This window comes from Stenella coeruleoalba, assembly GCF_951394435.1.
Source record: "Stenella coeruleoalba genome assembly, chromosome: 1".
NCBI lineage: Eukaryota > Metazoa > Chordata > Mammalia > Artiodactyla > Delphinidae > Stenella > Stenella coeruleoalba.
Window position 1 is genome coordinate 108,241,046 of NC_137169.1, and position 115,355 is coordinate 108,356,400.

The 115,355-nt window shown below is 45.5% G+C and overlaps 9 protein-coding genes across 18 annotated transcripts; 6 read left to right on the top strand and 3 right to left on the bottom strand.

Moving 5' to 3' along the window:
* Positions 1-5,336: 5,336 nt before the first annotated feature.
* On the top strand, positions 5,337-35,220 carry SETDB1 (SET domain bifurcated histone lysine methyltransferase 1). 5 transcript variants are annotated; one of them, XM_079919625.1, is made up of 23 exons: positions 5,337-5,449; positions 5,561-5,590; positions 6,549-6,819; positions 7,515-7,666; positions 18,611-18,645; positions 19,572-19,671; positions 20,427-20,552; positions 20,720-20,921; positions 21,605-21,678; positions 22,617-22,807; positions 23,599-23,728; positions 24,405-24,570; positions 24,654-24,812; positions 25,448-26,071; positions 26,520-26,636; positions 30,981-31,150; positions 31,879-32,507; positions 33,308-33,336; positions 33,450-33,582; positions 33,860-34,025; positions 34,369-34,580; positions 34,828-34,916; positions 35,082-35,220. In XM_079919625.1, the coding sequence occupies exons 3-23, from the start codon at positions 6,560-6,562 to the stop codon at positions 35,197-35,199; spliced, it is 3,882 nt and encodes a 1,293-aa protein (XP_079775751.1). In that variant the 5' UTR covers positions 5,337-5,449; positions 5,561-5,590; positions 6,549-6,559; the 3' UTR covers positions 35,200-35,220. The 5 variants fall into 5 exon arrangements, with proteins under 5 accessions (XP_079775751.1, XP_079775752.1, XP_079775750.1 ...); XM_079919626.1 differs by lacking the exon at positions 5,561-5,590 and having other exon boundaries at positions 5,358-5,449; XM_079919624.1 differs by lacking the exon at positions 5,337-5,449 and having other exon boundaries at positions 5,487-5,590.
* A 15-nt stretch (positions 35,221-35,235) lies between these two features.
* On the bottom strand, positions 35,236-44,657 carry CERS2 (ceramide synthase 2). The gene is made up of 11 exons (XM_079919663.1): positions 44,520-44,657; positions 39,599-39,772; positions 39,055-39,172; positions 38,744-38,862; positions 38,457-38,514; positions 38,301-38,351; positions 37,972-38,064; positions 37,657-37,785; positions 37,324-37,430; positions 37,033-37,186; positions 35,236-36,853 (listed from the first exon to the last, which is right to left on the bottom strand). The coding sequence occupies exons 2-11, from the start codon at positions 39,769-39,771 to the stop codon at positions 36,713-36,715; spliced, it is 1,143 nt and encodes a 380-aa protein (XP_079775789.1). The 5' UTR covers position 39,772; positions 44,520-44,657; the 3' UTR covers positions 35,236-36,712.
* Positions 44,658-51,098: 6,441 nt separating this feature from the next.
* On the top strand, positions 51,099-56,464 carry ANXA9 (annexin A9). The gene is given in 8 exon segments (XM_079942766.1): positions 51,099-51,203; positions 51,326-51,481; positions 51,922-52,012; positions 52,180-52,267; positions 55,551-55,610; positions 55,613-55,687; positions 55,690-55,724; positions 55,963-56,464. Coding segments are annotated over 6 exon segments (396 nt in total). The 5' UTR covers positions 51,099-51,203; positions 51,326-51,481; positions 51,922-51,937; the 3' UTR covers positions 56,026-56,464.
* Positions 56,465-56,941: 477 nt separating this feature from the next.
* On the bottom strand, positions 56,942-66,288 carry MINDY1 (MINDY lysine 48 deubiquitinase 1). Of its 2 annotated transcripts, XM_079932497.1 has the most exons (10): positions 65,464-66,288; positions 62,436-63,246; positions 62,020-62,077; positions 61,559-61,623; positions 60,794-60,952; positions 60,355-60,457; positions 59,847-59,989; positions 58,589-58,780; positions 57,734-57,886; positions 56,942-57,457 (listed from the first exon to the last, which is right to left on the bottom strand). In XM_079932497.1, the coding sequence occupies exons 2-10, from the start codon at positions 62,886-62,888 to the stop codon at positions 57,377-57,379; spliced, it is 1,407 nt and encodes a 468-aa protein (XP_079788623.1). In that variant the 5' UTR covers positions 62,889-63,246; positions 65,464-66,288; the 3' UTR covers positions 56,942-57,376. The 2 variants fall into 2 exon arrangements, with proteins under 2 accessions (XP_079788623.1, XP_079788624.1); XM_079932498.1 differs by lacking the exon at positions 60,794-60,952 and having other exon boundaries at positions 65,464-66,285.
* A 975-nt stretch (positions 66,289-67,263) lies between these two features.
* On the top strand, positions 67,264-90,802 carry PRUNE1 (prune exopolyphosphatase 1). Of its 4 annotated transcripts, none has more exons than XM_079923959.1 (8): positions 67,264-67,479; positions 74,430-74,522; positions 75,071-75,273; positions 76,924-77,108; positions 77,842-78,000; positions 79,302-79,396; positions 81,481-81,639; positions 88,882-90,802. In XM_079923959.1, exons 1-8 carry the CDS (start codon positions 67,441-67,443, stop codon positions 89,308-89,310), a joined length of 1,362 nt encoding a protein of 453 aa, XP_079780085.1. In that variant the 5' UTR covers positions 67,264-67,440; the 3' UTR covers positions 89,311-90,802. The 4 variants fall into 4 exon arrangements, with proteins under 4 accessions (XP_079780085.1, XP_079780086.1, XP_079780087.1 ...); XM_079923960.1 differs by having other exon boundaries at positions 75,161-75,273; XM_079923961.1 differs by lacking the exon at positions 81,481-81,639.
* A 416-nt stretch (positions 90,803-91,218) lies between these two features.
* BNIPL (BCL2 interacting protein like) lies at positions 91,219-98,681 on the top strand. The gene is made up of 10 exons (XM_079931579.1): positions 91,219-91,434; positions 92,243-92,338; positions 92,541-92,605; positions 92,816-93,040; positions 95,587-95,769; positions 95,939-96,041; positions 96,176-96,307; positions 97,250-97,336; positions 97,526-97,624; positions 98,085-98,681. The coding sequence occupies exons 1-10, from the start codon at positions 91,391-91,393 to the stop codon at positions 98,119-98,121; spliced, it is 1,071 nt and encodes a 356-aa protein (XP_079787705.1). The 5' UTR covers positions 91,219-91,390; the 3' UTR covers positions 98,122-98,681.
* Positions 98,682-98,999: 318 nt separating this feature from the next.
* LOC307193989 (protein MENT) lies at positions 99,000-100,010 on the top strand (the record flags this gene model as incomplete). Its single annotated transcript, XM_079936632.1, is given in 3 exon segments — positions 99,000-99,082; positions 99,084-99,178; positions 99,181-100,010. Coding segments are annotated over 3 exon segments (1,008 nt in total).
* Positions 100,011-101,444: 1,434 nt separating this feature from the next.
* On the bottom strand, positions 101,445-109,228 carry CDC42SE1 (CDC42 small effector 1). 2 transcript variants are annotated; one of them, XM_079944659.1, is made up of 5 exons: positions 109,077-109,228; positions 105,615-105,932; positions 104,977-105,087; positions 104,169-104,257; positions 101,445-103,898 (listed from the first exon to the last, which is right to left on the bottom strand). In XM_079944659.1, the coding sequence occupies exons 2-4, from the start codon at positions 105,666-105,668 to the stop codon at positions 104,183-104,185; spliced, it is 240 nt and encodes a 79-aa protein (XP_079800785.1). In that variant the 5' UTR covers positions 105,669-105,932; positions 109,077-109,228; the 3' UTR covers positions 101,445-103,898; positions 104,169-104,182. The 2 variants fall into 2 exon arrangements, with proteins under 2 accessions (XP_079800785.1, XP_079800786.1); XM_079944660.1 differs by lacking the exon at positions 109,077-109,228 and adding an exon at positions 108,899-109,027.
* A 113-nt stretch (positions 109,229-109,341) lies between these two features.
* MLLT11 (MLLT11 transcription factor 7 cofactor) lies at positions 109,342-114,068 on the top strand. The gene is made up of 3 exons (XM_079944651.1): positions 109,342-109,423; positions 110,036-110,108; positions 113,772-114,068. The coding sequence occupies exon 3, from the start codon at positions 113,778-113,780 to the stop codon at positions 114,048-114,050; it is 273 nt and encodes a 90-aa protein (XP_079800777.1). The 5' UTR covers positions 109,342-109,423; positions 110,036-110,108; positions 113,772-113,777; the 3' UTR covers positions 114,051-114,068.
* The last annotated feature ends 1,287 nt before the right edge of the window (positions 114,069-115,355 follow it).

Below are 115,355 nucleotides of genomic sequence, written 5' to 3' on the forward strand. Positions count from 1 at the left end.
TCTTGAAAATCACTTCATATTAATACACAAAGAGATTCCTTAGCCTTTTTTAAAAAACACAGCTGAAAAGTATGCCCCTGTTTCGGTGTGCCATAGTTTGTTTAACCAACCCTTGCTGATGAAAATTTATTTTGCTTCTAAATATTTTGTTATTTCAAACAATGTTGTAGAAGATAATTTAGCACTGTATGTCATTTCAAAGGTATGTATTTTAATTCCTAGAATTTGAATTGCTGATTCAGAGTATTGCAGAATTAACAAAATTTTTGAATTAGTTGTCAATATTCAAAACTCAGAAGCTTTCATAAAAAAAAATACGGGTTTTTAAGTTCACTTGAAAAATTGGAGATCTGGCAGCATGATATGTGTGACACAGGACAAACATTAGCTAAACCTAAATATCATCAACTGCTACCTGTAGGTGAGACACGTATTTCCCAGGTGACCACAGTCCTCACTCACCCCATTTTGCTTCTGTACAATACTTTCCTGATGCCTGAAACCCTCTGAGTTTTTAATCCCTATGTTCCTTTGTTTTGATTCTGAGATCACACAGTAACCTTCAGATTATGATCTAATTTCCCCCAAGTCTGTCTCCAAGGAAAGGATTATTTGGCATTCCAAGGTTCTGGACCCCATACTATGATTTCTCATGATCAAGTACTAAGTAGCATATGGTTGTGATTTTTCAACATATCACAATAGATTACAGGAGTGAATATGCTGAGCAGACCAACATGAGCATTCCAAATGGTGTATCAGTTATTTATTACTTCATATTATTAAGCTGACAATAAGCTGTCTACTTCAATAATTTGTAAAATTTAATAATGTGAGTCATTTATATCAGGGCCTCATCATCTCTGACTACAGTTAGTCTTCAGTACTTAAAAAAAAATGAAGCCAGAGCTTGGCTCCCTAATATTGCCCTGAAAAGGATTATACAGCTCAAACCTGCCTTTCCTATAGTGCTTCTCAAATTTTAGTGAGCAAATTACTTGGACGTCTTATTAAAATTCAGATTCTGATTCAGTACATCCGGAGTGGGGCCAGAGATTTAGGTTCTCTAGCAGGCTCCCTGATTGCATGTTTAGCAACAAGTCCTTAGAAGACACTTCCCTGAGTCCCACTGCTGATCTACTGAACTGATCACTTCACCTCCTCAGGGCAATGAAGAAATCAGACTGGAATGTGATGCTCCAAATAGCTCCTGTTTCTCTTCAACATCCCCATTCCTCATTTCCACCCCCAGCCCACCCACACACACATCAGAAAGCTGAACGAATCTAACTAATAGAAACATAATCAGGGCAGAGCAAAGATTTCCCTTTAATCATCACACATTACAGAGCACGGCATGTACGGGGCAATATGTCAGTTGCTAGGGGAAACAAAGATGATTAATATAGGAACTCAGCATTGAGATGATCTCAAACCAGCAGAGGAAACACACATACACAGATAACAGACAAGTGGAAAGGAACTAAGGTAACAGAAGAACAGAGGCAAGAGTTAATTCTGCAGGGGGTAAATGATGGTCTAGAACAATGATTCTTTTTTTTTTTTTTTTTTTTGGCTGTGTTGGGGCTTTGTTGCTGTGCATAGGCTGTCTCTAATTGCAGTGAGCAGGGCCTACTCTTCCTTGTGGTGCGTGCGCTTCTCATTGCGGTGGCTTCTTTTGTTGCAGAGTAGGGGCTCCATGCGTGCAGGCTTCAGTAGTTGTGGCTCGCAGGCTCAGTAGTTGTGGCATGCGGGCTCTAGAGCGCAGGCTCAGTAGTTGTGGAGCACAGGCTTAGTTGCTCTGTGGCATGTGGGATCTTCCCAGACCAGGTATTGAACCCGTGTCTCCTGCGTTGGGAGGCAGATTCTTAACCACTGTGCCACCAGGGAAGTCCCTAGAACAATGATTCTTAAACTCTGGTCCCAGTACCAATGGCATGGGCATCAACTGGGAAAATTTTAGACATGCAAATTCTCAGACTCCACCCAGACCTACTCCAAGTGTGGTGTGGGGACAGCAATCTGTGGTTTAACAAGCCCTCCAGGTGATTCTGATACATACTAAAGTTTGACAACTGCTGGTCTATGAAAACTTCACAGAGAACACATTTGAGTTGGGCCTTAGAGAATTAATATTTCACCAACAGAAAGGGAAGGGTCATTCCAGGAGATAGATCACAGTAAACAAAAGTATGAAGATATAAAAGTGAAATGCATAAAATTGTTGTGTAAATAGCATATAATCAGGAGTGTGAAAGGAGAAATGGGAAACATGGCCAGAGAGGTAAATTGGGGCCAAATTATGAAGAGCCTCAAATTTTATACTGTAAAGTTTAAACATAAAGAAAACAGTTTTAAAGCAGGGGAGTGACATGATCAGAGCTACTGATAGAACTGATCTACAGTAAGGCCTATCAATTAGGAGACTATTTTGTCCTGGCAAGAAATAAGATCTAGGGGACTTCCCTGGTGGTCCAGTGGTTAAGACTCTAGGCTTCCAATGCAGGGGGAGCGAGTTCAATCCCTGGTTGGGGAACTAAGATCCCACATGCTGCGTGGTGTGGCCAAAAAAAAATAGAAAGAAAGAAGAAAAAAATAAAGGCAGTAGAATAGGAAAAGAAAGGAGGGAAAAGATATAAAAAGCATTCATAAGCTAGGATAAACAAGCTGTATTGTATAAAGGTTTAAAACCACAAGCTGTAAGGCCAAACTGCTATGCTCTGACACTTTTTAACTTTGTGGTTTGGGAAATTTATTTAATTCTGTACCTCAGTTTTCTCATCCATAAAAAAAGAGACAATAATATATACAATGGAATGTTATTCACCCATAAAAATGGATGAAATCTTGCCATTTGAGACAATATGAATGGACCTGAGGGCATAATGCTAACTGAAGTAATTCAGACAGAGAAAGACAAATACTGTATAATCTCATTTATATGTGGAATCTTAAAAAAAAATAAAGACCACCAAAAACCAATTTGTACAGAGAACAAATTGATGGTTTCCAGAGATGGCAGGGGGCGGGGGGGTGGTTAGGTGAAATGGGTGAAGGGAGTTGAAAGGTACAAACTTCTAGTTATGAAATAAAGAAGTCATGGTGATGTAATATACAGCATGGCTACTATAGTTAATAATACTGTATTGCATATTTGAAAGTTGCTAAGAAAAAAATCATAAAATTTCTCATCACAAGAAAAAATTATGTATGGTAGCATGTTAACTAGAATTATTGTGGTGATCATTTTGCAATATACACAAATATCAAAAAAATTATTTGATACACCTGGAACTAACATAATGTTGTAAGTCAGTTATACCTCAGTTTAAAAATTTTAATTTAAAAAAGGAGACAATAATAATAGTTCCTACCTCATAGGATTATTGTGAGGATTAAATTAATGACTGTAAAGTGCTTACAACAGTGCCTGGTATGAAGTAAACACTCAATAGATAGCGTGTGTGTGTGTGTGTGTGTGTGTGTGTGTGTTTTATAAGGAGTAATATGTCTAAAATTTCTAGCTCAGGTTACAAAATAATACGATCATGAGGTGAGTCTGGAATATTCTGAATTTCAAATATCTAGAGGAGACATTTACTTCTCCGTACCTCAATTCCTGGTGTCTTAACAATTAGAAATAGGCAGTTAGCGTGGTCCCAGGAAACTGGTGGGCAGGTGATATGAGCATAGGTGAAAGTGTGGTTACCAGGATAGGATTTTAAAAACTTTGATGATCCTGGATGCTCAGGCCCTATTTCCAGTCTTACAGAGCAGGTTCTGGGGACTTCCTTGGTGGTCCAGTGGTTAACACTCCAGGCTTCCAATGCTGGGGGCACGGGTTCCATCCCTAGCTGGGGAACTAAGATCCCACATGCATGCGGCACGGTCAAAAAAAAAAAAGGAGGTTCTGGTTTATACTTTTTAAATGAAGTTAGATGCAGTTAGTGTAAATATAGCTGAACAAATTAAAGCAATAATGAGAGTCTGTGGTAGTCAATAGTGCTGATTCATCAAATACATCTGCTTCTCCCTCCTTCCAGAGATGAGATGTGACTGTTCTTCTTGGCCCCCTTGTGTTTGGGTAGGGCGTTATGACTCATTCAAGCCAATGAGTTGAAAAGTAGTGTCCTGAGTCACTGTAATTGCCAACGTGAGACCCTCTAGTGTTCTCTCCTTTTGGCAGGGCAGCTCATCAGCCTGGGTTTCTGAGTAGCTATCATGAGCAGAGCTCCACTGTCAACTTTCTAGAGATGATTATGCAGTGTGAGCAAGTAATATGTGTTTTTGTTTTAAGCTTTTGGAGTTGTTTCTGCACATAGCACAGTCTGTCCTGATACAGATACTATTTAAACACATATCAAATTCTTAAAAACTAAACAGTTACCAGTGACTTCCCTGGTGATGCAGTGGATAGGACTCTGTGCTCCCAGTGCAGGGAGCCTGGGTTCAATCCCTGGTCAGGGAGCTAGATCCCACATGCATGCAGCAACTAAGAGTTTGCATGCCACAACTAAGGAGCCCACCTGCCGCAACTAAGACCTGGTGCAACCAAGTAAATAAATTAATTAATTTAATAAATAAATAGTTAACAAATAGTCCTAATGAGGGTGTGGGGAAAAGAGATACTTTCACAGATTTGCTAGTGGAAGTAAAAATTGTTTCAACCTTTTGAAAAGTAATTTGACAGCAGATCCTAATAAAAATGGGAGAAAGTACATTATTTTTTTACTCAGATTCCATTTTGGGGAATCTCTTTCACAGAAATTAAAGTACTACTGCAAACGGATGTTAATGTTTATTGTTGAGTTATTTGTAGTGCCTAAAAATTGAAAACAATCTAAATTCCTAAATATGGTTTAGCCATATTATGAAATATTATGCAACTGTTAAAAAGACAACTTTTATCCTTTTTATTGACTTCATGTTATGTCCACATGTTAAATGAAAACAAAACATAACAAAAAAATCCACATGTTTGACCTGTACACCCAGGCCTAGAAAAGTAAGCTGTTTTATCTCAAAGGAGCAGGGATGGTTAAGTGATGGGGTGGAGAGGAAATTTTCATATTTTTCTTATTACAACTTAATATTCGACTTGTTACAATTTGTACAACTTACGTAATAAAACAAATTCAAGTAAAAGTGAGAAACAATTCTAAACCTAAGAGTGTTTGCCAACAGAGCCTTTACACAATAAACTTAGTATTGCGGTCACCAATTGGGGGTGGTGGAAGAGGCGGAGCTTCTGTAATATACTCTAGGCCACGCCCACTGAGGTCCCACGCCCACTGAGGTGCCGTTCCGGTCGTTTCTCACGTGTGCCCTGGAAGGCTCTGCCTCGACGCATGCGTACTCGCCTGAGTTTGCCCAGCCTTTGAGGGTTACCCTACACCTTTGGGTTTGACCCCGTCAGGCTACCGTCGCGGCGACCGGAACGGCACCTCAGGTTTGCTTCCGGCGTCTTTTTTTTTTTTTTTTTTTTCCTTCCCCTTCCCTCCCTCACGCTTCTTCCCCTCCCCCTGCTCCCTTTTCCCTTTGGTTTCGTTCTTTCCTACAGAGGCCGACCCCTGAGTCGTGAGTCTGGTTGGTAAGAAAGAGCCCTCATAGCTGGAAGCTGGGAGGTGTGGGAAATACTGTTAATTGAGGTATTTGGAGACCAAGGGCTTGTATGGAATGTTTTGTTTGTGGTAGGAGGTCGGGCGAGAGTGGGAAGGAGGTCTTCCCCGGGAGACTAGCGGGGGCGGGGTTGAGCTGGGTTTGCGGGTGGGTGGGACGCACCCCTAAAATGGATAGCGCGGGGGTGGGGCGGTGTGTGGGCCAAAGAAAAATGGAGGCAGTGAGAACTGGCGCTGGGGTCGCACGGCATTATGGCATCAGTTTTGCTTTAACCGTTTGATAAAAAAAGCAGTTAACACCAATGTGAGTTGTATGTGGGAGTATTTGAATTGTCGATTTTAGGTAGCCACGGTTTATTCCCAAATTGCTTTATTTCCTTTTACTTTGGGGAAACCTCTTTGCTGCAAGCTTTTCTGTCCTTAAGTATTATACTTTTCAAACAGAAAATTTCCACACAAAAGCAAAGTAATGTAAAGGGAAAAGTAATTAAAGAGAAAACAACGAATTAGGGAGTTGTAGACCAAATCCCTCCAGGTGGGGAGTATTTGTTCAAATTAGGCAGAGCGTGCAAACAAAGATTTATCTCATTAGTCAATTAAAGAACACAGGCCACAGAAATATCTTCCTCAATAAACTGGTTCTCTTCAGTTTCCTAAAACATTGTTTTCGGTAGCTCCCTGTTGCATAATATATGTCTTCCGTGCCCTCTCAAACTTTTGCATTTTATTCAGGCCTATAGTCTGTAGCCTACAGGAGATGAGAACTCTACAAAATCTCAGCATCAGATACTGGAGAATGGGGAAAGAGAACTAACTACGTATATTTGAGTAACAAGTAGCAGAGTAGGAATGAGTTTTATTAGGGGACTGAAATTCTCTATTGCAGTCATAATAACTCCAAAAGTAATTCTAGTTTCCTGCTCCATGTAGAGGACAACAGTATGTCCTCCCTCCCTGGGTGCATTGGTTTGGATGCAGCAACAGCTGCAGTGGAGTCTGAAGAGATTGCAGAGCTGCAACAAGCAGTGGTTGAGGAGCTGGGTATATCTATGGAGGAACTTCGGCAGTTCATTGATGAAGAACTGGAAAAGATGGACTGTATACAGCAGCGCAAGAAGCAACTAGCAGAGTTGGAGACATGGGTAATACAGAAGGAATCTGAGGTGGCCCATGTTGACCAGCTGTTTGATGATGCATCCAGGTAAGAACCACATAGGAAATAGGAGGAAATCTACCAATTGGCAGACATTTTTAAAGTAGTATAATTGTTCATGACATTGTACACTTTGTACTTTAGAAGGTACAGATATGTAGAATCTTACTCTTCCTCAAGGGTGAAGGGCCATAATCTGACCTCACAACCACCCATATAATATAATATTCATCTATCAGAGGCTAATATGCTCAACAGTAGGGGAGTCCAAGTCTTGACTCCCTTCCCCTTCTTTATACGTCACTCTACTTCAGAGCAATTGTTTTGTTTTCTTAGTAGAATCATCTAGGGAGTGCATATTATAAAAACTTGCTGTTTTATGTAACTGCGAAGTTTTAATAAGTTCCTAGAGCCCTGTTTCTACTCCTAAACCCCCAGAAGATTTGTTTCTCCTGCCCTAGTTGTCACTTAGAACATATTTTCAAATAACAACAAGGTAAATAATGAGGTAAGGTTGAAAGGACTGTGCTTTGGGCTTATTTTGGATTTTTGAAGAACTAGTCTGGAAACCACTATTTAAACATTTTTCTATGGGATAAGCATTTAAAATTCAAAACAGAGACACTTTGGAATATGGCCTGTTTAAATAGAGGTCAGTGTATACTGAAATATATATAAATTCTAATAGCTTTTACACCTGCTTCTGCTGGCTTTGACCTTTTCTACGTGTGTTCCAATATTAGGGCAGTGACTAATTGTGAGTCTTTGGTGAAGGACTTTTACTCCAAACTGGGACTACAGTACCGGGATAGTAGTTCTGAAGATGAAGCTTCCCGGCCTACAGAAATAATTGAGATTCCTGATGAAGACGATGATGTCCTCAGTATTGATTCAGGTAAGAGATGAGGCTATGGACAGGAAAATCTCAGGATTAAAATTGAAATGTGGGAAGATGAGCAAATAGAAGATAAAAGAGAGGAGAAACCATTCTTACTAATTCCATATTCCTAACTGTTGGACTTGTCTGTTACAGAAAAAAAAAAGAAGATTGTTAGTATTGATATCATAGATTTTCACTTCTTGCTACTTCCTGATTGAATTATTCTCCTTTCCCCATTCTATGTAACCTGTATTCTGAATTCCCTTGTTTTTCTTTATAGGTGGCATTAGCACCTATGTATATATCTCAAAACAGATTATTTGGTTTTGTCTATTCTTTAACAGTTTTTTGTTTGTTTTTAGTTTATTAATTTATTTTTGGCTGTGTTGGGTCTTCGTTGCTGCGCACAGGCTTTCTCTAGTTGCGGCGAGTGGGAGCTACTCTTTGTTGCGGTGTGCGGGCTTCTCATTGTGGTGGCTTTTCTGTGTTGTGGAGCACAGGCTCTAGGCACACGGGCTTCAGTAGTTGTGACACACGGGCTCAGTAGTTGTGTCTCGCAGGCTGTAGAGCGCAGGCTCAGTAGTTGTGGCGCACGGGCTTGGTTGCCCCGTGGCACTTGGGATCTTCCCAGACCAGGGATCAAACCCGTGTCTCCTGCATTGGCAGGTGGATTCTTAACCACTGCGCCACCAGGGAAGTCCCTGGTGTGTAAGTCTTAATGTCCACATTATGTTTCATGTCTGTTGGATACTCCACCTAGGAGTGGAATTGGTAAGTCTTAGGTAAGTGTATGTTTGAGTTTTTAAGAAATCGCTATTGTGTTTTCCAAAGTGGCCATATCATTTTACATTTCCCCTAGCAAAGTAGAATTGTAGCTTTTTTTTTTTTTTTTTGGCCATGCTGCGTGGCTTGTGGGATCTCTCTTCTCCAACCAGGGACTGAACCCAGGCCACAGCAGTGAAAGCCGGAATCCTAACCGTTAGGCCACTAGGGGACTCCCTCACATTGTGATTGTAGTTTGCATGTTCCTAAAGACATTGAGCATCTTTTCACATACTTATCTGCCATTTATGTATGTTCTTTGAGGAAATAGCTATTCAAATAGTTTTGCCTTTTTTAAAAAATTGGATTGTCTTTTTATTATTGACTTTTCTAAGTCAATATATATAAGTCTTCTGACTTATTATACTTTAGGTACAATTCATTTATCAGACCTATTTTACAAACATTTTCCCAGATGTGGTCTTTTCATTTTCTTAATGGTGTCTTTTGAAGAATAAAAATTCTTAACGTAAGAGCTGAGGGTAGTTGGTTGGTTTGTTTTGCTTATGGCTATCCAGTTGTTCCACCACCATTGGTTGAAAAGACTATTCTTTTGGTATCCTTGTCAAAAATCAGCTGGCTATATGTTGTAGTTGAGGGTCACATTGAACTAAATGTTTATTTTTATACCAGCACCACACTGTCTTAATTACTGTAGCTTTACAGTAAGTATTAAAATCACTTAGTGAAAGTCCTCCAAATTCATTTGTATTTCATATATAATCCAAATAAATTTTAGCATCAGCTTATCAGTTTCCTAGAATTTTTTTGTGGCTCCCTTAGGATTTTCTATACATTAGACCATGTTGTCTGCAAATAGTTATTTTACTTCTTCCTTTCTAATCTAGATGTCTTGTGTTTTTCCCGTGCCTTATTATGCTTGCTAGAACCTCCAGTATGATGTTAAAAAAAGAGCAGACATCCTTTCCTTGTTCCTGATTTTATCAGGGAAGCATTTTATGTTTAGTCATTAATTATGATGTGAGCTGTAGGTATCCTTTATCAGGTTCAGAGAAGTTGCTTCTATTCCTAGTTTGCTGAGAGTTTTTATAATAGCTGGATTCGATTTCAGATTTTGTCAGCTACTTTTTCTCTGTTGTCCTCAGGTGATCATATGGCTTTTGTCCTTTATCCTATTAATAGGATGTATTACAATAATTATTTTTTATATGTTAAACCAATCTGTTGTTCCTGGAATAACTCTCCCATCCCCACCCCCCACTTTGTCTTAGTGTATAATCCTTTTTATATGTTGCTGTATTGGATTTGCAAATGTTTTAACAATTTTTGCACATATGTTTGAGGGCTATTGGTTTGTAGTTTTATTGTGATGTCTTTGGCATTGGTAGCAGGGTAATATTGGCCTTATAAGATGAGTTGGGAGGTGTTCCTTCCTCTGAGTTGTGTGGAATGGTATTATTTCTTCCTTAAATGTTTGATAAATTAAGCAATGAGACCATCTTGGCCTGGACTTTTCTTTGTGGAAAGATATTTTTTAAGTAAGCTTTTTAGTTTGGAATCATTTTAGATTTATGGAAAAATTGCAAAGGTAATAGAGAGTTCCTGCATACCTTTCACCAGTTTCTTCTAATGTTAATGTTACCATGGTATATATTGGTCAAAACTAAGAAACAAACATTGGTACATTACTTTTATCTAAACTCCAGACTTTATTCAATTTCTGGACTTCTTCTGTTCCAGGATCCAATCCAGGATATCACATTGAATTTATCGTGGGAAGATAAATCATTAATCCATTTTCTTTACCTGATATATCTATTTTAATATAATCACTAATCTATTTTCTTTACCTGAAATATCTATTTAGATTTTCAGTTTCTTCTCAAGTTGATTTTGTTCATTTGTGTCTTTCTAGGAATTTGTTCACTTTATCAAAGTTGTCTAAATTATTGCCATAAAGTTGTTCATAGTATTCCCTTATGATCCTTTTTAATTTCTGTAGGTTCTGTAGTGATGTCCCTTTCATTCCTGATATTGGTTATTTAGATCTCCTCTTTTTTTTCTTGATTAGTCTAGATACAGGTTTATCAAATTTTGTTCTTTTACAAGGAACCAGTATTGGGGATTCATTGATTTATTTTTGCTACTGTTTCTCTGTTTTCTATTTCATCGATTTCTACTCTGATCTCTATTTTCTTCCTTCCACTTTTTTTGGGTTTGATTTGCTCTTCTTTTTCTAGTTTCTTAAAGTCAAAGCTGAGACTATTGACTTTAGACCTTTCTTTCTTTCTAATATAAACATTTAAAGCTATAAATTTCCCTCTGAGCATGCTTTGCTGCATCTCATAAATTTTTATGTTGAATTTTCATTTTCATGTAACTCATACATTTTAATTTCCTTTGTGATTTTTTTCTTTGACCTTGGGTTTCCTTTTTAACTAGGCACTCTTGGGTCCTCTTTGCATATGCATATTTTAGCAGTCACCCAAAAATGTATAGAGAATTTATCTAAGCCTGTCTGTGACTCTCTCATTTTCAGAATCTCCTGGTTAAATTTACTGGTTTGCCGCTTACCCTAAACAAGAGCTACAACCTCAAATTAGCAAATCTGCTTGTTATGGCTAGCACCTCAGTGATAAAGCTACAGTTTTTGCCCACCAAGCTAGAGGTGGAGCAGGGATGGGAGCTGCCCCAGGCAAGAGATCCATAGACTCCCACCTTTGTTACCAGAAGATTTAGCAGTTTTTCAGGGATACTTATCAATCTATTGTTTGCCTTTGGTCAAATTTCCAGTGTCCTAAAATGATTTTTTTTTAATTTTTTGGCTGCATTGGGTCTTCGTTGCTGCACAGACTTTTTCTAGTTGCAGCGAGCTGGGGCTCCTCTTCATTGCAGTGCATGGGCTTCTCACTGTGGTGGCTTCTCTTGTTGCAGAGCACGGGTGCTAGGCGCACAGGCTTCAGTAGTTGCGGTGCATGGGCTCAGTAGTTGTGGCTTGCGGGCTCTAGAGCTCAGGCTCAGTAGTTGTGGTGCATGGGCTTAGTTGCTCTGCGGCGTGTGGGATCTTCCCGGACCAGGGATCAGTCCCATGCATTGGGAAGGGGATTCTTAACCACTGCACCACCAGGGAAGTCCTGAAATGATTGCTTTTGACAATTTTGTCCAGTTTTATAGTTGTTTTCTGCGTAGGGGGATTGTCCAATCTTGTCACATCACTATTACCAGAAGTGCTGTAGTTTTGCCTGTTTTTGAACTGTATAAATGGAATCTTAGACACTGTATGCATTCTTCCATGACATCTTCAACATCATGCTGATGTGTGATGCTTGGTTCAGTTGCTACTGCAGTATGGTGTTGTTCCATTATGTGAATATGCCACAGTTTATCTAGTCTCCGAACAGTTGACATTTCATTTGTTTTCAGTTTTTTTGCAATTGTAAATAATGCCCTAAATATTCTTGTAAATGATTCTTGATGCACATGTGCAAGAATCTTTTTAGGATATCCTAGGGTACTGTAAGAGTGGAGTTGCTAGTTCTTAGGATATAGAATTTTCAACCTTGCTGGATAATTAGTGACCAAACAGCTTTCCAAAGTGGTTGTGCCAATTTATATTTATACCACCAGTGGCTGAGAGTGACCTGTGTTCCACATCCTTGACAACACTTAGCACTCTCATTTTAAAATTTGATTTCCCTGTCTACAGATGAACTTGGGAATCTTTTCATGTGTTTGTGAGTCATCTGTAGGTTTTCTTTGTTATGTCTGTTCATGTATCTTGCTCATTTGCTCAACTGTTTTTTTTTAATTCATAGGAAGTCTACCTATTATTCCTATAATTATAATTACTAATCCTTTGCAGTTATAAAATGCACATATCACTCCAACCTTATGTCTTGTCTTTACTTTTTATGTTATTTGTTAATAAACAGAAGTTCTAACGTTAACATTTTCTTTTATGGTCATTGCTTTTTATATCCTTACTGCCCTGAGCCTATAAAGATCTTCTTTTACATTGCCCTTGAAAGTTTCATAGTTTTGTCTTTCACATTTAAGTCTTAATTCCAAATGGAATTTCTTTTTTTCTTTTTTTCATATTGTTCTTAAACAATTTCCAGCACCATTATTGAAATGTGTCCCCTCCTATTGATTTACATTGCCTACTCTATCATAAATTATTTCCATATATTTGTGTGGGTTTGTTTCTGGACTTTCTGTTCTGTTTCACTGGTCTGTCATTTCCTCCTGTTTCAACTCTATAGAGCCTATCACTGTGGCTTTATAATATCTTTTAACTCTAGTAACCTCAGTTTCTTGTTCTTCTTCACAGATGTCTTGGTTCTTTTTCACCTGTTGTGCTTATATTTATATTGAGAGTTAGCTTGTCATGTTCCCCACTTCCCCCCCACCAATAAAAACCCCCAAACCATTGACGTTATCACAAGATTAATTTAGGAATAGTTGATAATTTCATGGTATTTGACTCTCCTATACAAAGATCATTTATGTAGTCCTTAACATTTTTCAGGAGGGTTGATTAATTTTCTCCACGGAAAGCTTGCACGTCTTCTGTCAGATTTATTCCCAACTACCATTTTCAGTAGCCACAAAAAATATCTTTTTTAAGAAAATACATTTCCAGGGGCTTCCCTGGTGGTGCAGTGGTTGAGAGTCTGCCTGCTAATGCAGGGAACACGGGTTCGAGCCCTGGTCTGCGAGGATCCCACATGCCGCGGAGCGACTAGGCCCGTGAGCCACAACTACTGAGCCTGCGCGTCTGGAGCCTGCGCTCCACAACAAGAGAGGCCGCAATAGTGAGAGGCCCATGCACCACAATGAAGAGTGGCTCCTGCTTGCCACAACTAGAGAAAGCCCTCGCACAGAAACAAAGACCCAACACAGCAAAAATAAATTAATATCCTTCTTTTAAAAAAAAAAGAAAATACATTTCCAACTAGTTGCTGCTGGTATATAGACATGCAGTTGACTTTTGCATATAGATTTTTGTATCTGACAATCTTATTAAATTTTTATTTGTATGATTTCATTTAAGTTTTCTATGTAGACTGTCATCTGAAAATAATTGCAGTTTTTCCTCCTTTCCTATACTTATGGCAGATAAGTCTTGTTTTTCTTGTCATGTTTCACCAGCTAAGACCTTTATTATAATGTTAAATGGGAGTAATGATGATGACAAGGACTTCCTTGTCTTGTGGCTTGTTTGGTGGTTATTTTTGGTTGTTTCGTTTTTGATAGGTAAGAAGTGGATTTATTTAGAGAGAAACACACTCCACAGACAGAGTGTGGGCCATCTCAGAAGGCGAGAGCGGCGCTTGTGGCTTGTTTTAAAGGGCATGTTTTCATCTTATACTATTTTTTTTTTTTCATCTTATACTATTAAGGCTGATTGCTTGTTACAGGTTTTCGAAGATGTCATTTGTCAGGTAATAGAACTTGTCCCATATTTTTAGTTTGCTGGGAGTTTTTATCATGAGTAGATGTTGATTTTATTGGACATACTTTATATATCTAGTAAAATTATTATGTGAATATTTTTCTTTAAATCACTAAGTTTTCCAACCTTATAGTCCTTGGATGACTCCAACTAAATATATCGTTTTTAAACATTTCTGGATTTGTTGTGCTGATATTTAGGATTTTTGCATCTTCTCTTTTATAACAGAGATAGGCCTATAATTTTTTTTTTTGGTACTACCCTTCTGTGATTTTAATATTGAGATTTTGATGGCCTTGTAGAATGGAATAGGCAGTATTTCTTCTTTTAATTCTTGGGAAGTGTTTGCAAAATTGGAATTATGTACCCCTTGAGCGTTTGATAGAATTTGCCTATGAAGCCATCTAGGTATCTATTTACTTTGTGCAAAGCTTTTCTATTTCTTTGAGTCAGATTTGGTAACTTGTAATTTTCTGGTAATTTATATTTTTTCTTAAGTATTCAATTTATTGGTATAAAGTTTCTGCTTATATTTTTAGCAAAGCTGGACATTTAATTCAGACCTTTTGTACAGGTGACTATACTCCCTCATGCTCCCTCTGTCCTGTTCCTCATGTCTTAACTTGGTGACTTAGCGTTCTGGAGATGACTGATGGTAATGGTTGCACAGTGACATGAATGTACTTAATACCACTGAACTGTACACTTAAAAATGGTTAAGGTGGTAAATTCTGTGTTATGTATATTTTGCCACAATAAAAAAATTGGGGGAAAAAAGAATCAGATTTGTAGGTCCTGATGGGGAATACTTTCCTAGTAATTTTAAGTGTGGAGATAAAAAGCAACATAAAAACTGCATGAAGGGGACTTCCCTGGTGGTCCAGTGGTTAAGAATACGCCTTCCAATGCAGGGGATGCAGGTTCAGTCCCTGATTGGGGAACTAAGATCTCACATGCTGTGGGGCAGCTAAGCCTGTGCGCCTCAACCAGAGAGCCTGCGTGCCGCAAACTACAGAGCCCACGAGCTCTAGAGCATGCACACTCTGGAGCCTGTGCACCACAACTAGAGAATCCCGTGTGCCACAATGAAGAGCCCACGCACCATAACTAAAGATCCTGCATGCCACAACAAAGATCCCGTGTGCTGCAACTAAGACCCAATGCAGCCAAAAATAAAAACAAAAAAACTGCATGTTGGGACTTCCCTGGTGGCACAGTGGTTAAGAATCTGCCTGCCAATGCAGAGGACACGGGTTCGAGCCCTGGTCCAGGAAGATCCCACATGCCATGGAGCAACTAAGCGCATGTGCCACAACTCCTGAGCCTGTGCTCTAGAGCCCGCGATCCACAACTACTGAGCCTGTGTGCCACAACTATTGAAGCCCGCACACCTAGAGCCCATGCTCCACAACAAGAGAAGTCATTGCAATGAGAAACCCGTGCACTGCAACGAAGAGTAGCCCCGCTTGCCACAAATAGAGAAAGCCTGTGCACAGCAACGAAGACCCAGTGCAGGCAGACATACATACATACATACATACATAAATTTATTTTAAAAAAAACGTGCGGGCTTCCCTGGTGGTGCAGTGGTTGAGAGTCCGCCTGCCAATGCAGGGGACACGGGTTCGTGCCCCGGTCTGGGAAGATCCCACATGCCGCGGAGCGGCTGGGTCCGTGAGCCATGGCCTCTGAGCCTGTGAGTCCGGAGCCTGTGCTCCACAACGGGAGAGGCCACAACAGTGAGAGGCCCACGTACCGCAAAAAAAAAAAAAAAAAAAAAACCTGCATGTTGAGTGTGAGTAAAAGGATGAAGGCAGGATAGAATACATATGTAACTTTGCAGAATATCTTTGGCTGCAAAAGATACTGTTAATATTGGTTATTTCTGAGGCAAGTAACGAGAAGCAGGGGCAGGAGGGAGACTTATTTTTGATTGTGTGTCCTTTTATAATGTTTGAATTTTTTACCACATGAATGTATCTAAATATATTTTAAAGGTAAAAATCCCTGCAAGATTAATAACCGTCCGTCCTTAATTTGTCCTCAAATATAGAACATGTGTTTTGAAGCCTTTTACAGTTGTGGAGTTCTAAGATAACAGATATTAATCATATGCCATAGTCACAGTTCTTTGAGGAATGTGTGCACATGCACAGGTGTGTCTGTGTATTCTCTCCAAGGTTGAGTTCATATCAAATAAATAATTTTGTATCCTAACTTTTAAAACTTAATATATATCATTAGCATTGCCTCGTGTTATTGAAGATTCTTTATGAACCTCATTTAGATATGTTGTAGTTTATTTAACTATTTTTGTTATTTTCAGAAATGTACATTGCTTTCCATTTTTGTTTTTATTTATTTAGTTATTTTTGCTACTTCCCCCCTCCAGTTTTATTGAGATATAATTGACAAATAATATAGTATTAGTTTAAGGTATAAGACATAATGATTTGATATGTATGTTTATTGCAAAATGATTACCACCATTGCCTTTTTTAATTTTAATTTATTATTTGGCTGCGTCAGGTCTTAGTTGTGGCTTGTGGGATCTTCATTGCAGCATACGGGATCTTTTGGCGCAGCATGCGGGCTTCTCTCTAGTTGTGGTGCGCGGGCTACAGAGCGCACGGGCTCAGTAGTTGCAGTGTGCAGGTTTAGTTGCTCCACAGCATGTGGGATCTTAGTTCCCCGACCAGGATCAAACCAGCGTCCCCTGCGTTGGAAGGTGGATTCTTAATCATTGGACCACCAAGGAAGTCCCCCCATTTTTAAATATACGTTATAAATATCTAAAATTTCACTGTACGATACAGTAGCCACTATCCACATGTGGCTACTTAAATTATGTGAAATGTGGGAATTCCCTAGCAGTCCAGTGGTTAGAACTCCACACTTTCACTGCCAAGGGCCCAGGTTCAATCCCTGGCCAGGGAACTAATATCCCGCAAGCCATGTGGTGTGACCAAAAATAAAAAAATATGTGAAATGTGAAGCCTAGTATTTTCCAGAATGTATAAAGAACTCTTACAACTCAAGAATAAAAAGACAAATGACCCAATTAAAAATGGGCAAAAGATTTGAATAGATATTTCTTCAGAGAAGATGTGAAAATGACCAATAAGTATATGAAAAGATGTTCAACATCATTAGTTGTTAAGGAAATGCAAGTCAAAACTACTTTATACTTACTAGGATAGCTGTAGTTAAAAAGATAGACAGTAATAAGTGTTGACAAGGATGTGGAGAAATTGGAATCCTCTAAATTGCTGGTGGGAATGTAAAATGGTACAGCCAGTTTGGACAAATCTTTCAGTTCCTCAAAAGGTTAAACCTTATGGCCTAGCAATTCCACTCCTAGCCATATACCCAAGAGAAATGAGAACATATGCCCACATGAAAACTGATATTCAGATGTGCCTGTCAACATTATTCATAACAGCCAAAAAGCGGAAACAACCCAAATGTCCATCAGCTGATGAATGGATAAATAAAATATGGCATAGCCATACAATGGAATATTATTCAATCATATAAAGGAATGAAGTGCTGATAAATGTTGCAACATAGATGAATCTGATATGATGCACCACATATAATATGACTCCGTTTATATGAAATATCCAGAATAGGCAAATCCATAGAGACACAAAGTAGATTAATGTTTGCTGGGGGTTGTGGGAAGGGTGGAATGGGGAGTGAGTGCTAATGGGTATTTTCATCACTCCGGAAAGAAACCCCATACTCATTAGTGGGGTTTCTTTTCAGGGTGATGAAAATGTTCTAGAATTAGATAGTGGTGGTGGTTGTACAACCTTGTGAATACACTAAAAACCACTGAATTAAACATTTTAAATGGGTAAATTTCTTGGTATGTGAATTATACCTGATTTTAAAAGAATTTTTAGTAAAATTTAAAGTTCATTTCATGTGCTTAGTAGCCAAATTTTAACATATTAGACAGTGTAGATACAGAACATGTTTATCATATCAGGAAGTTCTGTTGGACAGCACTACTCAAGAAGAAACATTTTTGCTTAATTCACTGACTATATTTCACTTTTCAAATCATTCAAATAACCCATAAATTATTGTTATAAGAATTCAAATATTTGGGCTTCCCTGGTGGCGCCATGGTTAAGAATCCGCCTGCCAATGCAGGGGACACGGGTTTGAGCCCTGGTCTGGGAAGATCCCACATGCCATGGAGCAACTAAGCCCACATGCCACAACTGCTGAGCCTGTGCTCTAGAGCCCGCGAGCCACAACTGCTGAGTCCGTGTGCCACAACTACTGAAGCCCAAGCGCCTAGAGCCTGTGCTCCTCAACAAGAGAAGCCACCACAATGAGAAGCCCATGCACCGCAACGAAGAGTAGCCCCCGCTCGCCGCAACTAGAGAAAGGCCACGCACAGCAACAAAGACCCAATGCAGCCAAAAAATAAAAATAAACAAATTTAAAAAGAGAGAATTCAAATATTTGAAAATCCCACAGAATATCACCTGTCCCAGTACTTTATCCCCAGGTAAGCACTGTTACCTATTTGCTGTGTATCTTTCTAAATGCTTTTGGTACTTTCACATAGATATGTATATCTATATCTAGTTTTCAGTTGTTATCAATAATGTTTCCATGGTAATCCTGTTAAGTAGCTTAGTTCTTGATTTCTTGGAAATTCTTATGTGTAAGTCCCTTACACTCAGAGTTTTTCTCATCTGTAGGTGATGCTGGGAGCAGAACTCCAAAAGACCAGAAGGTAAGTTGGGATGGGTAAGAGAAGGGTGAGAGATAAGAATATGAAAATGGGAGAAACTTTTGGCCTGACCATTCGGTCAGTTCAGCTATCAGCATATAATCGTTCACCCTGCATAATCAGCCCTATGGGTTGCAGTTCTCTAATAGGTGTTAAAAGAATGCAAAAGTTTCTTATAGATGCATGCACTGAGTGCTGTATGAATGTAGAATTTGGCAGTTAAATTAGTCAAGGATAGCTTCCTAAAGCTGATTTCTGAACCAGATTTGTAAGAAAGGGCAGGTTTTGCCTGATAAAGTAACTATAAGCTTCTAAACATAACTCATTCTATTTTGCTTTTTAAAAGACAAGTTCTTATGCTGGAGAACTGGTGCTACATATATACAATGGAATATTACTCAGCCATAAAAAGAAATGAAATTGAGTTATTTGTAATGAGGTGGACCTAGAGTCTGTCATACAGAGTGAAGTAAGTGAGAAAGAGAAAAACAAATACTGTATGCCAACACATATATATGGAATCTAAAAAAAAAAACAAAAGGTTCTGATGAACCTAGGGGCAGGACAGGAATAAAGATGCAGATGTAGAGAATGGATGTGAGGACACAGGGAGGGGGAAGGGTAAACTGGGATGAAGTGAGAGAGTAGCATTGACATACATACACTACCAAATGTAAAATAGATGGCTAGTGGGAAGCAGCTGCATCGCACAGAGAGATCAGCTTAGTGCTTTGTGACCACCTGGTGGGGGGGGATAGGGAGGGTGGGAGGGAGAGGATATGGCGATATATGTATACATATAGCTGATTCACTTTGTTGTACAGCAGAAACTAGCACAACATTGTAAAGCAATTATATTCCAATAAAGATGTTAAAAAAGAAACGGTGCTACTATTTTAAAACTTATTCCCTCATCCCTTTCCTTACAGCTCCGTGAAGCTATGGCTGCCTTAAGAAAGTCAGCTCAAGATGTCCAGAAGTTCATGGATGCTGTCAACAAGAAGAGCAGTTCCCAGGATCTACACAAAGGTTAGAGTCAGGAGGCACCTCGGTATAGGTGCGGGCATGAAATCCTACAAAGAGATTTCATGGATAACTGGCTTTGTTTTAGCATTTCAGAATCCTTCTTCACCTCTGTTTGGTTCTTTTAACACCACAGATTTTCCTTGCTGTCTGCTTGTCGTTTCTCCCCCTGCTGAACAGCTTACGGGATCTTAGTTCCCCAACCACGTATTGAACCTAGGCCCACGGCAGTGAAAATGCAGAGTCCTAACCACTGGACCACCGGGGAAGTCCCTTGGCTTAAGTCTTTTGTCTGCTGGTTTTCTACTGTGTGATGGCTTTGTCCAAATACCTTTTTAGCTCCATGTTGTGATTTCTTCTTCCAGATGAAGGTTAAAGAGAAGAGAGTAACTCAAACCCTTAAAAAGAGGTCTGAGGGAAGCTTTGTAGAGTGTGGCTGTTAAGAGATCCCTCCCAGGAATATGTTTTATAAAATGCTACGTGGCATTTAATGAGTGGTAATTAATGTTATTAATAAGGAGTTGGAAATATTTGGTTAAAGTGAGATGGTCTTGAGTTACATGTGAATTTCAATTCAAGTTTTTCCTGTTAGCATAAACAGTTGATTCAACTGTGTCTTATATTTCTGCCCTTGGCCAACAGAGCAGTAAAAGTGGCTAAGGATCAAAAGATTACCCCACTTGCCCCAATAACCCAGTACTTTCTTTATTTTTCCATTCTTTCCCCAGTCTATGCCATATCTCTTTATGCTTTCTTCCTAGGAACCTTGAGTCAAATGTCTGGAGAATTGAGTAAAGATGGTGACCTGGTGGTTAGCATGCGCATTCTGGGCAAGAAGAGAACTAAGACGTGGCACAAAGGCACCCTTATTGCCATCCAGACGGTTGGTATGTTCAAGCTAGAGGAAGAACTAATGAAAGACAACCTGCAGGTCTCCAATGCTGATTGTTTCTTTTCCCCATAGCCTTGCCTTTTGTCTCTCACGTAGCAACCAGGATTCACACAGAAACTGATGGTTTTTAAAATTTTTTGTTTATCTTTCCCTTTTACTCAGGGCCAGGGAAGAAGTACAAGGTGAAATTTGACAACAAAGGAAAGAGTCTTCTGTCAGGGAACCATATTGCCTATGATTACCACCCTCCTGCTGACAAGCTGTATGTGGGCAGTCGAGTAGTGGCCAAATACAAAGATGGGAATCAGGTCTGGCTCTACGCTGGCATTGTAGCTGAGACACCAAACGTCAAAAACAAGCTCAGGTACCTGGACAGAGGATTGTAAAGAGAGTGGGAGCCGGGAGCACAGCACCTGCCCTGTTCAAGCCACAGTCCAGATCTCACAATTAGCTTTTGTGTTCTTAGTCCCCAGTGGCCAGAAACTCTTTCTTTGCCATGGAGTCATGTGGATGATTCTTTCTCGCCACCCCCCCACACACACCCTTTTTTCTCCTTTTCTCAAGGAGAAAACTGGGTAGGGGAGAATAATTCAGATTGATTAATGGTTAGGTGGAATAGAGAATTCATATAGAAGGAAGAAATGGAGACTAAATGTTTTTCAGCAGTTTAGGAATCTGACAGTATAATGAGAATAAATAGCTTTTGGCAAAGTGGGGATATGTTGATTAGATTAAGGGAGAATTCTAATATTATTTTCCATTATGGTTTATCACAAGATATTAAATATAGTTCCCTGTACCATACAGTAGGACCTTATTGTTTATCCATTCTGTATGTAATAGTTTGCATCTGCTAACCTAAGGGAGAATTCTTAACTCTTGGGGTGGGAAGAGAGAATAGTAGGAAGAAAGTAGTGCACCGAACATCTTCCCTGGAGTGTGTCCTGTTTGTGATCCAGAGGCGTGGAAGCTATGATAAGATAATTTCTGTCGGTCGAGTTAAATATCATAACCCCCAATCTTTCTACCGTCACTCTTTCCTTACAGGTTTCTCATTTTCTTTGATGACGGCTACGCTTCCTATGTTACACAGTCTGAACTGTATCCCATTTGCCGGCCACGTGAGTGTCCCTCCTTTCTTCCTTAGTTCTATCCATTTCCTCCTCTACCTTGTATTTCTTCTTAACACAACCAATTAAAAGGCCCTAATGTTTTTGGTGCTTTAGTCTCAAAGAGGATAAGTTTCATTAATGTCCTTTGAGAGTTACAGTTTAATTTGCTCATCTCTAGTGCTGGGTCTTTGCAGCCAAAGAGTCAGACACTAGAAGAGCATGACTTACCTTGAGTGGATGCTCATATTGTAGATGTCTTTTGATTTCATTTCTGAGTGATTTAGGTTTGAGAAGATATTACTTCTTTCCTAGTCTCATGCTTAATCTAACATTTGTATAAATCTGTAGTCTGCATAGTGCTTTCATAGCACTTTCTCATGGTGCTTTCTACAGAAGCTGTATTGGATGGGGGCTTCATAGTGTCCTCTGTACTTGTGACTCTGGCTTGGGAGAGACTCTTAACAGAAGCAACTGTTTTTAATTGCAGAAGAGTCAACTAACATGACTGTGTTTCCACATAACATGGCAGTAAATACATTCAGGGTCCCTTAAAAGCCTGATGGAGCATGAGAAGGAAGGACAGGTTTTTTTAAATCAATTTCATGGTGCCACCTATTGTTTTTGATTTACCTTTAGACTTACCAAGTTAGCAAGAATTTCCACTTGACTTTTCCTAAGAAGAAACAAACATTTTTATGAAATGAGTGCCTCACCTATGTTTTCATATTGCTTATTTAGTATTTACTTGATTTGAGTGTACATTTACACATTAGGTTCAATACTTTTAGGTGATCTTGGTTTTGCTTCCCTTGAGGTTATGATTTCTTCGTTTATTTTTTCTCTCCCTCCCAACCTGAAAAATACCAAATGTCTCCTTGCCAACCATTTTCCCCTATCAAGACATGCCCTACCTGCCCTCTCTCAGCCCTACTTCTTCCTTGGGACAGTGAAAAAGACTTGGGAGGACATAGAAGACATCTCCTGCCGAGACTTCATAGAGGAGTATATCACTGCTTACCCCAACCGCCCCATGGTTTTGCTCAAGAGTGGACAGCTGATCAAGACTGAGTGGGAAGGCACGTGGTGGAAGTCCCGAGTTGAGGAGGTGGACGGCAGCCTAGTCAGGATCCTCTTCCTGGTACTCTTCTTCCCTAGAGTTTTAGAGGCAGGGATTTGGGTGAGATGGGGGAGCATAAGAGGCGATAATGATGATGATTTTGTAGAAATGCCGTAGTTTTCCTCTTTCTTATCCTCTTACCTATTCTTGCTGTTTTGGGTCAAATTTTACTTTATCTTCTTTTTGGTTCCTGTATGAGTGGTTATTAAAAATAAATTCCCTGAATTTAATTATGACACTAATCTGCATGACACTGTTTTTGTTTTTCTCCAGGAGTACCCACAATGCATGTAGGTACAGAGAAGGCGGCTAGTTCTGTTTGCCAGGGTTAGGGCTTTGATAGCATAGTGGGACAAAAAAGAAGGATCAGTGAATTCGAGGTCTTGATGATCTTTCAAGGCCCAGTTTAACTCTTAGATCTTCTATACCTATCCTTTTCTTCTGTCTCATGCCTTTCTTAGAATTATATTTCTTCTCTGAACTATTTCAGCCCTTTGATCCTAAGGCCTTATGATCCTTGTTACACTTCTTATACTCAGTATAAACATCTATCTCTCTTATAATTTTTCACACAAGGAATATATGTGTTTTTGTTTTGGGGGTTTTTTTTGTTTGTTTTTGTTGTTGTTGAATTCCTGATGCCTGTCATGGAGCCTGGCACATAAGTTTATTGAATAGATAGGGAATTCAGGGCTCATCAGGGAGATTGCGCCCAAGGGAGGCACATAGTATATATTCTTCACAAGCGGCGGTGTAGATTCTAGCCTTTAACTCATTCCCCCCGCCACCGTTCCTTCCTCCCAATCCCCCAGGATGACAAAAGATGTGAATGGATCTATCGAGGCTCTACACGGCTGGAGCCCATGTTCAGCATGAAGACATCCTCAGCCTCTACGCTAGAGAAGAAGCAAGGCGGACAGCTCAGGACACGTCCAAATATGGGTATGTCCTGAAAGATACCCTGGGAGAAGGAAGAAATGGACAAACCAGCAAAGGGGTTTATGTACAATGGCTATATCCTTTGTTTGCCAGGATTACACTACTGACTCATTGAAAACAGGACATGTGCCCTGAATTGTTTCCAGTAGTGGTGATGGATTTGTGATGCTGCCTGCACATTCTATGGCTCTGATTTGTTCTAAAAAACACATAAAAATCTGAAACAACTGGCTTAGGTTAGGGGTATTGTTGGTAGTAATTACCTGTTATCCACGTGAAGATTATATGCTTTGTGTGTTATCTGTGGTCGTTTTTTTAAAGCCCAAACCAGTTTTGTTTTTGTTTTTATATATTCCTGGCATACTTTCTGGTTAATTTTTCCTGACAACATTAGTTGATCAAAGAATGCGTTTTTGAAAAATTTTACCAAAGTATGAGATAATTACTAATGTAAATCGTCTGAGGCAGGAAGATGAAATCTTGTTATTTAAGTAAAAGTCAGCCTGTGCCAGTATTCCCACTCATTGGTGTAAATAGTGAGATCTGACAGTCTTAGCACTTAGTCAAAATGTTTCCATTGTTGCTTTTTTAGATTATATAAATTGAGGATTAGATGTGTGCATGAATATAAATGACACAGTTCTCATCTTCTCAATGGTCAATTTCCTTTTTCCTATAGGTGCTGTGAGGAGCAAAGGTCCCGTGGTCCAGTACACTCAGGATCTGACCAGTACTGGAACCCAGTTCAAGCCAGTGGAGCCCCCTCAGCCTACAGCTCCACCTGCCCCACCTGCCCCACCTGCCCCACCTGGTCCACCTCTGTCCCCCCAGGCAGGTGACAGTGAGTGAGTGCTATTCCTTCTTTTTCGCTGGTTTCTTTCATATTGTATTTTCTGTATCCCTTATTATATGATCTCTAATCTCCTAGAAGCTTGGAAAGCCAGCTTGCCCAATCTCGGAAGCAGGTAGCCAAAAAAAGCACATCCTTCCGGCCAGGATCTGCGGGCTCTGGTCATTCCTCCCCTACATCGCCTGCACTCAGTGAAAATGCTCCTGGTGGGAAACCTGGGATCAGTCAGACACATAGGTGAGAAAATCTCAGGCTCTCTTTTGGGGGTGTTGGCAGTGTGGACTGAATGGTCACTGTATAGGGAGGTTCCTTAGCCACAAGGTGTCTAGTTAAGATTATGATGGTGAGAAGTTTGAACTTGAAAAGGAAGCTTTAAACTTGGACGTTTCCAGAAACAGAATGTAAAAATAATTGAATTAGAAACTAGGCGCCTAAAAATACAATCACCAGAAAGTCATTTGTTAAGATTGCTTATTGAATATGGTGTCATCATTGGTACAATAGAAAGGGAACTCTGTAGCCTCTTTCCTTGAATCGTGGGAGTCAGTAAGGGCATTTATAGGACACATAGCAGGAAAAACTAGCATTGGTAGAAGACTGGACTCTACTTCCATAAGTCGCAGGCAAAAAAAATTTTAGGAAAATATATGCTGTTGAAATAGAGATATTATCAGTCACTGAAGAGTAACCAGAGCATGTCATTGTCCAGGTTTAGTAAGGCAAGGGGAAATTTGACTTTCTTGTATCATCTTTAGCTTTAAGAGGACAGCTATTTGAAAGGTTAGAGAAGTGGTTGAGCCAGCTGATGGGCTAAGTGTACACTAGAGAGGTGCTATTGCTTTCTCATCTGAATTCTTGCATCTCATTTGCAGATCACCTTTAGGATCCACAACCTCTGCCCCAGCGCCCCCAGCTCCCCCAGCACCCCCAGCCTTCCATGGCATGCTGGAGCGGGCCCCGGCAGAGCCCTCCTACCGCGCCCCCATGGAGAAACTTTTCTACTTACCTCATGTCTGCAGCTATACTTGTCTGTCTCGAGTCAGACCTATGAGAAATGAGCAGTATCGGGGCAAGAACCCTCTCCTAGTCCCACTACTGTATGACTTCCGGCGGATGACAGCCCGGCGCCGAGTTAACCGCAAGATGGGCTTTCATGTTATCTATAAGACACCCTGTGGCCTCTGCCTTCGGACAATGCAAGAGATTGAGCGCTACCTTTTTGAGACAGGCTGTGACTTCCTCTTCCTGGAGATGTTCTGTTTGGATCCATATGTTCTTGTGGACCGAAAGTTTCAGCCCTATAAGCCTTTTTACTATATTTTGGACATCACCTATGGGAAGGAAGATGTTCCTCTGTCCTGTGTCAATGAGATTGACACAACTCCCCCACCTCAGGTGGCCTACAGCAAGGAACGAATCCCGGGCAAGGGTGTTTTCATTAACACAGGCGCTGAATTTCTGGTTGGCTGTGACTGCAAAGATGGGTGCCGGGACAAGTGAGTTGGTTAAGGAATTGCTGGCCCTGCCTCCAACTTTGTTGTGATTGTCTTTCTTTCCACTTCTTTGCCTTATACTGCACTCCTCCTTTCCTCACCTCCCTTTACCTTCTTAGCTGGAGCTCCTGCCATAGGGCCTCCATGAAAACTATGAGACTGAGAGGCTGGGGCCCCATAGCTTAACCCTGGGTGCATGTGTCTTATGTTCGTTTCTCTGATTCTCCTTTTCCTTTGCTTCCCTCCATTATGCTTTTGGTTGCCACTTGTTTTGTTCTCTGTCTCTTTATCTTATTCTCATTCTGTCATATTCTGTCTTTAACGTTCTCATTTATATGTATGCAAGAAGAAAAATTTCACTACTCTATCACCATCCTTTTATCAGTAGTAACTTCTTGCCTCTAAAGAAAGTCTCACAGCTGTAGCTGTTGTACCCTTCTGTTTTATACAGGTCCAAGTGTACCTGCCATCAGCTAACTGTCCAGGCTACAGCCTGCACCCCAGGTGGCCAAATCAACTCTAACTCTGGCTACCAGTACAAGAGACTAGAAGAGTGTCTTCCCACAGGGTAAGTAGTCAGGGGAAAGTGAAGCACCTCAGAGACTGAATTCTTGTTTTTCTGTGCTTGTAACAACCATCAGAATTCTAAAAATTGGAGCCAAAAATAGGATAACTGAAACAGACATTTTATCAATTAAGCCTCAGTTACTGAATTCCCAGCCCATGTTTCTTCCTTGAGCTTTCCTCGAAATGAATACATAAAATGATTGAATAGTATCTAGCAATTTTCTGTTGCAGTAAAAGATCACCTTGATTTCAGAGCTGTACGATTATTCTAACAGATTGTGGTTTACTCTGGCAAGCGAGATGTGTTCAGAGAGGAGACCTGATTATATAGGACTTTGTAAATCAGAATAAAAATTAGAGTCAAATTCATGATGTGATGGGAAGCTGTTAGGGAATTTTAAGCAGGCAAATGATGTGATCTGCCTTTTAAAGATTACTCTGACTTCTCTATGAAAAATAAGTCTTTAGGGCAGCAAAAGTAGAATTTGGTAGACCAATTAGATACTTTCAGGAACATAGGTAAGAAGTGGTGGTTGCTGGGGCTTGTACTAGAATGAAGGTGGCAGTAGAGATGAAAGCGGATACACTTGGGGATGCACTTGCAGGTAGAGCTGCAGAACTTCATAGATTGCGGAATGGGAGGGAAAGAACAGATCAAGGACAAGTCCTAAATTTTATACTTGAGCAACTAAGTGGATGCTGGTGCTTTTTACTGAGATGGAAGACTAGAGCTAGAGTTGCAGGTCTGAGTAAAAGTCAGCTTCTGTTCTGGCCATGTTAAGTCTGAGATGCCTGTTAGGCAACCCAAGTGGAAATGTCAAGAAGGTGTTGAGGACTTCCCTGGTGGCACAGTGGTTAAGAATCCGGCTGCAAGTGCAGGGGACACAGGTTCGAGCCCTGCTCCAGGAAGATCCCACATGCCGCAGAGCAACTAAGCCCATGCGCCACAACTACTGAGCCGGCGCTCTAGAGCCCACGAGCCACAACTACTGAGCCCATGTGCCACAACTACTGAAACCCGCGAGCCTAGAGCCCGTGCTCAGCAACAAGAGAAGCCACCACAATGAGAAGCCCGCGCACCACAACAAAGAGTAGCCCCCACTCGCTGCAACTAGAGAAAGCCTGCGTGCAGCAACGAAGACCCAACGCAGCCAAATAAATAAATAAATTTATTTAATTTTTTTTTTTTTTTTTAAGAAAAAAGGGCATTGAGACTTATGAAGAGAAGTGTAAGGATTGGGCATAAAGAATTAGGAGTCATCAGCTCAGGAGTGATAGTTAAAGCCTGGACGAGTTCATCTAGAGAGAATATCGATAATAGAAAAGAGAAGGGGCCCAGAGTAAGCCCTGGGCTATCCAACTAGAAATTGAGCAGAGGAGGTGGAGCCAGCATGTGAGATTGAGAAGGACAGGTCAGGGAAAGAGGAGGACAGTGAAAAAAGTGGGATATAATGTGGTAAGCTGGGTGTATATGAATATGTGAACTAATTAGCCTAATACTCAAGATACATAATTAACAGGATGAAAAAGGAAAGAATCATCAGTGAAGTAATTCAGATGCTTTCCCATAATGGAAGGAACTGTATTTCCAAAGTGAAAAGGCCAGTCAGGTCCTAGCATAACGGATGAAAATAGATCCCCACTAAAACACATGATGATAAAATGTGATCATTGTGTCCACAGAACACTGAGGAAAAAAAGAAAATACTAAAACCTTCTAGAGAAGAGAAAGAGACCACAAAAGAAACAAGAATTCAAAAAAAAAAAAAAAAAAAGAATTCAAAGTGACTTCGGCCTTCTCAAAATAACATTGGAAGCTAGATGGCAATTAAGGAATCTGTTCAGAATTCTAAGGAAAATTATTTCTAACCTAGAGTTCTAAACCCAGGAAAACTATCAGTTGTTGGTTAAAGTAGGCTAAAGCCTTCTTTTTTTTTTTAACTTATTTGGTTTTGGCTGCGTTGGGTCTTCGTTGCTGCACACAGGCTTTCTCTAGTGTGGCAAGCGGGGGCTGCTCTTCATTGTGTTGCGCAGGCTTCTCTTGTTGCGGAGCGTGGGCTGTACACTTGCGGGCTTCAATAGTTGCAGCACGCAGGCTTAGTAGTTGTGGCACGTGGGCCCTAGAGCACGTAGGCTTAGGTAGTTGGGGTGCGTGGGCTCTAGGGCTCATGGGCTTCAGTAGTTGTGGCACGCGGGCTCAATAGTTGTGGCTTGTGGGCTCTAGAGTGCAGGCTCAGTAGTTGTGGCACATGGGCTTAGTTGCTCCGTGGCATGTGGGATCTTCCCGGACCAGGGATCAAACCCTATCTCCTGCATTGGCAGGCAGATTGTTAACCACTGCGCCACCAGGGGAGTCCCTAAAGACATTTTTTAGACATGAAACACCTCAAAATTTTCCATTATTTTCCCTCTCAGAAAATTACTGGAAATGTTTACTAAAATGGGGGGGAAAAGACAAGAGAGAAGAAGGCATATACTGATCCAGGAAACAGAGGCTCCAGCTCAAAAGAGGAGTGAGGGGAATCCCACATGATAGTGAAGTCAAGGGGGCTTCCAGGCTGACAGCTGTGCACCACATGTAGAGAACAGCCAGTGTCAGAGCAGGTCAGATTTGGCTGCAGGAGAGACTTTTGGGAAAGGGGGTTTGATAGAAAACCTGATGGTTTTGAGTATCTTCAGAGGAGATTGAGACTACTGGGGAAATCAGGACATAAATTTGAGCTGAGTGCGTATTGAAAACTAAGCAAAGGAAAAGACACCTGTTAGCTTTAGCTGCATTGTATCATTTATGTTTTAATTATAAACAAAAAAAATTGAATCTTGTAACAACATTTAGATTTGATAATGCTGAGTAGTAGGTGCCTGTTCATTATATCTTTTTTACATGTTTGAAATGTTTCATAAGAATATTTTCAAATAACCACAAATATGTCACTCCCCTGCTTAAAACTCTTTAAAAGCTTTCCACTGCACTTTGGATATTATTCTAACTCTTAATCTTGGATCACAAGACAATGTACTATCTGGCTCCTTCCTATCTCTCTACTTCCAAAACTGTTCCAACCACACTGATATTCTTCAGTGCCTGGATCCAGTTCACCCAGTGTTTGCCAGCCTACCTCAAGAGGCTTTGTACGTACTGTGCCCTCTTCTTGGCATCCTTCCACTGTTGTTTGCATGATTATCTTCTTTAACCTTGAGCTCTCAGCTTTAATCTCATCTCCTCAGAGAGACCTTTCCTGGTCACTCTAAAACTAGGTCATTTTCACTCCCTTCATTCTCTCATTGAGAGAGTGTCCTTTAGTATCTGTGACAACTTTATTTTATTTGTTGACTTGTTTTTGTTCTCTTTTCTGTTAGAAGGTAATCTCCATGAGGGCAGGAACCTTGTCTGTCTTGCTCACCATTGTATCACCAGCAGCTAATTTACCCAGTGCATGGCACATAGTAACCATTCAAATTTTGTTGAATGAATGAATGAATGATACTCAGTATAGCTACTCTGAAAATCTCATGTGTTGGTGATTAGACCTGAGATCAAATTCTGGCCTTGTTGCTTCCAAGCTGATCCTGTTTTATCAGCTGTAAACAGAGTATATGAGCACTAATACTTTCCCAACCCCGGTGGGGTTTTAAGGGACCTAACAAAGATGCTTCGTTTCTTTTTTTTTTTTAAGATTTATTTATTTTTGGCTGTGTCGGGTCTTAGTTGCAGCACATGGGCTCTTTGTAGCAGCACATGGACTTCTCTCTAGTTGTGGCGTGCGGGGTTTTTTTCTTTCTCTAGTTGTGGCACACAGGCTCCAGGGTGCGTGGGCTCTGTAGTTGGTGGCACACGAGCTCTAGTTGAGGTGCGCGAGCTCAGTAGTTGTGGCGCGCAGGCTTAGTTGCCCCGCAGCATGTGGGATCTTAGTTCCCTAACCAGGGATCGAACCCGCATCCCCTGCATTGTAAGGCGGATTCTTAACCACTGGACCACCAGGGAAGTCCCTTAAGTATCTTTATTTTATGTATCTATTTCTACAAATTGACTTATTTTAATGTCTCTGAATCCATATTCACCTCATAGTTTGCTTAGCTTTTCTCCAGTCGTTAGGCATTCTGTTATTCACTGTTACTATCTGTAGTGCTATAAATATCTGTATCAGTCACTTTTCCCCCTTCTGAGTTATTTCTTTGGGCTATATTCCCAAGTGAATCAAAGAGCATAGACAGTTCAGTAAATCTGCTCATTTAGATCATTACCTGATAAATGATGACACCTTAAAAATTATAAAAGTTCTGTGTATGTAATGGATGCTCTAGTGATCATGTTATGATTGATTTTATTGTGACCTCCTCCCAGAGTTTATGAGTGTAACAAACGCTGCAATTGTGACCCAAACATGTGCACAAACCGGTTGGTGCAGCATGGACTGCAGGTTCGACTGCAGCTCTTCAAGACCCAGAACAAGGGCTGGGGTATCCGCTGCTTGGATGACATTGCCAAAGGCTCTTTTGTCTGTATCTATGCAGGTTGGTGATGAAATGAAAGGGTTGCTTTCTGGGGTTAGGACACGGTGGGACATTGAATCATAGACAAGTTGAACTTAAGAATGCTTAACATGTGAACTGGGGGAAAGGGGAAGCCAGAATTTTCTTCTATAAAGAACATGAGTGATGTGCCTGTCTGGGTGGATCAAGAAGGGACAGAAGTGCTTCAGGAGGACGAGAACAAAAAGGGATGAAGGAGTGGGATAGGGAGGGCGGGAGGGAGGGAGACACAAGAGGGAAGAGATATGGGAACATATGTATATGTATAACTGATTCACTTTGTTATAAAGCAGAAACTAACACAACATTGTAAAGCAATTATACTCCAATAAAGATGTTTAAAAAAAAGAGGGATGAAATTGTGGACATGATGTTTCAGCAGAGAGACATGATAGTAGAGTCCAGTGTTTCATTTTTTCCCCCATCACTCCACTCCACCCAGAGATTTAGCATAACTGAAGAACTCTCTTTTGGTAAACAAAGTAAAGGGGAAGAATGGGATGGCAGAAAGGGCAAGATTTAAAACTATAGTAAGTTCCACTTATTCTCATAGTTAAGACGCTAAGAAGGAGGTATCATCAAAGAGAAATGAGACACCATAATGGAGGCGATTTGACTCTCTTTGCTGGTGGGCTGGATATTGATGGAATGAACTTTATTCTTTCTAAAAGCACCTCATAACCCTGGAAGGCCTTTCTCTTCATTCCCAGGCAAAATCCTGACAGATGACTTTGCCGACAAGGAGGGCCTGGAAATGGGTGATGAATATTTTGCCAATCTGGACCATATCGAGAGCGTGGAGAACTTCAAGGAAGGATATGAGAGTGATGTCCCCTGTTCCTCTGACAGCAGTGGTGTAGACTTGAAGGACCAGGAAGATGGCAACAGCGGTACAGAGGACCCCGAAGAGTCCAATGACGATAGCTCAGATGATAACTTCTGTAAGGATGAGGACTTCAGCACCAGCTCGGTGTGGCGCAGCTATGCTACCCGGCGGCAGACCCGGGGCCAGAAGGAGAATGGATTGTCTGAGATGCCTTCCAAGGACTCTCGCCCCCCAGACCTTGGGCCCCCACGTGTTCCTGTCCCTCCATCGATCCCTGTAGGTGGCTGCAATCCACCTTCCTCTGAAGAGACACCCAAGAACAAAGTGGCCTCGTGGTTGAGCTGCAATAGTGTCAGTGAAGGTGGCTTTGCTGACTCTGATAGCCGTTCATCCTTCAAAACTAGTGAAGGTGGGGAAGGTCACGCTGGGGGAGGCAGAGGGGAGGCTGAGAAGGCTTCCACCTCAGGGCTGGGCTTCAAGGATGAGGGTGACATCAAGCAGCCCAAGAAAGAGGTAAGCAGTGGCAGGAAACTCTTGAGAATTGTGGCTTTTGTATAACTTTTTTGTGGTAACAAACAATGTGGTCTCACCATGAGTCTTTTTTTTTTTTTTTTTTTTTTGGCCGTGCCACGCAGCTTGTGGGATCTTAGTTCCCTGACCAGATATCAAACCTGTGCCCCCCGCAGTGGAAGCGTGGAATTCTAACCACTGGACTGCCAGGGAATTCCCTCATGAGTCTTCACATACAAATTATTTACTTGATGGATATTTCTGTGGCAAATCTGATTAACCTACCCCTAATACATTCCTAGTGTTGGTTTAAAGAACCAAATTATTTTAAAGTCAGCCTGCTGGGGGGAAAGTATCTGATTTATTCCAAAGTGAAGGGTTTATAAGTAATTTTTTTTAATTGCTGTTTCAAGTTATCTACATCATTGCTTTCTTTTATTATAGTAGAATGATCTTACAAGAATTGATCTTACGTGTATTTTTAATGATGTTGAAACTTAGCACATTACAGGTGGTGAACTGTCCCTTGTCCTCGTAAGATTCTGCCCATGGTGTTTTCCGTGTACATTTTTTAATGCCCTATTGTTGGGAAGGGTTAAAGACCCCTCCCAGGGGGGCTTCCTGATGAGAATGATTGTTACTCTTAACTTGCAGAGGAATTTCTTCACACACACTCCACTTTAGATAGTGTACCTGTTACTGGCTAATGTCTTTGGAGGTCATTTGAGGTGAAGTCTGTAATCGTTGGATTTGTTATCCAGGACCATGAAAACATTTAACCCTTCACTTGCTCTCTTTTCCAGGACCCTGATGACCGGAACAAGATGTCAGTGTGAGTGCCTCTCTCTTTGACCTTTTTCCAAGTCTACCTTCTCTAAAGCCTACAGAAGTAGCCTAAGAAACATCCAGTAACCTGACCCCTCTCATGTCTTCCTCTCCCATCAGAGTTACTGAAAGCTCTCGAAATTATGGTTACAATCCTTCTCCCGTGAAGACTGAAGGACTTCGCCGCCCACCAAGTAAGACTAGCATGCATCAGAGCCGACGACTCATGGCCTCTGCTCAGTCAAACCCTGACGTAAGTGACCTTTCTCAAGCTGCACCTTACCCAGCTTTCTGTTTTATTCATAGTCTGAGTAAAGGAACATTCTCACCTCATCAAGTCTGTCACCATAATTACTGTTACATATCTTATTTCTCTGGCCTTGACTTCCTGCCTCATTTTCCTTCACCCAGCATCTAATCTTGCTCCTGAGTCTGAGCTCCTTCCTGCGTAACCATAGGTAAAAGCAGGGATTCAAAAGGGCCCTCTCCATTTACCCTTATTCCTTCTTTTCACCCTTCCGCTTCCCCAGGACATCCTGACACTGTCCAGCAGCACAGAAAGTGAGGGGGAAAGCGGGACCAGCCGAAAGCCCACTGCTGGTCAGACTTCAGCCACAGCCGTTGACAGTGATGATATCCAGACCATCTCCTCTGGCTCTGAAGGGGATGACTTTGAGGACAAGAAGAACATGTCTGGTAGTCTGGAAGAATTTGGGGGGTAGTAGGAAAGAACCAGTTGGAGGGAAAATTCAGATCCTGAGGGTTGAAGCATCTCTGGGAGGGCTCCCTGACTCCCAGCTAAACTGTTAATATCAGTGTTTGACACATCCCTTCCCTCTCTTCTTCCCAGTTCCCTACTCTTTTCCCTCAGCCCCTTTATCCACCAGATCTAATCCTGCTTGAAAAAAATGCCACCTAGGCTCTTTGCCTCAGAGTCCCAGCTTATTGGTATTCCTGAGCTGCCCTGGGTGGGATAAAAATGGAAGTAGAATATCCAGTCATGAGGTAGGACAGGCCTAACCCCATTCTTCCTGTCCAGGTCCAATGAAGCGCCAAGTGGCAGTAAAATCAACCCGGGGTTTTGCTCTTAAATCAACCCATGGGATTGCCATTAAATCAACCAACATGGCATCCGTGGAAAAGGGAGAGAGTGCACCTGTTCGAAAGAACACACGCCAATTCTACGATGGGGAGGAGTCTTGCTACATCATCGATGCCAAGCTTGAAGGCAACCTGGGCCGCTACCTCAATGTGAGACCCCTTTCCCTCACCTGTATGTGCTGATTATCCCATGGTCCTCACATTTCTAGTGCTTTTAACACAACTATGTAAACCCACCTTTTCTTGTTATAAATTCTTGATCTCAAAGGATCTTTCAAAACTTCTCTGTTGTGATGGGGAGGATCAAATGGCATTGTTTTCATCCAACTCTCACTCACCCTACAAAGCCAGATTCTGTTTCCTTAGTTCTTATTTGAATCTGTCCTTAACCCTATAGCACAGCTGCAGCCCCAACCTGTTTGTCCAGAATGTCTTCGTGGATACTCATGATCTTCGCTTCCCGTGGGTGGCCTTCTTTGCCAGCAAGTAAGAGGGAGTCAGGAAAGGGGATGGTTGGGGAGGGGCAAGGACTACAGAAATTTGAAGGGTCGCTCCTCCATCTGTGATCCGGCGCCACCTGCATGCTCAGTCACCCCAGGTGCCTGGGTTATCTGCCGTTTCACCACACTCCTTCCTTTTCTTCCTCTTCAGGAGAATCCGGGCTGGGACAGAACTCACCTGGGACTACAACTACGAGGTGGGCAGCGTGGAGGGCAAGGAGCTGCTTTGCTGCTGTGGGGCCATCGAATGCAGAGGGCGTCTTCTTTAGAGGACAGCCTTCTTCCTAACCTTCCGAACCCTTCCTGAACTGCCCTTTCCTCAGGAACTGGGTCTTCCTGACTGTTGAATTCTGACCCCCAGGTCTCTAGTCTGGCTACTCCCCCAGCTCCTAGTAGATAGAAATGGGGGTTCTGGATCAGGAGATCCCTTCCACTGTGGTGCTAGCAGGCAGGGCCCCTCCCCCACCTCCTGAGGCATAGAGGTGGGAGAGGTCACCACTCTAACCTAGGCCTGACATCCCTTCAGTCCTCCTGTTGCTCACCCCTCCCATCCTACATTTGTTCAGGTGTTCATGCTTCTAACAGACTTTATTCCTAGAATGAGGGCTGTGTATTTTATTATCCCTGGTTTGTATTGTTTCTTGAAAGTCTTTTAACAAGATGTTAAAACTAAGATTGTGATTTGATTTCTCTCCCTCAACTCCCAATTTGGGGTCTTTTGATGAGAGAGCTGTTTTCCCCCATCCTTCCCAGTGGGCAGCTGTCATTAATCTTGACCTTTCTCTACTTTTGCTTTTTCTTACTTGCCATCTGAAATTTTTAAATGTTATGTAACCATGAGGAAGGCATGAGGAAGACTACCTTAGTTTATTTAGTTGATCCCTCTTCTCAGTTCTTAAGAGTCTCAAACACTTGTTGCCGTGTTTTACTTAATCTTTAATATATTTTAATTAAAAAAACCATTAACAGTACGTTTTGGTCTGAAGTGGTCCCTCTGCTGAAACGCCAGGCGCTAGCTGTAATTCTGGCTTTAAAACCAAAACCCCCAATGTTTAATAAATAAAAATTAGAACTAGTTGCCCTTCTACTCCAAACCAGCTAGCCTAGGGAAAGAGGCCAGAGAAAGGAGGCAGTAAGATCTTGGACCTGTGACTACAGGGACAGCTGGCAGAGAAATAACAAAAGACTGTCTGAGCAGTCCCCATTGTGGCCCCCACTTTTTGGCAGAGGTAGGATAAGGGTCATGTGCACCCTCCTACACTCAATTCATTTGTATCTTAGGAGGGAAAAAGTTAAAAGCTCAGCTTTGGTTTCTGGTCCAAGTTAGGGAGATTAGAAAGGTGAGCCTTGGTCCAACTTTGGCAGAATGAGGCCCACGGGTGGGACAGTAAGGCACGACCCTGGCTCTGGAGGTCCGGGAGTCAAAGGCAGAGAGCTAGGGCCAGATTCTGAAGAATAAGGAATGTGAGTTGTGACCCCCACCCCCGGAGCTGAGGAAAGGTCTCCAAAGCAATAGAAAGGACAACTTGGAAAGTAGAGAGGAAAATAAGACCATCCCCCGCTCTAACAAGGATATAACCAACCTCCCCTTCCCTGGGGATAGGCTGGTTAGAATTTGGTTTAAAGGCAACTGGGTGAAAAAGCAGCAGGGGTGGGGACACAGAGAAGAACACCGTCCTCTCGCTTTCTCCTTTCTCCCCAGAGCTTCAAGCGACCCTGTGGGGAGAGTGGGGTAGTTCCTTGGCTTTATGCATTAATCTGAGGGGCAGCAGGGACAACGGTTCAGTCATTCTTACGATGGTTGTTATTGAGGATGGGGTGGCCGTTGGCTAGGGGCCGGCTCTTTGCTCCTCCCCCAGCTGCAGCCTCCTCCCCCTCTGAGCTCTCTGTTTCTTCCCGGTCACTGCGTTCATCTTCTACCAGCTGTGGAAAGGGATGAGAAGGGTTACAAACCCCTAAGGACTGCCTCTCTCCGTAGGCTTTTTCCAGCTACACCCAGGGCCCCCCAGTAGTTTTTAGAGGGTTGCTGATATGGGAAGGGAATCTGGGCAGTACTAGAGTTGAGGGGAGTAGGGCCTACACAATGGGGACAGAAGCTTCACCTTTCCAGTTATGAACTTGTGGGCCATGCGCAAAATGAGGTAGGCCCAGAAGATATGCAGCAGCTGTAGCACTCCCATCATGAAATTGAAGAAGTAATAGCCAAAGAAGGCAGGATAGAGCTCCAGTGGGTACACCAGGGTGCAGTGCAGGATCCTTGGGATGAAAAGGGAGAGACAAGAACTGTGAACACAGAAAAGAAGGGGTTAAGATGGAGGACTGAAAATGTGGGTGCGGAGCAGGGAGACTCCTGATTTCTTGAAAACAGGAGTATAGTGTCGCCTCCTACTCACCAGAAGGGCAGGATGACCAGTCGGGTGATGATGAAGACAATGGCGAAGACGATGAAGATGTTGTTGCAGGTGTTTTTCCATCCCGCATAGTTAAACATCTTGGCTGACTGTGTAGATAGCCCCCATCCATCATGAGCTCCCTACTCTCCTGTATATGTTCCTATGTACGCCCCAGTTACCACACTGGCTCTGTGCCCCCAGCTCCTTGATCCCAGGAACATCCACCCCCCACCACAACTACCCCACCACCTCCACCCCACCGAAAATGGATAGAGGGACAGAAGAACCTGCACCAGGGTCTCTAGGCTTGAAGAAATGCCCAGAAATCCTGACCTCCAGCAGGTAGTCAGAAGAGTCATGCAGAGCCATGATAAGAGTCCCTGCTCGGACGTAACTGGCAAACCAGGAGAAGCTAATGAGGATGATGGTGGCCACATGGTGGATGATCTGTTCCTTGAAATCCTGTAGAAAAGATGCAGCCTCCAGAGGACCTTTTCCTGGTCCCTAGCCTCCATTCTTCCTCCCCCTCACCTTTAATTCCACTTATCCCACAACTCCATCCAAAGCACCCAGAAGTCACAGGGGAGGCTATTCATCCCAGGGCTTCATTTTGGCTCCTAGGCTTAATGGCACAGCCCCTTGACCCACCTTTCGCTTGACATCAGAAGCAATGCTGAAGAGCAGGGACCAGTAGAAAGACAGTTCAATCATGTAGTACCAGTACTGGGAAGGGATGACGCTCTGGGAGAGGGGAAAGAAAAGAGGAAGGTAAGGGACCCCAGAGCAACTGGACTCAAGGGTCTCACCTCTCCAAACCCAGCCCTCCCAGAACATGAGGTTATGTTTAGCACCATGACTCCAGTCCTTTCTGTCACATATTCCGAGATCATCTCTTCACAAGAATGTGTATGTCCTAATCCTATCCTACGCTGGTTCTCTTAATCACCCCATGTAAGGAATCAGGACCCATCTCGTACCTGTATGGGATATCCCTCCCAAACTTTCCTCATGTCATAGAACCAGGGTTTCTGCAGAGAGATGGTGAGAGGTTAAAGGAGAAGGGACCCAAATTCTGTGGCCTCATCCCACCTTGCCAGAGAATCTACTCCCACCTCCCAGTAATCCCCACTCACGTCTACAATGACAGCCATGCCGGCAATGAAAGCAATCAGGTAAAACGTGAATCTCCAGCTGGAAGAGGAAGCAGAAATGGCTAGGAAAGTGGGGTGGGAGAACGGCACAGCCCTCCAACCAACCCCCAAGTACCTCCCTCCAGATAGCCTCTCACGGATATTAATAACCGAATTTCCCTCCTCAGCTGGGTATAATCTCCCTGCATACAGCTATGACCCACCCCTCCCACCAAAATACATCAGACCTTCCTCTGCCGTCCAGTTTCTATCGTTCCAACCTCCCCTACCTTGCTTCTCGGAACTTCTTGAGGAGACTGGGCCGGTCCTGGTTGCGGCGGCGGCGGAACCAGCGCTCTACCTGGCGGCCAGAGAGCCCGCTCTGCCGTGACAGAAGCTCTACCTCTGCCTGAGTGTAGTGAAGAAGCCCATTACACTCCGCTTCAGAACTCAGCAGCACCCCACCCTCTGCCAGTAATGACCCAAGTTGGCCCCACTGCTTTCCCATCTCTTCCGCCACCAGAGCTGGCATTCCAACCCTATCTCCTCCTCACTCCCCACCAGAACTCTTAACTCCCAGAACAGGGTCTGCAGCTCATACCTGTTTGGGCTGCTTGCCACTGGTCAGGTAGAAATGCTCCAAAGTGGGGTTGAGAGGTGCCCGCAGCCGAGTTTTCTCTTTTACATTCAGGAGGGCAGCCAGTGGTGTAGCCACGTAACTGGGGAAGGGATATGAGTGAGGACCGTCTGGCTCTCTTGAAGCACCTCAGTCTCCTGGTAGCCCCTAAGCTAGGGGGCTGGCGGGGCAGGGCTGCAAGCTCAGACAACTTTATCCTGGGCCTCAGTTTCCCGGCAACCCCCTCTCTGGCTGCCTTGGGCTGCCCATAGCTGACAAAGCTGCCTGTGTTCACTAGCGACCAGGCGGGTGGAGGGTGAGAACAAATAACCATTGAAGGAAAGGGCCTGGGGGTGCTGAGCCCTCAGAAAGACAATGCTGCCTTCAGTAGGGGGCACACAGTAGGCAGGGACCTGGGTGGTGAGAACACCAGGGTCCAGGACCAATTAAACAGCAAGAGACAAACTTGAAGTACAAGAAACTGTGGCTGGCAGCCAGGGAAGGCATAGGGGTATGTTGGTATGCTCACAGCTCAAAGAAGTATCGAATGATGAGGAAGAGCAAGGCCAGGGGTAGTGTGATATAGAGGTCTGAGGCTTTGGCGTAGACACGTCCATCTCGGTCTTCTAGATCAGCCCAGGTTAAGTTCACAGGGAGCCACAGCCGTTCCCACCAGAAGTAGTCATATAAGGTCTGGAGCATCCTGAGTGAGGAAGGGGAAGGTAGAGGGCATCAAAGCAGGCAGCAGTGTAAGAAGAGACAGATGAAAAATTTCACAGTGTTAACAGAAAGAGCAGGGGCAGAGACTCAAGCCCTGGGTTTTGGTCCTGGCCATGGGGACAAATCAGTTTCCCCATCTGAAATATGGTGGCTTTCCAGCTCTAACATTTACTATGCACATCAACCAAAGGTGATGCTAACACCCCGTAGAAGTCCTGATTCCCTAGACTTAAGAATCTTGGGGTCTCTCCATCATTTTGCTATCCTCAAGTGGAGGACAGGCAGGATCTGGCCCTAGAAGCTGTAGCCAACAATCTTAACTAAAGTGAGAGGCATCCTCCCTTCCCCGCACTCTCCAGCCTCCCCCTAGTGCCCCCAAGCAACCCATAACTGGAAGCTTCCTTGCCAGGGAAGCCCAAGAAAGGATTGCAGGGTTGGGGCAAACCCTTCCTCCTCCTTCCCTCTAAGCCACTGAGGCAGCAGGTCCTAGGGAAAATTAAGAGGCCTGAGTAAAGCAAAATTATGCTCCCAAAGAATGCTGAGCTCCAGGACAACCAATGGACATCAAAATATTGCACACAAGATTAATACCCCATGCCAGGCCATCCAGTTCCTAAACATAAGGCAGAAGAACCCTATCTGAAGCCTATCCTCAGAAACAAAATGAAGACAAGGCTTCAGGGAGTCAGGGATTGGGGGACAGAGAGTCGAGACAGCAGACTAAGACATCTGGTAGAATTAGGAGCTATTTCTTATTAAGGCTCATCTAGAAAATAAAGTACTAGTCTGCGTGGGGAACACCCATCACAAATACCCTCAGCTAGGAAAGAGCTGCTGCTTTCCCCCGCCTCCCCCCTTTCCTCCACTGAAAGAGAAAGGATCTACAGGGTGTTAGTGACTACTTGAATACCTGAATGAGGAAGGGAATGATCTGGGGCCCAAGCGGGGACAGCAGCTGCTTGGAGTTGAGAGAAGCAGCAAGATGATCCTTAAGAGACAGTGATGCTGGGACCACACAACACCTGGCAGTCCTGGGACTGAGCAGTGAACCCAGAAGGATGACAAGGGCAAATCTGCCAGGCTCCCGACCCCTCGCTCTCCCAGGAGGGAGGCTCGGTGGGTGGTATCCAGGCTGGCCTTGAGACTAAAAGCTGACACAGAAGGAAGGTAGTCCCCTCCCAGCCAGGGAGGAAAGAGAGTTGGGAGATTGTTCTCCGCTGTGAACTGGAAACCAAATGGTGCCGCTCTACAGCTGAAGGCTGATCGTATCACAGCTGTGCTGGGCTGCTCCTCCGACGGCTCCGCCCCCACCCACCACAGAAGCACTTGCGAAATCCCTCTCAGCCTGTCACGGGTCTGTATTCCAGCTCAAGGACTTTACCCTCTTGTCCCCACTCCTGGTCACTGCTCTCTCAGAGGTCAGCACTGTCAGTAAAGGAGCTTCAGCTCCACCCGCCCCCAGCAACACACACACACACACACACACACACACACACACTCCAGGCCTCAGCTCCTGAGGGTACTGCCACTTCCCCTTCCACCTCAGCCAGAAGAAATACTTAATTAGTTAAAAGAGATGGAAGCCTTTTGAACTAAACAAAATTAAAACACAATTATCCACAGTAGAACTCTCCCCACACAACCAGGCGCACACACACACACTTTTTTCCTGGAGAGAAGTTGTAGAAAATTTAGTAGAGAAGGGACAAGGCAGAATGCCTAGACGTGGTGGCACACCTCTGGCTCTTCCTTTCCAACTTTTTTGCTTAGCTTGATTGGAGGTGAGGAAATAGACCTGACCCAGTCACCTCACTGCTATACCTCTTGGAGCCCAACTTCTCCTCCATTGAGGTTTAAAGCCAAGGGCACTGTCAGGCCTAGAAATTGGGTCCCATCCCTGACCCGGCTTCCGGTCAGTGGAAACCGGCAGGGAAGTTTCTCTTGTCACAGATATTGTGAGGATTAAAGATTCAGAGGGCTGGCTGGGGTCCTGGAGGGTATGAGTGGAGCCCCTCTCCCTGATTCCTGGGGTCCAGGAATGTCTTATGCCAGTCTGATCCTGACAAAGAAGATGAGGAGCTGGGGGAGTAGGCAGAGGGTCAGAGAGAGGTCAAGGGCAAGCGCCTGGACAAGATCTCAACCCCAGGACAAGACAGCACCTGTCCCCTTCCTGCTCCAAGCAGGGAGAGTGGAAGATGGTGTGAGCAGGAGAGCATGATGTGTCAGGAGTCCAGAGAGGCAGATTCTGAACTAGGGCTCTCTCACACCTGGGTTTCAGGCTTTCTGTGACCATAGCCCTCCCTTGCCACCCAGTACTTCCATTAGCAGAGGAGCAACTGCCCCAGCCCTGCCCGTCACCCCCCAGGGCCTAGCCCAGCAGGGAGAGGCACCAGATTCAGCAGGGTCAGGACTTCTGACTCCATGTGACGGGGAAGGGAGGACAACAGGGGCTCCCAGCAGGCCTCATTTACACTTCCCCACAGAACCAATCAGTCTGCTCCCAGTGGCATCCCTGGCACACCCAGCCAAGTAAAGGGATCCCACAAACAAAAAGCTGGGTCAAGAAAAGGGGATGTTCCCTCAGGATAGGGAGACAACCCTGCTTTTCTGGGTCACGTTACTTAATCTCCTGGTGGAGAAAATCACACCTATAAATATTTTTCCACTTATAGAATTTACTCCCCCACACACATGACAATAGTGTGTGTGTGTGTGTGTGTGTGTGTGTGTGTCTGTCTGTCTGTCTCTCTCTCTCTCACAGACACACATCCTCACCCAGAGACCCAGACACCACTTTCTGAGGCACAGGCTGGAGAGGGGCCAGCAGAGCGGGGATTTCGTGGGCACTGGATTACCAGCAACATGAACAGGGCTCCGCCCAGCCCCCAACTTTTGCCCCAACTCTGACTGACCTGTCCCAGACCCTCACCGATGGACGAAAAGGGGCAGAAAGTCCCCATGGGGGCTTGTAGACCCAGCTGGCTAGGAGGGCAGAAGTTTGAGTCTGGGACGAAGAGATCTCACAGACTCAATGGGATAACGGTCCCAGCAGCTCTCAGTTTGGAGGAATAATTAAGGAAAATATAACAGGATCAGTAAGTAAGGGAAGAGAGAGTGACAAAGAGAGGGTCCCACAGACTCCCAGCTTCCACTGAAGCCTGAGGGACTACAAAAAAGAAGTGGAAGAGGACCTGAATAGTCCTCCTTGTTGAAAACTTTTTCAGGGAGCAACAGCAGGTCATGAACTAGAAGGCAGCGAGCAATGGATGAAGCCAAGAAGAAGTGTGTCATTGCTCCAGGCTGCAGTATAGGTCCCAAAATTTTCATTTTTCTGAGCTGCCCCACCAGAGGCCCCAACACACCCGAATACTGCATGAGACTACAGCCCCCATGGGCACGCGGAAGAGGAAGATGGGGGGCAGGAGGGGGTGTGTGCAGAAGGCACAGTAAAGGATCAGCCAGCCTGTGGCCAGTGACAGGGGAAAGTGGAAGCCCTCCTTCCCAGGGGGAAAGCTGGCCAGAGGCCCCAGTGAAGGGAGTGGATTGTGGGGCATCACAGCAGACAAGGAACTCTCTCTCTTCAGAACAGAGCGTGTGCAGGTCGCTGTATGGTTAGGGCCAGGCCCAGTGGGAGGAGGCTGCAGACAAGTCCTTACCCTTAGGAGTCCCATCACAAGCACTGTCGGCCACCCACATGGGGCCCAGTCACCTCGACTCTGGTACGGGACAGCAACCCTTCCAACACAGATGTGGGAGGGAGTGATCACCTGCTGGAAGCCTTCCCTGATTCAATTCTCTGGAAAGAGGGGCTCAATCCATTGCTCAGGATCCTCAGAACCCCCTGCTTCCTGGACCTGTCTACTCAGGTGACAGACCAGATTTTGATGCCAAGAACCTGGCTTGGGAAGTGAACCCCTAAGCTGAGGCCAAAGACTATAATCACACACATGCAATTAACCTACTCTCCAGAGAGCCTCCGGGCCAAAAATTAGCCAGGAGGGGAGGCCCAGAAAACCCGTTTCACCAGAAGCTCCCCCCGACCGCAGCCCCACACACCCCATAACGGTACAAGAGCCTTAGCCTTGGGGGGCCGGGATAGACACTTAGAGCCGCACCTTCCTGTTTCCCGTTAAGCACATGGACGCTCTGACCTCCCTCCCGGAGTGGGCACAGTGAACCGGTAAGAAAAAGCAAGACCCTCCACTCTCCTCCCACTCTATAGCCACGGGACCCTCCAGGCCAGGGGCCACGACGCGGGCCCGCAGCCGGGCAGGGGGCTCTCATGCAAGTGGTCACCGGAGCTGCCTACTCCCCGACAAAGGGGCGCCTGGGGCTCAGCTGTCCGCGAGCAGCCCCGCGTCCCCACCTCCCGGTCCCTACCTGTTGCCCAGGAAGGCTCCTCCGGGCTTGGGGCGGCGCGCCCAGGGACGCCCAGGCGCACGGCCAGCCTGCCCTCGGACGGCGCTGGGGGCCCGGCCGCTCCCGCGAGGCGCTCCGGCCCGCCCTCCCCCAGGCCCGCCGCCATGAGCGCACCCGGCAGAGGCCCCGAGCCAGCTGCGGCGCCCCGCGCCCGGGCCCCTCTCCCGTCCTCGGCCCGCTGCCTTCCCCGCCGGCCCTGTCCGTGGAGCCGCGTCCTCACGGGACCCCAGTTCTCCCAACTTTTCCGCGCCGCGTCCCGCCCCACCCCTGCGCGCGGCGCCTCGGGCTCCCGGGAGGCCGTCCCGACTCACTCGGCGGCGGCGGCAGCGGCGTCGCGGAGCTGGCCGGGCCGGGAGCCGCTGCTCCGTCTCTCCTCTCGTCCGAGCTCCGGGCCCCCTCCGAACTGGCTCCGCTCACTCCTCTCCTCCCCCTTCCGCCCGCCTGCCCTCCCGACCGCCTGCCAGCTCCCTCCCTCCTCCCCCTTCCGCCCGCCCGCCTGCCCGCTCCCTCCCTCTCCCTCCTCCTCCTGCCGCCCGCCGAGCCCAGCCGAGCTGAGACCGAGCCCAGGCAACCCGGGAAAGAAAGGCCGCGAGCAACACAGGAGCCGGGAGACTGGGCGTGGGCCTGCGGCCCGGCGACGAAAAGGGAAAGGAGGGCGGGCGGCGGGGCCGGGGCCTCGGCGCGGGGCAGCCGCGCCCAGCCACCGCCGCCTGCCACCGCCCCCTTCCCGGCCCGCGGCCCGGGGCGAGCGGCGGAGACCGAGGCGAGGACCCGAGCCCTCGCGGCGCCCGGCCGGCGGCCTAGCCAAGTAGAATCACCGCACTGGGGGAGAAGTCCCCGATGAGAGCTGGCAGTGTGGGGACTCTCCCAGTCTCTCCGTTAGAGGTGCGCTGTAGTCCCGGGCACCCTGGGACAGACCCGCGAGGTCCCCGGGGATCGGGGCGCGGAGCGGTCGGGCCCCTGCACCACTCCGCCCGCCCCCAACTGAGGTCCTCGACCTCCGCCCGGCTGCGGCCCCCAGTTCTCTTTGCCCGACCAATTGCCACACTTACCCCCTCCAGACCCACTGGGCAGCGGAGGGAGGGTGGCTCCCCGGCTCCCGGCCGGCGCAGCCTCTGCGAGTCCATCCCAAGTGCCGCGCGCCGAGGCCGAGCACCTCCAGGGCCGACTCAGGCAGCGGACCCTCGAGATTCGGCTGCCCTTCCCAGCGCAGAGCCTCCGACCCCTAGGGCGTCCCCCACCCAAGACCTGCCTTAAAACTCACAGCGTTTCCACCCAAGTGCTGTAAAACCTACCCCCAGTGGCACACATAACCTACAGTAGCAGACTCTGAAGGAGCCAAACCCCAACTTTTGTTGTGTAAAATGTATTTGAGTTTTAAATCTAGACCACGTTTATCCGTATTCAAGTTCATATTTTAAAATGTTTTTCCCTTGGACTGGTAAAATTGATGTTTCAGGAAGAGGCAACATGTTTATCCTAGAAAACTGGCCTTGATTCCTAATGAGGACAGAGTGTGACTAAGATGTGTTTGAGGGTTTATTTAGAGAGAGAGCCCGCCTAGTAGAGGTAACTTAATTTTTTACCTTAATGAAATGGCGTTTTTATACTGTCACCGTTAGAACCTCTGACAGTAGCTTGTTTCATGGTTTATCTAGACAAGTTCAGGTGCTTTGACAGTTCTCTTAGGAAAGAATGTGACCTCCCACTAATCCAGTTTGAGAGCTTGGCCCTCACTTAAGACGCTATCTGGAGAGGTAGAGAGGCAGAGGCTGACTGACTTACAAACTTTTCCTTTGCTCTTTGCAGTGGGACCCCTGGCCCAGGCCTACATTGGGGAAATGAGACTTGGTCCACCCCCTGGCCCCTGGCCCCTCACCCCCTGAACCGGTACCCAGGGGACTCTCCAGCCTTTTTTTAGCCCCAGACTTGCCTGATTTTCCAGTTCCCAGCAACCCCTCCAGCCCTTAATTTCTTTGCCCCAGGCTGAACTTTATTAGCATATCATATCTTTCTACCCCTTTGTTTCTCCCCCTTCCTCTGCCTTCCAAGTCCTAAGTCCCCTGTCTGTCTTGAGTGCCCTCCCCAGATTCCCTTTTCCAGCAGGGTTCCAGTGTCTCCTCTTTGGGCCCCAGCTAAACTTTGGGTACCCCTCTTCCCCCTCCCCATCTCTGTCCTACTTGGCTCCCCTCCTTTAGTTTCTGAACCCTTTTCTCGGGCAGTTTTCCTAGACTTTCCCAAGTCCTCACCAGACTTTTTAAATGATTCCTCAGAGAACTGAAGACCAGTTAACTTTCTTTTAAGATAGCAGTGGGGGAAGTTTGGGGCAGAAGCTGAATAGACAAGGCCTGAAAAATAAAGATAAGAGGGTGTACCCCTCCCCCAGGAGACAAAGGAGAAGGTGGATGGAGAAAGGGAAACTGGGCCTCAGGCAGCATTAGAATGATGCTACCAGTTTAGAAACACACACACACTCTCTCTCTCTCTCTCTCTCTGCCTGTTTTGGACCAAGAGATTTTGATCACTGTGACCCATCCCCCACCACCCTGGGCTGGCATGGCCACGCCCACAGTGCCCCAAGCCGCCCGCCTTGTTGTGACTCACTTCCTCTGTATGGGCTGCTGAGGTGTCCGGAGGTGAGGCTGAGGACACAACTAGGCCTTTGGCCTGGGATTTAGGTATCTGGGACAGGCAAAGACATGGACCCCAGTTGTGGAAAGTGGATCTTGGTCTTCCCAGGTCAGGCTGGCTTGTGCAACACAGAAACCTATTTGGATAAAAGAGTAGAGCTTGGCTAGTACGTGAGCAGAGGGATTGAGGTGCCAGGAATTCTGGGGAGAAAAAGTTTTATAGCAAGAGGAAATATGGCCAGGAGGAGTTTCTATGTATTCTGAAACCATGCAATGCAAAGTATTTGCAGAAAAGCAATATGGACTTAGAGTTGAACAAGTTTTCATGAGTCAACAGCTAAGACTCTGTATGTTACTGCTTATCCTCCTGCATTACACTAAGAGGGACCCCAAGTCAGCTATGCCCTTGTGAATGAAAAAATGTTGCCTGCCATATCAGTAAACAAAGGATGTTGCAGCCAGCAAGACATCATATTACAGGGACCTCCCTGGTGGTCCAGTGGCTAAGACTCTGAGCTCCCAATGCAGGCGGCCTGGGTTCAATCCCTGGCCAGGGAACTGGATCCCACCTACCGCAACGAAGATCCCGCATGCCTCAACCAAGACCCGACACAGCCAAATAAATAAATATTTTTTAAAAAAGAAAAGGCATCACATTACAGCTCCCCTGACAGTGAATCCTGAGAGAACTCAGGACGGAAATGGGATGCCCACTATCAAGCTATCAGCCACGCAGCCACACACACACCCCCAACAATGCACCCTGAGGAGACTCAGGATGGGAAAACACAGGATACTGGCCCCAGATAGCTGAGATACATATCAAAGGAATGATTTCAGTGAGCCTAGACTTTTGCATCTTTCCATACATAGAAAAGCACTGAATTCGTTAACTTGACATGTCTTATTTTCTTTAATGAACAGTAATCTTTTGATATTCTTTCTTTTTTATAAATTTAATTATTTATTTATTTATTTGTCTGCGTTGGGTCTTCGTTGCGGTGCGCAGGCTTCTCGTTGCGGTGGCTTCTCGTTGCAGAGCGCAGGCTCTAGGCACGTGGGCTTCAGTAGTTGTGGCACGTGGGCTCAGTAGCTGTGGCTCACGGGCTCTAGAGTGCAGGCTCAGTAGTTGTGGCGCACGGGCTTAGTTGCTCCGCGGCATGTGGGATCTTCCCAGACCAGGACTTGAACCCATGTCCCCTGCATTGGCAGGCGGATTCTTAACCACTGTGCCACCAGGGAAGTCCTTCTTTTGATAGCCTGACTGCCTGGTTCTTGTTATAAAACTCCTATATATCCTGCTCTTCCCTCACCTCTTCAGAGCAGTCCCTCAGAGCTGTCTGAGAGACTGCGTCCCAGTCTTAAGTCCTCAGTATTATCTGCCAAATAAAACGTAATTCTCAACTTTTACGTTGTGTGTTTTTTTTCAGTCGACACCCTCATCTGAGTGATGAGGAAAACACTGAGAAGTTAGGAGACCTGGATTCTGGTTCTAACACTACGGACTCTGGAAGTCACTCAGCCTCCTTGAGTCAGTAACAAGAGGGTGGTAGACCAGGTCATCGCTAAGATCTCCTCCAACTCTGAAATTCTAAAATTTAGAGCATGGGGTTGGAGGGTGATTTAGTAAATCTGAAAACAACCTCAATCTGGCCCTGGAGTTGAACAAAACAAAACCCAGGGACAAAAGGAGTGAGATTCCACCAGCTTCAGGCGAGCATTTGTAAACACATCACACACACACTCCTAGGCAACCAGGACCACTCTTCTGCCTCCAAATTCAGGATTCAGCCTTGCAGGTCAGCCAGCAGTACCTTGCAGAGGTTTGGACTGGGGAAACAGGAGCCCTTTCTCACCCTTCATTTCCCCCTAAGCCTGCTTGGAACGCGTGCCCAAAAAAGATTCTGAAGGGTACAGAAAACCAAAGGCACAGGGACCCTGGCTGTGGAGCCGCTGTACTAGGGTAACCCAGCCTAGAAGTCTCCTGCATGTGTCCTGAGGTCTGTCTCAGTAGGGTTGCTTGCGTAGATGTCTACCTGAGGCTCTTCCCCGACTCTGCCTGCCCACCAAGTTCACCTAGGAACCTGATGTCCTCGGGAGACTGTGGGCCAAGAGAGCCCCTGGATATCTGTGGCTGGAGCCCAACAAGTGGGCCAAGAGAGCCCCTGGATATCTGTGGCTGGAGCCAGAGCCTCAGAGACCTCAAGTGGCCGCCAGGGGTCTCGAGGCTCTCTCTCAGTGGGTTTCGATGGCCTCTTGTGGCCAGATTGGGGATTGGCAAGAAAGAAGTTACAGAAGAGAGCCAAGGTTGGAATTCTTAGGGAGATGCTAATAACAGTTATCGTTATAAAATAACATAACAATATTAATTATTACATATTCGTTAACATTTTGACATGTGTACTTACCATTCTGTGCCCAGCTCTCTTCTAAAGTGCTTTACATGTATTAATTTATTTAATTCTCACAATAGCCTATAATATAAACACTGTTATTATCTCCATTTTGACAAGGAGGAAACTGAGCACAGAAAGGTTAAGGTGGTTGCCAAGGTCACACAGCTGACCAGAATTCTAAGTCTAAGGAATCTGGCTTCAGAACCTTTGCTTTTAATCACCATGCTGAAACTGCATCCCATTTTTCAGGTTGCCAGGTAAAATATAGGATGCTCAGTTAAATTACAATTTCAGACAAACAGCAAATAATTTATTAGTATAGTATATCCTACGAAATATATGGGTCATACTTAATACTAACAAATTATGTGCTGTATTTACTAAATCCGGCAACCCTAATTTACAAGGCACTTTTCTCTGCCAAGTGCCATCACACATATTACCTCATTTAATCCTCCCAGGAAGTCTATTCTCAGGTGCCCCAGGATTCCGCCTCCCCACCACCACCCCCCACACACAGTTTATCTTCTCCCAATATTCCCTTTTTTTTTTTTTTTTTTTTCAGGTAAAGAAAACAGAGGGACTTTCCTGGCGATCCAATGGTTAAGACTCTGCAAACCCAATGCAGGGGGCACAGATTCGATCTCTGGTCAGGGAAGATCCCGCATGCCGCATGGCACGGCCAAAAAAGAGAAAAAGAAACAGAGACATGATGGAGACCTGAAGTGACTAGCTGAGGTTGCAGAACATAACAAGTGGAAGAGCTGGGACTGAACCCACATTCTCCAGCAAAAATTGGTGCGTGTTTTCCACTTTAACAGGAGAGAAAAGTGAGAAGCCATGATTGCCACCATGGAAGTCTCCCTTTATAACATCTCCTTAGGCCTGGTCTGCTCTGAGGAAGAGCTGCTGGTCCCTCCTCAGAAAGCCAGTGAGGACTTTCCCAGGGTGGGAGAGTGGCAGAGGATCTCTGGCTTCTGTGCCCAGCCCCCAGCAGACCTGTCTAGGGCAGCAGGAAGGAGACTGCTCTCAGACCCTAGGGAGTTGGCTGTGATATTCGAGTAATTGTCTGCTCAGGGGCCCCTGAGGCTCCCCAAAACTGTTACCTGCTGCTCTGTGCACAGACAGCCTCCAGCCCAGCTGCTGGGGTTGCATCACCTGCAGCTAAAACAGCCCTGGCGGCCAAAAGGCAACACAAGGAATCTAAGACACAGGGACCCAGAGAGCCTCTTTCATCTCCCTGTTGCCTTTTGGAAGCACGGTGCTTCTGCCCACAGGGAACACCCTGTGCGTTTTTCTCTCTTGACTCTGATCTGCTCCTATCCCCGGAATACCTGTGCCCTTCCTTCCCTAAAGATTTACACAGTCCCGTCCCCCCCGCCCCCACTCACTCTACTACTCTCTTCCAATCACTCCCACTCGCTACTGCTCTAATACCCCTCTGGGATGCAGGCTGGGGTGCCCTGCTGGTATGTGCCCCAACAGGTTTTTCCGTACCAGCTTCCAAATAAGCCTGGAGCCTTGTCTGACCTGCCCCCACCCCCACGCCCCCAGGGAGCTGGAGTCAGAGGCAGAGCCAGGTCAGAAGCTGGACTTGGAGACTGGGCTTCTGTGGTCCCACCTGGCCCCGCTGGGACGGCAGTGCACAAAGCCTCCTGTGTCGGGGCTGAGCTGCTGAGAGGCCAGCGGAGTTCTCTGCATGGGTTAAGGCCAGTTCCTGGGAGGAGAGATGCTGGGTAGGGAGGTGTTGGCATGTGGGACCCGGTACAGCCTGGTCCTTTGCCACATTTGGGAGGGGCCAGAGCCTGAGAGGATAGCTGGGCTGGTCTGCTGGAGAGGTCATCTGACTGGCTGTTCAGCTTGGGCTGCACACACACTCTCTCCTGTACCAGGCCACACAGGAGCTGGTGCCCATACACGGTACGCCACCAGGCTCTGAGGACACCCACTTCGCCCCCAGCGCCTCCGGGTAAGCACTGGACCTGGGCTCTCATGCTGCGGCTGGGGGTGGATGGAGGAACTTGTTGATCACCTGGGGGAGGGAGAAAGGAGTTTTCCTTTTCTAACATGAGTGCCTGCTTCCTTCTCCAGGCACCCATGTACCCACAAGAACACATACTCATGTCAGCTCAGAGATTGCACCTGCTGACCTAAAGATCCCAGCTGGAGACTCCGAGGGTGAAAGGCGCACAGTGGTGGAAGCTCTGTGGGCAGGGCGTGGGGCTTACTTGGAGGCTGGGGCTGAAGGTGGGAGAAAATGCGGTTATCTCCCGCCCCACATACTTAATCCTGCTGCCTCGCCTCGCCTCCCTTACACTGCCCCAGGAACACCCAGCCAGGCCATGGAAGGAAGGGAGGTGACCTCAGAAGGGGATCATCCACCTCAGACCAAGGGCTGGGGAGCCTTGGGACCAACCCTAGAGTCTGGGAGGGTTTGTTTGGTGCTAGTTCTAGCAGCATCCCTGATCAAATTTGCTTCCAGAAGGATGGTGAGTGGTGGGGAAGGTGGAGGCTCGCCTCTTACCCTCCACTTGGGCTCCCAAACCTGCCAAGTGGGTTGTTCTTTTTTTCTGCAACAAAGGAGAGGAATGGGTAAAGGGAGTCCAAGCTCCCGGACCTGGGGTCAAAAAGCAGCCCAGAAAGGCTGGGACGTTCCCCTGAATTGGCTCCTGTGTCCCTCCCCCCAGGGCATCCAGTCGCACCATGTCTGTGACCAGCAGGAAGATGGGACTATCCCTGGCTCAGGAGATCCTCAGCCACCTGGGCCTTGCCAACAAGGTAGGCACTGCTGGGATTGTAGGAATCTTTTTTTTTTTTTACATCAACACAGGGGCTGGGGGGTGGGACGGGGAATAGGAAAGGGAGAGCTGGCCCTGAGGCCATGCCCAGGGCCTGGCTGGGGCACTGGGGAATGGGCAGACTTTGGTACCCCCGTGCTCTTACAGACCGCAGCTTGGGGCATCTTCAGAACCTTCTTGAGCTTCAGTATAGACAAGGATGCACAGAGGCTGCCAAGGGCCATTGCAGGCCAAGGTGAGCCCCTTCCCTCTGCACTTGGGCATATTACCTTTTAGAAACCAGTCTGTAGACCGAGAAGGAGCCCGGAAGGAGGAACTGACGATACTCCATAGAGTATCTCCTGGGCAAGAGAGAGGAGGTTTCACGCTCCTGCTAATGTAACAATCTCATATTATTTTGTAAACATAGAGCAGCTCTCTTTTCCTAGGTTTACAAACTGTCTTGTGAAGAGTAGAGGAGTGAGCTGTGGTTAGAGATAGGTTAGTTGACCCACCAGGGCACCAAAGCTAAAATTTTTGGCCCAATTAATGTCTAGGTGGCCAAATACAGATATGGATTCAGTTGCCAGAATGAGGATGGTGATAACACTAGAAAAAATAGCAAAAGAGCCACCGTTTCTTAGGGGCTCCTTGTGTGCCAGGGCCTATGCCAAGCACATTACACATTTCAGTGAATCCTCACATCCACACTCACATCCTTGTTTTATAGATGAAAAAACTGAAGTACAGAGAGGTTAAATACCTTGCCCAAGGTCACACAGCTATTAAGTCACCTAGTCTCCTACAATACACATAATGATCCTATAGGACATGTAACTGCCATGTATCAACTCCTGGTCTATATCATAGGTGTTGGTCTATTGTTCCGTATTATCCAAACTTAAATTGGCGATCTTGGTTTGAGGAATTTCATAAACAGAATCCGGTCATTGTGCTCGTTGAGCTAGGTCTCCTAGTACAACTGTCCCCCAAAACTTATAAATAAAAAAGCTCACCAAAAATTTGAAGATGGAATAGCTTTTTGTATACTGGTTGAGAAACCATCATGCCTACTAACAGCTATTCGACAATACATAGAAGCATTTATTTTATCATCCAGAGATTTCCATTTTGACAGTAGATTACTGTACCCATCCAATAAAGCCTGTACTTTTATAATGAGTGAACACTAAGATTCATTGGAAGAGTTGTGGTTATCTAAATTCCTGTCATAAAAACAAACTTATACCACAGCAATAGATGATTGTAAAGTATTTGGGTTACAGGACTCTGTAATCCAAATACTTTACAATCATTTATTGCTGGTAGACTCTTGGATGTAAATGCCAGATTTATCTTAGAAGTATGAGTCAAAAAATAATACAGGCCTATTTTTCTGAAAAAAAAGGGAAAAATCAAGACACTTCCAAACTATTCTTTTATGAGAGAAATGTGAAAACATAACTGTGATGAATATTTATTCAGAAAAATGACCTTTAAATGACAGCTGATTCAGGACAAATTCAGACCAATCTGAACCATAAAATGAAGGTTCATTATAAAGATCCTAGGGCAGTATGAGATGCCAAATATATTCTCAAGTAACAAGACAAGAATTATGTTTGATATAGGTTTGGTGTAGAGGGTACTTGTACACCATTGGGAATATTCAGTTAATGAGTGACTCCTACCCCAATTCTATAACTATGGAGTAACAAGAGTTGGAAGAAGGGAAGAATGGATACTGGGAAGCATTTGGCAGTCTTCATCACAACATAAAACCAAGGATACATGGAATTCAAAAGAGTAGCCATCAGGGAATTCCCTGGCGGTCCAGTGGTTAGGGCTCCTTGCTCTCACTGCTGAGGGCCTGGGTTCCATACCTGGTCGGGGAACTAAAATCCCACAAGCCACAGCCAAAAGCTAAATAAATAAATTTAATTTAATTTAAAGTGCAAAAAAAACAAAACAAAACAAAGAGTAGCCATCAGGCCCACTGACAATTAGGTAATGAATGAGTCCAAATAAAATATAGCATCCTGGGGACTTCCCTGGTGGCACAGTGGTTAAGACTCCATGCTCCCAATGCAGGGGGCCTGGGTTCAATCCCTGGCCGGGGAACTAGATCCCACATGCGTGCCGCAACTAAGACCCCGTGCAACCAAATAAATAAGTAAATATTTAAAAAAATATATATATAGCATCCTGTATTCACTTCATCATTTTTTTTGTTTGTTTCTTTGTGGGAGTTTATGATCTGTGGGGTTGCCCTAAGTGTAGGTTTCAGGCAGTTCTGGGAAGGGTCTTATGAGTCAAGTGACTGAGATAACTCTGAAAAAGAGGATAATAGGAAATGATGACAACACCAGTGCACAGCTCATGACACAAACAGGTTTTTTGCAACCAAAAAAAAATTTTTTTTAACATTTCTTTCCTTTTTTTTTTTTTTAAATATTTATTTATTTATTTGGCTGCACTGGGTCTTAGCTGCAGCATGCAGGATATAGTTCCCTGACCAGGGATCGAACCTGGGCCCCCTGCATTGGGATTGTAGAGTCTTAACCACTGGACCACCAGGGAAGTCCCCAAAATATTTTATTATAATCAGTTATAGCTCATGATTTGAATATGTACTATATCTCTATTATTTCTAAACTGAACCCTCCATTACCATCTTTAACCAAAAGGCAAGAGGCCTGGTGCAGGTATGAGAGAAGGACAGTGATGCTGAACCCCAGGGGTCCAACCAGGAGAAACTGATGTATAAAGATGAGGATAACAAGACGACCCTGGTAGGTCAGGATCAGAACGGGAAGTCACATGACCCTGCTCCCTATCAGAGCCCCATCAACTCAGTTTAGGGACAGGGTGGGTGCATCCTCCTTGGACTTTCTCGAACTTGTAAGTTAAAAACAGTCTTTCTGGATTTCATGCCGTAAATCTTTTTTTTTTTTTTTAAGATTTCTTTTTTAAGATTTTTTTTTTTTTGGCTGCATTGAGTGTTGCTGCACGCAGTCTTTCTCTGGTTGTGGAGAGCGGGGGCTACTCTTCATTGTGGAGCGCGGGCTTCTCATTGTGGTGGCTTCTCTTGTTGCAGAGCACGGGCTCTAGTCGTGCGGGCTTCAGTAGTTGTGACATGTGGGCTCAGTAGTTGTGGCGCATGGGCTTAGTTGCTCCGCGGCACGTGGGATCTTCCCGGACCAGGGCTCGAACCCGTGTCCCCTGCACTGGCAGGCAGATTCTTAACCACTGCGCCACTAGGGAAGTCCCTCATGCTGTAAGTCTTTATAGGTGGCAAGTCTCCTCTATCTTTTCTTGAGTACCTGCCCTTGGAGCGAGGTACTCAAGAGCGAGGCTCTAAGCTAGTGGCAGGGCCAGGAAAGACGTGGATGGAACAAGTAATTGTCCAGTAATATTCCCCACAGCAATCGATCTTTCCTGCCACATCATTACCCTTACATAATGCATATTTCTCTTTTCCTTGACTCTCTCTTCACCAACACTCCCTAGAATAATTCACCATGTGGCCCAATCCCTAGTCTGTGAGAATGTCACTACCACCACATCCACATTCTCTTTCTTCCTCTACCAGGAAACTGAGACAATTACCAAGTTCTGATGCGTATCCTTATTTCTCGAAGTGAGACTGATCTTCTAAGTATCCGAGCTGAGTTCAAAAGAAATTTGGGAAGTCCCTCTACTCTTCCCTCCAGGTGAGACTTCGCTGGTTCTTAACCTGGAGCCCCGGAGCTTCACCCCTAACCTCCACACTGCACACAGTGGAGCATAGTCATCTATGTCATCATGTCCTGGAGAACTCATGGGTCTTTGGTGAATTTAGTGCAGGACTCCGGGCACCACACAATCTCTGGGCCAGCGCGAGGGAGAGGACAGAGTGCCTAAGCCATGGTGGTGGTGGGTCTTTCTAATACTTGACTTTCTTGTCTGCAGAATGCAGTGAAAGGGAACTGCCGGTCAGCCCTACTAGCCCTGTGCAGGGCTGAAGACCTCTGAGACCTCATCCCCATATGACCTTCAAGAATCTGAGATTCCCATGTATGGGTGAGCCTGCAGGAGACCAGCTGGGCCTCCAAATAAAATAACCCCTCACTTGAGCACCACGTTCCAGCTTCTTGTGGAGTCTGGAACTCCAAGTTCCTCTTAAATCCCTTAATTTCCCTCATTTCAAAGTGATATCTGCACCTGGGTCCCCTAGCTCTGTCTTGGGTATGCGATAATGGGATCTCTTTGATAGTTTCTGCTCTACTCATTCTTTCCGTATTCTGGCCAGCACATCTCACTGATATTTGAATTCTTTTGGCAAACTTCACTGTCATTTGTGTTCCCTGATTGAAGTTTGGGTGGAGCAGGACATGGGCTGGGAGGAGGCCTTGAAGCTGGAGGTGCCTTTCATGTTGGATATTCAACAGGAGTCCTGTTTGAGGCTCTAGACTGCAGTTGTCAACAACCCCCCCTCCCCTCGGTGTCTCCCCTCCCCCCCCCCCGTTAATCTCTCTTCACCAGGAAATTTCAGGAAAAATAATTGAGAACCAGGAACCACAATGAGGTCAGAAATGGTTAGAGGTAGCAAAGGACCATCTGTATGACCTGAGAAGCAAGCAGAGGATCAAGCTAACCCTCCCCTGCACGGGAAGATTGGGTTATCAGGGTGCACAATCCCCAAATTCATCTGTCCAAAGCAGGAACTTGGAAACCCACCTCACAAATTATAGTACTACTTCCAAAAGAAGACATATCGAAAACAGGTAAAAAACGAAAAAGCAGGCTTTGGCTCCCCCTGCTGCTTGTATTAGAAATGACAGGCCACCCCCTCATACCTTTTTACCTCCCCCTCCCCCTTTTTGCATTCCTCAATTGAGTCAAATACTTAACCCCATAGCTGCAGGGTAAGGCAAACAACAGACCTCAGGAAAGAAGTTTTATTTCCAAACCCCTAGGAAGGCATTACAAATAATGGAGATAGAAACCCAAATTAAACCCTGAAACAAATGTATGGATACGGGTGGGCCTGCAGGAGCAGAAAGTAGGGGAGATGGGTTCTAGACAGGGACCTCACCCTGGAGCCTGAGTCTGTATATTAATGTGACTATTCTGGGGAAAGGGAGTTGGGAATCAGAAATCCTCACCAGACCAACCCCAATGTTGCCCAGGATGGCTGGGAGGAAGAGGAGGCAGCACGTGAGGGCAAAGACGTCACCAAGTCTGACCTTGGCATTTACTGCCTGCTCTGATCCCCAACATTCCATAAATAAGTTACCCTGCATATCTCAAGTTGAGCCAGGGAGCAAGCAAAATAGCCCCAGCCTCTGCAAGCGGAGGCAAGGCAGCCTGGCACTGAGCGGGGCTACAGGAGGACACAGTCGGACTCTTGCTTCGGCCTCTGCCGACGCTCGGCAGCTGGGCGTCCAAATGCAGCTCCTCTCCCCTGTATCAGATTTAACAATTGGTCACCCATCAACTGTGGAAGAGTCCAGGACAGAGACTCTAGATGGAAGCAGGGTCAGGATTGGGAGAGGCAGTGGGGAGAGAAAGACAGGAAGGGACCCAGAGGAGAGGGACAGACAGGAGAAAGGCCCCGAGGGAAACCTTGAAGGGACATGGCAGGAATAACAAGTGTCTGGACCAGGGGAAGTAGGAGTGGCACACTGAGGATGTGGGAACGCTGGAAGGGCAGCGCTAAGGGCAGGGGGAGCAGACCCACCTGCGGTAACAGGGCACGTGCTGCCACGGGCTGGGCGGCTTGGTGCTGTTGGTACTCCTCTTGCTGAAGTTGCTGGGCCAGCTCCAGGTCGCTAAGACCCAATGTGCCTTGCGAGGACGGCTGCTGCTGCAGGGACAAGGCGATCAGGTAGTCCTGGAGAGAGGGGAAAGAACGGGGATGGTGAGGGAGGCTGGGGCGGGGGGATGTCCAGGCTGTGTTTAGGTTTCCAAACCAGCCTTTCCTGGGAGCTCCCTGGCGGTCCAGTGGTTAGGACTCTGAGCTTCCACTGGCAGGGGGCACGGGTTCAATCCCTGGTCAGGGAACTAAGATCCCACAAGCTGTGTGGCCAAAAAAATAAATAAATAAATAACGACAACAAAAAAAGCAGCCTTTCCTCGTCCTTCCAATTCTCCAGCTCCTTCTCCAGAGCAACACATATAGCCAAGTTTTTTGTTTGTTTGTTTTTTTGCGGTACGCGGGCCTCTCACTGTTGTGGCCTCTCCCGTTGCGGAGCACAGGCTCCGGACACGCAGGCTCAGTGGCCATGGCTCACGGGCCCAGCCGCTCCGTGGCATGTGGGATCTTCCCGGACCGGGGCACGAACCCGTGTCCCCTGCATCGGCAGGCGGACTCTCAACCACTGCGCCACCAGGGAAGCCCCAGCCAAGTATTTTACCTCTGGTGCCAGAGAATACACACCAAGTGCTGAGATGGTCCGAAAGGTAACAGAGGAGAGGGGCATGGCTGTCGTATGTCACAGTCTCTAGATAATAAGATGCAGGCAACTCGCACCTATGGCAAGAAGCTCTCTGAGGCGGACATGCTCTCTGAACCCGCCCCAGGGACCCCACACACCTGGTCCACCTGCCGCTGCTTTTCTGGGGAGCCACTCCCACCTTCTGCTCCAGGTCCCTTGCCTAGGGAGTGACTTAGGTGAAAGTCAGAGTCACAGAAACAGCTGTCTCCGTCCACGTTGTGCAGGCTCTCCCACACCACTTGCTCCTCCTGTAGAAAGCCCTGGTCGGTGACCAGTAGGTACAAGTGACCCTGCAAAGAGGAGGACAAAGTGCATTGGTGGGACAGGTGACAGAGGCCCCTATCTGAGATGCACAGAGACCATTGGAATCAATCGGTGTGCTAGCTGGAACGTGTCAGTGTGAGCATGTGGATCTTTTATAAATATGCGCGGCTGTGGGGAGAAGGAAGGGCTGTCTGAGTCGTGGTCAGCTGGGTGTGAGTATGGTGGTCACTGTGGTCAAACATGGAGTCCTCGGGCTAAAGTCCCGCATACAGCCCTGCTTCCTACCCTACTTCCCATGGTTCTCTGGGCTCACCTGATGGTTATAAGGATAAATCCTTTGAGAACCAATGACCTTTCCCTCTTCTACTCAATTCCTAGAGAGCTCAGACAATTTTTAGCTTTGGAAAACTATAGTATTGTTCAAAAATTCCACTGCCCCTTCCTGGGAGAGGATTTACACTTTCTTGTCCCACTGATGGCAGGCTTACTCCTTATGGCTTGCTCTGGCCAGTGAGATGTTAGCAGAACTGACATTGTCATTTCCAGGCAGAAGCACTAAAAGCACGCGTGCGGTGTGTTCCCCACCCCCGCACTTTCCCCTCCTATGTTCCAGACAAAGGCTGTTTTGTCAGCCTGGGCCCCAAAGTGAAGATGATGTGGGACAGAGCTGCAGCCAATCTGCAGTGGACGTGCAACATGCGTGAGAAATAAACCTTTGGGGACTTCCCTGGTGGTCCAGTGGGTAAGACTCCGTGCTCCCAACGCAGGGGCTCGGGTTTGATCCCTGGTCGGGGAACTAGATCCCGAATGCATGCCTCAACTAAGAGTCCGCATACCGCAAGTAAGAAGTCTGCATGCCGCAACGAAGATCCCGTGTGCCGCAACTAAGATCGGCACAGCCAAAATAAATAAATAGATAAATATTTTTTTGAAAAAAGAAATAAACCTTTGTTGTGGTAAACCACTGGGGTTCAGGGGTCATTTGTTATCACAGCTTAATCTACCTTTATCCTGACTGAAACACTGACCCAGAAGAAAAAGGCATGAGGGAATGACAGCACTCCAAACCCCCACCTCCTAAACCCTCATCACCTTGTGCTTAGTCATAGTGCTAAAGTGGTTGTTCCGGAAAAAGACGCTAAGTTCGCCCTCCTTGGCAGCTGTTGTTAGCTCACACAGACCATGGTAGGTCAGCTGTGCAGCGGTGGTCTCCAGGAACTGCTCTGCAATCAGGCCTGGCAGCAGGGCACAAGAAAGGGGGGGGGGGCGGGTGGCTTAAATGCAAAGTCCACGGTAGGATCATCCAGAGAGCGCCTGTCAAAGCCCTAGGGGTCAGTCCCACCTTGTGAAATCGCTTCCTTGAAGCCTGGCTGTATTCATTCATTCAACAGATTCTAACTGAGAGCTACTTTTTGCCAGGCGTCGCACTAGGTACCGGGGGACACGTCAGTGAACTAGATAGACAATTCCCCAAACTCCCTCTCATGGAGCTCACATTCTAGTGGGACATGGTGGTGGGGAGACAGACAATAAACACTAAACCTAAGTAGCCATCACTCCCTCCACATAAGATCCACAGAAGAGAAGGGAGGGAGGTCACCTTCTGTCACGAGGTTGGTGTCACTGGAGTGCTTGCAGGTGATGATCTTCTCTACCAGTTGGTTATAACTCAGTTTCCCAACTGCACTCACAGCCTCAGGACTCTGCATGAGCAGCGGGGTGGGGTGGTACCAAAAAAATGGAGATCTTTTACAGGAAGGAAGTGAAGCAAGCCCACAAAGACTGCAAACCCTACGACCAAAGCTTCCTGAAACTTTTGATGTCTGAAGAATTGACCTATTTCCATATTGTTTGCTTGTATTTGAATGTTACCCCCCAGAAAGGTGAAAATTAAAGGAATCCTGCACTGGATCCAGCCTCTAAACCCTAATCCCCTCCCAAGCCAATCTACTCCCTACCTCCCTAAACCCCTCCACACAAAATTTTGCTTCTCTCTCAGCTTGAGCTGACTGAGTCTCACTTGCGCCCCCTACCCTCACCTGTGGATCAACAAGCCAGCCATGGTACAGAGGTATGCCTAGGAGGTCAAAGATGCTGCACTCAGGTGTATACTCAAAATCAGAGACACCTGTGAATCGCACATTGACATCCAGACCTGTGGCCAGTTTAGGCAGCACTGTCATTGCATCGTCCACATTCTGGGGTAGAAAATAAAATAATGGATAGATCAAATCAACACATGTATATTTTAAACTTACACAGTGCTATAGGTAAACAAGGATATACTGTATAGCACATGGAATTATACCTAGTATCTTAAAATAACCTATTATGGAATATAATGTGCAAAATACTGAATCATTACTCTGTACACCTGAAACTAACACAATATTATAAATCAACTATACTTCAATTTAAAAAATAAAATAAAATGGAAAAAAAGAACCTGACACAGTGTTATATGTCAATTAAATCTCAATAAAACTGGGGAAAAAAAAGAAAATGATGGCTATTCTAGCCTCCCCTCCCCTCCCCACTCCCACCTCCAGGAAAAAAAAAATTAATCTTGTTGCTTTTCTTCCCTGGTGTTCTCTTACAATGGAAATTCCTCCCTTGTCTCAACCCTTCTTTATCTTATGTAGATGAACATATTTTCTAGGACAGAGATACACCCTCCCCCTCCTGCAGAAAGAAATTATGGTTCAAGGAACCCTCCTGAGAAGCATCAGAAAAGCCTCTCTTAATAGCCTGGGTGTCTCCTTATAAGCCTGCAAACCCCCATGTCCACAGACCTTTCGCCTCACCTGCTGAAAATTAAGCTGAAGTCCTTCTGACTTCTCCTGGGGCTTGATGGATAGAAGGCAGTCTCCTACAAGACAGGATTCCTTATCAGCTTACCCCGCCAACAGTCCCAAAAGTTGCTTCCTCTTCTCCAGGAGAATGGAGGTAATGTCACAGAACCACAGATTTTCACAGTTGCAAAGGGCTTTAGTTTCTCAGAGGAAGAAATGGGCCCACAAAGGTGAAGGGTACACACAAGGTTCCATGTGAAAGCTAAGGGAAGAATTGGGGTGACAACCCAGGACTCCTGACACCTTCACTTTTCCTTTTCATTCCCCAGCCTTGCAGAGAAGCCCCACAGATTTTTACCTTCCCTGCCACATAAGATCCCCGCATGGGGAGTCCCTCAACACCCTGGATTTCTGGCTGAGTAGATAGCACTGGAAGCTTTTGGGCAATTCCCCTTCAAGGCCCAGTCACTCACCAAGATGGGCCATGAGCTCATCTGATGCGATCACTTCCTTCTGAGGTGGCAGCTTCACCTGGAGGCAAGGAATGACAAAGTGTTAGCCAGGTGTGTGCTTTCCTTCATGGAGCACTGAAGGAGGAACCCATAGAAAGGCAGGGGGAGGGCAGGGGTTGTCCAGCAGTCAGGTGTGGTGGAAAAGAAAGGCTTGCAACTGGAGCAAGGGAATGGATGTGGAAAACTGCAAGGCATTCCCATTTGCTAGACAGTAGAAGACAGAGGAGTAGGACAGATCATTGTTTTGTTTCGTTTTTAACAAATATCTTATCTCATGTGTTCAAGCTGGAGAAATAGGAAGAATAATCTGGAAAGTTTGGCTTGAGAAAATCAGAATGATCAAGGTTTTCTGAGCCCCCATCCAAGCTCTCTCTTACCTTCCACTGAAGGAAAAGGATGTTCATGATGGCGATGAGAGGGCAAGGGCCGTTAGTGCTCTGGGTGATGATGGGTGTCCGTTCTCCCTTCCAGGGGATCCACTTTACACAGTAGAAGTCTAGCTCAGGTTGTCGGGCCCTGGGGGACTGGGGAAGCTCTTGGGGCCAGGAGCAGGCCCCCGCTGTCTCTACCTCAGGCTGTGTCCCCTGGGCTGGCCCTTCTTGGCTTGAGCTAGCATCAGGTGGAGGGGACTCGAGGTTACCCTGGCCCTGGGCTGGCAGCAAAGCTTCATCTACTGGCTCCTGTTCTCCAGCTGCCCCATCAGCCTCTTCGGCATCCTTGTCCTGAGGGGGCTCACTGGGTTCTGACAGGACCTCGTGGTTTTCAGGGACGACCACTTCCGCAGTCCTGGCCTCACCACGGACTGGATGCTCAGGCTCATGGTGTTCCATGGTCAGGAGGGGTCAACTGAGGGGCACCAAAGGACTTTATTGTCCTCAGGGACTGGCTTAATCGAGGCTTGATATGCAAAAGAGAGAACGATCCAATAAGAGGGAAATCATTGGGCTGGAACGCAGATAGAGCCAGAAAAGTCTTGGAAAAGGAATGTAGTGCAGAAGGCTCGGTTAGCGTCTGTTGGCCACTCCTGGCTACAGGTAGTACAGCTTTGGGGTAAACAGAAGGGCCCCAGGCCGGGCTCTTTCACCTCTAACTTGCTGTGACCAGATAGGACCAACGAGGGTACAGGACTTTCAGGCTTGGGGGGGATGATTCCGGTGGGATTGAAGACATTGGGTGGCGTCAGCTTCCCTGAAACCAGGAAGGACAAGGAATGGAGACAAGACAGAAAGGGCGGATAAAAGGAGAAAGAAGAAAAAGAGATGGAGAAAGAAATGTTAAAACTATACTAATGATTATTAATACAGTGATCTTTAGCTCACCCTGTAATAGGCATCATGTCAGTTAAACCCCACCATAGCCAGAATGAGAGTAATTCCTCTGCCCTACCCGAACCCTGTCCCTTGGCTGTTCAGGAAACATCCTGAGCACACATGGCTTATATCTTTAGGGCCATCTTCTCTCTGCCTCATCCCAAGGGCAAAAAGATGAACAGTCATATAGTGCTTGGGGTGAAGAATAAAGAGAGTCAATACCATGCCCCTAAAGGCGAAACACTGGTGAGAAAGAAGTCCTTCTCCTCAAAGGACTCCACCTTCACAACTCCAGATTTACACAATCGCAAACCACAACAAAAAGATCCTGGGAGGAGCTTCCTGTAGGCTGGAGAGGGGAAATGCAGGCCCTGGGGACTTGAATCAGAGATCAGTTCTGATAAGTAATTTCAGATTAGACATACAAAACACACACACACACACACACACACACACACACACCACCCGACCCCATTCTTCCAGTAAGCTTCTCTTGACAGCTAGAGTTGGGATAGCGACGTCTCCTCAGTTCCTCTATGCTCCGAAAACTGCTGAAACCCAGAGATACTCTCTTGCCCACTACATGGAATATAAAAATACTGATTATTGATTTCTGTAAAACAAAAAATGCTCTGTCTCCACTCCTCTACCTGTGCATATGTCCTTTCCATCTATTCCCATCTAGGTCATTTTAGATGTCAACTCTGGACCTGTTTAACCCGCTCTCTACCAGCGCTAAGCATAGACATTTAATTAACACCATGGATCGTAGACAACAAAAAGCCACAAACCCTGCCCCCTGGAAAACATTTCCCTTCAACCTCCTTACTCCCCTCACCCCCTTGATCAGGGTGAGAAAGGGGGAGAAATTAAACTTGTCAGAAATCTTTTCTCTTGCTTCCGCCTAACCTGAGACTATGCTTCCTTTTGTAATCCGGCAGGAATTTAGGGCTAGGGTAAAGCCTGGGGGGTGAAGTTGAGGAACAGAAAAGTTACCGAAATAAGCCTAGTCACCCAGACTGATCATCCTCCTGATTCAACTATAATTTATGCGAGCTGCATCTCATTTACATGTTGTTGATTTCGAATCACAGCAGCAAAAATTGCCTGCAGGCCTTAAGCTTTTTTTTTCCCTCTCTCTCCTTTTTTCCTCCCTTCCCAAATGACACTTAGGATGAGCCTTAGAAGCAGAAACCAGAGCCTGGGACACTTTTTTAAAAGCTTGGAGAAAAACAGCGCTTATTTCTTAGCTTTTCTGTCCAATGCCAGAAATGATCAATAATTAAGCGGGGGTTGGGCCACTAGCTGGCCAGGCCAGTGGTATCCAGGAGCTGGATACCAGAGGGAGCTGGGTCTCAGAGAATCTGGGCAAAAAGCTAAGTGGGCTAAGTCTTTAAAAGGGGCCAGAAGTGTGATGGAGGAGTTCCACTCTACAGGGGGCATGCCTGGTGGGTTGGGCATAATGGAGTATTTCAGAGCGGGAGAGACTCTGAGACTCATAGGTTCTCAAACAAATCAGGATTTCATGCTTTTCCTCTTTTCTTAACTCAAGTCCTACACTTTCTCTCCAGCTGGAATTATCCTCTGGTGGCAGTAAGGGAGTCAAAAGAGCCCTGGACCCTCCCTATAGCCAGAGGCAGTAAATAGCCAAAAGTTGGAAGAAGCATATAAAAGTTGGAAGAAGCATATAAACCGGGTATGTAGCTTCAAGAAGACACCCGTGTCCCCTGCCCTGGCTCCCCAGGAACTTTACTCTCCCCTCAAGTACCTGACTGTCCCACTCTAATCTCCCTCTCAGTCTGACCCAAATCTTCATGCAACTAATGATTTAGATTTTCCCTCAGAATAAGGCAACCACAGTGCGCTGTCTACTTGCTAGCAAGGGAGAGGGGGAAGGTGTCATTAAAAGGAGGAAGTGTAGGGACCAAGCAGCATCTCTTTTACGTACTCCTTTTGCCTGAGCTCCTCTCGAAATCCAGACTTATAGAGACCCAAGGTGGAAGGACAGCCAGTGTCACCTCCCCAGAGCTGGAGAGGAAAAAGAGCAGTGGGGGTTAGGAGAAAAGGCGAAGGAAATGGTTAAAACAGTTTTTACCTTACAGAAGTGGGTGCTGTTCCAGGACCTAGAAGGGGGGTTCAACTCTGGCAATGCGATGGCGGAGGTGGGTACAGGGAGGGGCGCCGCCACAGTCCCAGCTGCCTTCCAGCTGTCAACGCCAGAGCTTATACAGGTTTACCCAGGTTTACGAGCGGCGGTCCTGGCTGGATTGTGGCTACTTCCGGACTCACGCCCACGACCGGGGGGCACTGGAGGAGCGTGCGGGCAGACAGGGGTGCAGCCCAGGTGCTCCCAGGTCGCTCAGAGCGTCTTCGGGATTTCTGAGTCGCCGAGTCTAGGGCGTGCGCTCCAGGCCCTGTCTACAAGCTGGTTTTCAAAGGAAGTTTGTGGTTTTTCTTTTTTCTTCTTTCTCTCTCTCTCTTTTTTCCCATCAGGACAAAGAAAAATCAGTCAAGGACAAGCTCCCCAAAGGAGGAGGAGCCTGCCCAGCACTGGAGGATTTCCATTAGGGCTTTCTGACCTGGTCAGCAGCTTGGTGATCAGCAGTGAGGGAGAGAAACAGGGAGAGAAAAACAACAGACCCTTTCTCTTCCCTCCGCCTGCCGCTGGAAGGGACGGAGCACTTGTGCCTCTCTGGTGAGAATAGGGAAGAGCAAGGGCCCTTGCTGAGTGGGGAGGAGCAGGGCTGGACAGCAGCAGCTTGTTGGATCTCTCCGGGCATGGCAGTCCTTTGCCCTGGATCCAAAGAAGCAGGGCCAAAGAGCGTGATATTTCCATATTTATTCATTTAAAGTGAAAAAATCCCGATCCTTTCCAAGTCCTTACTGAATCATTTTTTTAGTCTAGAAATGAAACCGGTTGGGCTGTGCCTGGGTAGTGCAGAAGAAGGTGTGGAAGAAGCCCCAGGCTCTGGGAAGAGTGCAGCAGGGAGAAAACCAGCTGAGCAAGCAGGAGATCCAATACCCCTGTGCTCTAGTCCTTGTTCCCACCACAGTCCTCAGCTTCTCATCTGTCACCTCATCTCAATTCCTAGCTTGGGGAGCAGGGAAAGCTGGTGTGAGGCTGGTGGTAGGAAATAAAGGGATGATCAATAAATAGGGGAACATTTGATGACGAGAATACCTTTATTTGCAGTACTCTGCACTACCCTGGGGCTGGAAGGTGGCAGTTAAAGGAGGTTGCAACCCTACTCTACGTTCTGAAGGGCCCTCCAAGCTCTACTTACAGGGCTGCCACAGGATGAAACTTCAAGCAACTCCGGAGGCTGAAAGAGCAGTTGGAACAATGAGGGAGGCAGGAAGCAAAGAACCCAGGTTACAACAGTCCAGGAAAAGAATGAGACATTTGCCGACGCTGTAGAAAAAAAACAGGCTACAGAAAAGAAGCAGCAGGAGTTGGCGAGAGACTGTAGGTATTAAGTAAAGAAGAGAGGTCAAAGACTACTCTAATGTTTTTATAACATGTATAATCACGCAATTGGTGGCAGTTGGTCAGTTTGGTAAGGAAGAGAATTCGAGAGAGAGATGAGGAGCTGTTTTTGCCCAGTGTAATTTAAGATGTCAACCAGATGGGCGGTGTAATATATGGAAAGATGCTATACTTAGCCTGACTCAAGAGGGAAAGTTCAGATGCCACAAAGATAGGTTATGTGACTCATATACACTGTGACCTCAGAAAATTCTCCTTCCCTCAATTCTTGGGGCCATTTTGGCGCTTCGAGACTACACTTCCCAGGACGCCCTGCACCACGCCCCATTTCGCGCCTCCGGCCCCCACTTCGCTCCTCCCGTGAGTCCCTGGGCGCAGAACTCGGCCTCCGCCGCTGGGGGCGGGGCGACGTCGGACTCCCGGGGCCCTTGCTTACGCACTTCCTCCCGGGGTCGGGGCCGAGTCGGGGTGTGGTGGGTTCGAGTCCCACCTCCCGACTCGTCTCAACCCTTGAACCCGGGGCGGGGCTCATTCGTCAGTTAACCTCTCCGCGGCGAAGGGCAGTGGCACACCTTGAGCTTCACCATGGAGGACTATCTGCAGGGTTGTCGAGTTGCTCTGCAGGTAACGGACCCCTGTCTGTGATCGTAAGGAATGGATCCTGGGGTCCCGGAAGGACAAAGATGTGGGACCTGGGGAGCCCCGAGGGTCTATGTGGAGGGAACGCGGAATTGTGGGGTGGGGGCTTGGGATCTGATCAGGCTTGGGGCCTGAGGAGTGAGGAACGAGAACCTATCCCTTGAGAATGGGAATGCTGCTCAGTCACCCCACTCCTGAGCTGGGGGCTCCTGCCTTTGGGGTCTGCCCGAGAGCGGGGAGGCGGAATTGTGGGTCTGGGTCCTGCCGCTGAGCCGCTGCTCGCAGTTTCTGGGTCAGTTCCGTCAAAAGGATCGGAGCTGTGCCTGCCGGGAGGTGTGTTTGTTCCTTTCTCCCCGCCCCTCTTTCAGTTCTCCGCTCACGAGGCCTCCCGGGCCCACTGGCCTCCAGGTGAACCCCGCGGGTACGAGGGAAGCTGTGCCCACGGCTTTGTTGCCTCTGAACGGCGGTTTCTGTCTGGCGGGCCTAATTCATTCTGAATTAAAAGTGGTGGTAGCAGGCATGTCTGTTGACTACAACCTGCATTCCTTTGCCTCCAGTTTTCTTCATTGGCCTTAACACACACAAATTACATAAAAATCCGCGGCCTGGACTGGATAAGCACAAAGTGTGTTTGGCATCAAAACTATAAGCATGACTCCTGAATGCTTTGTGGCTTATTTTTGGTACTCCCTGAGCGAGTTGGAATCTCCCAGCCTTGCTGACTGGTCATGCAGCCTTAAGCCGCTATCCCCAGTTAGCAGCAAAAAGCTGGCCAGAGAGAGGCTCCAGGAGGCCACCTGGCCCCCCCTACTTCAAGTTACACTGCCCCTGGAGAAACCTAGACAGATGGTTGACTTTGTTTCCTTTTTAAATATCTTAAACTCTACAAACTCCCCTGGGTGATAAGATTCTGGTCTTTAACAAATCCTAAAAGTCACCGAATTCCTCCTGCAGACTCAGCTGCTGTCGTAAATGAATACCCTCACCTGAAGAATAGGAGTGAAGTTCAATTTTAACACCAATTACACCAAATTTTTCCTTGTGAAATACAAATTTGGGGAAAGTTGTTTTAATGCATAAGGCAATTTGGGACCAATTCATTTTGGTTACCTCTGATTTCCACCACAGGGAACTCATTGGAGGACTAATATAAAGTCTTTGTGGCACATTCCAAGGGCCAAGAAGTTGTATTTTGTTTCCCCCGATAACCCAAATGACCAGTCTGTTTTCCACCATTTGGTAGAGTCCTTGAACCTGAAACCTCACCAGATAGCATTTCATTGCATGCCTCTAGACTACAGCATCTGAGTATATCTTCCTCAGGAATATGAAGCTGAAAAATACTGGATTTTTTCAGTATTACTGATATCCTGACCTTTCTCTGTCTGCATTCATCCCCCAAGGAGCAAGATCTATATCTTCCTTTTTCCAAACTTGTGAACTTGTGAAGGTGAGGTCATATCTTAGCGCTCTTATCACACAACCTGGCCGGGGCCAGGAGAAATGAGAAAATTAGACTCTAGCAATGTTAGTGGGTGAACTGGTGGCAGGACATACAGGTGGACACTAACAATTTAGATTGCTTTTAATTATAGAAGTAGTAAATGTACATAGGGAAAACTGTTAATACAAAAAGGATATGAAATTAGAAAAAGAAAAAGATCCTTTTTCTTCTCCCTATCCAATTCCCCAGAGGCCACACTGTTGTTTCTTGTGTAAAGAAAGACATGATTTAGACAGAGACACTATTAAGTTTGAGTGTTGCTATTAAACCACATATAACTTTTAGGAAATTGTGAATGCTTGCCTTTTACACAAGACAAACAGCTGATAACCCAGCCACCTCTCCTGCTGATACCATATTTTCAGCATTTGATACCAGAGAAATTTTCTACAATCTCTGCCACAACGATAGTAGGTTGTTCCATTTAAAAGAAATCCTGTTTGGGCTTCCCTGGTGGCGCAGTGGTTGAGAGTCCGCCTGCCGATGCAGGAGACACGGGTTCGTGCCCCGGTCCAGGAAGATCCTACATGCCGAGGAGCAGCTGGGCCCATGAGCCATGGCCGCTGAGCCTCCTCCTCGTACCGCAAAGAAAAAAAAAAAGAAATCCTGTTTAAGTTAATGTCCTATTCATGGTGAGTCATCTTTCACTTTTAGTGGGGAAAAAAAATCTTTGCTTCAGGGTGGGGCTGCATTCAAGTTTAGGTGTTCATCCAGAAGCTTTGGATAATCTGTGTTGTCTGCACTTCTCAGGAATGAGGCAGGAATCAGGAGTGGCTGACTATCCTTAGAAATTTGCAGTCCTTGCATCAGTATCAGTCAGTCCCATTTTCCCTGCTGGGAAGACTTCTCTATCTCTGGCTCCTTGTCTCCTTTTTTCATTTCTCCCTCATTAACTCATTTGTAGAGTAGGCATCAGACCATATGCAGCCTTGGAAGGGAAGTAGTTGACTTTGCCAGCCCTGAAACCCATCCCCTCTCCCCCGCAACTCCGTGTTGAGGCCGCAAAGAACATCAGGATACAGTCATTTCAGCTAGTGGGTTTTTGTTTTTTGGGTTGTTTTGTTTTGGCTGCGTTGGGTCTTTGTTGCTGCGCGCGGGCTTTCTCTAGTTGTGAGCGGGAGCTGTGCGGGCTTCTCATTGCAGTGGCTTCTCGTTGCGAAGCACAGGCTCTAGGTGCACGGGCTTCAGTAGTTGTGGCACGCAAGCTCAGTAGTTGTGGCTCGCGGGCTCTAGAGCGCAGGCTCAGTAGTTGTGGCGCATGGGCTTAGTTGCTCCGCGGCATGTGGGACCTTGTTCGAGCCGGACCAGGGCTCGAACCCATGTCCCCTGCATTGGCAGGCGGCTTCTTAACCACTGCGCCACCAGGGAAGGCCTAGGTTTTTTTAAAGAAGAAAAAAAGTTTATATCTACTAGTGGCTCTCAGATTGTATTTCTTCCATTGGCAGCTCAGGTTTCCTCATGCTCTAAGTATAGCTATATTTGCCCTGAACTCTTCCTCTGATGGTCAGAAAACTGAGGCTTGTGCTTTCAGCTAGTGGGGGATGGGGTGGGGGATAAGAGTTAACATGTTTTTCCTAAACAAAGAGGAGAATGGTACCTTGTAAGTTAGGCATCCATATACCCGACTTGCCCAGGACAGTCAGTTTATTGAGACATAATCATTAATTGCACCCCTTTTCATTCTGAAAAGTGTACTGGTTTGGGCTTCCCTGGTGGCGCAATGGTTGAGAGTCCGCCTGCCGATGCAGGGGACACGGGTTTGTGCCCCAGTCCGGGAAGATCCCACATGCTGCGGAGCGGCTAGGCCCGTGAACCATGGCCGCTGAGCCTGCGCGTCCGGAGCCTGTGCTCCGCAACGGGAGAGGCCACAACAGTGAGAGGCCCGCTTACCACAAAAAGAAAAAAAAAAAAGTACTGGTTTGAACAACAAAGTATATAGTCACCTAGCTTGTATGCTACGTTAAGGATTTGTGATACATGCCCATGAAAAGATAGCGAGCTCCTTAAGGTAGTAGTTAAGTTCTGTATGAGAATCCCAAGTGCCAGAAGCTGGAAGTGCAGGGGAAGGGACTGCTGTGGCCCGGGTGCAGGGAAGGCTTCACAGAGAGAAGGGGCTTGCGGTTGGGCTTGACTGGACAGCAGGGGCTAGAGAAAGGAGAAGACGGAAGGGAGCTCATCTGTACTACTACAGAGTAGGCTCTTGTGTGCGATCTCATTTAATCCTCATAACAACTTCATGAAATTGGTTACAGTAGTCTCCTTATTTTTATATGAGGAAAAAGAGGCTTAGCGAGGCCAAAGTCCCACAACAAGAAACAGCTGAGATTCAGCTCCAGTCTGTGGTCTTTTCAAATGGCAGTTCTGCTGATTTCAGACAGAGAAGAACAAATAGTGCAAAGGACAGCGCTGGGAATGTGCACATCATGTATTGTGGGTGGCGAATGGACCAGTCATGGTGGGGTAGTGGTGGGTGCTGACAGGGGAAAGGAATGCCACCACCTCCCTTGGTTGTTCCTGTTCCAAGATTGGCTGAAAGTCGCAGAGTATTCCTTTTGTGTTAGCTCCTTTTGTTTGCTGTCTGAGCTTGACTGAGCACAAGGGGTTAGTCATTCACCTTCCTCTGGGGGTCATTTCTCCTCCCCTCAGAGCCATGAAGTTGCATTTGGTCCCTACTTTCTGCTTTTCTGCTTAATCTTCTCTTGGTGCTGGGGATCTGACTGATCCTGATTCGGCTGCCACTTGGAATGAAACAGCATTAACATGAGTTTTGGAAAGATTCTCCGAGGGCCTCTTCAAGCCCAGCAATAGGCCTCTCCCCCTTGTTCTGCCTTTTCTCTGTTCCTCTTCCCTTTATCCTCCAGAGTCAGGGCCATATGGCCTCTCATGTTTGTATAGTTCCCTCTCTAGAGAACATGGTGCCCTCCCTTACTGCTTCAGTGATCAAGTTATCTCAGCAGCCACTTATCTCAAGTGCTTTGTTGCCACTTTGGTCCACAGCCATCTGGGCAGTTCTTGGTATCCGGGAAACAGGGGCCTTCTCTGGTATCAGGAGGACGAATTGCAAGTCAGAGGAGTTAATATAGGCCTTGGGTCTTGGGTACAGAATTCTCATACTGTGTTGGCAAAGAGTTTAATATTGAAAAGAATCTTCCCACTCGCATGCTGTTCAGTATGAATGGGTCTTGGCTGCCACCCTCTTGAAATAGGCTTAGAGAAATGGGCACAGGGGAGAACCCAAGGGCAGACTTTCCCCAGAGGCCCTTTGCCCAAAACCTTGACAGATAACCTCTGTCTTTTGTCCTTCTCTCTAGGGATGGGAGTAGGAGATGGAAAAGAGGGTGGCTTAAAAATAAAAACCTTCTAGTTACGAGATAGGACAATTTATGCCACCAGAAGTCCTCTAAAATTGTCCCTTTCTGGCTTTGGCTTTCTGGGCAAGTGAGGGGAGTGGGTAATAGCCAATACAAGGAAGATAATTCTAGGTTCTCTTTTTTCCTAAAGTTACATTACTTGATAAACTGTTCCTTGTTATGTTTTATTCCTCTGAACACCTTTCCCACTTTTCTAAACTCTTCTATCTAGCAAATCTTCCCTGATTGAAGAAGCCAGAGTGGATTTTCACCTTTCTGTAACCCAGTAGTTCTCAACTGGGGGTGATTTTGACCCGCAGGGAATATTTGGCAAAGTCTGGAGACATTTTTGATTGTCATGACTGGAGGTGCTGCTAGCATCTAGTGGGTGGAGTTTGGGGGATACTGCCAAACACCCTGCAATGCACAGGACAGCAGCCCAGTGCTGAAATTAAGAAACTAGTGTGTTGCTTTTGTCTCTCTTATTCCTTCCTCTCTTTCAGAAGTAGGCTGAGATAGAAATTCAAAAATAAACTGGTAAGATAGAATCCTTGTGCCTAAGCTGAGCCATGGACTGTATACTCTCATTCTACCTGGCCAAATGCTTCTACTTGGAATGAAATAATAATTCTTACAGTGCCTACCCCTTGGGTTGTTTTGAGGATTAAATGATCAGCTAATGCATGTAAAAATATTGGAACAGTACATGGGGGACTTCCCTGGTGGTGCAGTGGTTAAGAATCCGCCTGCCAATGCAGGGGACACGGGTTCAATCCCTGGTCTGGGAAGACCCCACATGCCGCAGAGCAGCAAAGCCTGTGCACCACAACTACTGAGCCTGCGTTCTAGAGCCCGTGAGCCACAAGTACTGAGCCCGTGCGCCTAGAGCCCGTGCTCCACAACAAGAGAAGCCACCACAATGAGAAGCCCGAGCACCACAATGAAGAGTAGCCCCCACTCGCCGCAACTAGAGGAAGCCCTCACACAGCAACAGAGACCCAACACAGCCAAAAAAAATTTTTTTAAATACATGGCACATTCAATAGATATTTTGAAACAAAACCCCTCTCTTTGCTATTGTGGGCACCTTTAGGTTTTTTTTTGTTGTTGTTGTTGTTTTTGTTTTTTTGCGGTATGTGGGCCTCTCACTGCTGTGGCCTCTCCCGTCATAGAGCACAGGCTCCGGACGCACAGGCCCAGCGACCATGGCCCACGGGCCCAGCCACTCCGCGGCACATGGGACTCTCCCGGACCGTGGCACGAACCCCCATCCGCTGCATCAGCAGGTGGACTCTCAACCACTGCACCACCAGGGAAGCCTAACACCTTTAGGTTTTAATGAATTTTATTTAAAATTCTGGTAGGGAGATGCAAGGGAACAAGATTAATAATAACGACAGATATGCCTCCCTCCTCAGAGTTCTTATCAGCAGAAACTTTTCAAAGCTTTAAAAATAAAAGTTCCAGCAGCAGCAGCAACTGTTCTTGCTTTAATCTGAACCTGCTGGGGAAAGTGTCTGTTTCTTGCCTGTGAGAGTGTTGTTTATATCTGGTTATGGTTGAAGCTCCTCTGGGTAGGGGGAGTTTTCATGGACTAGATATCTAAATACCTTTATTTTCAAAGTCTGTTCACCTATTCTCGTGATTTAGAAATGCAAGGATTCTTTTCCCTATTTTAAAAATGGGAAAAAAGTACAAACCAGGGTTGATATGGTTTGAATACATCAGCTACCCCAGATGCTTTACTTTTGACTTCTCCTCAAGTGCCCAGAGAAGCATAAGAATCAGAGAGTGATTTACTGCTGTTCTTCTGAAAGTTAACATTCAAGGAGACAGTGTAGTAGAGAGGAAGGAGCACTTTTCCACTAACTATAGATATGTGTGGAATGCTTAAAGCTTAGCTAAAACACTTACGCCCTCTTAACTAATATCCTTATCCATGACTGAGGACCCCTAAGACTATATGACCTACCTCCTCTGTGAAGATCAGTGAGAGGATGTGTGTGCAGCCCTACATGAGTATAAGGTAACCAGAAATGGATGGAGGTGCTTTTGTTAATTTCCCACTCCTGCCTCTCTAGGAGTCCCGACCCATACATGTTGTGCTGGGAAATGAAGCCTGTGACTTGGACTCCATGGTGTCAGCTCTCGCCCTGGCTTTTTATCTGGCAAAGGTGAGTACCTAGGAACAGAGTGCCTTAAAATGAAAAGATTTGGATTCAAGACCCAGCTCTGCTACTTAACAGCATTTAGCCTTGGGTAAGTCAGATCTCTTAACTTTGCTGAGTCTCCTGTCACCAACTATAAAATCTGAAATGATAATATTTTGCAGTGTTGCTGTGAGGATCAAATGAACAAATGTATTTTGAAGAATTTGTAAACTATAAAGCAATATTCAAACAGTTAACTATTGAATTCCTTATGGGTATCAGTGGTCTGTGTATGTTCCTCATGCCCATGTCAGCTCTGGAGGACTGATACTGCCTTCTCTCCAGCATCTAGAAAGGTCTTTTCCGTGAGTTGTCTTGTTGACCTTCATGCTATTGCCAAGAAGGAGAGAGGGGAAGGGTCATCCTTTTATTTTGATAAGACTGGGTAACTGCGGCTTTGAGGAAGGCAGTGACTTACCCAAGATCATGTCTCCCTTGGTCCCAGTAGTCTTGTGACTTTTCCTATCCTATTACAGAACATAGCCATACCTTCTTTTCACTTTCCTCTCTAGACAACTGAGGCTGAAGAAGTCTTTGTGCCAGTTTTAAATATAAAACGTTCTGAGCTACCTCTACGAGGTGACAATGTCTTCTTCCTTCAGAAGACTCACATTCCAGAGTCCCTCTTGATTTTCCGGGATGAGATTGACCTCCATGCATTGCAGCAGGCTGGCCAGCTCACCCTCATCCTTGTTGACCATCATGTCTTACCCAAGTAAGTGGAAGAAAGTTAAGCTGATACTTACCATGTGCCATGGGCTGTGATGAGTAAGGTTTTTAAAGAGTAGAAGAAAGAATGTTTTCTCACAGGATCTCACAGGCTAAGCATAGTTGATGGGTGATATCAGATATAGAAAGACAATAAAAAAATATTGTCAGTTCTCTAGTTATACAAGTAATAAAAAGAAATAGAAACATGGAGAGTTCAAACTAAAGGATAACTCAGAAATATTGTAAATCTACCTTTGGTATCATTGTTTTAAGATTTCATGGCAGATTTATTACAATAGAAACCTTTGAATAATGGTTACAACGGCATTTTTAACTTTAAAAAGTTAGCAACATCATATCCTCCATAAAGCAATATTTCTTTAATGCTATTTAACAAACACACACCTATAATAACCCCATCCCTAATTTAGGACTGGAAAAAAACTGCCAACAAAGCAATACGAGTACAAGGCCTTCCCAAGCGTGTCTAGCTCCTGCTAATAGTAACGTGAATATTTTTTCCTTAAGCACACTGGTTATAGCAGGACATTGACAGAGGACAGCCTAAGGGTACTAATCCATCTATCCACTCACTCATTAATAAACTTCTATTTAGAGGACGAAGGTGAGGTAGAATCTCTGTTCTCAAGAATTTGTCAGTCAGAGGAGGGAACTAGGTAAACAGGTCATTGTAATGGGTGTTAGAGGTAGGTGGTGACCGTCACTCTAGGGGACAGTAGTTACATGAAGGATGGAGTGGTTAAATATGCAAGAGGGGAGTAGAGGGGAGTGTCAGGAAAGGTTTCCTAATGGAGTTGATCCTTAATCTCAGTCTTGAAAGACTAGGTATTTGCTTGGTGAATGAGGAGTTGAGGTAGTTAGCAAAACGCAGGCAGGTATGAAATAGCATGGTGAGTTGGGAGAACTGAGATTTGTTTTGCATAACTGGAACATAAAATATGAGGGAGGAGTAGGACATAAAAAAGATAAGACTAGAGAGGTAGGCAGGGGCCAGATCATGGAGATCTTGTAGGCCTTGCCAGGGAGATTAGACTTTATTTTGAGCAGTGGGGAACTATTGTTAATTCTATTTATTCCAGATCCTAGCAGAACCAAATTTGCATTTTTCAAATGCTCTTTCAGGTAGTCTTATAGAGGACAGTTTCGGAGGGCACTGGAAGCAGGTGTTTGGTTAAGGAACTATTGGAGTAGTTCAGATGAGAGAGATTGAGGGCCAAGAATAAGGCAGTAGCAGAGGGTTGGATGGGAACCAGGAGGGAATGGATGGGAATTGAGCCAGAAGCCACAGGTGACCTGCATAAAATTTGGATATTAAGTGAATTGAGGGAACAGGAGAGATTTAGATGTTGGGTGTCCAGGTGTCAACTGGAAAGACAACCCTAAAGGATATCAAATATGTGGATGAGGTACTGGTAGCTGATACTTCGTCAAATTCACCTATACGGTGTTTAAAGATGGCTTTAGTTATAATATTTAAGAGAAGAGCTGAGAGGAGTGAGGCAGAGGTAGAAGTGATCAAAGGTCTAAGTGTCTGCCTATGATGTCTGTTTTCTTCATGAGTGAGGTGCAGCTGGAGTGCCCCTACCTATCTTTCTTTCTCTTTTCCCCCACACCTCCCCCCTTTCCCACACAGAAGTGACGCAGCCTTAGAGGAGGCAGTAGCAGAGGTGCTAGACCATCGGCCCATCGATCAGAAACACTGCCCTCCCTGCCATGTTTCAGTTGAGCTGGTGGGGTCCTGCGCTACCCTGGTGGCCGAGAGAATCCTGCAGGGGGCACCAGAGATCTTGGACTGGCAAACTGCAGCCCTTCTTCATGGTGAGGGTGGCTTGGGGGTTGGGACCTGATTAGTTCCTTTATTCCCATGCCAGAGAAGGGAAAGTGGAGAAGTCTAGACTCTTCCAGCCTGACTACACCCTCTCAAAGCCACTTAGTAGATATGAAGGAGGGGATTCTTTCAGGGGGCAATTAGGCATTAAAAAGGCTGTGGGATACTTTGTCCTTTGAAGGCCTGTGGAATACTTTGTTGGAGAAAGCAGAAAGGAAGCACAGAACAACAGACCTAGAAGCTGCCTATTAGTAGCATTGTATAATGGAAAGAGGACTAGCCAAAGAAGCAGGAAATGAATTCTAATACCATTTCTGCCCAGGAAGTAGTTATATGACCTTGAGCAAATCTTTTAACCTTTTTTGTTCTTATTTTCTCCATTTGTAAAAAAAAAAAAGAGAGAGAGAATTGGATTAGACTATCTCTTCCAACTGGAATTTGGCCTGTGGAAGAGAGATCATCTCTCTCTGACTAGGTTTCAAAATCTCCAAGAATTGAGATATTTACACTTCCTTTCTACCTTTTCCCCATTTCCCTGACTACATTTTAGTTTGGATTTGGGATGTCTTACTCAGGACATTGTCCCAGTTTGTTTTGTCTTCAGTGAGTTGCCGTACAGTCTCCTTTGGTATTGTGTCCATTTGGTTTGAGGGTTATGTGTGTTCTAGTTGTCAGGAATGGAGGGCCACAGGATTTGAGTTCTGCCATCCTCCTCCTCTGCAGGAACAATCATCCTGGACTGTGTGAACATGGACCCTAAAATTGGAAAGGCAACCCTAAAGGACAACCAATATGTGGAGAATCTAGAGGCCCTCTTCCCAAATCTGCCCAAGAGAAATGATATCTTTGATTCTCTGCAAAAGGCAAAGTTTGATGTATCAGGTATGAAATGTTAAACTGGTGGACAAAAGCCTTGTTCATTATGTTCTTGAATACCGTCAAAACAATTTCAGAGCGTGCATAATGATTTAAGCTTTATACCAGAAAGAAGCTAGGTAGTGTGTGAGTCTGATCATGAATTAATCAGTCATTTACTGGATTGTTCTATCCTGGCTATTGGGTGGATGAGAAGGAATATATTAAGAGTCTCAGAGGTTTCTAGTCTAATTAGAGAATATAGACATATAAATAAAGTATGCTGAGGGAATACAGTCATCCCTTGGTATCTGTAGGGAATTGGTTCCAGTATCCCCCACAGATAGCAAAATCCTCGGATACTCAAGTCCCTTACGTAAAATGGCATAGTATAATGAATACAGTCGGCCCTCCTTATCCGCAAATGTGAAGCCCGTGGTACAGAGGGCCAACTCTACTGAATTATCGGAGTGAGATCTAGATAAATGGTTAGGGAAGCAGAAGAAACATTTAGGGTGAATATACAAAGGACGAAGGAAGAGAACAAAAAAACTTCCATGATTTGTTACCCAGCTACCGCCTGTTGACGTTAAAAAAAAAGAAAGAGGGCTTCCCTGGTGGCGCAGTGGTTGAGAGTCCGCCTGCCAATACAGGGGACACGGGTTCGTGCCCCGGTCTGGGAAGATCCCACATGCCGCGGAGCCGCTGGGCCCGTGAGCCACGGCCGCTGAGCCTGAGCATCCAGAGCCTGTGCTCCGCGACGGGAGAGGCCACAACAGTGAGAGGCCCGCGTACCGCAAAAAAAAAGAAAGAGAGGTCCCACTTTTAGAAAAGTAAAACAACACAGAATGGGGAAAATCAGGAGTAAAAGCCTCTCTTCTTCCATTTACCCTTCTCCCCAGAGTCCCTTGCTCTAAAGGTACCTATTGTGACCCGGTAATCGAAAGTAATTTTTTATTTAGAGTAAATTTCTATTGGGACTTCCCTGGTGGTTCAGTGGGTAAGACTCTGTGCTCCCAATGCAGGAGGCCGGGGTTCAGTCCCTGGTCGGGGAACTAGATCCCACATGCATGCCACAATGAAGATCCAGCATGCCACAACTAAGACCCGGTGCAGACAAAATAAATAAATAAATATTATTTTAAGTGAATAAATAAATTTCTATTATATAATTACATCCGGAGTTACTAGCCCTGTTCATTGCCCCAAAGAGAGGCTGTGTTTTTCCTCTTCCTTGACCTGTCTTGGTGTCCTCACCTTCCTGGTCTTGGGACCTTGGGTTCTCTTGGTTCTCCTGTTTCACCCTTAGTCTCACATCCACTTTCTAGGACTGACCACAGAGCAGATGCTGAGAAAGGACCAGAAGACCGTCTCCAGACAAGGCACCAAGGTGGCCATTAGTGCAATATATATGGATTTGGAGGTAAGAGCAAGATGTAGGTGTGGGTGGAGAGAGAAAACCTTTAGTTTTGTATGTAACCTTGCCCCTCACTCCTGGCTCACCTCCAAAATGTATCTTACCCCTCCTTTTCTCCATCTCTACTCCACAGTCCATTGTCTCTCACTGCACTGCTGTAATGGCCCCCATGCTAGTTTCCCTGCCTCCACTTTTGACCTCTGCAAACTGTTCTCCCCACAGCAGCCAGAGTGATCTCTTTAAGACATGTCAGATCCAGGGGAGTAACCTGGTGGTCTAGTGGTTAGGACTCAGCGCTTTCACTGCTGTGGCCTGGGTTCAGTCCCTGGTCGGGGAACTGAGACAAAAAAAAAAAAAAGATATGTCAGATCCTATTGGCCCCCTCCCTTTACTGCCTTTTCATTGTACTTCTAATAAAATCTAAAAGCCTTACAGTGGTTTATAGGGCCCTCCTTTATCAGGCCTTTGTCCTTTTCTCTGACTTCTTCATTCCAGCCCCATTCCTACACTCACAGAACTGTAGCCACCCCAGTTTTCTTTCTGTTTTTCAGAACCATTAAGTTCACTCTTAGCTCTCAACTCAGAGCCTGTGCACTCCTTTTGCAGAGCTGGCTCCTTCTTTTCATTCAGGACTTAGCTCAGGTGTCTTCTCTTTCAGGAGGTTTTTCCTGACCACCCTAACTAAAGTAATATCCTCCATGCTCAAAAATCTCTAAATATTACTTTTTTTTTTGTACGTGCATCTTGTGGGATCTTAGTTCCCTGACCAGGGATTGAACCTAGGCCCCCTGCAGTGGAAGTATGGAGTCCTAACCACTGGACTGCCAAGGAATTCCCATTTTGTTTTCTTCATAGCACTTAGCACACTGAAATAATCATGTTTCATGGTTTCCTTGTTTATTGTCTATATTCCTCTGCTAGTTTATCAGCTCCACCAGACCAGAGACCCTATTTCTTTTGTTTCTGCTGTATCTCCAGCACCTTTGACAATGCCTGGCGCATAGTGGATGCTCAGTGAATTTTGTCGAATGGGTGAATGAATATAACTCTGATAGTGGTATTTTAATACCTGGCTCCATATCTTATTGGTTTAAATCATTCATCTGATCTGAACATGTACTCTCATAGACTGCACAGCTTTCTCCTAAATAACATGTAAAAATTTTTACTAAATAATTTACTGAAACAGAATAGCATGGCCTCTTCCCTTGCTACTTATAACCTAGTTTTGTAACCAAACATAAGAACACAAAAGGCTTGCCGAGTACCATAATCATAGTACAAATTGACTCATTAGAAATGCTAAGGATAAAGAAAAGCCCTGATCTAAAGCAGCTGGTGGTATTATTCATTGGAGGAAATACTGCGTGAGATTTTGGAGAAGAATATAGATAGATAGACAAAGAATGAAGAGCCAAGGATGCAGGTGTCATGTGTCTGTACTTATTTGTATGCGCCATTGTTCTGTTTTAGAATAAAAATATCCTCAAGGCAAAGACCTTGCTTGATTGATTGTAAGAGCAGGATAGCCTTGGACATACCAGGCACATTACGTACATTACCGGCTCTCACTGTTGTGGCCTCTCCCGTTGCTCCGGACGTGCAGGCCCAGCTGTTCCGCGGCATGTGGGATCTTCCCGGACCGGGGCACGAACCCATGTACCCTGCATCAGCAGGCAGACTCTCAACCACTGTGCCACCAGAGAAGCCCCATTATCATTTTTTAATTCTTAAAACAATCAAGTTTGGTAAATGATTTATCCTCATTTTACAGATGAGGAAACTTAAGTCCAGGGATCCTTGATCATATAGCTGATAGGTAACAGAGCTGATTTTCAAACCAATTCTGTCTGAACCCAAAGCCTCATTCTGTGAGGCTCATAGAATGGCCTCATAGAAAGGCTCATTCTCCTCATTCTATATATTGCCTTCCAGCACATAAATAGCACAGAGTAAACATTAGATACCTTTTTTATGGAGTACAAGTCCCAGGTTAACATGCAAAGAAACCCTTCATAAGCATCTTCTGTTGAGGGTGATAATGAGGATCCAGTGGCAGCCCTCATCCCTGTCCATTTCTTCTGTTTTAGGCCTTTCTGCAGAGGTCTGGCCTCATTGCAGATCTCCATGCCTTCTGCCAGGCTCACAGCTATGATGCCCTGGTCGCCATGACTATCTTTTTCAACACTTGCAATGAGCCAGTGCGGCAGTTGGCAGTTTTCTGTCCCCACACAGCACTCCGAGTGACGGTGAGTCCCTGTCCCTTCTCCAGCCTGAGGACCCTACAGAGTTCTGCCTGTACGCACTATCCTGTGCTGTAAAGACCTCTCCTTCATTCTTGTATTTATCCAGAGGTCCTTGATCTGTTTCCAGAATTGCCACTACCCGCTTTTTTCCATTCTCTCTATGTGTGAATATCCTTAATCATACTCTTGTTGAGAAAGGGAGATTCCAAAGAGAATTAGAGACACAGTTCCTACTTAGAAGGAATTGAAATCAGGTTAAAAGAACGTGTTATAAATCTGGAGTTAAAACTAGATTCTTGGTTTAAGCATTAATTCCTCACCCCTGAAAATCAATTCCTTTCTTTTTACCTTATTGCCTTGAAAATTGGAAACAGACGAGAAACCTTTTCTACTACTTAAGCAGTTTGTGCTAACTCTGTAGAGAAGTGGTCTAGGAGCAGGTTTGGTTTTTTCCCCTGATCTTCCATTTAGCCACCTTTCCCACCTCCTCCCCTTTCTTTTCCTCTGTTGGTTACTGATAAGCCCAGGGAGGAATTTAAAAGTGGACTTAAGGCAGTCCAGGGATTCTTTGGATTTCTTAGCAGCGAGGACTGCTGAAGACTGGTCTGAATACAGCTGGATAATCTTTTTTGTGCATGAAAGGCATGTCTGCCCCTTCCCACCTCTCTTTGTCTTTATCTTCTCCTCCAGGAAGCAAATGTAATTTCATTCAGTGGAAAGTAGTTTGGCATTGTGGAAAGAACTACAGCCTTTAAAGGCAGATATATAGGCTTTTCTGTCCCAGATTTGCCACTTACTTGCTCTTTGACCAAAGGCAAGTCAGTTGACTTCTGATTCTGTAAATGTCATATTACCACCTACTAATTAGTGTGATGTAATCATTAAACATAATAGTATATGTAAGGTTCATTGCTGGGCACAATGCTCTCTTACTAATCATGTCATGAAGGAAAGGGTGCTTTGACCATACGAAGTACCTCTCCCCACCTTCCTAAATCTCCCCTCCTTCTCCCTGCCATGGTCCCTCTGGAACTCTGTAGGTATCTGATAACTCTACCATTGCCCAGGCTGCCTCTGTGCTGGAAAATGGTAGTCCTCTTTTCACGGTCTGCCCTACCATTTCCTCTCTTCCTCCTGTGTTAGAAATAGTATAATATAGTAATTTAGAACACCAGCTCTGATGACAGACCTGAGTTCAAGTATCAACTTTGTTTCATTCAAACTTGACCTTTGGCGACACATAGTAATCAAACTGACAACAATTAAAGACAAAGAAAAACTATTAAATGCAACAAGGGAAAAATGACAAATAACATACAAGGGAACTCCCGTAAGCTTAACAGCTGATTTCTCATCAGAAACTCCACAAGCCACAAGGGAGTGGCACGATGTATTTAAAATGATGAAAGGGAAGAACCTACAACCAAGATTACTCTATCCAGCAAGGATCTCATTCAAATTTGATGGAGAAATCAAAAGCTTTACAGACAAGCAAAAGCTAAGAGAATTCAGCACCACCAAACCAGCTCTACAACAAATGCCAAAGGAATTTCTCTAAGTGGGAAACACAAGAGAAGAAAAGGGCCTACAGAAACAAACCCAAAACAATTAAGAAAATGGTAATAGGAACATACATATAGATAATTACCTTAAATGTGAATGGATTAAATGCTCCAACCAAAAGACACAGGCTTGCTGAATTGATACCAAAACAAGACCCATATATATGCTGTCTACAAAAGACCCATTTCAGACCTAGGGACACATACAGACTGAAAGTGAGGGGATGGAAAAAAGATATTCCATGCAAATGGAAATCAAAGGAAAACTGGAGTAGCAATACTCATATCAGATAAAATAGACTTTAAAATAAAGACTGTTACAAGAGACAAGGAAGGACACTACATAATGATCAAGGGATCAATCTAAGACGAAGATATAACAATTATAAATATATATGCACCCAACATAGGAGCACCTAAATACATAAGGCAAATGCTAACAGCTATAAAAGAGAAAATCTACAGTAACACTATAATAGTGGGCGACTTTAACACCTTCCTTACACCAATGGACAGATCATCCAGACAGAAAATTAATAAGGGGGCTTCCCTGGTGGTGCAGTGGTTGAGAGTCCGCCTGCCGATGCAGGGGACACGGGTTCGTGCCCCGGTCTGGGAAGATACCACATGCCATGGAGTGGCTGGGCCTGTGAGCCATGGCCGCTGAGCCTGCACATCCAGAGCCTCTGCTCCGCAACGGGAGAGGCCACAACAGTGAGAGGCCCACATACAGCAAAAAAAAAAAAAAAGAAAATTAATAAGGAAACACAGCTTTAAATGACACAATAGACCAGATAGATTTAATTGATATTTATAGGACATTCCATCCGAAAACAGCAAGATTACACTTTCTTCTCAAGTGCACACAGAACATTCTCCAGGATGGATCACACCTTGGGTTACAAATCAAGCCTTGGTAAATTTAAGAAAATTGAAATCATATCAAGCATCTTTTCTGACCACAACACTATGACATTAGAAATAAGTTACAGGGAAAAAAACGTAAAAAACACAAACACATGGAGGCTTAACAATACGTTACTAAATAACCAAGAGATCACTGAAGAAATCAAGGAGGAAATCAAAAAATACCTAGAGACAAATGACAATGAAAACATGACGATCCAAAACCTGTGGGATGCAGCAAAAGCAGTTCTAAGAGGGAGGTTTATAGCAATACAATCCTACCTCAAGAAACAAGAAAAATCTCAAGTAAACAATCTAAACTTACACATAAAGGAGAGAAAGAAGAACAAACAAAACCCAAAGTTAGTAGAAGGAAAGAAAAAGATCAGAGCAGAAATGAATGAAATAGAAACAAAGAAAACAATAGCAAAGGTCAATAAAACTAAAAGCTGGTTCTTTGAGAAAATAAACAAAATTGATAAGCCTTTAGCCAGACTCATCAAGAAAAAGAGGGAGAGGACTCAATAAAATTAGAAATGAGGGACTTCCCTGGTGGAGCAGAGGTTAAGAATCCACCTGCCATAAATGCCCATCGACAGACGAATGGATAAAGAAGATGTGGTACATATATACAATGGAATATTGCTCAGCCATTAAAAGAAATGAAATTGGGTCATTTGTAGAGACGTAGATGCATCTGGAGACTGTCATACAGAGTGAAGTAGTCAGAAAGAGAAAAACAAATATTGTATATTAACGTACATATGTGGAACCTAGAAAATGGTACAGATGAACTGGTTTGCAGAGCAGAAATTGAGACACAGAAGTAGAGAAAAAACGTGTGGACACCAAGAGGGGAAAGCAGTGGTGGGTGGGAGTTGTGATGTGGTGAATTGGGAAATTGGGATCAACATGTATACACTGATGTGTATAAAATGGATGACCAATAAGAAAAAATAAGTAAATAAAAAACAAAAAAGAATCCATCTGCCAGTGCAGGGTTTGATCCCTGCTCCAGGAAGATACCACATGCCACAGAGCAGCTAAGCCCGTGCACCACAACTGCTGAGCCTGTGCTCTAGAGGCCACAAGCCACAACTACTGAACCCATGTGCCACAACTACTGAAGCCAACACGCCTAGAGCCTGTGCTCTGCAACAAGAGAAGCCACCACAATGAGAAGCCCGTACACCACAATGAAGAGTAGCCCCCACGTGCCACAACTAGAGAAAGCCCACATGCAGCAATGAAGACCCAATGCAGCCAAAAATAAATAAATAAAATAAATAAATTTTTAAAAAATAAAATACAATTAGAAATGAAAAAGGAGAAGTTACAGCGGACATCGCAGAAATACAAAGCATCGTAAGAGACTACAACAAGCAACTCTGCCAATAAAATGGACAACCTGGAAGAAATGGACAAATTCTTAGAAAGGTATAACCTACCTAGACTGAACCAGGAAGAAATAGAAAATATGAACAGACCAATCACAAGTAATGAGATTGAAACTGTGATTACAAATCTTCCAACAAACGGAAGTCCAGGACCAGACAACTTCACAGGTGAATTCTGTCAAACATTTAGAGAAGAACCAACACCCATCCTTCTCAAACTCTTCCCAAACATTGCAGAGAAAGGAACACTCCTAAACTCATTCTATGAGGCCACCATCACCCTGATACCAAAACCAGACAAAGATACTACAAAAAAAGAAAATTACAGACAAATATCACTGATGAATATAGATGCAAAAATCCTCCACAAAATATTAGCAAACAGAATCCAACAACACATTAAAAGGCTCATACACCATGATCAAGTGGGATTTATCCCAGGGATGCAAGGATTCTTCAGTATATGCAAATCAATCAATGTGATACACCATATTAACAAATTGAAGAATAAAAACCATACGATCATCTCAATAGATGGAAGAAAAGTTTTTGACCAAATTCAACACCCATTTATGATAAAAAAAAAAAACTCTCCAGAAAGTGGGCATAGAGGGAACCTACCTCAACATAATAAAGGCCATATATGACAGACACACAGCAAACATCATTCTCAATGGTGAAAAACTGGAAGCATTTCCTCTAAGATCAGGAACAAGACAAGGACGTCCACTCTTGCCACTATTATTCAACATAGTTTTGGAAGTCCTAGCTATGGCAATCAGAGAAGAAAAAGAAATAAAAGGAATACAAGTTGGAAAAGAAGAAGTAAAACTGTCACTGTTTACAGATGACATGATACTATACATAGAAAATCCTAAAGATGCCACCAGAAAACTACTAGAGTTAATCAATGAATTTGATAAAGTTGCAGGATACAAAATTAATGCACAGAAATCGCTTGCATTCCTATACATTAACAACGAAAGATCAGAAAGAGAAATTAAGGAAACAATCCCATTCACCATTGCAACAAAAAGAATAAAATACCTAGGAATAAACCTACCTGAGGAGGGAAAAGACCTGTACTCAGAAAACCATAAGACACTGATGAAAGAAATCAACAATGACACAAACAGATGGAGAGTTATACCATGTTCTTGGATTGGAAGAATCAATATTGTGAAAATGACTATTCTACCCAAAGCAATATACAGATTCAATGCAATCCCTATCAAATTACCAATGACATTTTTTACAGAACTAGAACAAAAAAATCTTAAAACTTGTATGGAGACCCAAAAGACCCCAAATAGCCAAAGCAATCTTGAGGAAAAAAAGTGGAGCTGGAGGAATCAGACTCACTGACTTCAGACTATACTACAAAGCCACAGTAATCAAGACAATATGGTACTGGCACAAAAACAAATATAGATCAATGGAACAGGATAGAAATCCCAGAGATAAACCTGAGCACTTACGGTCAACTAATCTATGACAAAGGGGGCACAGGTATACAATGGAGAAAAGACAGTCTCTTCAATAAGTGGTGCTGGGAAAACTGGACAGCTACATGTAAAACAATGAAATTAGAACACTTCCTAGCACGATACACAAAAATAAACTCCAAATGTATTAAAGACCTGAATGTAAGACTGGACACTATAAAACTCTTAGAGTAAAACATAGGAAAAACACTCTTACACATAAATCACAGCAAGATCTTTTTTGACCCACCTCCTAGAGTAATGGAAATAAAAACAAAAATAAAGAAATAGGACCTCATGAAACTTAAAAGCTTTTGCACAGCAAAGGAAACTATAAACAAGATGAGAAGACAACCCTCAGAATGGGAGAAGATATTTGCAAACGAATCAATGGACAAAGGATTAATCTCCAAAATATATAAACAGCTCATGCAGCTCAATATTAAAAAAAACAACCAACCCAATCCAAAAATGGGCAGAAGACCTAAATAGACATTTCTCCAAAGAAGACATACAGATGGCCAAGAGGCACATGAAAAGCTGCTCGACATCACTAATCGTTAGAGAAATGCAAATCAAAACTACAATGAGGTATCACCTCACACCAGTTAGAATGGGCATCATCAGAAAATCTACAAACAACAAATGCTGGAGAGGGTATGGAGAAAAGGTAACCCTCCTACACTGTTGGTGGGAATGTAAATTGGTACAGCCACTATGGAGAACAGTATGGAGGTTCCTTCAAAAACTAAAAATAGAATTACCATATGACCCAGCAATCCCACTACTGGGCATATACCAAAAGAAAACATAATTCAAAAAGACACATGCACCCCAGTGTTCACTGCAGCACTATTTACAATAGCCAGGTCATGGAAGCAACCTAAATGTCCATCGACAGATGAATGGATTCAGAAGATGTGATACATATATACAATGGAATATTATTCAGCCATAAAAAGGAACAAAATCGGGTCATTTGTAGAGACGTGGATGGACCTAGAGACTGTCATTCAGAGTGAAGTAAGTCAGAAAGAGAAAAACAAATATCATATGTTAACACATATATGTGTAATCTAGAAAAATGGTACAGATGAACTGGTTTGCAAGGCAGAAATAGAGACACAGATGTAGAGAACAAATGTATGGACACCAAGGGGGTACAGCAGGGGCGGGGTGGTGTGGGATGAATTGGGAGATTGGGATTGACATATATACACTAATATGTATAAAATAGATAATTAATAAGAACCTGCTGTATAAAAAATAAATAAAATTTAAAAAAAACAGAAACAAAAAAACCTTGACCTTCGGTAAGTTACCTAATCTAAGCCTCAATTTCCCTACCTGTAAATGAGGGTAACAGTAATACCAACCTGTAAGGTAGTTGTGAGGATTAAATGAGGAAATTAATATTTGAAAATGGCCAGACGTGGCACGATGCTTGGCATACTTCCCACCCCAACTTGATCTATTTATTCTTTCTGCCTGTATTCTTCTCCTGACCTCAATATAGTAGATGCTTGTCCCATCTCAGCTAAGGATAGAGTTCAAGTTTTTGAGCACAGGAATACCCTTGCAAATAACAATATTCGAGGAGGTGGGAGTCCCAGGTTCTGGTTCAGACTCTACCATCATCTACATTCAAGGCACTTAATCTCTCTGGGCTTTGGTTTACTTATGAATAAAATGGAATATATCATCTCAAATGTTTCTTCTGTTTCTAAAATACTGTGTGTATTAGTTGATGTGCCTTTGTTGCAAGCAATAAAACAACCCTAGATGACTTAATTAAAAAAATATATTTTTTATCCTCTATAAGAGAAGTCTCTTAGAAGTCTCAGCTTTTTGCTTCACCACCTTATATACCACCTCCCCATCTTGTCTCCTTTTTAGGTCTGTGGAGTCCTAGAACGCTCCCACTCTCCGTCCCTGAAGCTGACCCCTGCCCCAAGCATCCACCCTAACCTCCAAGCGTATCTTCAAGGCAACACCCAGGTCTCTCGAAAGAAACTTCTGCCTCTGCTCCAGGAAGCCCTGTCAGCATATTTTGACTCCACAAACATCCCTTCAGGACAGCCTGAGACAGAGGGTGTGTCCAGGGAGCAGGTAGACAAGGAATTGGACAGGGCAGGTAACTCCCTGATTCCTGGACTGAGTCAAGATGAGGAGGAGCCTCCACTGCCCCCCACACCCATGAACAGCCTGGTGGATGAGTGCCCTCTGGATCAGGGGCTGCCGAAATTGTCAGCCGAGGTCATCTTTGAAAAATGTAGTCAGATCTCACTGTCAGAATCTACCACTGCCTCCCGGTCCAAGAAATGACTGTTGGGAGGGGAGGGGGAAGTGAAAGAGGTTGCTTGAACCACCCTGAATGCATGTTTTGAGATGTTTCAGCAATTTTGTCTTCATTGTTCCAGGATCTGGTATACTGTTCTCATAAACCTAGGAGGAGAAAGAAGTAAAAGAAAGCTGAGCTGGCATTCTCCCTTTTCCCCACAACCTCTACCAATCAAACAAATTTTATTATTTAATTTAATTCCTTAAATCTGCACTGACTCTCCTCTATTTCATTTGCCAGGGTCATGATGTGATAACATACACAGTTCCAGCAGAGTGGCACAGAAAGACTGTGTACCCCAAAAGTGCCCTAAGTCAGGCTTTTTAACAGAACCAGTATTTCTTATGGAACCAAACATTCATTGTCTCCAGTGTTCATTTATTCTCTTATTAATTCAAGTATTTATTGAACACAGTACCTACTTTTAGCTTCTTCCAGTTTTTAGCCTTTAGTTGATTTTCACCTCCATGACTCCTCTTTCTGCCGCCAATTAGGTGATGGTGTCTCATTCCCAGTTTGCTAAATTTCTACTCTGAGCTTATTGTGACTGTTTCGGGATTGTTTGGGAGCAGATTGGAGGCCATTATCTTCTGTCCTGATCGGCTGGCCTGACTCTCAGTTTCTTTGGATCCCTCTGGCTCAGAGCCACAGGCACCCTGAAGAGACCCAGAAGACCCCCCCTGGTTCTTGAGAGTTCAGGAGACACCTGGGAAAGCCTTAAGACCTCATGGGCACTCTTCGCAAAAGACAGTAGAACTACAATGAGACCCCTGGCTCTGTCGATTTCTTATCCATCTGATTTTCTCCTTGGGCATAGTAGAAAGAAACACGAAGTTCATACCGACTGCCATCAACTGTGTGTCTTTTGTCCAGACACTCACTCCTCTAGATCTCATTTCCCCGTCTGCAAAACTGATGTTCCCTGGTTTCTGTGATCTGCCTGTTGCCACACCGTCCTTTCTTGCCTCGCTTCTCTGTTTTTTTGTTTGTTTCTTTTTCCCTGGGAATGCTCAGGGTCACTGAATTGTCTGTTTATTTGTGATTGTACCAAGGTACTCAGCCTCATGTAGCATGTACAGGGGTATGATTCATACCATAGTGACCCAGCAAAGAGCTCCCTTCCACTGACTTGTTCTGCATGTGTAGAGTCTCCCTTTTCTCTTCAGACCAACCTGTTCCCCCTTTTCCTACCCCACAGCTCTGCTCCCTGTAAGTTTTCAACAGTTTCGCTGAACAGTGGGGTATGTGATGGTTTTGGCATGATGTCTTCATATGAGGGAAACTGACTTCACTTTGAGGGGATGTTTGTAGCCATTGGAAGGTAAAATAGTGGCGTGATTACTGAACCAAAGGAATTTATGTTTTGTAACTTGGGTACTTTTATTTTGCATTTTGTTAAAGTATTAAATACTTTTTTCCTGTTTGGGGCCTTATTGTCTCTTTTTACAACTATAATCAGGCCTTTCCCTCTGATAATTGTTTTAACCTTCTCAAGATTCATTTCCCTTCTTTCTGCTGTACATACTGTCTTCCTTCTGTTGACTCTTTTTGGGAATAAGGAGCAACAGTCTTATGTCTCCCCTCATCCTCAGCCTTTCCTTTAATTTGTTTCTTCCAGAACCCTCTTTATAACATACTTTTGTGTCCTTGATTCTGCTTATGCTTGAAGAGTAGGCCCACGATAGTCTTAAAACTAAAATGGTTTCTACCATTACCTCTTTTTTTTTTTTAAAGCAGCTTCCAGAAGGTTTTAAGGAGTCTAGAAAATTGCCTTCTCTGACTCACCCAAGACTAGCCACTTTAGAATACGTAGTCTCCTCCCCAGAACCCGCCCCAATAGGCATGGTTTCTCTTTTGTGCAAACCTGCTTCTTCGGAAGGGAGGTGGCCAAACCTGTTTGAAGGTGAGGTTACTTACCTCCCTTCCACCCTTCCCTCCTCCTTGGAGGCAAGAGCAACAACAGCTGAGACAGAGAAAAAGGGGATACAGAAGTGTTTGGGGAGCTGAGACATCCGGCTCCCCGACAACTCCAAGTGTTTAAAGGCGACAGGAAGACTTCTGAAGATGGGAACTATACAAGAGGCAGGAGAAAAGACATTGGATCTCGGGTAAGGAAGACGCTGGCTAACTTGATTGGAAGCAAGGAGTGACTAGTCTTAAGGGACTTTCCCACCATCCAGCTCTTTCCAAGTCAAATCTCGGGTTCCTAGAGGAGATAAGACTGTAAGAGAATTAATTTGCAGAGAAGGGATGGAGGTGGCTTTAGGCAGGAAATATCAGTAAGGTATGGGAATTAGGGAACGAGGGAGTCCAGGATAATTCCCTATTGCTTTTTTTTTTTTAAAAGGAAGTTTCTATGTTTTGTTTTTGATAAATCTGCCCCGTTTTCCAGTTTCTAATACCCACCCTCCAGAATGGCCCTCAGGAAAGCTGACCCAGAACTAAGTTAAGGTCCAGGTTCTCTTTCCCAGCAAATCTCTCTTCCTCCTTACCTTCTTCCCCTACCCCTCCGCCGTGGTTTCCCCTCACCACTCCCTAGTGTGGTGGAGGAAAGGCAGGCCTGACTAGGTGACATCTTCCCCAACTTTGCCCAGTGACAGCTGGGCAGGTCTGTCGGGCTCCAGCCAATTGTAATGTGAAAAACCTCTCACCCCTACTGTGCAGGTGGAGCAACTGCCAACAGGTAAAAATAATTAGCTTTACCTTCCATGCCTCCTCTGCTCCTAAACCCAACAGTAGGGGTGATGGCTTTCTAACAAGTGGTGAAGGTGGTAGAAACATCTAGGAGACCAGAGATCTGACTTCTTTTTAAGGCCTGCCCTCTGCTCTGTACCTTCATTACTGCTCTTCATTCCAGTTCCCTTAAGACACTGCCTAGTTTGTCTCATAATAATCTTTTTTTCTGGGAGACTATAGGGTCAGGGAGAATGCAGAAACAGCAGTACTAGGAGCATCCTTGAGACTTGGGGAACTGGAGCTGAAGGAAGACTGGCAGGATGAAGAATTCCCTAGGTGAGGAAGTGTGAGTGAGGCTGGAAAAAGGGAGGGCTGGTCACAAATGGAGGGCAGTGATGGTAAATTGGGACTTGAAGGAAAGAGGTGGGGAAAAGAAAGAAGAGGTGATATCATGGCGGGGACACGGAATTGATAAGTTGATACCAGCTTAATGCCTTTAGCCTATATTTCTTCCCCCTTTTCATCTTTTCCCCTCTAGATTGCTTCCTGAAGAGGCTGACCCTTCTGGAGATCCTCATAATCCTGAAAGAGACTCACAGGCAGGTAGGTAAATTAGAACCCAGGCCTCCCTGATTCTAGTCCAGGGAAGGGTTATGCCACCCTGTCCCTTGTGGTTCTACTTCCCAAATGTCCCGTGTTAGTCCTTCTTTAGAATTCACCCCATATTATCACTTACATAGACAGGAATTGTAACATCCCCCACCAACACAAACCCATCTTTCTCTTCTTTTTTTTCCCCTCCTCCAACCCCAGGAACTCTCAGCACTTTAGCCCTGTGTGGCCAGCGCCCCATGCGTAAGCGTCTTTGTGCCCAAGAGTTGCTACTGAATCTGACTGAGGGACCTGGAGATAACGGAGCCTCTCCCACCCACTCTGTACCTTCCTCTCCTGATGGCAGTTCTGACCTGGAGGTGGAAGAGTTGGAGACACCTTCAGACTCGGAGCAGCTGGACAGTGGACATGAATTTGAACGGGAAGGTGGGAAAGAAAGCTGAAGACTGAGCTGGTAGAAGTAGAGGCCAGTGTTAAAAAAGCTCAGGATGGATTTAATGGGACTGAAGTTAGAACTAATAAGGTGGGCACCAAGAGGGAAGACCAGCAAAATTTCCTCAGAATGGAAAGGTAGAGCTTATTGGTCCAATGTGAGAGTAGTCAGTATAGGGGGAGAAGGGGGTACTTCATTTATTGAGGGAAGTTTTATTGAATAACTGTTAATATTGCTATCATTGAGCTAGAACTGAGTTATAAAGATGAATAAGATAATCCCTACCCTCAGGGAATTCTCTGTTTAGTATGAAGTAAACATATATACAAATAAGTGCAGTTAAAGGTTATGATCTACATGTGTATAGGGTACAGTGTAAGCAGGGAGAAGGCAAAGGTCAGTTCCACCTGAGAGGTGTTAAGAAAGACTTCACAGAGGATGCCATTCTGAGCTTATCAGGTAGTTGGAGAGGCATTCTAGGTGGAAGAAGCAAATTGGGCAATAGCATGGCATGGTGGGGAATTCAGAGTATTAAGTATGACTATTTAGGTATTAAGGAAAACTTTGTTTCTTCTCTACTCACAGCACTTTTGACACCAAAAGTATGGGTTTTCCCCACACCAACCAGTTCTCCAACTCTCCAGACACAAATTGGGTGTCCTACAATTCAGTCACGACACTTAACTGGAGTTAGCACAGACACCACAGGTTAAGGGCTCTCCCACAAGACTGCCCCAGACTTCAGACACCAATCACACGTCCAGGTTGTCACCTGTGCATCTGACTGACAGGCGATAAATCAGAGGTGCCTGCCACCTCCTCCTCAGGTTTGATAATTTGCTAAAACAGCTCACAGAACTTGGGAAAACAGTTTACTTACTAGATTACAAGTTTATTAGGAGAGGATACAGATCAGGAACAGCCAGAAGGAAGAAATACATAGGATAAGTTATGTGAAAGGGGGTGTGGAGCTCCGTGGGTGCACCACCCTCCCAGCACCTCCATGTGTTCACCAACCCAGAACCTCTCAGAACCCCTTCAGTTAGGGTTTTTTTACGGAGGCTTCATATGTAGGTATGATTGATTAAATCACTGACCATTAGTGATTTAGCACAACCTTCAGTCTCTCTCCCCTCCTCAGAGGTCAGAGGGTAAAAGTTCCAAACCTCTAATCATGTGGTTGGTTGGCCTGGCAACCAGCCACTCATCCACAGAAGTTTTCCAAAGTCACCTCGTTAACATAAACTTCTGTGGTTGGAAAGGGGCTTGTTATGAATAGGAAAAGATACCTCTTTTACCTTTATCATCAGGAGCTGTTTTAGAAGCCAGGAACAAAACCAAAATATATATTATTATATCACAGAATATAATATATATTCTGTGGCTGGGAGGCGAAGAGAGAATGACAAAAGACTGTGTTAAGTAGGCAAGGGTCAAATCATGGAGGTCCTTGCTGCCACACTGAGTTTAGATTTCATCCTGTAGGCAATGGGGAGTCCCTTGAATGGTTTTAATCAAGGGACTAACATGATCAGATTTGATGGCTTTCAAAAGATTGAAAACAACCTAAAGGTCCATAAATAGGATGTTAGTTCTACAATATTACAGTACATCCATACCATGGAATACTAAATACTAGGCACTATTTTTTAAGATGAAGCAGTTCTTTTTATTGCTATGGAAAGATCATGCGAAATTAGTGAGTATAGTATATTGTATTTTATGTATATTGCCATTTGAGTGAAAAAGGGAGAGAAGAAAAGAAAGCTTGCTCTAGCAGTGGTGTAAAGGGTAGAATGGAGGAAAACAGACAAGAGGCAGGGAGATGAGTTAGGAGGCTAGTACTAAGGCCAGATGAGAAAGGCTCAGAACCTGCACCGGGACACTAATAGTGGAAAGAACGATGAAAGGAGGATATAATGGAGATAGATGGAGGAGGATCTGGGGTCCTGTTGGCTTGACGGCTGGTAGAGAAGAAAGAGTCTTGGATGACAAAGGGTTTTCTCTCTCAGGCAACTAGGTGGATGGTGTCATTCATCAAGAAAGAATATGAGAGAGAGGAGGAAGAGAATGAGTTTGAGTTGCACTTGGAGTCTGGTGACTTGGAGATGACAGAGAAACACAAAATAGTGATGTCCACTCTAGGCATTTAGGGATATGGGTCTGGTGGTAGGAGAGAAGTCTGGGTTAGAAAGGAATCATCGCCTTACTGGCAGTAATTGGATACATGGGAATAAATGAGCTCACCCAAGGAAGGAAAAGCATGGGCAGAAAGAATCTGGAAAAATGGCAAGGGCCATCAACCTACCATAGTGTAAGGTTACCTCCAGGCCATTGTCTAGTGAAAAAGTGAAGATAATGAGTCACAGGAAAGAAACCAGCAAGGGGTTGGGTTGATTGGACAAACTAGGGCTAGAGTCATGGGTAAAAAATGAGGAATTAGATGTTGAGGTAATAAACTCTAAGAATCTGAGGAACTTACAAGATAGTAGAGGTATGTATTCTGCCTTGTTGATCCTTCCCCATCCCTCTTTTTTAGATGAGCTGCCCCAGGCAGAGGGCCTGGGGGCCAGTGAGGCAGCTGAAAGGCTGGGCCAGGATTGTATGTGGGATGTGGCTGGAGAAGATGGTCATCGCTGGAGGGTGTTCCGAACAGGACAGCGGGAGCAGCGAGTGGACATGACCGTCATTGAGCCCTATAAGAAAGTCCTATCTCATGGAGGTAATGGAGGGGTAAGAGCTGTGACTTCTTAAGTAAAATGCCGAAGCTGGAAATTCAGTCACGGGTTCAGAATCCTTCCTGCAACTTCTAGAGACCCTCAGAGTCTCTCAACCTAAACACATGTACTGTCCATCAATGACTGAATGAGTTTTCCCCTTCTCCTCCTCAGGCTACCATGGTGATGGCCTCAGTGTTGTCATCCTCTTTGCTTCCTGTTATCTACCCAGAAGCAGCATCCCCGACTACACCTATGTCATGGAACACTTGTTTAGGTGAGATGGAAGGCTTAAAGTGCTCCAGAGAACCCCTTCTCTGATCAGTAACTGATTGTAGAGTCTACAGTAATGTGCCTCTCTCTCCCCACAACCCCAAACGCATACCTTCCCTGACAGTTTCATCTCCCCAGGTATATGGTGGGTACTCTGGAGCTGCTGATAGCTGAAAATTATCTGCTTGTTTACCTGAGTGGAGGCACAAGTAGGGCCCAAGTTCCACCTCTGAGCTGGATACGCCGGTGTTACCGCACCCTGGATCGGCGGTGAGCCTCTAGGACAAGAGGGCTACCACGCTCTATCTTATCTTTTTCTTTTCCATCTTTCCATTCTTTCTTCCATTCAATCTCTTCCACTTTTTTTTTGACCGCGCCATGTGGCTTGCAGGAACTCAGTTCCCCGACCAGGGATTGAACCTGGGCCCTGTCAGTGAAAGTCCGGAATCCTAACCACTTGGCCACCAGGGAACTCCCCCTTCCACTTTTCTTTGTCCCTCTATACCCTTTTCCAAGCCTCTCCTATCTTCTGTCCTCTCTTGGAGTCATGGAAATCTAGTTTCAAATCTTGCCTTTATCATTTACTACCTTTATGACTGTGGACAAGTCACTTAACTTTCTGGGACTCAGTTTCCTTCCCTGTAAAATGTCAATGATAATACCTTTGCCACTGAGTATTTGAATCAAATAAATCAACATGGCGCATTGCCTGGCACATGGAAGGCAGCCCTTCCTTTTCTCATAGTCTTGCCGTTTATTTCACTTTTCACATTTCCATTGTCTTCTTCTCTTGTCTGCCTTCATCCCTGACCCTTATGCCTTTTTTCCTTGATATCCCTTTTCTTCCCTCCGTCTTCCATTTGCTCACTTTTCTCTTCTTGTTCCTTTTTTTTTTTTTTCTCCTCACTGGTCTTCACCTGGTCATGGAGGGATGGAGGAATGTACAAAAGGAATTATGGGAGTGTAGGGCACAGGAAAGAAGGGGGGTAGAGAAGGCCAGGCTAAGGTATTCCAAGAGGAGAGTTTCCTAAAAATGAAGAGGCTAAGCAAGATGGATGGGGCTGAGATTGCAGTTAAAGGAATGGGGATTCCACCCAACTGTCAGAGAAATCTAGAAATTAGAGAAGGAAGTTAAAGTACAGAAGGTAGCTCCACCTGATCTTCAGGCATGAAGGTGGAAGGAGAGTTGAATGGTCTCATGTTCTTCTTCAGGCTCCGGAAGAACCTGACTGCCCTGGTGGTTGTCCATGCTACATGGTATGTGAAGGCATTCCTGGCACTGCTTCAGCCCTTCATCAGGTACTAGCCTGGGGGACAAAGACCCCGTTTCCACTCTCCCCATTTTCACAATCAAGATTAAGAACTTCTTGTCCCACCCTGACTCTTTCTAGCCTTAACCACTCTCTACTTATTATGTTTCCCTTTGTAAGGATCTCCAGGAGCCCACTTCCCCGTATAAAACACACTTGGTTGATCCTCTCTTTTTAGTTCCAAGTTCACACGGAAGATCCGTTTTCTGAACAGCCTTGGAGAGCTGGCCCAACTCATCTCCATGGATCAGGTCCACATCCCAGAAGCCGTCAGACGGTGAGTCCTGGCTTAAGGATAAAAGTTTGGGATGGGATGTGTAAGAGCCAACTCCCACTTTCTTAATGCCTTGTTGGAACAAAGGAACTAAAAGACAGAGGCTCTGCTTTCAGAGGCTTCAGTGTATCTGGGAAGACTCCATACATGCAGGACACTACTGTATCCAACAAGAACAAATGAAAAAAATTAATCCTATAAGTGCATCAAGGAATAAAGGAGTAATCACAGCACAGAATTTAGAGGAAATTCAGACCAGCCCTAGAAATTAAGAAGGGATATGTTGGCAGTGATAGGAGAGAATATCCAGTGGGGGAGTGTTGCTAGAGAGCAAAGGATCCTACATGATGACCGACCCAAGCATCTAATCTACCTCTTCCAGTTCACCTGGCTTCTCTCCCTAAACCCCTGAGTAAAACCCAGTCTGCTCCTGTACCACTTTTTTTCCCTCTCTTTCTCCTAGGCTGGACCAGGATCTCCATGGCTCAGGAGGGACCTAGCATAGGACTGGAATAATGAGCTTAAGAACCAAGCAAAGATATTGATCTGCTTACACCCTAAACCCTGAAACATCTGAGCTGTTTTGTAAATCATCTCATCCTCAATCCCAGTACCACTGGATCTAAACATCTCAATGGGATGTCGTTCCTTCCATGACCCTGACTTCAAAGCAGGGCTCTGAGGTCCAGAGCCTCATGTGCTGGGTGACTTTCATTTCAGCTGGAGGGGTGCATGTTGTGGCATTTTATATAGGAAAGTGCAAAGCTGTGCTGCTTTAGCTGTAGAACCTTGCGCAAATAACCTCCTCTCTTTGAGTCTGAGATCCTTTCCACCTGGGGTATTCTAGCAGTCTGTGAAGGTGACGGGGTGGATGGGGAGGGCAGGGCTCCTGCTGGGAGCCAGGAGTCAGTGCCCTAAATGTTGAGGAGCCATTCTGTTTCCCTTTCCTTCAGTAGGCACGTCTGCTGCCTGTGAGCCTGGGGAGGGGCATTTTCAAAACCTGTATTTTGTCCTCTTTCGTAAATTCAGATCTGTAGCGATTAATAAACTGCGATGAGAGATTCAAGCGCCGCGCCGAGTAAGTGAACTACTCTTTCCCCAACCGCTTACATCACAATCCGTCTGTCCGTTCTGGCACAGGAGTTCTTGCTGCAGAGTTTCCCTGGGATTTTCAGCTGAGCCCCTGGGCCTGCCGGAGCTGACCCGCGGGGAGAGGGCCTGGGGGAGGGGCGTGGCGCGCGCGTCAGAGCCCCCCTCCCCTCCCCCGCGGGCCTAGGTTCTAACGACCCGGTGGGTCGAGAGCCGAAGGGAGGGAGAGAAGGTGGGAGCCCTGGCCTTCCTCACTGGCCTCCCTCGCAGCCCCACACCGCCCAGCCCCATGGTCCCCGCTGATGGCGCGCTGCTCTGGGCCCTGCTGCTGAGTCTGGGGCCCCGGGCGGCGGGGGTCGAAGGCCTGACTTCGACCGCGGGACAGTTTCCGCTTCGGGGGGCCTATGACCCGCAGCTACCGGACCACCGGCCGGAGCACCCGGAGCGTTGTTTCCCAGAAGATGAGGGTAACATGGAGGATGAGGATGACGTCGTGGCCGTGGCCGACAGCCTGGCAGGCCCGGCCGCTGCCGAGCTCTTGGCCTCCACGGTGTCCACAGGTAGCAGGTCGCGATTGTCGGCGGAGGAGGATGGGTCTTTGGAAGAGAGGGTTGTGACTTACGCTAGAAAGAATAACACCGAGTTGGAGACTCGCAATACGACTTCCAGTACACCTGGGGGGCCCAGCCCAGGGTTTACAGCGAATGACCAGGATTCCGAAATCAGGATGAGTTCAAGCCAGCGGCCCTCCACCTGGAAGGCTGATGTGGACCAGCTGCTCTCCGACACTACCCTGAACCAGTGGTCAACAGCACCGTCCACCCCAAACCAGTGGCCACTGCCCTCGCCCACAGCCATGCCAGCTCCCGAGGATCTGCGACTGGTGCCGATGCCCTGGGGCCCGTGGCACTGCCACTGCAAGTCCGGCACCATGAGCCGGACCTGGGCCGGGAAACCGCGTGGCCTTTCGGGGCGCCTGCGAGTTGGGGCGCTGAGCCAACCCCACACTGAGCACCGGCCTTGCACCTACCACCAATGCCCCTGCAACCGTGAGCGGGAGGAGTGCCCCCTCGATGCAGGTCTCTGTCCTGACACCAGCTGCACCACTCAGACCACCACCAGGGCCACCACCACTACTCCTCTTCCCCTACTAGTCAGCCGACTCAGACTCACCCCCTTCATCCCCAGTCTCAGGCCCAACCCAGCCCTTGCTTTTTGGAAAAGGGTCAGGACTGAGCTGGAGGATATTTGGAACAGCCTGTCTACAGTGTTCACAGAGATGCAACCAGTAAGTGTTTAGTGATGAGCCAGCATCTTTGTTAAGGCATCTGAAAAGTCCTGATATCCAGAACCCTGTTGCTAAGCCAGCCAGTGTGTCTGCGTGAGCTATTGCTTATGTTTGGTTTTTGATTCATAAAATGCATTGGTTATTCATATTGTTGTTAGCCATTGATTCCACCCATCATTTCTTGAGCAACTGCTGTTTGGCTATTAGGCAACATGTAGGTCATTAGATGATTATTGACCAAACTGTTAAGATTGTAGATACATAAAGAACTCTTGATGTGGAGATAGTTGATGGATGTGGAAAATTTCGTAGTTTTCAGCTTATTAACGCAGCTTAACAGTAACAGCTGCCAATATCTGAGGTCTTATGTGCACTCTACCTGGATCAGTCCTCACAACAACACTATGGTATTATTATTCCCACTTTACAGATAAAGAAACAGGGGGTTTACAAAGTAAGTAGCGGAGTCACAGCAGGATTTAAACCAGGTTTGTTTGACACTAGTGCCGATGATCTTAACCACTACTAACCCAAAGAACTGTCCTCCTGGGATTATTCCCAGAAACTTAAGAATTCTCAGGGAAGGACTGTCCTCTACTTTACCAAAAGAGCTACCAAAGTTCCTGATCGACCTGATAAAATATTCTTAAGGTCTCAGGATGACAGGACCTTTGGGGAAAGGAGAAGGACAATAAAATGTATACTTGGTCATTCTGTCAGTTTCTGGTTTTGTCTTTCTCCTTATTGTGTCTAATACCATTATTCAATATAAAAAAGAAGCATAAATAGTGGGCAGCAGTGTTAAGGGAATGAGGGTTTGTGGGGAGAGGGAGATGAGGCAAGGAGGGGAAAAGAATATGGATGTGGTTATATTTTCCCTTTTCTCTATTTCGTTTCCTTACCCAGATAAACAGAAATCGGAGGTAACGGCCATTTCATCCACAAGAGGAGGTGTCAGCATCTCAACCTCTCCTCCCCATTCAATCCCAGCACGCACTGGATATTTTTAGTACAGAAAAACAAAACTAGAAAAAAAATATATTGTTTGGTCTTGTGTCTTTCTACAAAGGTAGAAAGGTGGGGAGACCATAAATCTCTTGAACCTTAAGACTGAACTGTGTAGCTAGCAGCATCTGGCTTGGTCCCTTCCACTATCCCCCAGGATAAAAATGTTGACGTTGCTCATCTTCTTCATTTCCAAAGTTGTTTTTAAACAAGTACTTCTTTAAAGACTTGAAAAATCTCAGATGAATGCCAAGAAAAAGGAACAGGAAGAACAATGAGTTGAGCCCTTGGGAGGTGATGGTTATCTTCTCCTTGCCTTCAGGACACTTGGCCTTCTCTCCTCAGAAAGGGCAAGGTCAGCACAAAATTCCATGACAGCCACTTTCTAGGAGTTGCCTTCATTAACCACGTCTACCCTTTAACCCAACACACACCTGTAGTGATTACTCTGGGACTATTTTGCTTAAACTTTTTTTATTTGAAAATGTATTTAAAAGTCCAACAATTTTTAATATAAATTATGACTCTCAAACCCATTCCCATCACTCTAAATATTGTTAAAGTGATGGTAGCATACACATTAGAGAAGGTAGCTAAAGGTGAGAGAGCACCAAAGAAAAGATTGTGTCTAAAGAATAGGCAGTAGAGGGACTTCCCTGGCGGTCCAGTGGTTAAGACTCCTGCTTCCACTGCAGGGGGCGTGGGTTCGATCCCTGGTCCGGGAACTAAGATCCTGCGTGCTGCGTGGTGTGGCCAAAAAAAAAAAAAAAAAAAGAATAGGCAGTACAATAAGGCTCAAGATCAGGGTGACCGGAGATTCCAGGAGTTCCCCCATCTTTCTGCCCTATCCTGTTAACCCTTTAGATCTAGTATAACCCTTAGGCTAGTCAGCTACTTTAGGCCAACAAGATGAGCTACTTTCAGAGCAACTAGCTAGACTGGAATTGGGTACATTGGGAATGTATCTCTATAACCAAGCTTAAACACTTAAAAACAAATCTGCAGGAAATGCACTGAAATTAGAACCTCAGTCACTATAGGTGGGGGCAAACTGGATGGATGGTGGAGTCAGCAGAGTGGATCTTAGTTCTCACATTCCTGACCCCCACTACCATCAAACAGGATCCTTCCTGTTACTGAGCTAATGAGATCCCTGCCTTCTCATCTCAGAGCAGACAGGAGCTCATCTGTTCTGCCCTCCTCAACACCCTGCAAGGAAGGGGCCAGAACAAATCACCTGAGATAACTGAAAATGCCCGAAGACCCGACTCCTACATTATTTTCCCACCTAAAGCAGACTCTTCAGCCAGGTGGGCAGTGGGACCTGGTCTTCAGACAAAACTCCCTGAGTCTTATTTGTGTCTGGTTCTAGGACTAGGGCACAGAAACAGAGCTTAAAATTTGGGGAGGATAAGCTGGGGTATCCATGGCTCTACTGTTTTTCACTCCCTCCCTTCCCCAGTACCCCCATACCCTGTTCATGTCTCCACACTGCAGGAACCCCTCCTCCAGACAGCATAAGGATGGAGAAGCACAGTACACGTCCATCACAGAGACATGAACCCATGCAAGCACAAGCAACACACTGAATAAAGTGTTTGGAGATTATGTGCAGCCCTACTGAGCCTACTTTACACAGGGCCCTAGTTCATCCATGACTCAGGCTTAGGATGAACAAGTGGAAATCATTTGAGAGAAAAATATCAAGTGGCTCTCAGCTGGGGGTGATTTTGCCCCCTCGGAGACATTTGGCCATATGTGGGGACATTTTTTGTTGTTATAACTAGGGTGGGCCAGGTATGCTGCTAAACATCCTATAATGCACAGGACAGTCCCTCACTACCAAGAATTATCCAGCCCAAAATGTCAAAAGTGCCTAGTTTGAGAAAACTTGCTCTAGAGGTCTTCCGGCTCTCATGCCGGAGGATCTTAAGATCACTCAAGGATGATTGTTTTCAACCTATCTATTTCACCACCACTCCCATTCTCAGTGATCAGTAAGTCTACCCTGAGACATAACTCCTAGTTTTGCTGCATTCTGGGTTTCTCTCCAAGATCCCTCTTCCTGCTCTCTAGGCCAGCAGGGAGGTGGGCAGAAGGCAGATCCCCAAGACTTCAGGTTAAGACCCACCTCTTAACTCTTATCCAGTGGGAAACAATAAGGCTCCTGACAGGGATGGGGTTAAGGATAGAGGTAGTAGCAGGATGGGGGTAATTAAGAGAACTCATCTTACATTGAATTTTTAATTAATTTAAAAAAAAAAAGGAAAGATCTTAGGAGCCAGCAATGCTACAGAAACATAGGGTTAGAGGCCTACCTAGAGAAAGACCCTGGTATCGGCAGAGAGATACTGAGGGACTGAGTTTCAAGTCTGAGATCTAAAGAGAAAAAGTAGACTAGCCAGTGGTCACCCTCCCAGACCCTGCTTGACGTCTGCTTCAGTTCATTCCAGGATGAAAGATAAGGGCAGGGAGGTAGGGAGCTTCTCAGCAAAGCCGGCTTCAGCTTTGGTAATCTCACCTACCCACCACATTTAAGGAGTTCCAGGTTAAGAGTTTACAAACATATGGCACCTAGACCGTCATTCAGGAGAAGGGAACTCATCCCAAGTTCCCAGAAAACTCCTATCTCAGATCTGATAGTGTCCAGGGCTTCAGCTGAGCTCCTTCTGGCCAACCAGTAGTCACTTGGTCAGTCCTGCTGCCTTGACCCCCATCTCCAGGAGGGGCTACAGCCAGAGGGAGTAGAGGGAGTCCAGCCCCCAAGCCATTTGAGGCACTATTAGACAGATAGGGAAAAGAGGGGCCCTGGGGTTATTGATTCTAGGAGGGAAACTGGTAGGGCCAGCATCTCTTCTGGGCTGGACAGGGTGAAGGCTGGACACACAGTGGAACCTGATTAAAGGAAAAAAAGAAGGAAGATTAGCCTTGAAGAAAACCTTAGGGAGAGGGTACCACCTGGTTCACATTTAACTATTTCCACAGTGTGCTCTTTTTTTCTATTTCTACCTGTCTGCACATCCCTTTCTCTCTGCCTTTCTGGATCCTACCTTTTTGACTCTTCCATTCTAATTTTCTTCCTCCCGTCACTTCCCATTCTCGCAGAGGATCACGGTTCTGAGGCAGGGGGCTGGAGGTGTTGGATGGGTTTCTCTAATCACTCACCAGTCGTATTGGAGCTACAAGCCCCTAGAATTGCTCCACGGTCTGTCTCGGTTTCCCTTGGATCTCATCTGCTCCTGAACTGCACCTGTCTGTGAAAAAGCACACGTGAGACCCTCTCCTAAATCTTCCTATGGCACAGTAAAAGAGCTCCCCTGTGCCCTCCAGGGAAGAGGCTGACCCCATCTCCTTGACAATAAAATCACTCTGAAAAGGTTAAAACTAATCTCTATTCCTCCAAGGGAAGTAAGTCTCAATGCCTCCCTTCACAATGACCTTCATGAGGATGAGACAAAGTGGGTCTTGTACTAGTAAGATCCTCTCACAAAGGACTCTCCCATATTTATCTGTGTTTCATAACTGGTGAAAAGATTCCTTCACTACCTCCAAGCCCATTTCCCTTATTTTGAGAGCAGAAATGCATATTAAACATTACTTAGGATAGAGGTGCTCAGCCTTTTCCCTGTCCCAACACTCCCAACCACAATATGACTTACTGTGGCGCTGAGATAGCAGTTCTTAGTTAATAGAAAGAAGGGTTATGGTTTTTGGAAAAAGCCCTCCAAGTAACTATTAAGACATATATATCCTCCATCCAATGACGAAAAATCTGCTAATTGTAAAGACGAGGGAGCCTAGGACAGAGACTTGAAATGCCAGATCTCAGATTTATGCAGCCTGTGACCAGGACTAGAATCCTAGCTTCTTGCTTCCCATCGAGTATTCTGTTATGCCCCCAGCTTGAACTTTCAAAAAAGGGCACAGTTCTAGGTCACAACCTCATATCAACCTCTCCCCATTCCCTTGTTACCATGGCAAGTCCATCTCCAGCACCCATCTCCCCAGAGCCAATGTGAGTCAGGTGGACAAAATTCATTGGTTCCCCAATCATGGTCCGGTCAATCCGTCTCCTCTTCTTCTTCTGATTGGAGAAGACAGGGAGTTACATCACAGTGGAGGAAGGGAAGAGTTGCAAACCACTAAGGGAAAAGCTAAGGGCCTGGTGGGAAAGGGGATACGGCATTATAATAGGGAAATCACTAGGGTATGAAAGGCAAGGTTAGAACAACATAAACAGAGAGAGGACACAGGCAGGGTGGTAAGGGCAGTGGCCTGCAGAGTGAACACTGGACAAAGAAAGGACATGTCAAAGTCACCTCTGGCTGATGAGGAAACAATGGGGAAAACTGACAGGTATTAAGCTCCACCTACAACCCCCGTCCAACTCAAAATGGACAGGAAAAAGAAGTGATAGCCAGGACTGTTCACTTCCTTCATCATCCAGTCCCCTTTATTCCATGTACACACCTGCCAGGCCATAGAAGCTATCCTGACAGAGAAGAAGGCAAGAAGTGTGCTTTTTAGACGGTGGATCCTAGACTGATGTATCTATGTCCCAGTATACGGTAACTGGTTTCTGTGTGGTGGGGTGGGGTGGGGGAGACTTACCGGCTGGGGTTTCTCTACCACGCAGCAGCCCAGTTTGTGCCAAAATTCACTCATGTTCCCCGATGGTTCCAGTTTCACGCCTCTGCCTGAGGCCCCAGAGGGCTCTTGCTCTGGTGCCTTGACCGCCCACTCCTCACTCCCCTCAGGTGTAACAACACCCTGGGTTTACTCAGCTGGACAGGTCTAGAGAAAGTGGAGTCCTCGGAGCCCTTAAGCTGAGCGGTGAAGGTCAGTGTCTCAGACCCTGAGAGACTAGCAAGGTCGGAGAGTGGGGTGGGCAAGCAGGCACGAGGTTACGTCTTCCACAGACCTGGAACCCTGGATGAGCAGAAGGTAAAGAGAGGAGAAACCTTAATGAGAAATCCACTCCCCCACTCTTTGAGAAGGCTCCTGATGAGCCCATATCTTCCTGCTCCCCTGTAAAGGCCCTAGTCCTACAACCAACACTAACCTTCTCCAAACATAAGAACCTCCAAGTCTGACTCTCAGAGAAAGGCAAACAACCAAAAGGGCACCAAAGGGTTACGGAACAGTAGCTGCTGGTACCGACGGAGGGGAGAGGAAGGGGGCTAGAAGCTAGGAAGAGAGGATGGGAGGGGACTAAATGATACTGGCAGAAATGAGCAAAGTTTGGGGGTGCTACAAGCTCCACCTCCCTTCCCCCTGGGTTTAAGGCAGAAGGGGAGGGGCATTTAAGTGACTTTGAAGAGGAAATGGTGGTTTTTTGTTCTCACAAACAAGGCCTCCACCCCGACCCTCCCTTTTTCCTTACCTTACCCTGAACACCTAGATTTTCTTTAAGACCAAGAGAGGCCTTGACTACCTAGGTCCTAGGTGACCAACTGCAGCATGTTGGAACCTAAGGCTTCCTACAGTGAGGAATTTCTTCCCTCTCTGTTCCCTGCCCTTTTTCCTCCTCATTTCCCTCAACTGAGATCCAACCCCTCCCAGAAGCCATTTAACAGTTTTTTTATTACTTGACCTTGAGATCCTTCCTGAGGGCTGCCTACACTCTGTTTTATCTGTGTTCTATGTCAATGCACTCCTCTGTGTGCACCTCTGTTTGCACATATGTGGCACGACCCTATGTCCACGTGTGTGTCTTGTGGAGATCATCTGTGCACAGGTTGTAGGTACACGTGCCAGGTATCTTCTGTCCCATGAGGAATCTTTTTCCAGCCTCCCCACCCTCTTCGCATGTCCTGTCGTGCCACTCCGCTCTGCCTCACACCCCATAGGGCCTGGGCCTCCCTCCCTCCCTCCTCCCCTCATGCTGTGACCTGTTCTCTCTTCCCTCCTTACCACTTCCACCCCCAATCTTCATCAGCCAACCAGACATGAGGAACTTTCCAACAGCATTAGTGTCCAAGGAAGAAATTCCTCCCCTCTTCATTACTGCCAGCCAGGGTAGGGCACATATAGGTTTCCTCTATTTTCACTGCATTCCCCTAGTGCTATAATACAAGCAACCTCAAAGATTCCAAACAGGGCAGTTTCACGCACATTACACTTTAGCCTGAATAGGAATCTCCCCTCCCTCCGAGATTGGAACCCTGATGCTCTGGCACCCTACACTGATCTAAGAACTGAGAGGGTTTCTTCTCAGCCTTGAGATGAGATCACAGAAACAGTGAGACACAGCTTCTGAGGGATGGAAGGACCCGGGAGTCCAGGCTTTCTCTTACTTCCCTTCCCACCACTGGAGGGGAGGAGTAATGAGACAGGGCGGAAGTCAGAACACGGCTGTCCAGAGAGGGGAGCTGTGGTCAGTGGGGAAGTCAGTCAGTCACAGGGTTTGTCGTGCTGGTGGTGGTGTTGGGTGGTAAGGGTTGGGGGGGTGGGAGGGGATGAAGAAAACAATGAAGAATCAGAGGAAACCCCCAACACTACCAGACACGCTGTACTGAGACTGGACTCTCCCCCAACACCCTCCTTGCTCAAAGCTGAGTGAACAGAAGTGGATGGTGGGAGGGAAAAGGAGAGAAGAGGGGGAGGAGGAGAGAGGGAAAGGGGCAGTGGAGGGAACAAGGACGTTTCTGTTCCTTTTCCACGGACCTGGCCAGGGCTGGGTGGAGGGAAAGTGTGTGTGTGGGACTTGGCATGAAATGACCAATGATGGTGAGAAGTGACCAGGAAATTCCATTCCCTAGGACACAGGACATAAGGGTCTCTGAAACCTGGGGGTGGGGTCAGCGTGAGGAGAAGACTGGGCAGGGTGAACGTGGTGGTGGTGGTGAGGGGGGAGGGGAACAGGCCAGAAAAGGAAGTAAGAGTGATTGGCTGCCACTCTCCTTTAAAATATCTAGAGAAGAGTGGGTTGAGGAAAAATGAAGTCCTCAACTGGTCAGCCCAGGAAGAAGAGGCACCTGAACCCACTACCCACTATTTCAACTCCACAATTAAGGGGAAGGGCTGGGTAAACAGTAGGAGGGGTCAGGATTAGATCGTATAAGGCCATACCCTGACTGCCAAGTAGTGCTGTGACTTGGGCCTGAGTCCCAAATAGGAAGGGTGAAATACAGAGCTGGAAAAGACACCAAGGTCACAGGAGAGCTTAAGAGTTTTAAAACTATTGGGGAGTGAGCAGGAGAATGGATGGGAGAAAGGTTCCAGGGAGGAAGGATGTACAGAGGTAGTTCCCTGGTCCTGTTCTAGCCCCAAACCGGTTTTCCCGGTCCCGCTGACTCCAGCCCCAAGGCCTCCTACCCCGCTGCCTGACAAGCCTTCACAAGAAGCAGCTGGAGAGAAAGAGAAAGAGAATTGAGAAAATGGAGCGGGCAATTCTGGCTATGAGCCCAGGGCTGCAGCTGGTCCCCTATGGAGACCTCCAGACATGAGGGCTGCTGCGGGGCTCTAGAGAAGTGGGGGTGGACCCCAGCTTTCAGTCAAGTGACAGGCATTTGCCCCAGCACCAACCGTGCCCTTCCCCAGGAAAGGTCTTGTGGAGGCTTAAGAGGAAACACGGCTAGGCCCTCAACTCCCCCTGCCCCATAGGTTCAGTCACATAGGCTCCATTTCTGCCCACCCCCGGACTCTACCCAGAAATTCTCTGCTCCTCCCAAGTTTGAACTAGGATTGGGCCTCGCTGTGAATCCTTCCGACTTTGTCACTGTCTGGCGTGGCTGCTTGTCTCAGATTTAGACCTTCCCGGACCAGCTCTGCTTCAGTTTGCTGGCACACGGCAGCACCGAGGTTGGCGAGTCTCAAAAGAGACCTTTTTCCCACCTCCCGTCTCCCCCCAACACTCCAGACCCGTCTTCCCTTCTGCTCTTCATTGGCCTCACCTGCACACCGCCGGAGCACGGACAGGGACGGCTCCTCACCCGGCGCACCCCTTTTGCCACCGACCCAGCATCTCGACAGCCTTGGACGCCCTCCTCCCCCACCCCCAGCATCCGGTGCGTCTCCGCCTGACTGGGCAGGCGGGGCGCACGGGCCGAGGGACCGAGTCCGAGGCCTCACCTGCTCTGCTCCGGCATCCAGGCGTCCGGCGCCAGCTGGTGGGGGGCTCCCGCTCGGTGCCCGCCGGCGTGGGGTTCCCGGGCTCGCTCCTCGGCGCGGTGGGGGAGCCGAGGGCGGAGCAGCAGAGGTGCGGCTGGCTGAGGGCGGAAACGGCCGCGACGCGATTACGAAACCCGTCCGGCTGGGAGCCGGGCGCACAGCTCCCCTCTGGACTGAGGTGGCGCTGCAGGACGGAGGGACGTGGGAGGGGCCTCGGAAGCCCCCGAGGGCCGCCGCCCCTGCCGGGAAAACCCGGGAAAGCGGACCCTCGAGGAAGGCCTGGCACGCAAGCTGGACCCTCCAGAATCGTGCGTTCTGTTTGCGCGTCAGGCGTTGCGGGGCGAAAGGAAGCAGAGCCCCCAAATCCTTCGGCCCCAACCGAGTTCAGAGATTGGCAGAAGCACACGCATCCCCGATGTCCCTGTGCCCTACCGCAAATGCAATAGGGCTAGGTTTATTTACCCATTGTGAGGGTGGGAAGGCAAATCGGGAGGTACCGAGGGAGAATTTTTGTGATTCTCAAAAACAGTTCGGGTGACCTGAAATCCTTAAATTGGGGAATAAAGGGACACTCCTCCACGTTGTCTAGAGTCAAGACTTTTAATCCATAAACCTAAAATTAGAGGACAATTAACTACTCATTCATTACACCCTCAGTCTGCACGGGGGAGCTGGAAGAGCTCGGGAATCAGACCAATAAGCCTACGGAGATGCTTTAGTCCTGTCTCCCTCCCTCAAGTGTTCTGGAACCTATCTTTTGAATTAGCCGAGTCAGGCCGGGAGGGGGCGGGGAGTCCTTCCGCCATTCTTAGGAGGGGCTGCATTGCAGGGGGAGACTGAGCAGACTGACTCAGTCACTGAACAGAGAGGGAGTGAGAAGACAAAGCCGTCAAAGCCCCAACAGCTTTCTTGTTCTCCAGCCCAGAGCAGACATCGGAGCCCTCGAAGTACTCCCTCCATCTTTGGAACACGCTAGTAATTCACTGATAACAGGTAAACGAAACCGGGGCGGGGGTGGTGGGGCGGCGGCAAGGGGCTGAAAAGATAGTCGGTGCTTCTAGTTAGGTTGAAGACCCCAAATGAGGATGGGGTTGGGGGACAGTTCAAGAGGAGCGAAGGCGGCGCTGTGAACAATAGGCAGTTATTCACAGTTTTACATCTTTGCTAAGATCTCCATCCATGCCCTATAATCCTTTACACAGATATTAATTTCTAACAATTTACATGTAGTTATTTCTCAGCATTTATCTCATTTCAGTTGTCAGTTTGCCTATAACATTGTCCTGAAGATAATAAAATTGTTAATTTTATTATCTTCAGTTTAGTAATCTACATCTTCCTTTTCAAGCTGTCAATTTGTTCTCCCAGCTTTTTGATGAATCTCTAGTCCTACTGTACCACTCTAGCCTCTACTTCCCTGTATCTTCAAATGTTTTCTGTTGTGTTCCATTGATGTGTCTACCCTCACCCCAAACTTATTTGTCTCCATAGGAAGGAGTTTGGAGGGAGAGATACGCGATAATATTGAGATAATATTGAGATTAATCCTGATCTTTCTTTTAACAGTCTCCTCCCATTCCCAAACCTATTCTCCAAAGAAAGAGGCAGTTTGAGGTAGGAAGGTAGGGGCTTCTGTGTTGGAGAACTGCCTGATCCCATATTGAAATCCAGTACAGTCCACAAGAGCTAGGTATGGGGGCAGATTCTGGAAAAGGAATGCTTATTTGCAGCAGAATGAGACACATAATGAGATGCCAGAGAGGTTCCATTCCCCTCCACCACCATCCCTTGTCCTCCCCTCTACAGTGGCAGCATGACACAGCAAGGCCCTGTTGGGTAGGCCCTAGAGTCCCACTGAGGATCTGGACAAAGGGTATCTGGGCGTGTCTGTGTGGCTCAGAGAGAGCCACTTTATGCTATGTATTTGCTAATTGTGTATCTCTAAGACTAGACAGTGATATTTAGAAATTACCTTTGCCTAAAATACCTGAATAATTTAAAATGAAGGATAGTGGGAAGCATTTATTGAGCATATATTGTGGTACAAGGCACTGTCCAAGCCCTTTAAGATAAGTAAATGAGAGATATAAAGATAGATGAGCTATGGGTAGAAAATATTTGGGGAAGAGAAAGCAAGCTGAAATGGGACCCTGTGCAAATTTTGGGTATTTGGGAATTAAATCCATACTATATTAAATTTAAAATGTTCGGGTATTTTAGCGTCAATTTTCGGTGCAGTCAATGTTCTTGACTTGATTTTAAATGCTGTATATACTTGATTGAGTGCCTTTCCGAAATGCATTTGGTACTCTGTACACGTCTCTGAATCAATGGCATGGCTAGAGATTTTGGACCTTTTAAGTTAATATTTTGTACAATTTCCTTTACCTTTTTTAATTGCAAGAGAAGCTCTGCCAGACATTCAGAATTGTCAGGACAGTTTTTATACATATACTGGTTGAAGAAAAGGAGTCAGTTTGTCAAAGAGCTTTTTCCCTTTCTCAGATCCTATCTTCCTCTCTTCTGCCTTTGCATTTTCACCATTCATATCAGAATCACACTTAACCCACTGAATACCTGTTCTTCAGGAACTAAGAATTCTTGCAAGTTTTGAGAATACTGGTATAGGATTATAAAAAGCTGCAGGCAACTATCTATGTATAACACATCAAAAAAGAATCAAGACTGGAAATTATGAGACCCTATCCAAACTGACTGGATAATTTCTAAGGTGTTTTCTAGTTTTAAAATTCTATGCTTTTTTCCCCCCTATGATTCTATTTTTTAAAGAGCCTATTATGTGCCCAGCATTATACTAAGCTCACTCTGGAGGGGACTGGTAAGGGAAGGGATACAAAAGAAGCCAGCTAGATTGGCAAACAACTAGTACTGTTAGTTTAAAAAAATCCCCATGGGAAGAAGTCAATAAGGCTGCTGACGCCTAAGGTTTGCTTCTTACAATCTCTACAGTCCCAGACTAAGCCAGGGTTGGCTGGTTGATAGGAACAACATTTTTTGTAGCTTTCTGTGCACATGCCTCTGCAAATTACTGTGGAGATGATCAGGGCTGAATATCATAGGATGATGACCTCACCTTTTCAACATGCTCCCCCACGCTTTTACAGTCCTCGAATTACCCTCCTTTTAAGCAGCTTGTCTGCTGAGTAATGCTCAGCTCCCAGGGTTTATTTTGGAGCTTGAACCTAAGAAGAAAAAGAGTAACTCTAACATTAAAAACATCCTGGTCTACCCACTTACCATTCCTAAAGCCCCTACACTCACACATAACTGTATTCTAGATTAAGGCCTACTTTTTCTGCCACATTATATGGGGGCATTGTGGAACCTACTTAAGGCCACTATTTAGGAGTCTCAAGGCCTGGTGAGAGCCAATGGACTCTGTTGGAGGAAGGCCTTGTGAAATGGGGGTTCTATTTTTGGAGGCAGTGGAATGTTCTTTCTGCTCCTTTGGGAACACTTCAACTAATGCTTCTTGCCCCTTCCCTTGGTTAGTAAGCAGCAGGGTGGGGGCTGCAGGGAGATATAATAGTCTAAGTTCAGGGTGTGGGTGGAACGGGCAGGAAAGGTGAGAGAAGTACTCATTAAAACATGGAAAAGTATCTAATTCTGTTAAAAGACTTTCTCCTTCCAATCTAAACTTTACTTTCCTTACCTGAAATTTCTAATCCATTTGCTCTATCATCAGGTGTATTCTAGCACTGGGTCAGAGAAGCAATCCTGTTATGGCATAGAAAAATTCTTTTAGCACCTGCATTTTGTTCTGAAGGGGAGGTAGGCTAGAGAGAAATAGGCTGTTAAGGTTTATCTGTGGGGTTTTAAATGGGGGTGGCAAGGTATTCATTGTATTAAATACTAAGGGAAAATTAGTCAGCAGCCTTGAGTGTCTTTTGTGTTTAAAGCCCAGCACTTGTGAAGAAGGTACAAAGTAGACTGGTTTTTACCCTTGGGGAAACTCTCAGTTCCTTGAAGGAGATAAGATTATCCCCATACAAGACGTATAACAGTGGTCTGTAACCCCAAACTGATATAGTCAGGTGAAACTCTACAGGCATTGTGGGAGATACTGGAAGAAATAGGGTAGATGGAGCTGAGTTAAGTTTAAGGATGTCCTCCAGGAAGAGGTGAGTTTACAGTAGGGTTTAGAAAGCAGGGAGGAAAATAGAAAGTAGAAAAATCATGGAAACCCTTTTCAGAGGTACCATGACCTATTAAACGAAAGGCAGGAAGAAATCAAGAATATGAAATATAATAAGAGTTCAGGGGAAAGATTCCTCTAGGGACTTGAATGGAGTCTTGAAACTTGGATAGTATTTTAAGGTGGAGAGTGGAGAGAGTTAAGACAGGAATAAGCATAGCTGTAGCAGAGAACATACTACTGCTAGGAAGAATGGGGCCAGATTCTGGAAGGCCTTGAAAACCAGACCCAAGCAGTAGGCAGTAAATAAGTCATTCCAAGATGGGGAGGAGTTAGGAAATGGTAGAAAATGGTAATAGAGGAAGATTCCTGAAGCTTGTCCTAGGGAACCTGGATTATGTACAGAGGCAAATGGGGATGTAAAGTTTCTCAGTAAGGAAAGGCCATGGGCCGCAAAGAGGTGGCAATACCATGAAGACTGATAAGTGGTTTCTTTCTAGGAAGTTATGAGGGACCCTGTGAGTAGCCAGTACAGCTCCTTTCTTTTCTGGAGGATGCCCATTCCAGAACTGGATCTGTCGGAGCTGGAAGGCCTGGGTCTGTCAGATACATCCACCTACAAGATCAAGGACAGCAGCGTTGGCAAAACAACGGGGCAAGCAACCGGAGCAGAGCAGGAGAAAAACCCTGAAGGCGATGCCCTCCTCGAGTACAGCACCTTCAACTTTTGGAGAGCTCCCATTGCCAGCATCCACTCCTTCGAATTGGACTTGCTCTAAGCCCAAGACCTCTCTCCCACCACCTTGCCCTCCTTTCCTGCCCTTTCAAGCCCCTCCTTTCCACCCTTTTACCCTATCAGTCTTGCTCTCTCCCCTCTATTGTGTTGAGGTGGTGCTGATGAATCTGCCAGAGTTGTGATTTATTTATTTATTTATTTATTTATTTTATTTTATTTATCTATCTTTCTTTCTTATCAGTTTCTCTCAAAAACCCTCAAGCCACAAAGTAAAGGGTTCAAGCAATGGAGTATTGGGTCACAGGGATTCCTTTCCTCCCCCCCATATATTAATTCCAGAAAACAGGCCTGATGAGGGCACCAGAGAGTAGTATGGAGTGCAAAATGGAGGACTGATTTTTTTACTTCATTTTAATCAGCTTCAGAGATTGCTCAAACCTTCCTAATTTCTTGCTCCAGGCCAGTAAACACAAATATTTCTTCAAGTGTTGATGAAAACCCTGTGAGTTTCAGTTTGAGATTATCTGCTCTACGACTGTAGGATTTCTAAAAGGCTAAGGTGGTCCTGCTCCTTCCTGTAATACACTTTTTCTCAGAGAAATTGGGGATAAAGTTTTAAAACAAGAGGAAATAATACATCCTGGGAGATGACAATAGGGGAAAGCACTGAATCATTTCAGAAATAGATATGCTCTCTCAAAAGGGTTTTCCTTCTTCAAGCTTACTTTACAGTTTTGCTCCTGTCGGCTGAAAACTCTAGCTGAGGAAAACCACTGGGATTTCAAATCTTAAGATGCAATCCTGCTGACTATTATGATAATTTGTAGGGTATTATTCAGTTTCTAAAAGGCCTAGGGTTTGGTCCTTAGTATTTTAGTTTTGCCCTCCTGCATTTGCAATGTAGAATAATGATCAAATGGGCCTCAGGCACAGTTCTTCAGCTACCTTGATACCATGAAATGAACAATCAACTCTGACCCTACACCTTGTCTCCACTCCTTCTGAAATTATTGCTGCTGATTTGTGCTGCCATTTAATCACTTCTTTAATAAAGACATTCAATCCCAGGACTGGATTCTAGTTTTCTCTCTTCACAAGGAAGCAGTATAGATCTCAAAAATTAGCCTTGCTTCCAAGTTCAGCTTATATATTTTATCTAATATTCAACTTTGCGGAAGGGTTTGAGTAGCCTTTATACATTAAAATGATGAATTTCAAGTTGAACAGATAGATAACAAGGGTGAAATCAGCTTGAAATTATTTAAAGTATTTTGGGAGAAAGCTGTAACCAACCATTCTTGTGCTTGCCCACTGACTACCAGTATCTGAGGTAACAATTCCAGATGCC

Bases quoted from the DNA above. Each gene is read 5' to 3' on its own strand.
- SETDB1 (XM_079919625.1), top strand. From the start codon at position 6,560: ATGTCCTCCCTCCCTGGGTGCATTGGTTTGGATGCAGCAACAGCTGCA. The intron at 23,729-24,404 runs GTATGTCCTGAA...TTTTTCCTATAG, and splicing joins CAGGACACGTCCAAATATGG to GTGCTGTGAGGAGCAAAGGT. The intron at 34,026-34,368 runs GTAGTCTGGAAG...CTTCCTGTCCAG, and splicing joins GGACAAGAAGAACATGTCTG to GTCCAATGAAGCGCCAAGTG.
- CERS2 (XM_079919663.1), bottom strand. From the start codon at position 39,771: ATGCTCCAGACCTTATATGACTACTTCTGGTGGGAACGGCTGTGGCTC. The intron at 38,515-38,743 runs GTAGGGGAGGTT...TTCCTCTTCCAG, and splicing joins AAGAAGTTCCGAGAAGCAAG to CTGGAGATTCACGTTTTACC. The intron at 37,187-37,323 runs GTGAGTAGGAGG...TTTCATCCCAAG, and splicing joins CTGGTCATCCTGCCCTTCTG to GATCCTGCACTGCACCCTGG.
- MINDY1 (XM_079932497.1), bottom strand. From the start codon at position 62,888: ATGGAACACCATGAGCCTGAGCATCCAGTCCGTGGTGAGGCCAGGACT. The intron at 61,624-62,019 runs GTGAGTGACTGG...CCTGTCTTGTAG, and splicing joins TGAGCTCATGGCCCATCTTG to GAGACTGCCTTCTATCCATC. The intron at 57,887-58,588 runs GTGTGTGGGGTC...CCCTCTCTCCAG, and splicing joins AGCAGCGGCAGGTGGACCAG to GACTACCTGATCGCCTTGTC.
- PRUNE1 (XM_079923959.1), top strand. From the start codon at position 67,441: ATGGAGGACTATCTGCAGGGTTGTCGAGTTGCTCTGCAG. The intron at 74,523-75,070 runs GTGAGTACCTAG...TTTCCTCTCTAG, and splicing joins TGGCTTTTTATCTGGCAAAG to ACAACTGAGGCTGAAGAAGT. The intron at 79,397-81,480 runs GTAAGAGCAAGA...CTTCTGTTTTAG, and splicing joins CAATATATATGGATTTGGAG to GCCTTTCTGCAGAGGTCTGG.
- BNIPL (XM_079931579.1), top strand. From the start codon at position 91,391: ATGGGAACTATACAAGAGGCAGGAGAAAAGACATTGGATCTCGG. The intron at 92,606-92,815 runs GTAGGTAAATTA...CTCCAACCCCAG, and splicing joins TGAAAGAGACTCACAGGCAG to GAACTCTCAGCACTTTAGCC. The intron at 93,041-95,586 runs GTGGGAAAGAAA...CCTCTTTTTTAG, and splicing joins ACATGAATTTGAACGGGAAG to ATGAGCTGCCCCAGGCAGAG.
- CDC42SE1 (XM_079944659.1), bottom strand. From the start codon at position 105,668: ATGAGTGAATTTTGGCACAAACTGGGCTGCTGCGTGGTAGAGAAACCC. The intron at 105,088-105,614 runs GTAAGTCTCCCC...TTCTCCAATCAG, and splicing joins TGGTAGAGAAACCCCAGCCG to AAGAAGAAGAGGAGACGGAT. The intron at 104,258-104,976 runs GTAACAAGGGAA...GCTTTTTCACAG, and splicing joins CTGGAGATGGACTTGCCATG to ACAGGTGCAGTTCAGGAGCA.
- MLLT11 (XM_079944651.1), top strand. From the start codon at position 113,778: ATGAGGGACCCTGTGAGTAGCCAGTACAGCTCCTTTCTTTTCTGGAGG.